The sequence below is a fragment of the Haliotis rubra genome, unplaced genomic scaffold (assembly GCF_003918875.1).
Source record: "Haliotis rubra isolate DU_JTF1 unplaced genomic scaffold, ASM391887v1 Scf391, whole genome shotgun sequence".
NCBI classification, from domain to species: domain Eukaryota; kingdom Metazoa; phylum Mollusca; class Gastropoda; order Lepetellida; family Haliotidae; genus Haliotis; species Haliotis rubra.
This window is the reverse complement of record NW_025767070.1, coordinates 795238-939416: the sequence shown is the minus strand read 5'-3', so window position 1 is coordinate 939416 and position 144179 is coordinate 795238. Positions and strand designations below refer to the sequence as shown.

The 144179-nt window shown below is 39.3% G+C and overlaps 3 protein-coding genes and 2 long non-coding RNA genes across 16 annotated transcripts in view; 2 read left to right on the top strand and 3 right to left on the bottom strand.

Moving 5' to 3' along the window:
• The window catches only part of LOC124286812, a 39384-nt gene extending 21525 nt beyond the window's left edge, over window positions 1-17859 (top strand). For 2 of the 3 annotated variants that reach the window (XM_046723247.1, XM_046723246.1), the window contains exons 2-14: window positions 1397-2042; window positions 3181-3375; window positions 3721-3823; window positions 4271-4416; window positions 4576-4728; window positions 7375-7481; window positions 9275-9421; window positions 10149-10213; window positions 10420-10553; window positions 10772-11114; window positions 11475-11726; window positions 15544-15708; window positions 15972-17859. In XM_046723247.1, coding sequence (XP_046579203.1) covers window positions 1417-2042; window positions 3181-3375; window positions 3721-3823; window positions 4271-4416; window positions 4576-4728; window positions 7375-7481; window positions 9275-9421; window positions 10149-10213; window positions 10420-10553; window positions 10772-11114; window positions 11475-11726; window positions 15544-15705 — 2433 coding nt within the window. In that variant the 5' untranslated portion in view covers window positions 1397-1416 and the 3' untranslated portion in view covers window positions 15706-15708; window positions 15972-17859. The remainder of the gene's footprint in view (window positions 1-1396; window positions 2043-3180; window positions 3376-3720; window positions 3824-4270; window positions 4417-4575; window positions 4729-7374; window positions 7482-9274; window positions 9422-10148; window positions 10214-10419; window positions 10554-10771; window positions 11115-11474; window positions 11727-15543; window positions 15709-15971) is intronic. The other variant, XM_046723248.1, reaches the window with a different exon arrangement.
• Window positions 17860-25348: 7489 nt separating this feature from the next.
• On the bottom strand, window positions 25349-26436 carry LOC124286816. Its single transcript, XR_006901125.1, has 3 exons — window positions 26420-26436; window positions 25965-26139; window positions 25349-25723 (listed from the first exon to the last, which is right to left on the bottom strand). It is a non-coding gene; the product is annotated as an uncharacterized LOC124286816 (long non-coding RNA).
• An 8608-nt stretch (window positions 26437-35044) lies between these two features.
• On the bottom strand, window positions 35045-71824 carry LOC124286790. Of its 3 annotated transcripts, XM_046723227.1 has the most exons (14): window positions 71693-71823; window positions 55352-55973; window positions 47613-47804; window positions 46051-46153; window positions 45570-45715; window positions 45061-45216; window positions 44719-44816; window positions 41269-41415; window positions 40947-40990; window positions 40356-40489; window positions 39738-40077; window positions 36374-36625; window positions 35918-36093; window positions 35045-35676 (listed from the first exon to the last, which is right to left on the bottom strand). In XM_046723227.1, the coding sequence occupies exons 1-14, from the start codon at window positions 71703-71705 to the stop codon at window positions 35598-35600; spliced, it is 2502 nt and encodes an 833-aa protein (XP_046579183.1). In that variant the 5' UTR covers window positions 71706-71823; the 3' UTR covers window positions 35045-35597. The 3 variants fall into 3 exon arrangements, with proteins under 3 accessions (XP_046579183.1, XP_046579185.1, XP_046579184.1); XM_046723229.1 differs by lacking the exon at window positions 55352-55973 and having other exon boundaries at window positions 71693-71822; XM_046723228.1 differs by lacking the exons at window positions 35045-35676; window positions 35918-36093; window positions 36374-36625 and adding an exon at window positions 37853-38140 and having other exon boundaries at window positions 71693-71824.
• LOC124286791 lies at window positions 55189-72205 on the top strand. The gene is made up of 3 exons (XR_006901119.1): window positions 55189-55274; window positions 70070-70073; window positions 72194-72205. It is a non-coding gene; the product is annotated as an uncharacterized LOC124286791 (long non-coding RNA).
• A 4511-nt stretch (window positions 72206-76716) lies between these two features.
• Window positions 76717-138256, bottom strand: LOC124286789. 8 transcript variants are annotated; one of them, XM_046723222.1, is made up of 14 exons: window positions 138155-138254; window positions 94024-94648; window positions 92676-92867; window positions 91528-91630; window positions 91059-91204; window positions 90782-90937; window positions 90471-90568; window positions 86666-86812; window positions 85359-85402; window positions 84915-85035; window positions 84327-84658; window positions 78758-79009; window positions 78451-78628; window positions 76717-78105 (listed from the first exon to the last, which is right to left on the bottom strand). In XM_046723222.1, the coding sequence occupies exons 1-14, from the start codon at window positions 138165-138167 to the stop codon at window positions 77879-77881; spliced, it is 2634 nt and encodes an 877-aa protein (XP_046579178.1). In that variant the 5' UTR covers window positions 138168-138254; the 3' UTR covers window positions 76717-77878. The 8 variants fall into 8 exon arrangements, with proteins under 8 accessions (XP_046579178.1, XP_046579175.1, XP_046579180.1 ...); XM_046723219.1 differs by lacking the exons at window positions 78758-79009; window positions 84327-84658; window positions 84915-85035; ... (6 more) ...; window positions 92676-92867; window positions 94024-94648 and adding exons at window positions 125531-125782; window positions 126327-126666; window positions 126929-127062; ... (6 more) ...; window positions 135172-135363; window positions 136111-136735 and having other exon boundaries at window positions 138155-138253; XM_046723224.1 differs by lacking the exons at window positions 86666-86812; window positions 90471-90568; window positions 90782-90937; ... (2 more) ...; window positions 92676-92867; window positions 94024-94648 and adding exons at window positions 128628-128774; window positions 131507-131604; window positions 131779-131934; ... (2 more) ...; window positions 135172-135363; window positions 136111-136735 and having other exon boundaries at window positions 138155-138253.
• Between the last annotated feature and the right edge of the window lie 5923 nt (window positions 138257-144179).

Sequence of the window (144179 nt, the reverse complement as noted above, 5' to 3'; positions counted from 1 at the left end):
ACAAGTAAGTAAGTAAGTACAAGTAAGTAAGTACAAGTAAGTAAGTAAGTAAATAAATACGTCCAGGTTTTACACATGTTTTATGTAAATGTTCATTTAAGGGCATTTCGGTCTGGGTGAAGTGTTCTTCATCTTTAAGAGAAATTCAACCTAAAAAGTTTAAACGTATTTTATACATGAAAATATGCGTCATGAATGGATGGCCAACAAGCTCCGAGGAGGTTAATGCAGAAACAGATGACACAATGATGATACAAAGTTCTTAATGTTACACTCCGCCATACCATGTTGATAGCATTTGACCAATTAGATACATCCGAGTCATTACAATATTATTGTTGCTTAATAGGAATACCTGATTCACATGTAACAAAAATATGTTAAATGGTCAAGCTAACCCATAATCTATAATAGTTTTACACATGGACGATATTTATTGTGGTATGTACTCGTTTCAGTGTTTTGTACAATACCTGATTCACATATAACAAAAAAATGTTAAATGGTCAAGCTAACCCATAATCTATAATAGTTTTACACATGGACGATATTTATTGTGGTATGTACTCGTTTCAGTGTTTTGTACAATACCTGATTCACATATAACAAAAAAATGTTAAATGGTCAAGCTAACCCATAATCTATAATAGTTTTACACATGGACGATATTTATTGTGGTATGTACTCGTTTCAGTGTTTTGTACAATACCTGATTCACATTAAACGGTAAATGTTAAATGGTCAAGCTAATAATCTATAATAGTTTTACACATGGACGATATTTATTATGGTATGTACTCGTTTCAGTGTTTTGTACAATACCTGATTCCCATTAAACAGTAAATGTTAAATGGTCAAGCTAACCCATAATCTATAATAGTTTCACACATGGACGATATTTATTGTGGTATGTACTCGTTTCAGTGTTTTGTACAATACCTGATTCACATTAAACAGTAAATGTTAAATGGTCAAGCTAACCCATAATCTATAATAGTTTTACACATGGACGATATTTATTATGGTATGTACTTGTTTCAGTGTTTTGTACAATACCTGATGCACATGTAGCAAAAAATGCTAAATGGTCAAGCTAACCATAATCTATTGATAGTTTTACACATGGACGATATTTATTATGGCATGTACACGTTTCAGTGTTTTGTACAATACCTGATTCACATATAACAAAAAATGTTAAATAGTCAAGCTAACCATAATCTATAATAGTTTTACACATGGACGATATATATTTATTGTGGTATGTACTCGTTTCAGTGTTTTGTACAATACCTAATTCACATATAACAAACAATGTTAAATGGTCAAGCTAACCCATGATCTATTGATAGTTTTACAAATGGACGATATTTATTATGGTATGTACTCGTTTCAGTGTTTTTGAGAAGATAAGACATGTCGGAGCGGATACGGTTCAATGAGCATGATTTGTATTACCCTGTGGGGAACACACGGTCACTTGACATTACCCATGGTTGTGAGGTTGCTGAGGAATGTGACATGCTGTTTCTCGGATGCGGTGACATAAGAAATGTCCTACACACCATACACGTGCTGCACAGAAATGGCACCACGAAGTCGGAAGGTCAAATCATTAACATTCATCTGAATGACGTTGAAAATGGTGTCTTGTCACGAGATTTGATTTTATTATACCTAGTTCGAACCATCGATCCCGCAAATGATGAGGATTTGAGGTTCATGTGGGGAATCTGGTACGACTGTCTTTTGTCACAGGATCACTCCCAGAGACTGCAGCATGTGTTGAAACAACTGTCAACTGTACCGATAAGCAGTTTTGACGTCTATTTTGGAAACTTACAAACGGAAAGCTGCACCCGAAAAACACTGAGGTCTTGGATGAATGCTGAAATCACTGGTAGACTGACAAGTGACAAGAGAGAAGCCTTCATCAGGAACATGTACCAAGACTATTTCCCAGAGACAGCGGTACAGAGGATCGCGTCTAGACTGACACGTTTGTGTGATCACTTGATGTCCACGCCGCGGCTGAAAGACAGGTACCGTTTGTAATGATGTGCTTATAAACAATGCTTCAAATTCTACTGAAAGAACTGATTGTGATTTTGTGGCAAAAATAATTTTGCTTATATACATGCAGCCAAATTGCGATAAAAAATAGAACAAGATAAACATGTGAAGAGGAAGTATTTAGATGACCTAGTGAATGTGTTAGATCCACATTATAGGGCGTGGCCTCATGTTAACGGCGCATCCGTTTGGATTTATTGACCAACTCATAGAAGGCCAGGATGCCGTTGTACAAAACAACCTTAGCGCTAAGACTACCTGAAGTCTATGTTAAGGTATGGGAGTTACGGTCACCTTAGCGCTAAGATCGTTTTGTACAATCCCGTATAAACTCCAGCAGAAAATAGGGAGTTCAGAACTGAGTGCTCGTATTTCAGTCAAGACCGCAAATAGAGTCATCTCTATTCTTTAGTGTTGTTGATTGGACGGAAGAAAACATTCAGAGTATTGACAGCCTCACACGATGATTCATGTCAGACAACAGATGTCATCACCTTTGTTCTTCACACAATCGCTTAGATTTATCAGTTATAATGGGAGAGCGTGGTGTGATGAACACGCTTGCCAACATATAATTTGCCAGATGATTCTCCTGTGAGGCATATCCAAACTCATGTTGAAAACAAACCACTTCACAGTCTTCGTAAATAAGCCAAGAATGTTGGACACGGTGTAAATGTCAGAGTCGATTTTGTTGATGGCCGGCGTATGAGTGTCAACCAAGCAGTCAAACATCGAATCAGCACAGGTTCATGTTTTCATGGGTTGCCTTTCTCTTTATGTGCGTCAACTGGCGTGTTTTCTGCTCAGGATCAGCCACCTCCCACTCGTAACCGCCAATGTGTGAATATGATTCAACATATCATTTTGTGTTCAACGCGGTTTCCGTTTCGCAAATATCAGTGAAACGTTTGGTATTGAGCATGCCCTTTTTTGGCTACGTTGCCATATTCAGTAGATGTGTCCATTAATGTTTGAGAAGAAAAACAGTTTTAGAACTATGGTATATACAGAATAATTAGAGCGAGTCAACGTTTTCAATACAAGAAATTTCTATTATTTGCAAGGTATTTGAAGCAAGTAAGTGTGCCTTGTTTTCATCCTTAGACTGTATCAAGAGATACGGGAATTTGTCGTGACTGGTGTGTCGAGGGTCAACTCAGCTCCGCTGTCATCTGAACGTGTCATTGAGAGGTTCTGTGGCAACACGACATTCTTCAGGCCTGGTTATGAGCAGATGTGGAAAGTTGAAGACAACTGTTGTCCACTGCTGTGCTATGATGTGGACCTTCAACTGGACAGGTACAAGGCAGTGACTTCATGTTTATCGGTATATACAACCCCAAAGCTACAGACCATTCTAATGGTTATGCTCCGAATATTGTTTATTTTGACATCTGTTCATATACGTGTCTAAAACTATAAGGGAACACATGAAAGCAACAGTGCCATACATAGCATAAAAAAAATAACCTGGAAAAGAATATAGGAATACGTGTTTCCTTATTCGTTTCCATATGTATTATCATTCCGCGTAACCAGTCATGTACATCGGTTTCATAATATATTTCTTTCATACATATTTTTCATTATAAACCTCTTTTACATAAGCACTGTTGAAATCCATTTAACACGCTCTATTGTTAGATACGACGGTAAGCTTGTCACCATGTCTTCTCTGTGTCTGGCAATACTGAAGCAGTGGGTGGAGAGTTATCAGGCAGCCATTAAAGAGGGATGCATAATCAAGGTATCCGTCGATGTATACACGTTTACAGCAAATTTCTACAAAGTTACATGAGCTGTCAGCATAATATAAAAAAGTCAATGCATAAGAAAACCCAGTCCTGACCATACTCGGAAAGAGTTTCCATTTGGTGTAAAGAAGATTGCCCGAAAATCTTCGGTGATGACACGAGGTGTTCACTAGAAGGGGTAAGCGTATCCCGCTGTACCTGCAGTTGCCGCACAATTTGCCACACAATTTGCCCCCAAGACGTATTTACAACCCCACCCGAGTAGTACTCCTGCCTTGCGGCGGTCTGTAAACACAACCAGAAAACCGTTGTGTGAAAATTCAAAGATGACGCTGCTCAGAAGTATAGAAAACGTTTTACAACACAGCTGGGTGTCACCTATATTGTCCACATAATGGTATTGATGTATTAACCATTAGCATTGACCCTCTCGGTGTTAGGTCCACCTCTGGCAAGGAGAGGCAACTGTACTTTGTGAGACAGGCTTGCCCGAAAATCTTCATTTTGACTTCATAGACACCTCCAACATAGGTGACTGGCTGGGTCTCATACCGGTGTTGATATACTGCAGGGATAGACTTAAAAGGTGAGATCATATGGGCAATACTATTTTCGCTTATGTATTTTCATAATGTTTCTTTTTGTTATTCTTCCTGGTATTTAAATGATAAATTGGACATCAGGGATTTAAGATTAAAATACATATAGCTTATGGTGTAACCATTTACCACTTTCTTTTATTTAGACCTGACGGCATCGTTGGTACACAGATCTTCCACTGGCACCAACGTGCATCTTCAGTGATGGAGTTCTTACAGTCTTGCTTTGATATTCCTGTGTTGATGTATCCAACAGTTTTTGGATTTCACCTAGCAGAAGAACTATCTCTTGGGCACGAGTGAGTATAACAAAATACAAAATGTTATCACCAACTTGATTCATTTTGTGACAATTGACCCATTTAGCAGATACTAAATATTTAAATTGTAATACGTAACCTGACGAATTTGGTGCCTTGCAAAACGTATCAAAATCATTTTATGCATTTAAACGTTCTGAATACTGACGAAGTTGTCTCTTTATTTAACTGCAACAGGTCCAACTATACGCTTGCTCCCGTCAAAGATGTATTACTATATGCAATGCTTTCCATCACCAGGAGTCTCCCTGTCATGGTATTACCATTGCTTTCCATCTGCTTACATTCACCAGGAGTCTCCCTGTCATAGTATTACCATTGCTTTCAAACTGCACACATTCACCAGGAGTCTCCCTGTCATAGTATTACCATTGCTTTCCATCTGCTTACATTCACCAGGAGTCTCCCTGTCATAGTATTACCGTTGCTTTTCATCTGCTTACATTCACCAGGAGTCTCCCTGTCATAGTATTACCATTTCTCTCCATCCGCTTACATTCACCAGGAGTCTCCCTGTCATAGTATTATCATTGCTTTTCATCTGATTACATTCACCAGGAGTCTCCCTGTCATAGTATTACCATTTCTCTCCATCTGCTTACATTCACCAGGAGTCTCCCTGTCATAGTATTACCATTGCTTTCCATCTGCTTACATTCACCAGGAGCTTCCCTGTCATAGTATTACCATTGCTTTCCATCTGCTTACATTCACCAGGAGTCTCCCTGTCATAGTATTACCATTGCTTTCCATCTGATTACATTCACAAGGAGTCTCCCTGTCATAGTATTACCATTGCTTTCCGTCTGGTTACATTCACCAGGAGTCTCCCTGTCATAGTATTACCATTGCTTTCCATCTGATTACATTCACCAGGAGTCTCCCTGACATAGTATTACCATTTCTCTCCATCCGCTTACATTCACCAGGAGTCTCCCTGTCATAGTATTATCATTGCTTTTCATCTGATTACATTCACCAGGAGTCTCCCTGTCATAGTATTACCATTGCTTTCGATCTGCTTAAATTCACCAGGAGTCTCCCTGTCATAGTATTATCATTGCTTTCATCTGCTTACATTCACCAGGAGTCTCCCTGTCATAGTATTACCATTGCTTTCCATCTGCTTACATTCACCAGGAGTCTCCCTGTCATAGTATTACCATTTCTCTCCATCCGCTTACATTCACCAGGAGTCTCCCTGTCATAGTATTGCCATTGCTTTCCATCTGCTTACATTCACGAGAAGTTTCCCTGTCATAGTATTGCCATTGCTTTCCATCTGCTTACATTCACCAGGAGTCTCCCTGTCATAGTATTATCATTGCTTTCCATCTGCTTACATTCACGAGAAGTTTCCCTGTCATAGTATTACCATTGCTTTCCATCTGATTACATTCACCAGGAGTCTCCCTGTCATAGTATTACCATTGCTTTTCCATCTGCTTACATTCACCAGGAGTCTCCCTGTCATAGTATTACCGTTGCTTTTCATCTGCTTACATTCACCAGGAGTCTCCCTGTCATAGTATTACCATTTCTCTCCATCTGCTTACATTCACCAGGAGTCTCCCTGTCATAGTATTACCATTGCTTTCCATCTGCTTACATTCACCAGGAGCTTCCCTGTCATAGTATTACCATTGCTTTCCATCTGCTTACATTCACCAGGAGTCTCCCTGTCATAGTATTACCATTGCTTTCCATCTGATTACATTCACAAGGAGTCTCCCTGTCATAGTATTACCATTGCTTTCCGTCTGGTTACATTCACCAGGAGTCTCCCTGTCATAGTATTACCATTGCTTTCCATCTGATTACATTCACCAGGAGTCTCCCTGACATAGTATTACCATTGCTTTCCATCTGCTTACATTCACCAGGAGTCTCCCTGTCATAGTATTACTATTGCTTTCGATCTGCTTAAATTCACCAGGAGTCTCCCTGTCATAGTATTATCATTGCTTTCATCTGCTTACATTCACCAGGAGTCTCCCTGTCATAGTATTACCATTGCTTTCCATCTGCTTACATTCACCAGGAGTCTCCCTGTCATAGTATTACCATTTCTCTCCATCCGCTTACATTCACCAGGAGTCTCCCTGTCATAGTATTGCCATTGCTTTCCATCTGCTTACATTCACGAGAAGTTTCCCTGTCATAGTATTGCCATTGCTTTCCATCTGCTTACATTCACCAGGAGTCTCCCTGTCATAGTATTATCATTGCTTTCCATCTGCTTACATTCACGAGAAGTTTCCCTGTCATAGTATTACCATTGCTTTCCATCTGATTACATTCACCAGGAGTCTCCCTGTCATAGTATTACCATTGCTTTTCCATCTGCTTACATTCACCAGGAGTCTCCCTGTCATAGTATTACCATTGCTTTCCATCTGCTTACATTCACCAGGAGTCTCCGTGTCATAGTATTATCATTGCTTTCCATTTGATTACATTCACGAGAAGTTTCCCTGTCATAGTATTGCCATTGCTTTCCATCTGCTTACATTCACCAGGAGTCTCCCTGTCATAGTAATACCATTGCTTTCCATCTGCTTACATTCACCAGGAGTCTCCCTGTCATAGTTTTACCATTGCTTTCCATCTGCTTACATTCACCAGGAGTCTCCCTGATTCCGGATCCTACGTTGGGGTTGGAATGATATATCTCATCTGGAAAGTTGGTCGTGAAGAAAGGGAACTCTCCGAGCTCACAATCCTCCATGATGGTATGTTTTACTGCAGTGCTCACATACCAAGGGTGAACAGTTCCCTTGCTTCAAACAAAGATGGTTCGTTAGTTGTTAACGCCGCACCCAGCAATATTCCAGCTATATGGCGGCGGTCTGTGAATAACAGAGTAGGGACCAGGCGATCCAGTGATCAACAGCATGAGCATAGATCTACGTGACATGTGTCAACCAAGTCAGCAAGTCTGTCCACCCGATCCCGTTAGTCGCCTCTTACAAGCATGGGTTGCGGAAGACCAATTCTGACTCGGATCTTCACGGGTCTCTTCAAATAAAGTGACATAAAATATAATTGTCATGGAATTTTACAATCATGATAAGGACCAGAGTGTTTGATATCGTGAGAAGTTGAGGATTTGAAGAGGGGAGAATTTAAAATGTTATTGAAGAAATAAAGATTGACACACACATGTGGCATGAAAGTAAGTAAGTTGTTTACACCGATTTTCAAACCACCTGCTGACATAAGTCAGCCTGTGAGAATCTCAGGTTCATACCAACAACGACAGCTCGTAGGCCTTACTTAAAGAACCCTTGTTGTCAATTAGCCATCGTTGTCATGTGTCACAACACCATCAGGATGTTTACCATGTGACATGGACAGCAACATGTTGCGTTGCGAAATCGCTCCACATTTGTCATTTCCCATCAAAGGCAGCGAACGGTTTTTCGAATGTTTCGCATATTTTATGAACTGAAATAGGAATAAACGTATTTTGGAATGATATTTTTGCCTCTTTGCGACTGTTTCTAAAAGACTTGTACTTAGATTATTGTTTATTGAAACGTAAAACATTGGATTACAAAATGTTAACGAACTGAACCTGCTGTATTTGAGAGATTTATCTTATTTGATATTCAAGATTTGCGTGATTATGCTAAACAATATTAATTTTGAGTCAAATGTTATGAAGAGATATAAAATTTCGCGAGATACGGATGGTAAAATGTGTTGTAAACGAAGAAAAAGCCCTGTGATTGGTACTTGTATGATTTTAAACAGTGGGTGAAATATGACCCTCCAACAAGCTCCCTAACCAGATTATTAAACAGTTGATTCCTTATTCACATCACTTTTGATAAACTAACACCGCAGATTACTTGAGAAGAAGGGCATGTTGAACTACATATATTTAATGTCCGTTCATATATTGCCTTTACACTCCATAACATCTTCATAACTCATCACCGATATTCTTATTGTCTCTGCATGAATTCAGTGAACATATGTATTTATTCTAAGGTGAGTTATTCTTGACAATATATTATACAATTATAGACTGATGATGAGGACAATACCTGTTTTTATGGTCCAGCGAAAAACAATATTGACCGATGACGAGGTACGAGGTCAATATTGCTTTTCGCAGGTCCATAGAAACAGGCAATGACCGAATTTCGCCAGTCTATAATTGTTTTATTATGTAATTACCGAAAAAAGCTTCTAAAATCCAAAACATGTCCATTTAGTCCAAAAAAGTAATTTTATTTTCACTACAAACCACAAACGTTATGTCAACAATGCTGTGACATGTTAACAATAGAATGACGTCATAGCTTGACGTGAATGACGTCATAGCTGGACGTCATAGTAACTCAGGTCAATATGACTTTTGGTCGGACCTGGGTTGGAGTCAATATGATTTTCTGTCGACGATCACGTGACCGCCTCTAGACCAATCAGGTAGCCGGAAAAATATGCTTGCATAATAATCTTGGCTATAGGCAAGATGGTTTCAGATATTGCAAAATTACCACATGATATGCTCAAGGAACAGATGCAGTGTCGGATGCTCTTCACAAGTTGCTCAAGCCATGTATAGTTGGTGACTTAGCAGGACGAGTCATTGCAAAGCCGTCAGCATTTGACATGGAGGCAAGAGAACATGTCATGACAAGAATTAAGGGAATCAGTAAAAGTAAGCATTTAAATTTAGAACACTTACCATTTGCGTGGTTTAAATAATTTTAGAATAGTTTTATATTCAACACCATTTTGGGTGATTACGTGAAGGTACAACTTCATTATATTATAGACTATGAATTTACAAAAGTAGACGTTTTATCAGGGGCAAGTGGTGGTGATGGTGGTGTGTGCGTGTGTGTGTGTGTGTGAATAAGAGGTCCCCTCATGTGTTCATCACTCACTGTCCAGTAAGTTGTATGAATGTTTTGAATCAGTCCTATCTCCGTATTTGACGTTGGATTGGTGTTGGAATTTTGTTGTTTTTCGATAGGACACCAATTCGTTCTTCACGGATTCTCTTCGCGGATTCTCTTTAACCACGGCCCACCCTTTTATAGGTATAGCCAATCTTCTGAGTTCAGGAACTGTCACGAAACTGGCCTAACGTCCTGTTTGCTTCCTTCAACCACGAGTGGTAACTCTAATCACATTCTCCGTGAATATGTGGACCTAACATTCTATATTTCAGCGTTTTCATCATTTGCTGCCATAGACAACACATCTTTTGGAAACGCAACCACCACATAACAATGACATATCGGACTACTGTTGTGCAGCATATACCCGAAGTATTTCTTATGTGAATGAAATATTTCCCGTGAATGGCACTGATGCTGAGAGATATGCCACACCTCCAATGGAATTGAAATACATGTCCTAAATACTTTTTGTTCATATAGCAATGGAAATGTCAACGGCAGATGTACAATCAACAAACACCCAAATCCCTTCTTCCAAACAACGTGTAAGTCAAGTGTTTCACTACCTTAACTTTCAATCTTTCATTTATCATATTCAACTTAATGTTTTAACCATAATATTGTTTGGAAATGTGTACTAGAATATCTCTAAATCTGAGAAGGGCTAAGATTAATTTCAAAACAAATATGTCAAGCTCGACAGTATAAAATAATCTGAACATATAAGACAATAGTGTTTTATTTGTTACAGACCATTGTTGAGTACATGGACCACTACAGGGTGACCATCACAACTGATCCCGAGTGCCTCAAAGAAGGAAAGTTCACGGTGGAACATGCCAGGGGAGATCCAAATTTGGTAGTGCTGATCAACACCCAGCGTGGGTAAGGGTGATTTGCAAACAAATGACTGTCAATGCCAACATAAAGCATAAAGATAGAAGTAAATAAAGGAAGATGGAGCCACAGTCATATCAACATGCTACAAAATGCTTATGCAATGTGAATATTTTGCAGTGTTTAATTAAAATATATTTTAATGATCTAAAGCTAGAATTTATAAAGTGTACTTGTAAACGCTCATTGGTAAACACTGATTTCAGGAAGCCAAGCTTTAGAAAAATATTACGTGTATCGTGTGGCATCTCAATCAACTCCAGCAAGATCACACTGTCCAGGAAGAGAGGAAAAGTAGACGCTCGTCTTGTCAAGGACGTGAATACAACAGTTGGTGAAGGCGTGTTACCCTGGAAGAAAGTTGAGCTGGATTCGGCTTCTGATCTCCCTGATTTCCCTCCTTCAAAATATGGAGAGTCTATCATTGACACGTATATCACACAAGTGTGGCCTTTTCAGCCTACTGACACTATTGAAGCACCGAATGCTGTTGAGCAGCTCCAGTGGCTCCTGTGGTACCTCTTCAAAAATATGCGTGAATCATTTGGGGTGAGTATTTCCATCCTGTGAAGCTCATCCTAAAGGTGAAGGAGATATCTTGAGGAACAATTCCAGCTTAATCATGTGAAAATGTTTTAAAAGAAGTCTTTGAATGTATCCTTGTGAAAATACTCTCATGATCATACATATCGTCTCAATGAAGTGTTTATGTATTTGGTCACAATATAACATATTTTCACGAACATGGATCTTAGTGTTCTGTACTGTTACACTAAATAGTTAAAAGTTCCTACTCATAATTGTACCCGAGGAATTGATTGAATTGGACTCCATAATGTTTTTGTTGCAAAGCAGAAGCATTTGATAGTTTGATTTAATCGTGTTGATTCCATATAATTTTATTTCAAGGTGCCACAACTTCTCAGACTCGGAGTTTCTAATCTGGCCAAACCCTCACAAAGAGCCAACAACAGATTTCACCTGAAAGGCTTAAAGATGCAAGAAAATATGCCAACATTGTTTCTGGAGTTTTTCGACTTTGACAAAGCTGAAGAACTTGTCAAACAACAGAAATTAACCATTTGTGAACTCGCACCTTTCTATGTACGTTTAGGTGATTACCAGGAAATGGACGCTGCCTTCTGTGCCAATCTGACACAGGTAAACACAACATTGCTGAAAAATATATGTTTAGATAGAACTGTACCATGTGTAGGTGTACAAAGAATAGATAAGTAGATGCATGTAGTGAAGCAGTCATTTGATTTGAGTGAACAGTTACTATCTTGGGGAAATGAACTTCAGTGTCAGTGACTCTGTCACTTCAGCTTATCCGAGGAAGCGCCTCAGGATACGAGTCGGGTTTTCCTGTCTAGGGGTCAGTGTCCAAGTGTAACTACAATACAGCATTGTGGTTATGATGCATGTAAGGTAAATTTGTGTAGATGGGACTGGTTACGGGTGTCAGCTTGCTGTTCTCCAACACTCTCTGCGTCTGTCTTGTACAGGTAGTGGATGTTATGCTTATGTGGGTGTTGATCTCACTTTCCAAGGGCAGATTTTCTAAGATGATGGAGTCAAGGTAGGTGAACTGGTAAACAAACTCAAATTAAAAGACGTTGATAAATTTACTGGAGGCTGGTCGGTCCCTCAGGAGATAGCGTTCACCTGGTCTTGTCTTTTTCTTTGTGGAGTACGTTTCCAGAGCCAGGTGGTCTGGAAAAAGGATATTTCTGATGAGGGGTTGACATGGATAGTTTTTGTCTACAGACGAGACAGCTTTCCATTTGATCTTGTGTTTAGGAAGATTTGGATAGTCGAGGGTTCAAAAGTGTTCTTCAGCATACCTACAAAAAAGAGAACAGGACAGGAACAAGTACTAAGCACTGTTTTACTTCTCTGTGGTTGACAAAAGCCTCAGAGGACGAGGCGTCAAACTCCATGGTGTCGTGATATCATCCGTGATTATACATTGCTGTGTCACATATCCTGTGATGTTAATTGTGGTGAAGAGGGACTAAACCTATACTACGAGACAATTGTCGCCTGTTTGATAAATGCTGCTACTTATACACTTCCTCTGAAACGGTTCCAGAAACATCTAAAGCCCTACTGGACAGATTGCGTAAAGGTCTCCCACAGGAGCATGACTATGGCAAGAACAAGGTGGAAGCAAGCGGGACGTCCCAGAGGCATGCAACACATATCATTCAAGGAGTACAAGATGAATAAAGACAAAAATAGGAGAGAGATGCGACAGGCTGCAAATAATGTGATATATTAATGGATGAGTGACCTTGAGAAATCATCTGAACTGAATCAAAAAGCTTTCTGGCACCTGGTGAACCGAAGGTTGAAAGGGTCCGGTGACAAGGTGATCACACCAATTCAAGTAGAAGGGGTCACATACAGCAACCCTGATGATGTGCTTGAAAAATGGGCTTCTCACTTTGAAACTGTCTTCCAGTCATCAGATAAGCCTCATTTTGATGAAAGTTTTAAAAGCAACATCGAAAGTCAGGTTTCTGAGATAAGGAAACTGTGCAACATCTGATCCCTGTCATAATGAAGTTGAGACAGTGTGCAAGAAGCTAAAAAATGAAAAATCAGGTGGAAATGATGGATTAGTATATATATGAGCATCAGAGGTTTGGAGGGAGAACATTAATGCATCACCTGAGCTGTCTATATAACCTTGTCATTCAAACTGGAAAACGTACTCCACAAAGAAAAAGACAAGACCAGGTGAACGCTATCTCCTGAGGGACCGACCAGCCTCCAGTAAATTTATCAACGTCTTTTAATTTGATTTAGTTACCGAACCTCGTCCAAGTCCATTATGTTCCAGCATCAAAGACATCAAAGATACTGTGTACCGGTGTGATAAGTGTGGACGGATATATAGTGATCCATGTGTTCATGCTGTCGTGCAGTGTGATAACTTACTCTCGGTGAGAGATCAGCTGTGGGGTGAACTGATCAATATTGGCCCTGTGGACTTCCACAACTGTATGGTTCCACAACTTGTCAGACATTGAGATGATGTTGTGTCTTCTATCATGCAGACCGCAGTATGGACTGAATGCAGGAGACCAAAGAACATTTACCAGTGTGGCTGTAAGATACATTCATCTGATGTGCAGAGAAGTCACACAGCACTAAGCAGTGCAGCCAGCTTTCTGAGAGACTCTATGTCACATGACAATGTGACTGTGTTGGAAATATTACCTTTTGCAACTTGTACTTGTACTCTCCCAGCGGAAGATAAATAAAGAATATATAAAGAATATATATGTGAGCGTGAAGTGAGGATCCGTTCACCTTGAGTCCTAGTCAGCAGAGTTGAGGCCTGACTTTCTGCTTTGATTAAATTTTGTTGCATGTCCTGGACGACTGTCATACATCACTCAGAGGTCCGCTGACACTCCAGTCTTAATGGTTTGAACATAAAGTAACCTAGGAGCTGTCTCCTTGGGTCTATTTCAAGGTCAGGTCAATGTTTAATGGAAGAAGTTATGGGTTAAAATACTCTCAACATGTAAGTATAATACTGTCTGCAAGGGGGTACGGTATATTTTCCCAGTTTTGCAAGTTTGACCCTCTAAAGCAGGGGTTTCATAATAATTTGAGAAATTAATCCCTTAATCCCTCCCAAAATATATCTTTGCTCCCTAAATGCGCGTGGCACATCAAATACCTATCAACGTTGTGGCAAATTTGCCAAAGATGCTGAGGGATTTTGTCAGAGTTTCGCCAAAGTCCTTCCGTTCAAGTCCTGGGTTCAAGCTGGAGCGTCCGACATCACTGGGATTAGATTGAAGTTTACTGCAGGTACATAAGGTGAATACGTGGACGGTGAAAGAGGTCAAGGGCACACCAGAGGATTGTAGCCATGGAAGTGACTGATGAGTGCATTGCTACATTGTCCTGATGGAAGAGGATACACTTTCCCAGCTCCATATGACCCAGCGTAATAATACAGTATACCAAGTCACTGTCACATTCTTGGTGTGGTGTCCATAAGCACGGCATCTCGAACTGATTGAGCTGATGGAACACATCTTGTCTTCATTGATGGTGGGTGATATCGGTAGCTTTCAAAATTGGTTATCCGGGATAATAATATATCTATGAACTCTTTCAGCGCTCTGACCACACTTTGGTGTGGAGTTTATCGCAGTATAAGGATCCATATCATTGTCATTAGTAGCAGTAGTGGTGGTACTCTGAAGTGTTCTCCCAGATGGGGTTTCCTCTTTTGTCACAATTATACTTTTCTGCATCAGCTTCAAACAGAGCCAGGCAATCATGAGACATGTTGTTGGTGTTATATGCCACACGTTTTGGAAGTCAGCAAACTGTTACTCTCTTCATTTCAAAGGTCTGTGATAATGGAATGTTGATTTTTTTTCCTTGAAAATACTTAAAACTAAACAAACAACGTGCCATTCGTCTTTCGCTTGCCTTTCATCTTCTCTTTATCACGGCTCTCTTTGCCAGGCTCAGACGTTGCCGCCCTTCTCTTGACGATGACATAGGGAAGGGAATCTTTTCATAGTGTAGTGTTGCCTCTAATGTGTTTCCCAATTTTCCTCTCTATGAACTTTCCTTCCGACATGGGATAAAAGATTTTGATATCTCTATTTTCCCAAAGCTATTGAAAATTATCACATTAATACTCTGACCAAAATACAGGTCAACTCGAAGCTTCCTCAGCTATATTTCTTAAAAATTCGTTTCCAAAACAAAACAAAATACTTTTAAGATAATATATTCTTAATTTTAAATTTCTTAAAGTATTTACTTAATTACATGTAGTTAAATATATTCTTTATTTATGTTTGTTTGCTTATTTGCCCGCTGACACTCTTGCTGGTTGAGATTTGATATGAGAAACCATAAAGGACATGGATGATTCTGTTCTGATAGTACTTAATCACTATCTGATTCATAGTTCTAAATGACGGCAATATTACAGGGATACGATTTGCTGGTGAAGATCCTGGAATTGAACTCCCATCGTATTACACAACATCAATCTGAGAACAAGAGGTGGATATTGAGGACCGTCTTGAGAGGAAGATATCCTTTTCAGGGAAAACCAGAACCGACCAGACCTGATATGTGCCAGCTGATGTAGCAGGTAAGGAATGATTGATGACGTATTAATTTTAAAAATGCCGGAATTGTATGTTAATAGAAACTACAAAACCCTTTTCAGATATCTCACATTAAGTTGAGTGAATTGTATCATTCTGACCACAGGTTTACCTTTTCTTCATGAATCACATGATCGTAGATACCAAGCTGGTTGAATATTGCTCGATATACTACTGGAAAGCTGAAGTCATCGTTCTTGTTCTACATGTAGTTTGATGAATTATAACGATAAATTTGATGTTTCAGATCCCCTGGAGTTGCTGCCAACCAGAGACAGTCTAACAATATCACAAGGACACATACAGATTCATCTCTGGAAAGAGCATTTCTAAGCTATATATAGCAATGGCAAATATATCCAAATACGCTTGTTTCGTCAAGGACATGACATTATGTGATACTGGTTGTGTATAATCAGCGTCAGCAACACTTTGACATCAAGAAACTCTTGTACATACTTTACGCAGTTCAAACGGATCAATGTCATGATCACAACAATATTGACATTGATGTCCTTAAACAAATAGGGGGTCATCACTAACCACAAACCGTATCCTAAAAGAGGATGGTTGGTTGCGTTATGTGACCTTAATTTTGTTAGCATGTTTCACCTCGAATTTTATGACTTAACTGTAACATTGTTCTTTTTAGGTGTAAGGTCCATTAAGCATCATCTTTGCTCTCCGAAATTAAACGAACATGATAATACATTGACTGCCCTTTGGGCTATCTTCAGTAATATGATAACATATCGGCTTTACAAACAAATATGTGAACATACGTACTACTTTTAATATTCATAACCAAATGTGATTTAAACTCACCAGTATGTTGCTTTAATAATTATATTAATTGACGATAACTAAATTTTTAATGAATCAAATATAATTGAATTAAATGAACAAACCATAAATAATGCTAAATCCTGTCTAAATAATACCTGCTAGTAGTACAGTGAGTAGGGTGATAGGAGGGAGATTTTTACAATGCAATTATCGTTATAAGTCAGTAAGCCAATACTATTTCATGTGCTTTACATACTTTTTAATGAAAATGGAACTCCTCCGATTCCTTAGTCCGTCCTTAAACAAGGATTTTTAAATGTTGCCTTTAAGAAAAGTTTCATTGGACACAAATCCGTGGAGTAGCCATCTTAGCTAATCAAACATTCAAGGTGAACGAAGCTGTGATTAGTACTCACTCGGGTGTTTCAACACAGGCATAGATGCTATTAGTTACAGTAATTGACGATAATAACTGGTGTATAATTATAGAGCCAAAAATCAACCTCAAGAGAAACATGCTATAGTACTCATGCTAACCAGTAAATGATAAGTTTCAAGCTCGAGATAATTCAGTTTTGCAAAACCTAGAAGGGAGTCAAGGGACGCGACTCTTCACATGGAATTATGGCGTCAGTAGAAGACCCATGCCATATTTGGGCGGATATTATCCTGCATTTGCACAAACGGTAAACATAATGGTAGTGTACGCCATTCAAACTGCCAAGATGTGTTGTGTTCTCCCTTGAGTGTACCATTTCACTTCCATTTCACTTCCATCCTCAAACAGAAGACGTTGTCCTGGGCGCCTGTAGACTCGTGTACGTCCATCATAGCAGTGAACGTCCAACATGGACTGATATACGACAACAGTCTGTTGTCCGAAGCTCATGTTGGGAACCTCAAATGCTGTCCACACCACGCAAGGCGTGACTGACACATGGACACATCGCTGGACGTTTGGTCCTCAAGTTGTGCTCCCTCAACGGGCTGCCTACTGTTTTGCCGCAAATTGACATCAACCTAGGAATTGATAGAGCGACTAACGTGTCAGCTTCTCAGTTAGTATTACAGAGTTGATAAAGGAAACAAGAGAGCTCATTCTATGTATTTGGAAACGTTTATTTTTCAATGTTGATAATATTATGATGTGCAGAAATGTGAACTAGGAAGGTTATATACATGTGGATAATGGATGTTTATACAAGGTTAATCAGTGTATGAAATAAGGCCCGTCCGACGGCCCTACACGGGCTAGAGTTCTGACGAACGGTCTACATTTACAGCTAGCCGATGGTCCGGTAATTTGTTTTACATGTTCCATACATCTGAATAAATTTACCGTATCTTGGTGTCTGTTCTGGTTAAATTCATTTGGGGAGGGTAACATTTCAGAGTTACTAGCCCTAATGTCTGACTGGGTTTTTGGCTTATTTCATACACTGGGTTAATTTGATGACGGATGGATGTTTACAGATAAGGTTAAACAATGAAGCCTGATTGATCTACATATACGAAGCCAGGAGGATGAGCAAGGAATAATGAGTAGAACAGCACAATGAGCACAATGGGTGGATTGATTGATCACGGCGAGAGGTATTGAAATCGTGACGTTACTGGTCTTAATACACGACTTTCGTCTGGTTGATAATTTTGTGAGGCCTCTTCCTTGTTAAGAAGTAGAGACCTCACTTTAAAATGGGGAATGGTATTGTTGGGGAACCTTGAATAGAAAGGAAACCGTGAGCACAGAATTGTGACGATCCGTTTATTTCTGGAGTGCAAGTGATGGTTGTTACAGAACAATAGATAAGATTCTATAAAATATTCTTGCAAGATATAACATAAATGAAACGGAAGTTTGATAATCTAAGATATTCATACAAAGTAAATAATTTTAAACATTCAATGTTTTAGAATTATTACGGTAATGGCTTAAATATATTTTACAATAAGTACGGTGTCACGTGTTTTCTTATTGACAATAAACTGACACAATGAAAACACATGTGCAATAAATTAATTATACATGAGAACAGAAAAATAATGCTACAATGTAGACAAAGGGGCAGGTAGTGGAAAGAGATTATGAATGTGGCCGAGGGCTACTTAAAGCAATGATCCACAAAATATCTCAATTAACTCTAGGTTTACAAATGCAAAAGGTAATTTGCTTGATACGCTGCACCTAGTGTATAGTTTAACATTGCCTATTAACGACGTGATAAAACAACACATTACAATATCTACATTACAATATGTACACTACAAATATGACGCATTACATTTATTCTAAAGGGTGGTAATCATTTTTAGATGCGTCGCTAGTAACGAAGGGAGACAACTCCATGTCTTAACATTCCAGTCGCAAAGGGAGCAATAATAATTACTTTCTTAAAGTACTATTTGTCTCTGAAATTATATAGTTTAACAGTTTTACATAACTCATATAAACATTGTATATACTGATTTAAGTAGTGGAAATACACCGTGTACACACTGTTTAAAGTAAAGCTCATGTTACATTATAATAAAATCAATAACAACAGCAGTGTTGCATATAAGTGAGTGAGTGAGTTTAGTTTTACGCCGCACTCAGCAATATTCCAGCTATATGGCGGCGGTCTGTAAATAATCGAGTCTGGACCAGACAATCCAGTGATCAACAGCATGAGCATCGATCTGCGCAATTGGGAACCGATGACATGTGTCAACCAAGTCAGCGAAACTGACCACCCGATCCCGTTAGTCGCCTCTTACGACAAGATAGTCGCCTTTTTATGGCAAGCACATGGGTTGCTGAAGACCTATTCTACCCCGGATCTTCACGGGTCTGTTGCATATAACAAAACACACGTATACATCGATAAGTGAGCTGCTTACCTTGAATAGAGAAGGAAACTGTGAGCACAGAATTGTGACGTGATCCGTTTATTTCTGGAGTGCAAGTGATGGTTATGACCTACACCTGCCCGGTGTCGTCTCAGGACGCCGACCTTTCGATTTTTCACTAGTCTCAGGACGTCGACCTGCGGTTTCCTTTGAAGGTTGGGTTCTGATTAGGCTTAATTAGCGTTGCAGATAATCTACTCTAGATGTTTTGATGAGGTGAACTCGTCGCACATATCACCTCCAACTGATTGAAAAGTTTACAATAACACTTAGCAGAGTGCCAATATTGAACACTGTTCATATCTTTGGTATAAATATCTATGGAATGGCCAATGGATTCACATTCGATTTCGAAAATGCAAATGCACAGCTCGATCAGAAATTCATGCCTACAGCTCGCTGCAGTCGTTACCTGGTTGTTGGCGGGTTCATGTACATAGTCAGCAAGAGAAAACGAGACTGGATATCTTGGATATGTACTGCAAAAGACTGAAGAAGACCGCTGCCGACAACTCGGAGACAACATGACCAACTTCTGGGTGGAGGGAGATCTGCACATGACGCAATGGAACCACCACAACACAGATGGGCCAAGAACAAACAACCACCTAGAAGGGTGGCATTCACGCCTGAAGAAATACGTCGGCAAGGCTCATCCAAACATTTTAGAGATTGTGTCGTTGCTGTCACGAGAACAGACCAACACCGAAAACAAGTTGGTTCGGTATGCGGCTGGCCAGAAGCGTCCGTCCAAGAAGAGGAGATACAGGGATTTGCAGCAACGACTGGATGACATTTGTCCCCAGCTTGAACAAGGAACACTGTCCGTGAGGCAGTTTGCTGATTCAGCATCCCACTTATTGCATTTAGGTTAAAAGTTGTGAAAAAATGTATGCTATAGGAATTTACGATGTACTTGTATTTATTAAAAATGCTAAAATCTGTCAACTGATGTCATCTACTCATTAGGTGCGCTCTCATCCGCATAATCCGGATTATCCTCCTCTAACAACTCTTTGATCCTGCATTGTCCTCGTAATCCATTATTAATTGGCAAAACGAATCTAGTCTCAGGACGTCGACCTTTATATTTCACTCAACCGTAAAGTTTGGTGGAAAGGTCGGCGTTATGAGCCTGAACCACCTGCCCTCCCTTTATACTACCCGGAACACAGTGATTTGCCACGCTCACTGTTTCAATTCAAAATGATCAGCTAGCATAACACACATAAAACATCTGTGTTTTAAAGGCCTAGCTATGTCCATTGTATAGACAGCGACGACCGGAGGTAAGAGTTACCTATGCACAATAGCGTAACTGACTTTTCACATTTTATTGCACCGCAGTGCAGTCATAGATTTTCTATACAGTGACATGTTCGCTTAAATGCGATCACTGCGTATGATACACCAAATGTATAGAGTGAGTAAATGTTTGTACCCAAAAGAATTTAATATTATATTTATACGATCAAAAACTAAGTATTTACAATAAAGCTGAAATAGTCAATTATATTTTTTATATATTTGCTTAATTTTAGCTCGTTAACAATTTCCCCGGGACCTTAAGACGTTTGTCCCAAAAGAAATTTAATTACATGGTCATGACGAATAGCACTGCATGAAATTAGACCTGAAATAAACATATTAATACATAATAGGTGTTTAAAAAAGGTATGGTCTCAACATATACTTTGGATACAAAGTGAACATAATAGGTCCAGAGTTATTCTATAACCTGGTAAAGACCATGGTGAATACACAAAATGTGTGCCTCATGAGGTTGTCTAAGGATTTTTCTGATTAAGTGGGTCTTAGATAACGATAATGATGACTCTTCTGGAGTACACGTGTTACTATTATTTGAGACCGAGGTGAGCGGAGTTCCAGCTCAGCCCCAAAGCATTTCCTACAAGCGGCATTATCCTGCTCGCGGTCGTCCCTACACAAGCAGTCGGAATACCGGACTCGTACCCCTTCACAATATAGATGTGAGCATATATATATATATTTTTGACAACAATGGACAGGCGACGACTCAACAATGGACAGGTAGAAAAGCAAGGGCACTTCCTTGACCAGTTGATGTGATGGCAGGGGGACACCTCACATTCCCCACATCTATTGTTTAGAGTCTGGCTCCACCAGGCCATGACCAATTAGTTAACAAAGGGGGATTAAGGTATAATCTGTAGCAACAAACAAGGTAACACTTGGTAAGATATTTGATAGTATAAATATTTATATACAGTTTGATAGTAAGGTGATACTCATAGCACTAAACATACAGTAAAACAACTTACAGTCCAACAAAATCCATTACATAGTATAAATATTTATATACAGTTTGATAGTACTCATAGCAGTAAACAAACCTACAGTATGACAATTTACAGTGCAACAAAATTCATCACAGACACGGCCAAGGGGGATGACCAATTAAGGCAATAAATGTCATATAAAATAATTAATGACAAAGACAGAGCGGTTCAGGGTGACCGACAAGACAATGTACACTGTGGTAGTGATAAGAATTAAGATTGCAGATTGAATAATTACAATTAAGTCCCACATGGCTTGGCTACATAGTTTTTGGTCTTTTTAAATATTTGGACGATGGCTGTCCTGAATTAGTCACTGTAACAGTATTAAGATACTGTATTGATACTGTAAGATATTGTATTGTCGAGTATAGTTAAAATGTTTTAGTTTTAGAATTTTATGGTAGACATCTCATGGTGACAATCACTGGATTGTCTGGTTCAGACGACATTTGTTTACAGACACCATACAGCTGTAATGCTGTTGAAACAAAAATCTGCACATGATATAGTCACAATTGTACAATCGACTCTGCTTTTGGCGGACATTTCTTATGGATGTGGAAAGATTTTTGTCGCTTCTGTTAATACTCACTTCTGCAACTTACTTATATTCCTGAATTTGTATGAGTGTACTTATTCATCAAATGGATACACAAAGTACCAAGTAGCATTTCTTCTGATTTCTAAGTACAAAGACCTGTTCAGGAATGATTTTCACGAATATGAGTAGGGGTTTTGGATATTTTACTAATAATATTGATAATTTCCCACTCAAAATATTTGTTTTAATATGTTTTATAAATGATTTAAAAACATAATTACATTTCACTGAATATCTCCTGTAAAGCGACAAAACACTCGCTACATAAGAAATTGCTCTTAATAGCGTATGTTCAAGAATCATTATCAGTTGGCAATGATACCAGGTGTTCGCGAAATTGTGACTGTATCCCGTCCCACTGGTGGCAGCCGTCATAAACACATGCAAAGGCTAGTCTATTGTTCACCTGAAAATCGTATTACGGCATACGGTACAAGACCAAATATCGAATTGCATCACACACAATTTTTGTCACTGATGCGTTAAATTTGGAATTTTCCTCCACGTGTCTAGCATAAAGCCTCGAATGTTGTAGCCTTGAACAGCTAAAGAGCGGGAGTCTTTGAAACGTTGGTAAAAGGAGCACGAATATACAGGTGTTCGTCCATGTTCATCAGCTTGATACAAACATACAATACTCATATATGGATTAATTGATCACTTCCAGAATTGTCGCAAGAAATACACTGACGGGCTAAAGAAACGCTACCATAGATAAAAAAAAACTATTGTGAAATAGCCACAACAGATATATCCATATCACAAAATAAACAGATAGAATCGGCTTTCATTCGAGAATAGCACACTCTGCCACTCATGTAGTCTGTCATACAGATCCTGAAGCAAATATATCCAAGAAAGTTCCACGCAAATCTAGAAAATGTGGCAAGTATAGATTTCCACAGCTTCAATATGAAGAAAGTCTCAAGAATCTTTTTTATTTTTTCATGTTATTTTTTTCACGATGAGCCTTTTTTCTGTAAAATATGTTCATTTCAGAGACTAGTTGTTAGTCTACCACTCATGCCGCTGCCAACGTCAAACCGTTCGGGGCCCATCTTATCTCCGTTGTCAACGACTGTCCCCGGAAAGGTCTGTAAGCCAGGAACAGTTGTTAGGCTACTGTGTATCGGCTTACACGGTAACCCAAGCCATGCGCCGCTGATGACGTCACCGTCAGAAAGCGTTTTCTGAGATGCAGCGTGCACAGATACTGGTCCCCCCTGGAGCGTTGTTGTGACCCCCTGGGGTCTGCCTGATGGTGGCCTGTCTGAGGTCAGTCCTGTCTGACGGTATCACTGTATGAGTTTGGTGACGGTGACGCGATGACAACCAAGCGTTCTTGCAACGCGGGTGCGGGAGGCTCCCCGTTTCGATCGCCCGTTTTCGTTCTCGCAAAGTTAATCGAGCCATTCTTGTGATGGTTTTTAAATAGAATGACAACCTGTTTCCATTGGTGTTATACCCGTTTGGCATTTAATATTTTCGCTTTTCGTGAAAGACATACACACCACATTTGGACAAAATGGTGAAAAGCATGTATTGCATGGCTAATTTCCACGTGGAAAACTCACTGTTGCGTTTGGGCGATGTGTTTTCATGTGATGTGATGGAGTTTTTTGGCAAGTTCAATTTTAAAGTGGTAACGTTTCTTTAGCCCTTCAGTTTACATTAAATTTACGAAATGAAATGATTATGATCATATCACTATCAGATGTAAATTGTTAATAGTTTAACAAAATGAAAACATAGTTGGTGATACACTGAAGTGTTATTGAGGTCAAATGTAGTAGTTTCACAACACAATCAGTGTTTATAGCGCTGTAGTTAACAGCTTTCATAGTGTATTCCCACTGTATTTGTTCGGGGTAAACATTTGCCTTTCATGAATTGAAGCCACTACCTGACACTGTTGCACAATGCTATCTGAGCGCTATGACTACTGTACTATGGCAATACTATGTTAAAGTATAGTAGATGCGATGATCTTAGAGCTCTGGTAGCCCTGGTATTGTTGACAGGGATTAATCAAAAGATGCTTATGGGAATGTCGGAATCATTCAGTGTACTCTGTACTCATATGATATTTCTTTTAAGAGTTTTCATAAAGGCCTCTATTTACACTATGAAAAGTATGCCATTTACCTGAACAAATCGCAATTACAAAGTTGTCTACAGAATGGTTGCAATAAGACACAAATTGAAAATCGTAGTATAAAAATACATCCAAACATTCACGTGTTTGATTTTTCGGTTTTCAAATATGTGTTTGATCATTCGGATTTGTGCAGAATAATTTACAATATATACCATATGTTAGTTTTTACAACGATGTAAGGAAGGTTTAATTTTACCGAAGACAATATAAGTTGTTCACTGGTCACGAGGTTGACATGGGCTTATGTACCCTCGGGCTTAGGGAACATAAAGAAACATCGAGGGTACATCAACCCACGGGTCCCGAGGGACCAGAGAACAACGTACTTATCTTACCAAACACCTCAATGCTAATTTTGAACTGTTTGAAACACGGGTATCGGATCATAGTATGGGGTACCAGACGACAAGACAAGAAAAACAAATTTAGAGTTATCTCCCTTCCATCGATTTGCTTTCGCAAAACATCGGTAATTACCGTACATCATACACGTGATTCAATGTTATTCGAGATAAAGAATTACTACCACGAAGTATCAAATGAGATTAACGGAGTACAAAGAAAATGTAAGCGGGATACATTGAAAATAGTAGAAGAGCGCTCAGCCAATCAGGAAACGACATTTATGTGTGTGGTAAGATAACAAGCATTGTTCTCTAATTACTCAGAATTTATACAAGGAACATGTGGCTTGAATTCTGTTGATAACATCATGTGCCAGTTAACAAAACTTGCTTTGTTTGATGACATGAAATATTGTTGTTTCTCATAATCCCAAACCCGTGAAGGTCAGGGTTAGAATTGATCTTCAGTAACCCATGTTTGTCGTAAGAGGCGACTAACGGGATCGGGTGGTCAGGCTCGCTGACTGGGTTGACACATGTCATCGTATACCAATTGCGTAGATCCCTGGATTGTCTGGTCCAGGCTCGATTATCTACAGGCCGCCGCAATATATAGCTGGAATATTGCTGAGTGTGGCAACTCACACATAATCCCTATAGCTCTATAGGCCGTTTCATATTTGTCCTAATGACTTCAAGTACGCCTGCAGATATGTTTGTGCACAGGCCATGCCTTCCTCTGACATACCCGGTCACAGTAGAACACAAGGCGACATCCTGTGCATTTCTTGCACTCTGCTGATGTCCTGCCACAACTGTCACAAGAATGGGTGGAAGGCCGGGGTGTTAGATCCTCGAACTTGGCGGGGAGCTGACTTTGAAGAATGGAAATCAGTTCTGAAACATCGGGGAGAATAAGAAAAAAGTGGGGCGCGATGAACACACTGTACTGATCTGAAAAAATTATTGAAAGTCATGACGACTTACTAACATAACTGATGTATATATCATGATTGAAAACATTACACATGATTCATATATCACATATAACACCATATAACATACACTATGATTGAGTATCACAAATATACATTAGTAGGTGTTTCTAAAAATATTAAGAACAGTTTGACAGACATACTTATGTAATTTTCTGACATCCCCGACAGATGCATGCTGTACGTCTTATAATCCATGTACGGGTATCTTGCTCTCAAGTATGTTCTCATCACACATCTCTTGTCTGGTTCCTGGCAGTAGTCTTGGGCTCTCCGGTAAGAGTTCAGTTCCAGAATTTGCATCAGCATTGAAAACCCCTGTGCGAAAACTTGCTGTATTAGGAATGTATATTGTATCTAGCGATGGCCAATATCATGTATTCGGAATAGTCACTGTTTATGTAATTCGTCAAGGCTCGCTAAATGCAATGTTTATTCCTAATATAGGATATTTACAAAATCTAAAACTCCTTTCAAGCGTGATTACCTCTATAAAACATAGCCCCTGTTATGGATTCGTACTTCAATCGAATACATGTACCACAAACATATAATCAAATTTATAATTGTAATGAATTTAATAGATGAACATAGTTACCGGAGCCAAATATTTGATAACATATCGGCTTTACAAACAAATATGTGAACATACGTACTACTTTTAATATTCATAACCAAATGTGATTTAAACTCACCAGTATGTTGCTTTAATAATTATATTAATTGACGATAACTAAATTTTTAATGAATCAAATATAATTGAATTAAATGAACAAACCATAAATAATGCTAAATCCTGTCTAAATAATACCTGCTAGTAGTACAGTGAGTAGGGTGATAGGAGGGAGATTTTTACAATGCAATTATCGTTATAAGTCAGTAAGCCAATACTATTTCATGTGCTTTACATACTTTTTAATGAAAATGGAACTCCTCCGATTCCTTAGTCCGTCCTTAAACAAGGATTTTTAAATGTTGCCTTTAAGAAAAGTTTCATTGGACACAAATCCGTGGAGTAGCCATCTTAGCTAATCAAACATTCAAGGTGAACGAAGCTGTGATTAGTACTCACTCGGGTGTTTCAACACAGGCATAGATGCTATTAGTTACAGTAATTGACGATAATAACTGGTGTATAATTATAGAGCCAAAAATCAACCTCAAGAGAAACATGCTATAGTACTCATGCTAACCAGTAAATGATAAGTTTCAAGCTCGAGATAATTCAGTTTTGCAAAACCTAGAAGGGAGTCAAGGGACGCGACTCTTCACATGGAATTATGGCGTCAGTAGAAGACCCATGCCATATTTGGGCGGATATTATCCTGCATTTGCACAAACGGTAAACATAATGGTAGTGTACGCCATTCAAACTGCCAAGATGTGTTGTGTTCTCCCTTGAGTGTACCATTTCACTTCCATTTCACTTCCATCCTCAAACAGAAGACGTTGTCCTGGGCGCCTGTAGACTCGTGTACGTCCATCATAGCAGTGAACGTCCAACATGGACTGATATACGACAACAGTCTGTTGTCCGAAGCTCATGTTGGGAACCTCAAATGCTGTCCACACCACGCAAGGCGTGACTGACACATGGACACATCGCTGGACGTTTGGTCCTCAAGTTGTGCTCCCTCAACGGGCTGCCTACTGTTTTGCCGCAAATTGACATCAACCTAGGAATTGATAGAGCGACTAACGTGTCAGCTTCTCAGTTAGTATTACAGAGTTGATAAAGGAAACAAGAGAGCTCATTCTATGTATTTGGAAACGTTTATTTTTCAATGTTGATAATATTATGATGTGCAGAAATGTGAACTAGGAAGGTTATATACATGTGGATAATGGATGTTTATACAAGGTTAATCAGTGTATGAAATAAGGCCCGTCCGACGGCCCCTACACGGGCTAGAGTTCTGACGAACGGTCTACATTTACAGCTAGCCGATGGTCCGGTAATTTGTTTTACATGTTCCATACATCTGAATAAATTTACCGTATCTTGGTGTCTGTTCTGGTTAAATTCATTTGGGAGGGTAACATTTCAGAGTTACTAGCCCTAATGTCTGACTGGGTTTTGGCTTATTTCATACACTGGGTTAATTTGATGACGGATGGATGTTTACAGATAAGGTTAAACAATGAAGCCTGATTGATCTACATATACGAAGCCAGGAGGATGAGCAAGGAATAATGAGTAGAACAGCACAATGAGCACAATGGGTGGATTGATTGATCACGGCGAGAGGTATTGAAATCGTGACGTTACTGGTCTTAATACACGACTTTCGTCTGGTTGATAATTTTGTGAGGCCTCTTCCTTGTTAAGAAGTAGAGACCTCACTTTAAAATGGGAATGGTATTGTTGGGAACCTTGAATAGAAAGGAAACCGTGAGCACAGAATTGTGACGATCCGTTTATTTCTGGAGTGCAAGTGATGGTTGTTACAGAACAATAGATAAGATTCTATAAAATATTCTTGCAAGATATAACATAAATGAAACGGAAGTTTGATAATCTAAGATATTCATACAAAGTAAATAATTTTAAACATTCAATGTTTTAGAATTATTACGGTAATGGCTTAAATATATTTTACAATAAGTACGGTGTCACGTGTTTTCTTATTGACAATAAACTGACACAATGAAAACACATGTGCAATAAATTAATTATACATGAGAACAGAAAAATAATGCTACAATGTAGACAAAGGGGCAGGTAGTGGAAAGAGATTATGAATGTGGCCGAGGGCTACTTAAAGCAATGATCCACAAAATATCTCAATTAACTCTAGGTTTACAAATGCAAAAGGTAATTTGCTTGATACGCTGCACCTAGTGTATAGTTTAACATTGCCTATTAACGACGTGATAAAACAACACATTACAATATCTACATTACAATATGTACACTACAAATATGACGCATTACATTTATTCTAAAGGGTGGTAATCATTTTTAGATGCGTCGCTAGTAACGAAGGAGACAACTCCATGTCTTAACATTCCAGTCGCAAAGGGAGCAATAATAATTACTTTCTTAAAAGTACTATTTGTCTCTGAAATTATATAGTTTAACAGTTTTACATAACTCATATAAACATTGTATATACTGATTTAAGTAGTGGAAATACACCGTGTACACACTGTTTAAAGTAAAGCTCATGTTACATTATAATAAAATCAATAACAACAGCAGTGTTGCATATAAGTGAGTGAGTGAGTTTAGTTTTACGCCGCACTCAGCAATATTCCAGCTATATGGCGGCGGTCTGTAAATAATCGAGTCTGGACCAGACAATCCAGTGATCAACAGCATGAGCATCGATCTGCGCAATTGGGAACCGATGACATGTGTCAACCAAGTCAGCGAAACTGACCACCCGATCCCGTTAGTCGCCTCTTACGACAAGATAGTCGCCTTTTTATGGCAAGCACATGGGTTGCTGAAGACCTATTCTACCCCGGATCTTCACGGGTCTGTTGCATATAACAAAACACTGCGTATACATCGATAAGTGAGCTGCTTACCTTGAATAGAGAAGGAAACTGTGAGCACAGAATTGTGACGTGATCCGTTTATTTCTGGAGTGCAAGTGATGGTTATGACCTACACCTGCCCGGTGTCGTCTCAGGACGCCGACCTTTCGATTTTTCACTAGTCTCAGGACGTCGACCTGCGGTTTCCTTTGAAGGTTGGGTTCTGATTAGGCTTAATTAGCGTTGCAGATAATCTACTCTAGATGTTTTGATGAGGTGAACTCGTCGCATATCACCTCCAACTGATTGAAAAGTTTACAATAACACTTAGCAGAGTGCCAATATTGAACACTGTTCATATCTTTGGTATAAATATCTATGGAATGGCCAATGGATTCACATTCGATTTCGAAAATGCAAATGCACAGCTCGATCAGAAATTCATGCCTACAGCTCGCTGCAGTCGTTACCTGGTTGTTGGCGGGTTCATGTACATAGTCAGCAAGAGAAAACGAGACTGGATATCTTGGATATGTACTGCAAAAGACTGAAGAAGACCGCTGCCGACAACTCGGAGACAACATGACCAACTTCTGGGTGGAGGGAGATCTGCACATGACGCAATGGAACCACCACAACACAGATGGGCCAAGAACAAACAACCACCTAGAAGGGTGGCATTCACGCCTGAAGAAATACGTCGGCAAGGCTCATCCAAACATTTTAGAGATTGTGTCGTTGCTGTCACGAGAACAGACCAACACCGAAAACAAGTTGGTTCGGTATGCGGCTGGCCAGAAGCGTCCGTCCAAGAAGAGGAGATACAGGGATTTGCAGCAACGACTGGATGACATTTGTCCCCAGCTTGAACAAGGAACACTGTCCGTGAGGCAGTTTGCTGATTCAGCATCCCACTTATTGCATTTAGGTTAAAAGTTGTGAAAAAATGTATGCTATAGGAATTTACGATGTACTTGTATTTATTAAAAATGCTAAAATCTGTCAACTGATGTCATCTACTCATTAGGTGCGCTCTCATCCGCATAATCCGGATTATCCTCCTCTAACAACTCTTTGATCCTGCATTGTCCTCGTAAACCATTATTAATTGGCAAAACGAATCTAGTCTCAGGACGTCGACCTTTATATTTCACTCAACCGTAAAGTTTGGTGGAAAGGTCGGCGTTATGAAGCCCTGAACCACCTGCCCTCCTTTATACTACCCGGAACACAGTGATTTGCCACGCTCACTGTTTCAATTCAAAATGATCAGCTAGCATAACACACAAAAAAACATCTGTGTTTTAAAGGCCTAGCTATGTCCATTGTATGAACAGCGACGACCGGAGGTAAGAGTTACCTATGCACAATAGCGTAACTGACTTTTCACATTTTATTGCACCGCAGTGCAGTCATAGATTTTCTATACAGTGACATGTTCGCTTAAATGCGATCACTGCGTATGATACACCAAATGTATAGAGTGAGTAAATGTTTGTACCCAAAAGAATTTAATATTATATTTATACGATCAAAAACTAAGTATTTACAATAAAGCTGAAATAGTCAATTATATTTTTTATATATTTGCTTAATTTTAGCTCGTTAACAATTTCCCCGGGACCTTAAGACGTTTGTCCCAAAAGAAATTTAATTACATGGTCATGACGAATAGCACTGCATGAAATTAGACCTGAAATAAACATATTAATACATAATAGGTGTTTAAAAAAGGTATGGTCTCAACATATACTTTGGATACAAAGTGAACATAATAGGTCCAGAGTTATTCTATAACCTGGTAAAGACCATGGTGAATACACAAAATGTGTGCCTCATGAGGTTGTCTAAGGATTTTTCTGATTAAGTGGGTCTTAGATAACGATAATGATGACTCTTCTGGAGTACACGTGTTACTATTATTTGAGACCGAGGTGAGCGGAGTTCCAGCTCAGCCCCAAAGCATTTCCTACAAGCGGCATTATCCTGCTCGCGGTCGTCCCTACACAAGCAGTCGGAATACCGGACTCGTACCCCTTCACAATATAGATGTGAGCATATATATATATATTTTGACAACAATGGACAGGCGACGACTCAACAATGGACAGGTAGAAAAGCAAGGGCACTTCCTTGACCAGTTGATGTGATGGCAGGGGGACACCTCACATTCCCCACATCTATTGTTTAGAGTCTGGCTCCACCAGGCCATGACCAATTAGTTAACAAAGGGGGATTAAGGTATAATCTGTAGCAACAAACAAGGTAACACTTGGTAAGATATTTGATAGTATAAATATTTATATACAGTTTGATAGTAAGGTGATACTCATAGCACTAAACATACAGTAAAACAACTTACAGTCCAACAAAATCCATTACATAGTATAAATATTTATATACAGTTTGATAGTACTCATAGCAGTAAACAAACCTACAGTATGACAATTTACAGTGCAACAAAATTCATCACAGACACGGCCAAGGGGGATGACCAATTAAGGCAATAAATGTCATATAAAATAATTAATGACAAAGACAGAGCGGTTCAGGGTGACCGACAAGACAATGTACACTGTGGTAGTGATAAGAATTAAGATTGCAGATTGAATAATTACAATTAAGTCCCACATGGCTTGGCTACATAGTTTTTGGTCTTTTTAAATATTTGGACGATGGCTGTCCTGAATTAGTCACTGTAACAGTATTAAGATACTGTATTGATACTGTAAGATATTGTATTGTCGAGTATAGTTAAAATGTTTTAGTTTTAGAATTTTATGGTAGACATCTCATGGTGACAATCACTGGATTGTCTGGTTCAGACGACATTTGTTTACAGACACCATACAGCTGTAATGCTGTTGAAACAAAAATCTGCACATGATATAGTCACAATTGTACAATCGACTCTCTGCTTTTGGCGGACATTTCTTATGGATGTGGAAAGATTTTTGTCGCTTCTGTTAATACTCACTTCTGCAACTTACTTATATTCCTGAATTTGTATGAGTGTACTTATTCATCAAATGGATACACAAAGTACCAAGTAGCATTTCTTCTGATTTCTAAGTACAAAGACCTGTTCAGGAATGATTTTCACGAATATGAGTAGGGTTTGGATATTTTACTAATAATATTGATAATTTCCCACTCAAAATATTTGTTTTAATATGTTTTATAAATGATTTAAAACATAATTACATTTCACTGAATATCTCCTGTAAAGCGACAAAACACTCGCTACATAAGAAATTGCTCTTAATAGCGTATGTTCAAGGAATCATTATCAGTTGGCAATGATACCAGGTGTTCGCGAAATTGTGACTGTATCCCGTCCCACTGGTGGCAGCCGTCATAAACACATGCAAAGGCTAGTCTATTGTTCACCTGAAAATCGTATTACGGCATACGGTACAAGACCAAATATCGAATTGCATCACACACAATTTTTGTCACTGATGCGTTAAATTTGGAATTTTCCTCCACGTGTCTAGCATAAAGCCTCGAATGTTGTAGCCTTGAACAGCTAAAGAGCGGGAGTCTTTGAAACGTTGGTAAAAGGAGCACGAATATACAGGTGTTCGTCCATGTTCATCAGCTTGATACAAACATACAATACTCATATATGGATTAATTGATCACTTCCAGAATTGTCGCAAGAAATACACTGACGGGCTAAAGAAACGCTACCATAGATAAAAAAAACTATTGTGAAATAGCCACAACAGATATATCCATATCACAAAATAAACAGATAGAATCGGCTTTCATTCGAGAATAGCACACTCTGCCACTCATGTAGTCTGTCATACAGATCCTGAAGCAAATATATCCAAGAAAGTTCCACGCAAATCTAGAAAATGTGGCAAGTATAGATTTCCACAGCTTCAATATGAAGAAAGTCTCAAGAATCTTTTTTAATTTTTCATGTTATTTTTTTCACGATGAGCCTTTTTTCTGTAAAATATGTTCATTTCAGAGACTAGTTGTTAGTCTACCACTCATGCCGCTGCCAACGTCAAACCGTTCGGGGCCCATCTTATCTCCGTTGTCAACGACTGTCCCCGGAAAGGTCTGTAAGCCAGGAACAGTTGTTAGGCTACTGTGTATCGGCTTACACGGTAACCCAAGCCATGCGCCGCTGATGACGTCACCGTCAGAAAGCGTTTTCTGAGATGCAGCGTGCACAGATACTGGTCCCCCTGGAGCGTTGTTGTGACCCCCTGGGGTCTGCCTGATGGTGGCCTGTCTGAGGTCAGTCCTGTCTGACGGTATCACTGTATGAGTTTGGTGACGGTGACGCGATGACAACCAAGCGTTCTTGCAACGCGGGTGCGGAGGCTCCCTGCTCTCGATCGCCCGTTTTCGTTCTCATAAAGTTAATCGAGCCATTCTTGTGATGGTTTTAAATAGAATGACAACCTGTTTCCATTGGTGTTATACCCGTTTGGCATTTAATATTTTCGCTTTTCGTGAAAGACATACACACCACATTTGGACAAAATGGTGAAAAGCATGTATTGCATGGCTAATTTCCACGTGGAAAACTCACTGTTGCGTTTGGGCGATGTGTTTTCATGTGATGTGATGGAGTTTTTGGCAAGTTCAATTTTAAAGTGGTAACGTTTCTTTAGCCCTTCAGTTTACATTAAATTTACGAAATGAAATGATTATGATCATATCACTATCAGATGTAAATTGTTAATAGTTTAACAAAATGAAAACATAGTTGGTGATACACTGAAGTGTTATTGAGGTCAAATGTAGTAGTTTCACAACACAATCAGTGTTTATAGCGCTGTAGTTAACAGCTTTCATAGTGTATTCCCACTGTATTTGTTCGGGGTAAACATTTGCCTTTCATGAATTGAAGCCACTACCTGACACTGTTGCACAATGCTATCTGAGCGCTATGACTACTGTACTATGGCAATACTATGTTAAAGTATAGTAGATGCGATGATCTTAGAGCTCTGGTAGCCCTGGTATTGTTGACAGGGATTAATCAAAAGATGCTTATGGGAATGTCGGAATCATTCAGTGTACTCTGTACTCATATGATATTTCTTTTAAGAGTTTTCATAAAGGCCTCTATTTACACTATGAAAAGTATGCCATTTACCTGAACAAATCGCAATTACAAAGTTGTCTACAGAATGGTTGCAATAAGACACAAATTGAAAATCGTAGTATAAAAATACATCCAAACATTCACGTGTTTGATTTTTCGGTTTTCAAATATGTGTTTGATCATTCGGATTTGTGCAGAATAATTTACAATATATACCATATGTTAGTTTTTACAACGATGTAAGGAAGGTTTAATTTTACCGAAGACAATATAAGTTGTTCACTGGTCACGAGGTTGACATGGGCTTATGTACCCTCGGGCTTAGGGAACATAAAGAAACATCGAGGGTACATCAACCCACGGGTCCCGAGGGACCAGAGAACAACGTACTTATCTTACCAAACACCTCAATGCTAATTTTGAACTGTTTGAAACACGGGTATCGGATCATAGTATGGGGTACCAGACGACAAGACAAGAAAACAAATTTAGAGTTATCTCCTTCCATCGATTTGCTTTCGCAAACATCGGTAATACCGTACATCATACACGTGATTCAATGTTATTCGAGATAAAGAATTACCACGAAGTATCAAATGAGATTAACGGAGTACAAAGAAAATGTAAGCGGGATACATTGAAAATAGTAGAAGAGCGCTCAGCCAATCAGGAAACGACATTTATGTGTGTGGTAAGATAACAAGCATTGTTCTCTAATTACTCAGAATTTATACAAGGAACATGTGGCTTGAATTCTGTTGATAACATCATGTGCCAGTTAACAAAACTTGCTTTGTTTGATGACATGGAATATTGTTGTTTCTCATAATCCCAAACCCGTGAAGGTCAGGGTTAGAATTGATCTTCAGTAACCCATGTTTGTCGTAAGAGGCGACTAACGGGATCGGGTGGTCAGGCTCGCTGACTGGGTTGACACATGTCATCGTATACCAATTGCGTAGATCCCTGGATTGTCTGGTCCAGGCTCGATTATCTACAGGCCGCCGCAATATATAGCTGGAATATTGCTGAGTGTGGCAACTCACACATAATCCCTATAGCTCTATAGGCCGTTTCATATTTGTCCTAATGACTTCAAGTACGCCTGCAGATATGTTTGTGCACAGGCCATGCCTTCCTCTGACATACCCGGTCACAGTAGAACACAAGGCGACATCCTGTGCATTTCTTGCACTCTGCTGATGTCCTGCCACAACTGTCACAAGAATGGGTGGAAGGCCGGGGTGTTAGATCCTCGAACTTGGCGGGGAGCTGACTTTGAAGAATGGAAATCAGTTCTGAAACATCGGGGAGAATAAGAAAAAAGTGGGGCGCGATGAACACACTGTACTGATCTGAAAAAATTATTGAAAGTCATGACGACTTACTAACATAACTGATGTATATATCATGATTGAAAACATTACACATGATTCATATATCACATATAACACCATATAACATACACTATGATTGAGTATCACAAATATACATTAGTAGGTGTTTCTAAAAATATTAAGAACAGTTTGACAGACATACTTATGTAATTTTCTGACATATCCCGACAGATGCATGCTGTACGTCTTATAATCCATGTACGGGTATCTTGCTCTCAAGTATGTTCTCATCACACATCTCTTGTCTGGTTCCTGGCAGTAGTCTTGGGCTCTCCGGTAAGAGTTCAGTTCCAGAATTTGCATCAGCATTGAAAACCCCTGTGCGAAAACTTGCTGTATTAGGAATGTATATTGTATCTAGCGATGGCCAATATCATGTATTCGGAATAGTCACTGTTTATGTAATTCGTCAAGGCTCGCTAAATGCAATGTTTATTCCTAATATAGGATATTTACAAAATCTAAAACTCCTTTCAAGCGTGATTACCTCTATAAAACATAGCCCCTGTTATGGATTCGTACTTCAATCGAATACATGTACCACAAACATATAATCAAATTTATAATTGTAATGAATTTAATAGATGAACATAGTTACCGGAGCCAAATATTTGGCAGAATCTGGATCCAATTCCATAGCCCCCAAGGGCAGGTGAAGGAAGGGTGAGATTTCTTCTTGGTTGATTTTGTCTTCCATTAGGAGCTGCGACATTTTGTCAACATCTAAGAAAGTCAAAAACAGTGTTGGTTTATTCTCATATATCTTCAGACCCTCCAGATAAAATCTGTTGTCGACTCTGATAGACGGATCTGCTTGACTTGGAACTCTGATGGACACGGTTGTTGGTACCTGTTGTTAAAAGACAACAACATATTAATGCTATATTATATGTGCAGTGGCATCAAAGTGTATATATACAATAAACACAAACGTGATAGATATCTGTCAAAACACACCTTGACCAATTCTGAATCTGAGTCAATAGGGACTTCAATTATGATCCCAAATTCATTATGGTAATAAAAACGTCACATAACATTCTGTGAAAAACCCTACAAACGGAGTTGCGTTTAAAAACATCACAAAAAGTCCACTTTTCCCTTGAATCTTATAGTTCAAGTCAAAATAGGGAGTTGTATTGATGTTAAAAAAATAAAGTCACCCTCTTGTCATACTGTTGTGTGGAAAGTTAGTCACTCTGAATCTGTATGAATATGTCTAAATGGAACGGTCTTATTGGTTTCCTTTATGTCTAGTCAGAGGAAGGGAAGGAGCTGCCTGCCTTCATTGCTGATATGTCTCTTTGTACATTATATTCCTGAGATTCAGAACACAGAACAAAGGAGGAGTGGACATGTCTTCAAATTTTAAAGTCTGGTCGAAAGTAAAAGTTAATAATCCTGAAGAAAGGATTTAGTACGTGCATCCCTCAGTTGACATGCTGGTTATAAATGTGAAATTATTTTATGTCATTTTATATATCAGTTGTTGTGACCTTTTTTGTCTAATGTCCTTGGAGGTACCGAGATAAGATTTTGCAAATGACCTCTTCGCCATTTTTAAAACAGAGGAATGGTAACACGACAACCACACCAGACCACATATTTCTCGAGTAGTACAGCAGTATCTTTATCAGAAAAAAAGTTAAAGTGTTACCCTGGTCTGCTAAATGCCCTGATTTGTCACCCATTAAACAAGCCTGGGAAGAAAAGGAGCAACACTAACAAGCTGCTAGTGGTATTGCTTTCGATCGTGCTTTGTACTTTTCATACATATGGAACAAAAATCATAAGCTAAAATGTATCACACGCATTTTCAAAAGTGTGCCATACTTAGTTTTATTCATATACTCACCGCCAAATGAAACGCGAATTGTGTGAAATGATGATACTGACAATGAGTGAAAACATGGCGTCTTTTCAACTAACTTTACTTTAACAAAAGACAAAGAGAACTCGAAAGAAAGCTCTTAGTGTGTTTATTCTCCACATGACATGAAAATCCAATAAGTCAATATTGAAACCACATAACGCATGCTGTTAGGAATTGTCCTTCACAAGGATGTGTCAACAACGGATGTGACCTCCATTGGCTTCAACAACAGCTGCACATCTCCTCGCCATACTGTTGAAGAGACGTCGAATAAACCTCCTGGGAATGTTGTTGTAAGCGGCAACAACACTCCGTTGCAGTTGTTGCAAGTGGACGTACTCGCTGTTGGTGAAATAATCTTTCCATCTCATCCCAGAGGTGTTCGATGGGATTCAAATCCGGGCTTAGAGCTGGCCACTCCATGGTCTGGATGTTGTTGTTCTGGAAGAATGTCTGTGTCAGTCTTGCTGTGTGCGCTCTCGCGTTATCGTGCTGCAAAACAAGATGACGCCTTTGAGCAAAAAATGGACGAATTACTAGTCTCAACACTTCGTCGATGTAGCGCTGCGCTGAAACACCCCTACCACGACCTTGCCCATTGTTCTGAAGATTACATGTTGAACATGACGCCCCCAGCTCATGGCCCCCCAAAACATGAGGGAAGGACCTCGATCTCTCTCCAAACACGGGGTTCTGAGAATCTTTCACCTTGACGACGACATATCCTTACTCTGCCATCTGCGGTATCGACACAAAAGCGACTTTCATCTGAGAAGCCGATGTTCTGCTACTGTCCATTGCGCCAGTTGCCATGGACTGCTGCCCCGTTCAGTCGAGCACGTCTATGTCGTGGCGTCAAACGTGAACCAACGTATGGTCGACGGCAACGTAAACCAACCTGAGTGAGACGGCGACGTGCAGTAATGTCGCTGATGGGTCTGTTGTGTCTTCCTATGGTGTTACGAGCTGTTGTGGTAGTTGGTATGAAGCGATTTCGCAAATGAGAGGTAACAATGTAGCGGTCTCGTCAGTATGATGACGTTACGTGGACGTCCGCTACGAGGGGGCAGGCAACGGTGTTTGTCTGCTGGTAGCGGTCAAGCTGACTGTAAATGGTGGACTGATGTGTTCCATAATGCCTGGGGACACGTTGGATGCTCCAACCTGCCTCAATATTCCCTATTGCTCTCTGACGTTCGTTTGCAGTTAAACTAGGCATGCTCACAGTTGCATGAAAATGCGAATGCAGACGTTTAGCAGTACCCGTTCCTTAAGTAGCATCTTAAGAGCAAGTACATCATGCAAAGAATGCAATTCTAACTTCACGACCTATCTCTGCACGGGCAAAATGACAACCATTGAGTTCACATTTTAATGATGTGTGACGTCACGTATGCTGCGTTTGTGGTAAACGTTTTTCTTTTGCCGTGAAAAACAGTATTCACATAATCAATTACATATCAGAAACCCCTTCAACACTGTCGATTTACGTCACAGTAGATATTGATGAATTTCGCGTTTCTTTTGGCGGTGAGTATATGTATCATTCTGGGAATGGACTCGGCATATATATATTTTCACTAAATGATCTTTTCAAGTCGGATGCTCATATCACAACTGTAAGGAATTCTTTCTATAAATCTCACTGGCCAGGACCTCTGCAACGAACTGAACTTCGATGTTATGATTGCTTATATAATAATTAATTATGTTTTACAGATTAAGATGAAAAATGCAGCAGAGAGGGTTCGGGTGATCCTGGGATCTTTATCATCAGCTCAGGGCCCTTGCCCCCTCTACACGCATCCCAGACGGCGAATGGTACTTCTCCCAGGAAACGAACCCACCAACAATTTTCCGGAGAATATGTAGACTCCCCAACACTGCAGCCTTCTGCATTACCCAGAGTGTCAGAATGGCTGTGCTCCCTGGCACTCTCCTGACCTGTGCCAAGAGATCAGGAGGTACCAAACCAAGGGCACCGAGAACAAAGGGCAGCCTGACGACAGTGCATGTGAGATGCAAGCGAGACATTTCAAAGGCGAGGTCAACATATTTAGCATGCTTTATTTCTTGAATATGTACTTACGCCAAATGAAAATGGATCAGTGTTCATCAGGTATAATACTATGGTCTGGAACTGTTGCAATGGTGTGGCAGTCTTCAACTCGGGAGTAGACTTTAGGTACATACGTTGAACATGACATCTAATTAAGTCCTCTCCAAACTGTGACCGCGGAAAGTCTGGAAGATTCACAATGAAGCCTGCATCAAGTTTCTTCCAGGGTAAAAGTCGGTCGCCTTGAGTGAAACTGGGATCCTTTTTGAAGCGAGCTTCAATGGTTCCGCTCTTTCTGGATGGTATGATGTTGAAGGAGTTGATGTTGATACCGCATGCAAATCGAATTGTCTTACTAAAGCCTGTAGACCTGATGGTGTGAAACAGACACGTATGATATGATAATTTCAAGCAAACACAGGTTTTAGGTTTTCTGACACTCATCGGCTACATATTGAAATTTAGAAAACAACTTGATCTTTTGTAACTGAATGCAGTACGTAAACATCAATACCCGTTTCAGGAAAACATGATGGGACCATTTAACGTTGGCAAGGGATGCAAGTCATCACAAGTTGTCACTGAAATCAATTTTATTTAATATTCATTTTACAGATGGATCAAGGGAAAGCAAACAACTGGTCTTACCCAATACGGCAGTTCTTCAGCACCACAACGTAATGATCTCCCGTCTCCATGTCAGCTGTGAAGATTCCATCCTCCGGGAATTCTGAATCCGTTTTAATCCTCACCTGGTAGTGATCCACGTCCTCGATTACAGTCTTTAAAGGAGCATGAAAAATTAAAGCATAATAACAGTAAAAAAATGTAAAGCAAAATAACAGTTTCCATTGCAACAGTGTGTCAATAGTATACAGGCATAAATAACACCCTCTCTGCATTCACAAATACCGCATTATAACAAAAGTAGGGAACGTTTACCTTGCAGCAAATAAGGAAATTCAACAATACTAATGTCTTGGCAGGATTTTATAAATTTAGTAGTTTTCCTTTACAGAGATAAAAATTGAATTACAATAAGTTAAATAATAGCAACAAAACCGAGGGATAACTGCTTGTCCAAACGATTTGTCTTCTGTTCGCGCACATGGGTTTCTTGAACACACTCAAGCTACACCTTACCAAGAGAAATTGACTTATGACCCTCAGTTAAATCAATATATACGTCATGCAATGGGAACAGGGAACTGGAATCATTGTGCTAAAATTTGCACTTACAAGCGTGTCTCCTGAAGAAATGTCTAAATCTGCAGGTGCTTCGCCTGAAAATGTAAGTAGTCGATGTCCATGAAAGAGCAAGTAGCAACAGAGAGAGAGAGAGAGAGAGAGAGAGAGAGAGAGAGAGAGAGAGAGAGAGAGAGAGAGAGAGAGAGAGAGAGAGAGAGAGAGAGAGAGAGAGAGAGAGAGAGAGAGAGATGACACAACTCCCACTTTAAAAGGGATATGATGGTGACATTTCAAAACAGACACGATGTTTGCTTTTGTGTTCGTCTGCTATGCGAGTAGAGAGAGAGAGTTGGGCAATTATTGCAATACACACGTGTGGTGATCCTGCTGAGTCTGTGCATCAACCTCTCCTTTGAGTTTCTGTCTATTTTATCGGTGTTCTTACTGCGTGTATCGGAGACGTACATCACCCCAATTCTACTTTCGAGTTGGGCAAGACATTTCGACAGGGCATCTCTTCCTGGAACATGAGCGTGAAGTGAGGTATTAGTCTTTGACAGATAAACTGATATATAGATATATCGATTGATCTGGATCTGTTACTTTCAACTGGAAATACAATTTATACAAGCATTAGACATATGGATACCATCTCTTACGAAAGAAATTGGTTGCCGAGGACCAATTCTGACGAGAACAACAATGTACATAGCATGTCTATTTAAAGTTATCACAGACTTCAATTGACCAAAATATTCTTGGTCTTGCATTTGCCGCAATTCATTGAGTCCGGGGTCAGAATTAAAAATTACAGAAATCAATATGTGCATAAGTCAGCGAGTGAGTTAAAATTTAAAGTCACTTTGGGAATATTTCAGCCATATCGTGACTAAAACAGTTCACATGTACTACTTTATAATGTTATAATATAAAATATGTCCCCAAAGGACAGTTAAACAACTAGCATATCACAATAAGAGCTTTAAAACTAGCATTGAACTTAAAATCATTTACTATTTAGAACAATACAATATAAAAGTTGGCTATAGATCACCAGCAACTGAAGGTAGATCACCATACCAGGGACCATGGGGACTTACAGTACATTTGCCTCCTGCATGGGCCCTAGCTGGATTTACATCATCCCTTCAGCTATTAGCAACTTAGATGTAATTAGCCATACATTAAAAATACACATATGTGACGATTAAAAAAGTGGAGAGTTTAAATTTACTTTCAATGTTTCGGGACTTACGTACCCTCTTAGGCGGACAATAATTTTACAATACTTCAACCCCCTTTAAGAGTACAGCCACTAACAATCTAAGTTATTAATTAATACTACCATGTTTAAAACGCCATTTATCTATTTACAAACCATATTCAAAAATTATCTAATAATTCTATTTCCTTTAAAAAATCGATTATTAAATGATAATTAACATAAAATAGATTTTTAACTGTTTTGACATTGAAATATTTATGCCTAGTGATAGTAAAATGAATACAGTCAAACACGACATGCTTGACCGTGATTCTTCCATCACAAGGGATGCAAAACGGAGGATCTTCACCTTTAAGCAAATATTTATCTGTATAACTTGTGTGGCCAATACGACATCGTCGTATGTTGACCTCCTCAAATCTGGACTGACAACCCTAGTAGGTGTAACCAATATAGGGTTTCATTTCATATAGTTTATTAATACCAACTTGGGTGTCCCACTTCTTCTGCATCAGATCACGGATGTAGGTTCTGATGCTAGCTTTGTAATCAGAGTATGGGATAAGAAGTGGTGTCACAGATTTGTTGAGTGCTGCCTTGGCAGCAAGATGGGCCATTGTTGCCAAATATGCCAACATCGTCTTTTATTGGCCACTAGCAAGATCATTCTACAATTCAATAATTTCTATTAAAAATGTATGTTTACAAGCAAGATTTTTTAATGGCCCGAAGGCACGAAAGAGAATCGGAAAAGATTATGTATTGTGTATATTTAGGGTGTTTATTAATATATTTAAGAGCTGTTAATATGGCGTTAGCTTCTGCTGTGAAATTAGAGCTGTCATTTGGAAATCGAGAAGATATTGTTCTGGATCCAATGACAGTGGCACAAGCAACTGCGCCACCATCCTTGGACCCATCTGTAAATAAGGATTTGTATGTATTGAATTGAGTTTTTAATTGATTATATTCTTGTCTATTTTGTAATTAATTAGTTTTGGATTTTTTTTAAACACTGTTAGTGTTAGGTCAACCTGTGGCCTCACCAGTTGCCAAGGGAAACATGTGCATAAAGAGTCACACGTGAGGCAGGAGCCAGGAGACACGCCAACACACGTCTTCTCACTGAGGATGAATGTCAGCAGGAATCTTGTTCCATAAAAATGAGCGTGTGTTCAAGTTCCTGTTGGTTCGCCTGTCTCAGCTGACAGATGATCCCAAAGATGTTCAATGGGGTTCATGTCTGAAAAAACACGCAATGTGTTGTGGTGACTTGCGTTGTCGTGCTGCAAAATGACTCCTCTTGGCTGTTTTGGAATGAAGGACACCACAAAAAGTGTTAACACTTCATGTCTGTATCTGTAGGCATCCAGATTTCCTGCCAGTCTTGCTGTTCTGTGGCAACAAATGTCGCCCCCCTCCATCGAACTGACGAACTTCCTGAACGCAGCTTGGCGGAGGCGCTCATCCTGCCATCGTTTCTGAGTTTCTGAATAGAATGAACCGACTTTCATCTGTAAAGTGCATTCTCTCCCAGTCACGTCGCTACCACCGACTTACAGTTCGTATCCATATCAGTCTGCATTGGTGTAGACGGGTCAAGGCCATTTCACGGAAGGGGGCGGTAGGTCCGTATACCAGCCATACCAAATCGAAGGACTGTTCGCCTGCTGACAGCGTGTCGCAGCCAATCAGATCGCAGGGGTAACTCGGCACAGCAACTCAGTCGTTGGTGAGTTAGAAAAAACCCAAACAAATGCATCCCAACGGAAAACGTGTATATGACTCCTACACCCATCTGAAATATGGATAGTTAACCAGGGGTTAGTTTAACGATTTGGGGGCCTATGGTTGCGCTTGCGTAAGTCTTGGCATATTCGTGGTGGTTTCTTGGTTACTGCATACTTGTTCTGTCTAACATCAGTATTTATGCCGAAATTATGCACGTGCATTTGGACCACAACTACGTTTTTCACGTTTCAAGAAATGCACGATTCGTACGAAGTTTTCGGACAGCTGCGTTGTTATCGGGACCATGTTGTGTTTTGGTGAATGTTTTCAAACCTGGACCAATTGTTTTTTATACAAATACTTTCTTTTGCCCAGTCGTTATAATCTACAGACACTGACCTCAGTATTGGCAACAGGCCAGGATGGTCAGACTAAAATGTTGAGGATAAGGACTTAACATAGTAAAACTGATGGTGTCTGGGAAATGTCAAAGTCTACTATGCATTGACGTACACGCATCTGACGTTTAACAGTTAAAAGATATTGATTTCCTAAAGTGGCATTGTTGTGGAAATCATAGTCGTTAATAAAATAATATGAAGTCGCTGTTACTGCATCAATAGAATTTCAATTTCTTTCGCATAGGTCTTGCAAAGAGCTGCAGTGAAAATTTAAAGTAAATCTTTCAATATCAATAATCTACGTACAAACAAAAATGAACATGTGCTGAAATGACTGTCTGCAATGTGATCTTGGAGTTAAAGAAGTCGAGTTCCACGTCCTGTTTATTTGTAAAAAGTATCAATTTCCATCTATCAAAAACCAGAAGCACATGTTTAGGTATGCTGGTACGCATCACCCTCTTACCATCTGCTGACAATGTCAACATCTCTTGTTCTCCAGCTGCCTTCCATCGTAAGGCGAACTTTCGTACTCCAACAAATGATCCGTCTTCAAGAATATTCCTGAAATGAATTACAAAAGGTCACACAATCAGTAGCATATTCTTGTACTATCATTAGCAAACCCATTAAATTGATTCATGATCGCAATAAGTAAACATACAATTAAAGAAAAAGTTAGTCATGACGATCTGCTAGAACAGATGACATTTAGCATAAAGACACAGATCGATGGCAGTAAAATGATGTCTTGCTGGTATCAAATGCATGACAAACTTTGCGTAAAATATAATAGCTTTGTGCTTACTCGTGACCAAGCGTGAGCTCTTCAGCAAGATGGAGACCAATCAAAGTTGGATAAATCAACTGAGGAATATCCAAACACTGGCGCAGAAACGATTCCAGCGAAGAAGAAACACCTTTGTCCCAATGAAAGGTCTCTGTCCTCAGAAACCCATTTGGCCTAAACAAAAGAGGCTCTTACCTGAACCAATACATACTCATTTGCGGCACAAAGAGCAGCAGTTACATTTTGCATGCAACATTCTTCACGTTATATAACATGTAGCACGAACACAAAATTCCCTCAACGCTGTACCCGTGAAGATCCGGGTTAGAATTGATCTTCAGCAACCCATGCTTGTCGCAAGAGGCGACTAACGGGATTGGGTGGTCAGGCTCGCTGACGTGGTTGACACATGTCATCGGTTCCCAATTGCGTAGATCGATGCTCCTGATTTTGATTATTGGATTATCTTTTCCAGACTCGAATGATAACTAGCAAACAAAATAAACCACTCCCTCAACACTGCTTACCGTTGGAGTCTCTCTTGGCAACGGATCAGTAATGGAATCAGGCCAACTCGATCCGCAATGTTCGATGTGTCGATGAAGTCAAATAGGAGATTGTTTGGAAGGTCTGCTTCACAAGCCTCTATTGCATCCCCCAGCCACAGATAGAACTGAAATTATGCTTTGCAATGTTCCGTACACTTTTTCATAACATTACTGAAGAAAAGGTGATTTTGATGTTTGATTTTCCGTGCCTTAACATTCAAATAAAACAATGTACTTTTACGCCGATAACTGAGCAGTTTAAAAGATCAATCATTCTCCAAGTTGTTTAGCTGACCTGTTTGTAGCTGTATTTTCTTTTCCCTTTCTTTTCCTGGGTATTGCACAGAATATTGTTTATATAAAACCCGTCCACGTACTATACCTACCCAGCCGCCATATAGCTGGAATATTGCTGAGTGCGGCGTTAAACTAAGCTAATTCACTCACTCACTATACCTACCCTGATAGTACATCCGGTCTTTATTGCTGCTTGGTAGCTTTTCACCCATTTCTTCAATATTTCAAGAAATAGAGAGCACATTGTGATATCTCCACCATTGTATCTTGAAAAAAAAGTTCATAATTTTTCAAGTCCATGCAAATATAATTGGCGCTGACCCGTGAATACATTAATATTGCAAAATCATTTTATACAAATGAGCATTAAAAAAGTGCCACCTGAATCCAAGAGAAATGTTTCAAAATCTGATCCAAAGAATCGATCATGCCCTAGTATACATTTATGCACATGTAGAGTACATGCTTCACACAATAATACTAAAGCTGTTGGGCTCATACTCACAAGATGTGAAGGCTCCAAACGCATAGGGGTAAACGTTTCAAAGGTTACACAATAACGCTACAGTTTGGTAAACTGATTTTAGAGAGGAGTTGTAATAAATATGATTTTCCTGGTGGTAAGACGTAGACTTTATGACAATACACGATGGCAACTTAATTGGCATGCATGATGCAGAGATGTCCTGTGGCAACATGGGTGCTAACCTAAATATAGCCTAAGATTATTCAGAAGACTTGTGAGGAAGCACGAGGCGACAGGTAGACAAGTGTTAGACCTGGAGGACCGAGGACCATCATGATCATGATGGCGGAGACCAAATTCGTCTGGCAAGACACAATCCCGTAATGAAGAACTATGTTGGTAATGGAGAGTGTGAGTACTTTCAGAAGGAGGTTGCGAACGTAATGAAAGTCGATATTGAAGGCCATTGTCGCGTATGGAAACGTCATAACAAGGAATATCACCTGTAGATGATCCATGCAGCTGAACCCTTTTCGATGTGGCTCAGTGATAGTGTGGAGTAGGGTTTTGTGTGACTGCAAGTTCGATCTCATCACAGTACCCGTGACACTCAACATTATCAACAAAAAGTACTGGATATCGCCGTCTTGCGAAATGTTGGGAACCATCTTGTGCTAGTTGCCCATGGATGACAACGCTTGAAATTACCGTTCTCAAGCCCTCATCACCCATTTGCAGAATACCGCTATCAAAGCAATACCATTACCCACAAAGATTCCCAAAGATTTCACACATCTTTGGGACTATCCTGTAAGACAAAGTTTGAGCTAGAGATCCTCCTGTTCCAAATCTGCAGGAAGTAACTCGGGTACATGGGGAATGGCAGAGGATTCCGATGCTGAGAATTCGACACTCGATTGTCCGTATGAGGAGCCGACTTACATTTGTCATCTGTGCGATTGGTGGCTACATCAAGAACTGACGTGGTCGCCATTAGGGGGTTCATACAATGACAACTATCATTATTTGAGAACTGTGTGGCGATCAGATTGGTTGCATTGTCGTGGTGACTATTTGTGTTTTTGTGTATTCTTCAAACATTGCAAGTAAATTGTTATCAAATTTCAAATTCGGCTTTTATTCCTCTTACCATTTTAATAATATGAATTTCAAAGCATACTCAATATTACGAAGTGCGTTGGTACGTTTTAATTGGGTTGCCCCTGGTTAATGGTTATCTTTAAATTCACTGATCCTACCTGTCCAGCTGTAGTTCCACGTCATAGCACATGAAAGGACAACAGTTGTCTTGAACGTTCCAATTATCACATCTTGGTCTGAAAAATGATACGTTGCCATGGAATAGATCCAGTATTCTTTCAGAGGCCATTGCTGTTGAATTAGCCCTCGAAACGCCACTTGTGATGTATTCACGAACTTCTTGTTGGTATCTGAAAACAATTGTGGAAGGATTTTAATTACAATTCACCCAATGTTTTTGGCGGCGTTATCTACAGCAGGGTACACTTTTGACTTGCCACAGGTACGGCCGTCCACAAGCCAACCATATTTATTTGGTGCATATATGAATTTGCATCAGGAATGTATATTTTGGGAATCAATCAGACAAAGCAACAAAATGAGCTTGCCAAGCAAAGGAGAAGCAGAGGAGACCATTGTGTTGATGAATGACGGTAGATCGCCTATTGATTTCAAGCAGTGAGCTGATGTTCGGAATAAATTTCCTGTCAAGTCATGTCGGCTGGACCCGACACCCACTTGGCTTCTTAGAAACTGCTTCTCCGTGCTCAAGTGTACTAAATAATAATAATCAACACTTCAGTCAATTTAAAAACTGTGTCCAACTCTTTTAAAGAAGCAATTATTAGTCCTTAAGAAACCCTCCTCGGACTCGTCCTTGCTGAAAAACTTAGACCCGTATCAAACTTGCCGTTTTCTCTAAAATACTGGACACTTAACACTTAAGGAAGCATGACCTGAACAATATGTTTAACTCTGCGTACACATCTGACACTGTACCGCGACTGCTCTCCTGAGAGTTGAGAATGACATCCTCAGATCTGTGGATGGACTGAACCCAGTTCTCCTAGCTTTACTCGACCTGTCGTCTGTGTTCGACATTGTGGACCATTCCATTTTAATATCACGGCTAGAACACACAATAGGAATAACAGGATTAGCACTGTCGTGGTTCAAGTATTGTCTCACAGTCCGCAAGATGTGTGTGTGCAGGTCGACGGTACTACATTCCAATCATGTGACTTGACGTACGGTGTGTCACAGGGACGCTGTCGACGACAACCAAATCTATAGTCTATAATCAACGTGCCTACCACGACAAGCTAAATTGGAATCATCACGTACAAGACCTGAGTCAGTGGATGTGCGCTGATTTTCTAAAACTAAATAAAGACAAAACTGAGTTTATGATACTAGGAACTAAACATCACTTACAGAAAATTTCACTACAGCCACTTTCCATTGGTGGAGTTAAGATACACCCAACAGATCAAGTAAGGAATCTTCGTGTTCCTATCAACAAGACTCTATCTGCGACCCACCATGTCCTGAAATCAGCTCGCACTGCCACGATGCGTCTTAGAAACATCAGCAAAATAAGAACATATCTAGACACCGACACCACTAAGTTACTTGTACAGTCATATGTTATGTCACCATAAGACTATTGCAACTCTATCCTGAACGAATTCATTGAGTCGTGACACCTTCAGCTGGTGCAGAATATGCCTGCAAGAGTATTCACAAGCACAGGAAAGTTCGACTACAGCTCTCCTGTATTGAAGCAGCTGCGCTGGCTTCTGGTCAAGCAGATAATGTCTTCCGCTCTGAATGATGAGAAATCACAAGGTTACCTGAAAGACGTTTAACACCCTACTTGTGCTCTAAGGTCTACTCACGACCTAAGACTGGTTTTACCAAACACACAAACAAAGTCGGCATAAAGATCCTTTGCACTTGCTGCCCCCTGACCTAAAATCTGCAACATCAAGCGAGATGTTAAAGCAAATTTGAAAAAACCCCACCTCTTCACAAAAGCTTTCTAACTCTTGACAAGCACCGCTGAGCAGCTGCAGCTAGAAGGTAGGCACTCTACAAATTCATTATTATTATTATAAAGAATGATTAATGTTCGTGTTCATAACTTGGTGAAATACAGTTCCATGGAAATAATCATTGTCACTATAACTAGTGACTTGAAAAAACTGACTCTCGCAGTTATATATAGACCACCTTGTGAAACGAATTTTCACAAGAAGCTAAAAATATTATTTTATTGCACATTTTTTTTTACTTCTTGGTGAATTCAATATTCATATTGATAATACACAGTCGTCTGAAGTCAAATAGTTTTGTGAACTAATCTTGACTTGCAACAACATGTTCGCAGAAGTGGACGCATACTTGATTTAGTAATGTCAGGACTCCGTAAAATGTGTGACAGTTGAAAACCATATGATCTCAGACCATTTTTCAGTCTATTGTGCACTAAATCTTGAGAGAGCGTATGTGTGTGCTAAATCCTGAGAGAGCATCACCACATGCAAAGAAACTTATCCAGTATCTGAAAACTAAACAAATCAATTTCAAAGTTTTTGAGAAGTACCTCAAAGAACGTCAATAGCCAGGTTGATATTCTGAACTCAACGCCTTCCGGTGTGATCAACAAACATGCGTCTGTACAGAAAAGAGTGAGCTACATCCGTTCTGATGCAAGTTGGTACACTGAAGACATTCGTCTCTCTAGGAAGAGATGGCTGAAAAAAAGTTGGCGCAAGTCAAAGCTGGAGATAGATCTCCGAATGTACAAATCTGCAAGAGACAGGCACAACTTCCTGCTTGATTTATTCCAAAATGTCTCACATCCAAGAACGTATTAAAGAACGCAGCAACAATGCCAAAGTAGTGAACAGTCTCCTAAGAAAGGAAGAATGTGTTATTCACCCAACACATACTGATAATGTCAACCTTGTAACACCTTTCTGAGATTTCTTCATGGCGAAGATTGAGAACCTGAGAGCTGAATTGCAGGAGTCCCAAGAAACTGCTACTGCTAGCTACAGCAAACCTTTCACTAGTATTTCTCTTGAAAGTTTCACTCCGATATCGGAGACTGAGGTTTGGCACCTTCTTGCAAAGACTCAATCAATGTCCTGTGATTTAGACCCTCTGCCCACTTGGATTCTCAAGCGATTTCTAGAACAGTTATAGTCTGTGCTTGTAAGCCTTTTCACTACTTCGTTCCACACGTCTCGGGTACCTAAAATGAGTTTAAAATAGCACAAATCTGGCCACTCATTAAGAAGTCCTCCTTGGGGAACCTGAGAATATCGGCAACCATAGACCCGTTTCAAACTGGCTGCTTTTGTCAAAGGTCCTGGGGAAGATAGTCGCATGTCAAATCAGAAACCATATTGAGAACAACAACCTTATGAAGGAATTTCATTCAGCATATAGGGATCATCATGGTACTGAAACAGCATTAGTTAAAAGTTTGATTTGTCTGTGGCATTTGATACCGTCGACCATACCATCCTTCTTTATCTGCTTGAGAAAAAGAGTTGGCATCACAGGAGCATTATTGGCATGGCTGACAGACAGAACGCAGTCAATAGTAGTGGGTGATGGTGCATCTGGGCAGGCTTACTTATGGAGTGCCCAAGGGATCTGTATTAGGTCCCCTCTTGCCCGCTATCTACATGCTACCCTTGGGCGACATCTTTAGGAGACATAGTATCACTGCTATGCTGATGATACTCAGAGTACCATTGCTTCAAGACTGATATCATTGAATGATCGCACAAGTTGGAAAACTGTATTCTTGACATCAGGCTGGATGAACACAACCTTCCTCAGTCTAAATGACAGTAAAACGGAAGGTCTGGCTGTTGGACCAAAGCATTTTCAGACTTCACTATCAGGCCTGTGAGTATGGACTGGACATGTGAAAGTAACTCCGTCTGCCACAGTGAAGAATCTAGGAATCTACTTTGATTCTGACATGGACATCTCCAGCATCGAGTGTTACGGTTAATAAATTGCTGTTTAAGATTTTAAAGATTTTAAAAGTCCCCTTTGAACCAGCAAAATATAACACAGATAAGTCTAAAATATTCAATAATATACTCTCTCCCAAAAAGAAACGCATATAGGAATTTCAACTGTATTTTTATGTTTATTTTGAAACATCATGTAGGCTTTATGAGTCAATGAAATATAGCGAAATTGCACACTGGGAATGCAGACTTATCCGTCTTTGGCACCAACTCGAGGAAAGTCAGTTTGAGTGTCACATGGAGACGTGTGGTGGCGCTGAAGTGAATACCTCGTGTGACCACCGTGGGCATCCAGAACTGCATGGCATCGCCTCGGCATCAAACGAATAAGTCTCAGAATCTTGTGTTGCCCAATCGCAGCCCACTCTGCCTGTAGTGCCTGTGGGAGTTGCTGGAGTGTCTGGGGCTGAGGGTTACGGCGTCGCACCTGTCTGTCCAGGGCATCCAACAGATGTTCGATTGGGTTTAAGTCCGGTGATCTTGAGGGTCAGGGGAGCACATTGATGTTGTGGTTCTGGAGGTAGTCTCTAGTGACGTGCTGTGTGGGGCCTGGCATTGTCCTGTTGAAACAATTCCCTCTTGCGATCAATGATTGGAAGGAGGTGTGGGCGTAGGATTTCGTCACAGTACCGTTGAGCTGTCAGGTTGCCCTGGATCATCACCAAATCACTTCTCCTACGGCAGGTGATCGCTCCCCACATCATAACATTGTCCCGACCGAATCTGTCCACCTGGAGAATACAAGCGTCGGCGAAACGTTCACGTCGACGTCTCTACACCCGCATTCTTCAATCGCGTCGTTCCAATAGAAATCGTGATTCATCACTGAACCAGATTCTATGCCAATTCGGTAGGTTCCAGGCCTGAACGTTGGTGCACCATTGAACTCGATGTCGACGATGTTGTTGTCGAAGCACAGGGCAAAAATAAGGACTTCTGGTACGTAAACCAGCCTCTCTCAACCTGTTCCTGATGGTCTGTGCAGAAAGCCTCCTCAATCCGGGTATTTGTCGAGCGGTACTGGTCGCCGTAGCTGTTCGGTGACGCAGGTGATGTACCCGGATGTAGCGATCCTGTGCCGCAGTGGTCGCTCGAGGTCGCCCACTACGAGGGGCATCTGCTACCGAATTCTGCCGGCGATATGTCTCCCAGAGCCGTGAAATGGTGCTTTGGTGAACATTCATGCGTCGGGCAACTGCACGTTGAGACTGGCCAGCTTCAAGCAAACCAATGGCGATATGACGGTTGGCTTCACTTAGACGTGGCATTTTGCGTTCGTCAACAATATTCCAAATACAGTGAATAATCGACAGAGAGCGATCAACCTTTTATACCCATCATTGAGACTATCTGATCCCCAACTTTCACGTGCATTGCATGTGAATTGTGTATTCTGTGACACTACACGCCGAAATTGAAAATCATGCTGTTAAATACGGGCATTTTACGGATTCGATGTCGACGATGTTTTGTTATGATGTTTCAAAAAATAAACACGATAGGACTCATAAACAGAGCAAAACCTTTTGTAAAATGAATCACGTTTAATTTCACTGCTACATGAAATTGCTATTTTCATGATGCGATTTTTCTTTGGGAAATGATAATGATAATACAAATTAGAAAACACACACTCTCGTAACAATTATGCCAACTCCCTCCTGTGCGGCATCCCATCCTCATAGCTTCAACGTCTTCAGGTGATCCAGAATACAGCTGCCAGATAATCACAAAGTGACCATCGTCTATAAGGTTTAGAAGACTGACCACTTCTCATAATACCTGCTGTCACTTCTGACCAAATATGCTCTATCTAGGCTTTTGAGATCATAGGATAAAAATCTCCTTGTTAACAATAGATCCGGGACTAGATTAGGCAATCAATCTTTCAAGTGTGCAGTCCCCACTCTCTGCAACAAACTACCTCTTACTTTAAAGTCTGCACCCTCCGTACAGGCTTTCCGCCGCCAACTTAAAACATATCCTTTCTCTTGGAAACTGACATTACAAGACTATGTTAAGTGCCTGTGAGCAGCCTATCTGGAACTTGGCGCTATATAAATAGATTATTATATATACGATGAAAGCCTAAGGAGATGCAGGTTACAATCCCGTAACGACTATAGTTGTGGTAAAATTCCGACATTGTGGTCTTAAACGTTTACCACTTGACACCCATTGGCATGGAGGGATGATTAACAGATCATAAAACCGGAAATACCTGAATGATAGTCATAATTCCTTTTCTTAGACCTTTGAAAGAGTACAATATAGAACAAACTTCATGGATAACATCTTCTTTTTACTCGTGAGTACAATGTTTCCATACAGATTCATGTACCGTTGAACATGGAACATGAGTGGGAAATGAAGAAGGGGGATGTGTGTTTGTGTGTGTGTATATATATATATACATATATATATTTATACTGAATGTAACAATGTAACAGAGAAGAAGCACTCCAAGCCTTACGCCACAAAATTGACAACCTTCAACAACCCCTCAACGCCAGCCTCTCAACCGACTCTATCATCAGCCTGCATCAACTCCACTTACTTCACCTGGGGGGACGAGTTCTATGAACAAATTCATGGACTTCCCATGGGCCCTCCCTTATCCCCCATCCAAACCAAAATTTACATGACGGACCTGGAAGATAAAGCACTAGAAACTGCACCCTTCAAACCTACTTGTTGGTACCACAAAGTGGTACCTTCGTCATCCTCCAGCCTCAGCAAGATCCCATTCAGCCTCTGGCCCATCTCAACAACCAACATCCTCATCAAGTTTACCATGGAAACCGAGCAGAACAACTACTTATCCTTGACGTCCTTGTGTCCCGTACCTCCTGCAACCAACTCCAGAGCACTGTATACAGAAAACCTACCCATACGGATCAGTACATCCAATACAACTCCTATCATCCCCCTAAAGTTAAGACCGGCATCATCTCCACATTAACCAGAAGGGCCAAGAACATCTGCTCAACGAAACTACAAGATGAAATAGAACACTTGAAGAAAGTCTTTTTAGAACTTAAACACTATCCGTTCCAAATAGGCAACAGAACCATTGCCCTGTCACCTCCTACCAAAAGACCCAAACCAGATTCAGTCCCCATCAAGATGTCCATTCCCTACATTAGGAAACCATTACATCAAATCAACCGACTCCTAAAACAACAAGCTGGCATAAATACCACGTTCTCCGCACCCTCCAGCCTTAACATCATGCTAATTGAAGAAAACCAGCCACCGTCAAGACAAACAACCCAATATGTGTGATCTACAAAATAAACTCTGATTGTGGAGTTACATCCCGACCCATCAACACCCGAGTAAAAGAACACCAGACCTCTGTTACCAATTCCAGCAGCAAATAAGCCATCTCCCACTACATCAAAGCAAGCCCCAATTATCAAATCATCACCATCCTCGCTAACAAACAGACTTCACTAAAGGTAACTCAATGAAGACATCCACATCAAACGCCAAAAAGCCCACCGTCAACCCAGACCAAGGATATTTCATTCCATCCGCTTATGATGCACTCCTCCACAAAGCCCAATTACTGTGGAAATAACCCTACTGTTTAAACATCTCATTATTATTTGTACATCATTGGCTTCCACGCCTTTCCTTTGTCTACTCACTGGCTTCATCAGCATACTGCCTAGCCAATTGTGTTAATTATGTTGTTGTTTTTATTTGTTACATTCAGTATACATATACACACCCTTTCTTGATAACGGTACAATAATCTCTATCGAAATGTCGTACTCACAAATAAAAAGAAGTTGTTATCCATAAAGTTTGTTCTATATTGTACTTTCCAAATTCTAAAATGCCATTCAAAGAAACTTTGCAAGAGTTATGACCGATGATTTTGGAAAGTTCAATACCTGTTTTTCAAACATTCTGTGTTATCCAAGTGGTCGCTTTGGGCGACAATCCTAGAGGAAACTCTCTGCACTGATCTTTCGGGAAACTGATCAACGTACATCGCTGTAAGATAACTGGTTCGTTTATCGATAGTCTGTCTGCCTGAAATTTCAAATTCCAACCATGACTGGAGAGCTTGTTTGATTTTCTGTTCTGTCTTTCCATTTCCAAAATAGAAACCATTCGTCCCTGATTTGAGATCTGATAATTTTTCCATCACCTCTTTCAGCTTCTGTAGGTTTTCCTTTGACAGTAACGCGTCGTACCAAACTGCCCATAGAGTCTTCAGTTCGTCAGTATCTGATGGATTAATGGTTCTTGCAAGGTAGAGTAAGATTAAATCCCTCGCCAAGATGCCGTCTTCGATGTCATTGATGTGAAAGTTTATTGCCTGGTTCTTTGCCTTTGTCGTGCCATCTTCGTGTAGTACGTGCATGGTGTGAAGGACGTGCCGGATGTCGCCACATCCAAGCAGCAAAGTGTTACACTCCTCGGCAACCTGACATCCAGCGGTGACATCCACAGATCTCGTGTTTCCAATTGGATAAAACATGTCTTCATCTCCAACTTGTTTGACGCCATCTGAAGTTCCGAACAGAAAACAGACAATTACGGTAAAGCATACGTTTTAGATGCGAAAAATATTGAAGATGCTTCCCCATGAATTCTGTAGAATATTTCTCGAAATGTATTTATCCCGTATCCAAACCACTGACAACTCGTGTACAATTAAGTCTGCAGCTCTCTGGTCTCTGAGATTCAGAAACCAGTTATAGAACAGAAATTACCAGTTGTACTTATTGTGTCAGAAGTGGTATTTGCTTTTGAATTAACTCTATACTAAGGAAATGATAACTGACTTTTAGGTAAACGTACATAACCAATAAATGCTATGGAAATTCAGAAAAAATGTGTAAAGGTCTTACATGCCTTGGCATTCTCTGTTCAAAATTTACCTATAATACAAAAACTGATCTAATCTGAAAGCAGGATCAGCAGTGAATATTTCCTTTGCCACTTGAGATGTTTTAACATTGATACAACTCAAACATTTAAACATACAAACATTTATTCAAATCATTATATTTTTTAACTTTCTTGGCTGGGAAGGGACTCGAAAGAAAAACAATACATTAAGAATTATTAATACCCCTCATACAATAACTGGCTAACTACCTGTCGATGTAGCAGAGATGGTTTATCCTCACATTATCAATTTGTGTGATAATCAAAACATATAGAACGAGCTTGGCAATCGTTCATCTGCAAAATTCAGTTTTAGAATATTGATGATTTATGTCCACTCCTTTTACTTTTGTAGCAGAACTTTTCTTCTAAATGTATTTTAAGCTCTGTGTGATAACTGTACATGTTCCTCCTACTCCATGTATTTTAATCTTATATATTTGATAATTACACGTTTGTATATCTATAAGCATATTTTTTTGTGTCAGTATATGTGTGAGTGAGGGTGTGTGCAAGCACAAAAAAATGTCCATGAAACTCCAGCTTCAGGTTCTTTTTCAGAAAAATGTAAAGATCAACTTTGTCAGAGGACAGTGATGCTCTTTGGGCACTGACAACGGGTTCAGCTGTTTAGGAAACTCTCGTGGGAAGTGGTGTGGTTGGCGGTTGAAGTTTGTGCTGAACAAAAGAGTTATTGAAACGATATTCACTTCAGGGGATTTGAAGTTGAAAAAATACAAACTTCAGTTTTATATCACTGTGCCTAATCTTCCACACAAGGTTTTCCCGCCTGATCATGTGTGATAAACACCCCTCAAAACATTTCCTCCATGTGAGTTTTGATTTTCTTTTTACACGATTCGTCATGGGTATGTGACTCTGACACAATCAGATTTTTCCTCCCTGTCAGCGTCAGACTCAGATCGTAGTGATGGTAGTGGCTAGATTTCAGTTCAGCAGGTTCCTCTGTCACTCTGACCTCATTCTTCACTTTCAAACTTTACAGACCCGTGAAGGTCCGGGTTAGAATGAACCTTCAGTAACCCATGCTTGTCGTAAGAGGCGACTAACGGGATCGGGTGGTCAGGCTCGCTGGCTTGGTTGACATGTCATCGGTTCCCAAGTGTGCAGATCGATGCTCGTGCTGTTGATCACTGGATTGTCTGGTCCAGATTCGATTATTTACAGACCGCCGCCATATAGCTGGAATATTGCTGAGTGTGGCGTAAAACTAAACTCACTCACTCAAAATTTACAACAGAAACATCTTCTGCGTAAATTTTAAATTGTTTGTTTCTGAATATAAATCACATGTTAATACCTTTAACTTTGTGACATGCTACTGCTTTCCCTCTGATTCCAGCAAAAACCTGAATTCATCCAGTTCCATCATGGTAAGGTAGGAACCTGAACCTGAGATCTGAACCTGGCTGTTTCCTACAGAGACTGTTTGACATCTGAGTCAGTGTATCTGTTCTTCAGGTCCTTGGAAACAGCAGTATTCACACTTTTGACGACACATAGATCTGCATTTTCGGACGTCTTGACTGTTAGTGCAGCAGATGTTTGCTGTTCAAGATAACGTTCCAACATGTAATAGCTTGAATTCCATGTTGTGGAAACATCTTGTATGAGAACAGTTGAAGAAGTAATTCTTTTGTTCTCAGGACATTTTCAGCATCTGTGAAATAACTGTTTCCAAGACATCACGTTTAGTGTTCTCCTACAGTTTGGGTTCACATTATTTGTAAGATGTTTACAGGAAGGAATCTGATATCTGTCCCTAGTGTTTTGACACGATGCCTTAGTTCAACATTGGAATACGCAGCTGACTTCTCATTAAAGCTTCGTATGCTGCCATGTTTCTAAGCTGTTTGAAGCATGTGTCGGAAAATGGACACGCTTAAAAGGACTTCTGATTGACCGTTCAAAGCATGTTAGTGGATGTCAGCCAATGAATTAATAGGAAACACTTTCTCCAGATTAAGAGAACACAGATGATATTAACTTTGACATGGATACTGATAATTAAGATTAATTAACTTCTTTGATATTAAACTTAAGTCTGCAGCTCTCTGTCCATCATGCAAAATGTTGTTCTCACACGCAGGCACGCAGGCACGCAGGCGAACACACACACACACACACACACACACACATACATACATACATACATACATACATGCATACATCAAAATACATACATACATGCATACATCAAAATATTTATATAGCGATCTTGAGATGGGGTGGCTGTTGAGATTGAATGGAACTCTGGTGCAGGAATACAACTTTAACCAGATATCACACAACTGTTTCTTCTATTATTTGCAGACGATATTATTCTCTATCTAAGATAGTATTGGAGGTCTACAAAAACGTATCAGTGTAATTTAAAGGTTTTGCATAGGGCATGGGTTAACTATTAATCTAGATAATGGTCTCTAAGAAAGATGGAACTTTATCCAAAAAAAGGAAAGGTGTTTTTTTAAAGGTATGAAATTAGACTGTGTGTCTTTCTATAAATATTTAGTAGTCACTTTCACTAGAAGTGTATCCTGGTCCAGACACTTTTCAAATGCCGCATTACGAGGTGAAAAGAGTGTGTTTGCTCCCTTAAGATCCATGGCAAAGATTAATTGTTTAGTTCGTGGCTTTAAACTTTAAACTATTTGACATGAAAATAGTCCCAATCCTATTTTATGGCGCAGAGGGGCCGTATCAAAATGATGATATGGAAATAGTACACACGCTGGCATGCAAGAGTTTCTTGGAGTCGTGGAGTGGCCGCATCCCTTTGTATATCTATGCATATAAGAGAGTTGTAAGCTATTGGTTAAAATTATCATGCATGCCAGACAATCGCTACCAAAAGAGGTCTTACAATATGTTAATGCAGGTAGCTAGTTTTGTTAAATCTAACTGGGCATCCAAATGTAAGTCTCTATTCTTTGGTATAGGTTTTTGGATATATCTGGGAACAGCAGTACGTAGGCCAACCTAAATGTTTCATAACTGAATTCGAATCTCGTTTGAAATTTATTCATGAACAAGACTGGCATAGTCTACGTCAAAAGGTAACAAAATGTTATCCTACTCCTTTTATATAGTCTCCTTTGGTACAGTGCTATACGTCAGTTATGTAAATATAAGAAAATTAGGGTTGCTCTCTCCCAATTTCGATGTATTTATCATCAGTTAAGTATTGAGACCGGACGGTACATCAATTATTGTAAGGGGAGGGGTTGAGGCCCAAAAAGACGGCCATTTCCTTTTTAATCACACATAGGTGTGACCTTTGTGTGACCTAATCAATTGTTGAACCCCACCCTCCTTCAGGAGTCCCCTTCCGGTGGGTGTATGACCTTCAGGTTCACCTTAGTGGTATTTTTTATGAGTTTGCCGACTCGAGTGTTCACACAGCAAACCTTAGACTAATGCTTAGTCTCTGAATATAATTTTGATAATAACAAACAAGCCCGTTTGAATCAAAGGAGCCCTAAGGACACCAGAGATTCAAAACCTGAGGAAATCTAGACTTGCTTTATTTAGGGCTTTAGCACTGCAGAGAGGGCATGTGGCAGTAGGGAAAATAATGTGGTTCAGGGACAGTGAGACAGACTAAGCATACGTGTTCAAGGTATGTGTGGCTTCCTGTGCTCGCAAAGTTAGCAGGTTCAAGTTGACCAGAATTTGTTTTATTGTAATTTAAAGGTCAGACTGTAATCATGTGTACATGGTTGTTGATAATTTTCAGCGTGGTGAAGTGTCACAAACGGTCAGCTTCCGTTGTTTAAAGGTCACACTGTAATCATGAGTACATGGCATGGATACTTGTCAATGTGATGTTGAATGTATGCTTACAAATGGTCAGCTTCCGTTAATTAGGGAGACAAGACCGGAATTAAATACAGGAAATAGTAAGCAGTTGAGGACTGATGGTCACTGAATATCGAAAGTAGTTTGATTGTACAGTGATGAAACGATTAAGCATTTGTCATATATATTACTGAATAAGAAAACAAACCTCTCCTCCTGTAAAACTTTCACTTTTACTCAACATTTTAAAACTTTACTCTCAAATTGCAAACATAAAACACCATCCATGAGTACTATATATGACACTTATTTGACATCATGTGACACATAGGTTACTCACATGCCGTTAGTCGCCTTTTACGTCAAGAATGGGTTCCTTCTGTAACCCTAGTGACTACAGTCGTTGGGTGTAAAGCCATTCTTGGTTTAGACACTGTACTGTGCTGACGTGTTACCACTGCTCTGGGATATCATGGATGTGTGTGGACATTACCCACTAGACAAGACACTCGATTGCTGTGCAATCAGTACTGAATGGGCTTCATTCCAGAAAGACTCGATTCGTTTAAGGACTGGCCAGTGCAGATGAAACAGAGTCCTAGTCGCATGGCCCAGGCAGGATTTGTGTACTTAATCAGAAGGGACACTTCCAAGTGTTTTCAATGTGGTCTCGTTCTCAAGAACTGGGAAGTAGATAACAATCCCTGGGTCGAGCATGAAAAATGGTCTCCAGACTGTCCGTATTTGGCCCTGGTGGGACTACCAAAAATATGGCCTGCTGGGGTTGTCATGTGGATTTGCAACAGAGAGTGTGATGTAAAATGTGTGAATATTAGCAATAAATCAATATATATATATTGCATATATATGCATTGGTTGTCTATGTATAGTCCTTTGTCGATGTATAAATAGAGGTATACTCAAATACTAATCTCATTGAGATCCCAACCACGATAAGAGCTTGTTTGCTAGAATTATTATGGCTAGGTACCTGTTGAAACATTACGAATTTTTTAACGTTCATGTTAATGTTTCAAGACATTGAGGAGATTCCACAAGACATCTTAGAAATGAACAGCGAACAGATTCTTGCCGTCAATGGTATTATCAATAGGTTATTAAAGGGAAGATTACCAGTGACTCGATATGAAAGGCGTCGTTTCCTGAGGAAAAATGATAGAAATAACTACCTAGCTGTGTTACGAAGATTAGTTCACCCCCTTTGGACGACAGACAGTATGTGGAAGAGTCTTTTTGCCAGTTACATGCCTATCGTCGCATTTGTTTGGAAACCACAGTTTGTCAATGCACTTAGAGATCAGGCCATTCAAAATGCCTGGTTGTTTGATAGAGCATTGGCTTAGTACATCTGGTACACCCGTCTTAGGTTTAGTTTGTCAATCTGCGGAAAGAGCATGTATGACCATCCTGGCAGTGATGTTGAAAGCTACACCAAGCCATGAAAGGTCAATTCAAATCATGGATATCTATATATAACAGGCCATGAGGGCTATCTAGCTTCATTTAGCCATGGACCAATGACATTGACACATTACCTCAAGTCGCTCCCGTTTTGATCATGAATAATCCACAATACAAACTCTTCGTACCCGATGCTGATAAATGGACACGGTTTTACATGCTAAGGGCTGAAGGGAAAGGAGATCCTTATCATTCTATAATGCGTGGAGGAGAAAAATCTGCCATGATGTCTGTGGATCGATATTTAGGAACTGTATGACCCAGAGTGGAAGAAAGATAAACCAAAAGAAACTTCAGAGCAACCTAAGATTAATTTTGTTACTCCTATTCAACAAGTGGTCGAACAGGCCAAGGCTCTTCTTCAGATGCAGAAGAAAGGGGGGATCTAAAGCTGGAAGTTCCTCCCAGATTCCCATTAAGAAACGGAAGACGACTTTTTAGATAAAAGCAGCCTGTAGACATGGCTCCCTGCCATTTATACTCGGACCACCATGCAGTTAACAACGTGCCCCGTGTGCAATCAGACTTTTTCCAGAAGGGATGCCATGCTTAGACATTTCAGGAATCAACACAGACGAGCAACGCAGCGACCACAAACACCACCACAAGCACCACCACCACCAACACCACCACCAGCACGACCACAAGCACCACCACAATGTCCATCACCTATGATGCAACCAGTGCAACCACATTCATCAGAAAGTACTACCCAGTCATGGGAAGAATTTAGGCTCCTACATCCATTTACCATGATCGTATCAGGGTCCACCTCCTGTGGGAAAAACTACTTAGTGAAGCAGCTTCTAGAAAGGATGAACATTAAACCTTATCCTGGACGTATTATATGGCTCTACAAACGATGGCAGCCACTGTAAAACACCATTCAAGCCTGTGTTTATCCTTACGTTGAATTTCATCAAGGCATTCCTTCTCACCTCGAAAAGGATGCGTTTCTGGACCCCAGTGTTGTGAACGTGGTTATCCTCGACGACTTAATGTCTACTGCCAGCAAAGATCCACGCATTACAGATCTTTTTACAGAAGGAAGTCATCATCGTAATCTCTCAGTGATAGCCTTGAACCAAAATTTGTATTACAGTAAGGATCCCACACAACGAAGAAACTGTCATTATCTGCTTCTAACAACCCTATTGACCAACAACCCATCATGACTTTGGCGAGGCAAATGTATCCAGGTAACACAGACCATTTCATGGAGCTATTTCAAAGGGCCACCCAGAAACCTTATGGATACTTGTTGGTTGATCTAAAACCCCAAATACTTCCCCATTTGCGACTTTGTCCCAATGCATTCAGTTTAAAAGGAGGCCTCCAAGCTAGGACACTTTAGTCAGAGTTAGACGTTCAGAGTGAGCAGACGTGTGAAGAAAACCTCCCAACAATGCCATCTTGTGATGACTGTGGACTCGTCTTTCAAGACGAGCATGATTTGAAAAAACACAGAAAAAACTGGTGTCCTGAAAAGACTTCAGTGGGTCCACCTGGGATACCCCAAGTTAAAAGGAAGTGGGAGGAAGACGACAACTTCTCTGCTGTGAAGAGACCACGTCCTCTGTCAGATTGTGACTTTTGTGGTCAAGTGTTTAGCAATAACCACAACTTACAAAGACATTTACACGATAAACAATGTCCTGAAATGGAAACTGATGATGATGATGATGATGATGCCGTATCGTTAAGTGATGTCACACACGGCGACAGGAAAAATAACATAGCTGATCTCGAGGAGCAAGGTATAAGACAAATGTATTCACGGACGCGTGAGCTGAATAAAGACTTTTGGGATGAGGAACGACAGCTGTACATGAAAAGAGGGTTACACGAAGACATGATCATGATACAAGCCAAACTGAAGAAATTCATCTGGAGCACGTCTAAAGAGACGTATGCCCGATTTATTACTATCTGTATCATATGCAGTTGGGTCCAAAGACACAAGGAATACTGAAACGAGTACAAGACACGAATAATCTGTATCATGACGTGTTTTCCAAACTGTACCAATATAAATCTTGGGTAGAAGACTTAATTGATGATGATTATGAAGACATGACATCTGAAGTAGAGAGTGAAAGACAGGACATTGAGGAAGGGCAATAATACAATTAGCACAACATGTAAAGTAGACATTTGGGAGAGCTCCTATCCTAAAGCCTACTCATTTGAAACGGAGCTAATAAACAATGAAATCTGTATATCTTTCTTGTTTCTTAACTCATTAAGCCCGAGAGCCCCATCACTACTCAACACCTGGAAGCCCTCGCTGATTGCCCACTCTCTGTGCCGAGACTAATTAGTGCTAGTCACACCTGATTTCCCTGGCAGGTTTCGGGGATCACAGGAAACTGTCTAGTCGTACAAACAAGTCCTGATTGTTTGATTGTTTCGTAAAGATATATGTTGAAAGAAATCAGGTGTGAATACATGTCGTGTATTGCAAGCTTTATGTAATTTTATTGCAAGTTTCTCTTGTAGACCTTTTGTCGGCTTGTACATTTATATTTTATCACAATATGCATACACATGTATTCTTTGTATGTAACAGATGAGACACACGTTAACAAATTCTCTCTCTTATATCATTGTGTGAGGTTCAAATTTACAAAACATCTATGACAATGACATACTGTAAAGAGGAATTTACTTTCATACTTTATAATCTTCGACGAAAATAGAGGTTTTGCCGATACATTTCTAGTGTTTACGAATTATTTTAATGAAAGTACTATAACGCTAGTCTGTGACTAGCACAAAGCACATTCATAGCATTGCACTTTATTTCATACAGATTTAATGCAGAAAACATACGTGACCATACAAACATACATATACAAAATGTATACTACATATTCTTTGCATAGACATAAAACAATGACTCACGTGATAGCGCGTCATCAAATTTCCCGAATAGAACGTTCGGTCCCGATCATCTCAACTGTTCAATGTAGTGGCTGGTCATATGTTATCTGCGACCAATCGTATCATGAGATACCTGTCACAGAGGAAAGGACAGGTGATGGGGCGTGGGCGAAATTTCTGAAGAGCACGTTTGGTCACTCAGCAGCTTTGGATAGAGATTGGTTATTGGCTATATCCTTGACCAGTCGATATGCTGGGTTTCGGCTTTATCAACTCAAGCTATCATGTAACAGTTTGTGTATTGTAAACATACACACTGGTAACGATGTATGAAATATACACATAAGACAAATAGGAGTAGATAGTCACTTTGGCGAGTTTATTTGTCCTCATTTTAGTGTTTTTCGATAAGTAAAACAAAGCGATTGAAATCCAACCACTGAGTAGAGGTAGTATTTATTTTCATATACATTTTATGCACCCAACTAGTACATAAAACATAATAGTTTGCTGTACATGTAAATATAATCTTCACCTTGATACGAATGACTATCCAAACTAGAGTACACGCATTACAGAATTCACGAGGTGACACTATACTGATTTATTATAGTGTATAAACTTGCAGTTGACACCCCCACCCCCAATATTTATGAAGGTGGGCGTGCCTATATCTTTACTGAATGCAAACGAGGTTCATAAGATTACAGATGTGCATGCATGTATAAACATCACAGAGAGGGGCGTGACTCCATAAAGCAAGATGTCCAATGATATAACAGCGCATCTATTTATTTTACACTTGTCACGGGACAAACCTTTCAACAAGGACGTAACTACATATGCACTCTACCGGAGGCTGTTATTTCAAGGTCGAAAGAGGCGTTCAATTATCTCATTACTGTAATCTGCTTGAATGATTATACGCATGTGTATCGATACCGTAACTGATATACTATCCAGCTTTTATTGACGATGGATCAATAGAGACTGAGTTGATTGATACACGTGATAATTGCACCGGATTTGATAATTACACAGATCAAATACAAACGTTTTACAGAATGCTCATGTAAATTGCACAGAACTGACAATTCAAATCAACATGAAACTTTCAACAGCTTGAACAAAAAATGCTTGAAATACCTTTGTATGGCTTACATGTAATAACTTATGATATTACTTCTGTCCATGTGTGGGGCGGTGGGGTAGCCTAGTGGTTAAAGCGTTGGCTCGTCACGCCGAGGATCCGGGTTCGATTCCCCACATGGGCACAATTTGTTAAGCCCATTTCTGGTGTCCCCCGCCGTGATATTGCTGGAATATTGCTAAAAGCGGCGTAAAACTAAACTCAGTCAGTCTGTCCATGTGTGACATTGTTTTGATTTACCAACTTACTGTCTTTTGTAACAAACGTAGTAAAAGATTTCATTGTTGTAATAACACTGACATGTATATATGTATTCGATGCAAAGGCGCGACTTATCACTTTATATTCGCTTAGGTAACGTTACGAACTTTAGATTATGGAAAACAACTAGTTACAATTCAGTAAACTTCAAATTAGTAAGTTCAATTATGTTTAATCTATTCGATCTTGGATGTATAATTACTGTGTTTATACATTATGTTTCAGTATATGAAACATGACAACGTAATGATGCCTAAAAAGTAAATTCAAACTATTCTATTGTGTTTGAATTCTTTGTATGTCCTTGAAATTTCGTATATTGTAGTTGAAGGAAATAACCTCTAAACCATTACATCAAGGTGCATACGAAGTATTTTAGTATCCATTCCCAAGGAAGAGTACCAGGCACTTACCTCTGTAAAAACATCATAATCCCCTTTCTCGCCGACATGCGTTCATTTGCTAAACGCTGTACAAGCCTATGATAATGATTAGCAATTGTTATCAAAACACTTTAAAAAACTTCTTCTGATTGATGCTAAAAGTGGGATCTCTCGTAAGAAGAGCTAACATTTGCTCAGTACTGCTAAATTGGTTGAAATAATAGGTACAGTGCGATTTTTAAAAGTACAACACACATGTGCGTCTCTCGCTGAATAAGAGGTGCTTTCTGTTGACGACTGTATGTGGCTCTCGCTGTGAGAAACTGCTAATTACCTGCCCCATAAACACGTCACTCGCTGTGAGGAGCTGATTAATTTGCCCCATATATGCGTCTCTCGGCCTTAATGAGTTAATGTATAGTACCCGTGCAGGTGCGGGTTAGAATGAACCCTCAGTAACCCATGCTTGTCGTCAGAGGCGACTAACGGGATCGGGTGGTGAGGCTCGCTGGCATGATTGACACATCTCATCATCATATCCTCATTGGGTAGATCGATGCTCATGCTGTTGATCACTGGATTGTCTGGTCCAGACTCGATTATTTACAGACCATATAGCTGGAATATTACTGAGTGCAAGATAAAACTAAACTCACTCACTCACTTAATGCATTGCTGGAAGATTGACATAGACAACTGTTCGTTGTACAAATCTTTGTTTTACAACTGATAAATAATCCTCCCTATGTCACTGAATACATTTAAGCTACAATACAATTCTTAACACCAGGAGGTCCTAAGCTCTTCATACCTCACACAATACAGTGTGACCTTTAAACAACGGAAGCTGACCGTTTGTGACACTTCACCACGCTGAAGATTATCAACAACCATGTACACATGATTACAGTCTGACCTTTAAATTGCAATAAAACAAATTCTGGTCAACTTGAACCTGCTAACTTTGCGAGCACAGGAAGCCACACACAGGAAGCTAAGCGCATCAACCCTCCAAGGTCCGCACCAACTGTCACCTACTTGGACATATCTGTACACGCATAAGCATAAGTGATACAAATGACAGCATTAAATATTTAAAAATGGTGGTCAGTTTTAATGACTGGATGGAGGTGCTTTTAACAAACATAACACCTTACACTATTTCATCCAATCACAGCTGTCACATGTCTCTTCAGTTACGGCTCAGTGAGCAAGCGATTCTGCTGTTAGTACTGACAGCAGTGCATAGACTGCGTCCCCTATTCACGCATATACGGACCCGAATGAAATTTAACAGCTACAACCGTTTATTGTTGACAGATATCGAAACATTAAGACTTGTTCCTTGTGTGACAGCGTATTTTAAACTGGCTAGTGAATTAACAAATTGTGCTGTGATATTTTGACCTTATAAATAGCAGCTAAATCCCCCTCATTGTGTGATATTAATTCTACCTTGAACACGTATGCTTAGTCTGTCTCACTGTCCCTGAACCACATTATTTTCCCTACTGCCACATGCCCTCTCTGCAGTGCTAAAGCCCTAAATAAAGCAAGTCTAGATTTCCTCAGGTTCTGAATCTCTGGTGTCCTTAGGGCTCCTTTTCAATTTAAACGGGCTTGTTTGTTATTATCAAAATTATATTCAGAGACTAAGCATTAGTCTAAGGTTTGCAGTGTGAACACTCGAATCGGCAAACTCATAAAATAATGCCACTAAGGTGAACCTGAAGGTCACACACACACCGGAAGGGGACTCCCAAAGGAGGGTGGGGTTCAACAATCGATTAGGTCACACAAAGGTCACACCTATGTGTGATTAAAAAGAAAATGGCCGTCTTTTTGGGCCTCAACCCCTCCCCTTACAACAATCAATACTGAAAGAAATAAAAGACAGGGTTGTGTATGCCACGAAGGATGTGTGAAGGACGAGTTATGTACCACTTTCTCTTAATATGCCCAACTTATGGCCAGGTACGTGAACATTATATACCCACAAAGTATTACTTATATCCTTCTTAATCTAAGTTTATTAGCCTTATGTCAAGCAACGATTGTACCCTACTTAAGAATCTTGCAATGTATATTAGTATTTATACCATGCAATGTCAGTCCGTAGAACATATCTGGAGTTGAACACTGAATGTTGATAGTGTTATTACCCCTGAAAATCGTACAGTGGGACCTTATCGCGAACACCTTCTATCATTACAATTCGATGGTGATTTATAAACATATTTACCATACAGTTGGTAACAACTTATTCGTTTATCTATGAGTCCTTGATGATTCTTATGATTATGGGTCTTATCTCCATGGCTTTATGTCGCGATATTTCCTTGCGTAAAGTCTTTACCAGATAGCATACACTTAACACAAAAGTCTACACTGTGAGGTGTAAGAAATAGAATCACACCCGAGTGTCTTTTCATGTCAAATACACTAAGCGCCAAAAGAAACGTTACCCTCCTACTTTTATGAATTTCTTAAAAATTATCAAAGATATGATAGAAGGTATTAGTTTACAAGAAAGCTTAACAACATAGCTTTATGCAAATCACGAAAACAAATTCTCAAATGCATTCATATTTAGGTGAAATGTATCTTTCCCAGAAGAGTTAAATTGTCCTATTTTCGTCCATGCCTAAATAAACCAATAACAGTGATTTAGATGTCCAATAGAAAGGTTCAAATAAGATTCTGCTTTGAGACAAAGATAAACCATTTAAAGTTACCATTTTTTAACTATCAAAACAGGAAACAACTGTCGTATAGTTTGTAAAATTGTAAAATAATCATTCCCATGATTTCATTCTTTTAAAACATTTTCTACTGAGTTGCATAAGGGAAAACAAATAAAACGTGTCTTTGATATTGTGAAAAACATGTTTAGGAACATCTAAAATTATCTTTGTTAACATTTTCGCTTGCAAAGTAACATGTTTCCATTTTCTGTTTACACATAGCAATATCAATCGCCAAAACGCAGTAATATTCAAGCAGTATTTGCTTCCATTTCACATGTGGAATGATTCTGTAGGGTATAAAGAGAGTGTATAATGCATGATATGATACACAAGTACGAGAAATATGCCACGATTAACAGCTGTAGAGAGAGAAAGTGCCATTGTAATGGTGCAAATGCGGTCGACATACAATGCTGTTGCCAACGCCCTCGGCTGCCACCGAATCACTGTTAGAAGGATGATTCAGGGCTTCAGGCAGACTGGGGTCACCGTAGACAGACCCAGAAGTCGACGCCCACGCATCACAATGCCAGCTGAAGATAGGTACCTTCGTCATTAACGAAGGAGGGTAACGTTTCTTTTGGCGTTCAGTGTATATAACCACGAGTTGATAAAGTTACAAATATCCGAGGCTTGCCTCAGTGAGTGAGTGTTTTGACAAGATGCAGTAAAAATGTAAAATGTTTTAATACTTTCCATCTTTATGTGACAGGCAGTGTGTTCAAAGTATTTCTATAAGCCAAAAGTCAAATTCTATTGTGCATCCATTGATTTTAGAAAGGCTTTTGATCATTTTGACAGGAAAAATGCTATAGTTACTCTTACAAAAAAGGATGTCATGGTAAAATTTACAATCTGTTAAAAATGTATATGTATGGATCTTTAAAGGCAGGTATAAGGTTAGTTGCTGCACCACTCGTGGGGTAGGACAAGGGTACGTTTTGAGCTCTGTCCTGTCTATACTCTTTATTAATGAGCCTGTGCTAGAAATGTATGCTGCCTGTGACCATGGTGTATTTGTTACCCAAAATATAGAAGATCAGATGTTACCTTTATTTGCCAATAACATTGAGCTTTAATCGTATACTGTTCGGGGCTTGCAGGGACAGCTAGATGTTTTACAGACATATTATTCGAAATGGGGATTGCGTGTAAATCGTGATAAAACAAACGTTACTGTCTTTAGAAATGAAGGAATAATATTTCAGTATGAATCATAGACACTGGATAATGTGCAGATAAAGTCGGTAACTTACTAGAAATATCTTGGAATTGTGTTTACCTCACGGTTAATATGGTCTAAAGCATGTCAAACCCTCGTCATGAAAGCACGTAAGGACATGGGACCAGTCTTTAATTTGTTCAAAAATAATAGTTTAATAGATTTCTTAACTGCATACAGCATATGTGATAGTAAAATCGCTCCAGTAGTAATGTATGAGTCGGATATATGGGGTACTAAATATCATGTCACAATTGAAAAGATACAAGCATGCTATTTTAAAGGTTTTCTATGTGTGGGTAATCTCGCAGCAAACCAATGTATTCTGGGTGAAACTGGATTTCACTGTGTGTTTAAAAAGACGCAAAAAAGGGTAATTAAGTACTGGATTAAGCTTTTGTGAGTGAATGAAATTCGATACCCCTTCCAAAGTTATGTTATACTTAAAGTTTTAAATGAGAATGGTAAGGTCAATTGGGAATCTTATGTGAGAAAAATATTATTTAATAGCAGTTTTGCATAATATGTTTTGACTGCATTTAGAAGACGTCTAAGAGAATATAAAATCTCCTTTATTATATATAACTGTATCACGAGACAAACAATAAGCTAGAGCAATGTGTAAATTTCGAATATCACTCCACAGCTTTCGAGTCAACATTATCCAAAAAAGGTCATTGTTAAATATACGTCATACAGAATCTTTTTGTAAACACTGTGACCTTCATTTGGTAGAAGATGAATACCATGCCTTTTTTATAGGTATGAAATATACACACTTGAGAAACAGTTGTTTTTTTACCTCGTTACAGAAATCTGATAATGGTAGTGTTATGTTCGAAACTTTATTTAACTCATGTGATAATAATGTTCTACGCACAATAACCTTATATCTATGCAAGGTATTCAAAATGAGATCGACATTGATGATGTAACACTCTGAATATGTGGACCTGGCCTGAATTACGAAATATGCTACTTGATTGATTAGGGATTGTTTAATCATGCCCATCATGTCAGTGACTAAGTTATTTGCTCAATTTTGGTTATTAATAGTTGTAACCGTTGAATATACGCGACCGTACATGTTGTTATTGTTGCCCACATGGTGTTAACATCAAGAAATAAAACCATGCTCACATGGTGTAGTTACATAGCTGTACAGTATGAACTGACGCGTCATAAATAAAACCATTCACTGTAGTCACATATACATGAACTGACCCAACTGAAACCAGCACAAACTGTTTCTGGCTACTTCGACAATAATTATTATGAATCTACACCTATAATTGTTTCACAGTTTTTTGTCTGTATAGCAGATCATTTTTATCCACAAAGCAGATCATAAACGTATATGTATGCTCTCACAGAAAGAGATATCTTACCACGTTGAGCCATCTTGTAGCTTGAGTTGGCTTTACACGTAGCACATAACACGACATACGAGGAAACGTATCGCGCTTCTTGGTAATGAGGATATCAATTGTCAGGTATGGCTGACTGGGTGGTGTAATAAAGGGAGGCAATCCATGTCTTTTGATTTCAATACTGACACAGTCGTGCGGCACATGCTGTACTCACGAGTATTCAAGGGAAGAGGGGTTGTCAACACAGTATCTTCTCGTGGAAGGATATGGACATGATACTAGTGTACGTGATTTACGCCTGACTGGTTCCGCATTCAAGGGCCATGATGGGCTCTGTTAGCTTGAACTGGTAATGTAAAAATAATTCTCTCTCATCCACTTAAATCTGCGTTTGTGTGTATTCCTTTTTTCAAATTGCATAATTGCAATGTACTTGTATTTTAACATGCGTACAGGCGGGACAGCTGTGTACGTTCTTTTCATCAGTTAGAAACGTCATCACAAGTTAAACAATCACAGCATTGGTCTCACATTCGTTGCTACACGTGTGGCCTTGTAATGCACTCAGATTTAAGCTGGTCGGCAAAAGGAACACGTCTCTTCTGAATAACTAGATAAAACGACAGTTTCTTTCCAAATGTTACATTCGGGGCGGTGGTGTAGTCCAGTGGGCAAAGTGTTTGCTCGTTCGATTACCTATATGGGTGCAATGTGTGAAACCTATTTCTGGTATCCCCCGCCGTGAATGTTGCTAAAGCGGCGTAAAACCACTCACGTACTGTATGTTACATTCGGCCATAACACATTACCACCATCCATGTACAAGAATTGTGTATTAATCTTGATCACCACAAACGTTTTGTAACCGTGAAGGTCCGGGTTAGAATTGGCCTTCAGTATCCTATGCTTGTGGTAAGAGGTGATTAACGGGATCGGGTGGTGAGGCACGCTGACTTGGTTGACACAAGTCATCGATTCCCCATTGCGCAGATCGATGCTCATGCTGTTGATCACTGGATTGGCTGGTCCAGACTCAATTATTTACAGACCGCCGACATATAGCTGGAATATTGCTGGGTGCGGCGTAAAACTAAATTCACTCAATCACGTTCATTTTTAATCATAGGCTACATAGATCTGCATTCATGTCACTGTAACTGTGGGATATTTCACCACCATCTTTATGTGAAGTGTTAATTGTTTGATCAGTATTATAGAACTTCTAGGTGAGTCAATAACGCTTTATTATGTATCGTGTCGATAAACAGCAATGAGAGTTCTGGACCACGCCTTAGAAGCAGTATATCGAGTAATCCGTGTATCTAAGCAAGCTAAAACTCCGGAGTTGTTTGAGTTTCGACCTGAAATGCCATTAAACTTTACAATTTTTCACAATCTGATACAACACCTACAGGAGAAACAGTGACAACTCACTGAGTAGGTACATTGCTATTTCTTTCATGATACTCTCTGATCATATTGAGGTGAGAGCTATGTCTTGTACAACTTAGCAGTCAGTATCACATACGCTCATGTCGATTTCAAATGGAACGTGGTATCTAGCATGCAATGGTTACCCAAGGGTTGCCCACAAATACTAAAACTTTATGGCCAGGACTGAAATAAAACTCATTCTCAGATTCAGATATCCTTTTCCCGCAAAGATCTGGGTTAGAATTGTTCTTAAGCAACCCATGCTTGTCCTAAGAGGCGACTAACGGGATCGGGAGGTCAGGCTTGTTGACTTTGTTGACACATGTCATCCTAATTGTTTAGATCGATGCTCTTGCTGTTGATCACTGGATTGTCTGGTGAAGACACGATTATTTACATATAGCAGGAATATTGCCGAGCGCGGCGTTAAACAACAAACCAACCTCTTATCTCTTTATTTTCCCTTCTCCTTTTCAGCTTTTAAGTATATTTCCAATGCTGTATCTCTAATTTCCTTTTTCATAGATACCTTTTCTCATTAATATTCAAATTTTTACCAACATTTGTTTTCTTCAATCAAAGAAAAGCAGCATCGGTTCTCAAACTTTCCATGTAAGGCCTAGACTGGGTATCCAGGGTGATATTATGAGTTTCACACAACCGCTCATCTTTATGTAATGAGAGATGACTACAATTATCCTTACTTTAAACAAAGTCTGTTGTGTATTTCTACTTCTTTTAAGTCGAATAGTTTGTGCGCTTTAGAAGAGAGGGGAATCAGTTATATTACATAGAATATTTAGGAAACCTCTGTCAAAAAGCAGTGACGATAGCACGGTGTCACTATATCAGGAGCAAGTGTTTAGATGGCAGCCGTCATAGACATGCAAAGACATTCAGTCTTCAAAATAGGAACTTGTTTTGTAACAGTTACTGCAATGGCATTAATCGTATCTTTGTCCCGTCATAATTTATGTCTGGGGCTGGGGGATGTGGTGATGATGATTTTAATGGGGGTCACCCATCTTGTTTGGGGAGATAGAGAGGATCATCAATTTTGTACACATGTACTAGGCCGGATCAGCAATCGGAAATCGGTTATCAAACAAAAAATTAATAAGTGGAAATGTCGTAAATTAACATCTGTATTCTCAAATGAATAGATTTGTTTCAGGTTGATTTTGGAAAACTGCACAACACAGGGAGCTCACAATCATGCGCAGGCTTAAAGTGTTTAATGAACACACAAAATGATGAATTTGGGTACGATGGGAGTTTTGTACATAGGGAAGAGTCAAAATCTCATGTTTCCCGAGTGCTTGTCTAATCATAATGTGTAATCTCTACTCTGCTCTCTCCTGAGTGTACCATTCCACTTCCATCTTTAAACAGAAGACGTTTAGTAACGCAAAGATGTTGTCCTAGACACTTGAACACCCGTGTATGTCTATCAAAGCTGTGCAAACGAACCATGGACTGGTACGACAACAGTATGCTGTATCAGTCATGTGTTCGGAGCCTCAAACGATGTCTGCACCACGCAAGGCGTGACTGACACATGGACACATCGCTGGATGTTGGGTCCTCATGTTGTGCCCCCTCAACCGGCTGCCTACAGTTTTGCCACAAATTGATCTCAACCAAGGAATAGATGGAGCAACTAACGTATCAGCGTCTTAAATTAGTTGATAATATTGTGTTATGCAGAAATGTGAGCTAGGAAGGTTATATACATGTGGATAATGGATGTTTATACAAGTTTAGTTGATGTTTACAGATAAGGTTGAAGAATGAATCCTGATTTATCCACATATACAAAACCAGGGGATGAGCAAGGAATAATGAGTATAACAGCACAGTGATTAAAATGGATAGATTGATTGATCACGGCGAGAAGTTTTAAGATGGGTATCTATACTATGAACAGTGTATGTGTGATTAAGATTGATATTTTACTTATGAGCAAATTGTAGGCAGTTGGGGTGGAATAATAACCTTGATCTTTGTGGATAGTTGGACAGTTAGTTGATATGGATGTCTTCAGTAGGTTTCCTGATCTTTTATGTGGCTGAATTTGTGGAAGGTACGTTGATGACAAGTACGTCAGTCAGTTTTTATACTTCAACCTGTATCTATTGTTTAAACATCAATATAACAATATCTAACACTGTATAAACATCACTTATGAGCATGTTATCATTGAAGGGATACTAAGCATTGAATGTTATCGTATATGACAAAAGAACTGTTTTATATTCTGTAAACCAGATACCCGAAAATGGGCTACACTGGCGACAATTGAATAATCGCATTTTTGGTGGGAATTCCATGTGTTAGAGACTTCTTCAAGACAAACAATCGCAGGTGGAGCTACGTTATTTACTTCAGGAATTTCAGCATTGCTAGTCTGAGACAACAATTGATTTGCTTGCTTGTGGGACTTGTGTACACAAATCAAATCCTAGCCATCTTATCGGAAATTGTTCTAGCAGCATGGTTGTTTTGTTTTGTTTTTGGTTGCATAACCGTGATGTTATACTAAATATTCATTTTCTGTAGTACTAGCGTTAAAAGCCTAAACACGATATTAATTTGTTTTTTGCTGATATGAAAGCTAAACACTTATAATCACGTAATAACATATAATATTATTATATAACCGCCTCAACTGTTTCATATTTAGATCTATTCGTAAATATTCAGAGTGACAAAAAAACTCTCCACAAGGCTGTATGACAAAAGGGGTGATTTCAACATTCCAATAGTCAGCTTCCCTTTCATGTCGAGCAATATTCCTACAGCTCCAGCCTATGGTGTTTACATTTCACAACTGTTGAGGTACAATCGAGCATGCTCTTGTTATCAGGATTTCAAAGAGCGCCATGGCACTCTTGACAGGAGTTGTTTGTTCATAGATGCACCATTCAAGGCTCCAGTAGGGCTTTCAAGAAGTTTTATAGTAGACATGTGGAAGAAATGTCCAAATTTGATGAATAAGTGACAAAAATCATGTACAATCGACTCTGCTTTTGGCGGAAATTTCTTATGTATGTGGAAAGGGTTTTGTCGCTTCTATTAATACTCACTTCTGCAACTGACTTATATTCCTGAATTTGTGTGAGTGTACTTATTCATCAAATGAATACACCAAGTACCAAGTATCATTTCTTCTGATTTCTAAGCACAAAGACCGGTTCAGGAATGATTTTCACGAATATGAGTAGGTCTTTTGAATATTTTACTAATAATATTGGTAATTTCCCACTCTAAATACTTGTTTTAATATGTTTGTAATAAATGATTGAAACACACAATTACTTTGAACTGTATATCTCTTTTAAAGTGACAAAACACTCGCTACATAAGAAACATGGATTATCGGTTGGCAATGATGCCAGGTGTTCGCGAAATCGTGACTGTCTGCATGAGGTTAGTCCTGTCTGACGGTATCGCTGCATGAGTCTGGTGACGGTGACAGCCAAGCGTTCTTGCAACGTGGATGTGAGAGGCTCCCATTTCGATCATTCCGATAGCCCGTTCTCGTTGTCGCAAAATTAATCGAGCCATCCTTTTGGTGTTTTTCAAAATAAAATAACAACCCAATTGCATTGGATTTATACCCGTTTGGCATTTAATTTTTTCGCTTTTCGTGAAAAACATACCAACCATATTTGGACAAAATGGTGAAAAGCATGTATTGCATGTCTTATTTCCAAGTGGAAAACTCATTGTTGCGTTTGGGCGATGTGTTTTCATGTGATGGTGATTGCAGCTGAATTTGACATTTTTGGTAAGTTCAAATTTAAAGTGGTAACGTTTCGTTAGCCCTTCAGTTTACATTAAATTTACAAAATGAAATGATTATGATCATATCACTTTCAGATGTAAATTGTTAATAGTTTAACAAAATGAAAACATTGTCGGTGATACACTGAAGTGTTACTGAGGTCAAATGTAGTAGTTTCACAACACAGAATTATTGTTTATAGCGTTGTAGTTAACAGCTTTCATAGTGTATTCCCTCTGTATTTGTTGGGGGTAAACATTTGCCTTTCATGAATTTAAGCCACTACCTGACACTGATGCACAATGCGATCTGAGCGCTTTGACTACTGTACTAGGGCAATACTATGTTAAAGTATGGCAGATGCGATGATCTTAGAGCTCTGGTAGCCCTGTTATTGTTGACAGGGATTAATCAAGAGATGCTTATGAGAAAGTCGGAATCATTCAGTGTGCTCTGTACTCATATGATATTTCTTTTGATAACAGTTTTTATATAGGCCTCTATATACACTATGAAAAGTATGTCACTTACCTGAACAAATACTATAACACAGTTGAAAAGCGTAGTAAAAATAATACATCCGAACATGTTTGATTTTTGGATATTCAATATATGACCATTGAATTTCCTGCAGAATAATTTACAATATATACCATATGTTCATGTTCACAACAATGTAAAGGAAGGTTAATGTTACAAATACAGTAAGCATTGTTTTCTAATTTTGCAGAATACGTACAAGGAATGACTTCATTGATAACAACATGTATCAGTTTTCAAAGGTCGTTTCACTTAACCTGTAGCTTTGAGGGTACAATGTGTGAACCCATTTCTGGTGTCCCCCACCGTCATATTGCTGGAATATTGCTAAAAGCGCTTAAAACTAAACTCAAACACTCAATGTAGGTCTGATTACAATGAATATTGTTGTTTCTGCTAATGACGATAGGTCTTTAGGTCATTTCATATTTGTCACAATGACTTCAAGTACGCCTGCAGATATGTTTGTGCACAGGCCACGCCTTCTTCTGACATGCCCGGTCACAGTAGAACACAAGGTGACATCCCGTGCATTTCTTGCACTCTGATGATGTCCTGCCACAACTGTCACAAGAATGGGTGGAAGGCATGGAGGCCTGGGATGTCATATCCTGGTCCCTGGAGGAGTCATGTTTTCCAAGAAAGGTCTCCATCATTGATGTAAATCTTTCTGAAACATCGTGGAAAATAAGAAATAAACTGTCTTTAATTAGTTCGTGGAATGGTTCAAGAAATTGTTTCAGTAATTGATCTCACGTTCTGATAATGAGATTTGATCATATTAACTGCGCTGACAGTGATGGACTCACTGCACTTATTTGAACAATTCACTGCCAGTCAAACGAGCCACTAACATTTACTGATGTAAGGGATTTAAAGCATAACACGCAAACACGTACAGTCAGGTAATAACAAACTGTAACATATAATATGTGTCTGTGATATGAGTATGACAAAATTTACATTCGTTAAAAGGCGTTTCTAAAAGAAGAAAACAACAGTATGGCAGACATACTCATGACATCCTCTTCTGTAATCCCCGACAGATGCATATTGTACGTCTGATAATCCATGTACGGGTACCTTGCTCTCAAGTATGTTCTCATCACCCATCTCGAGTCTGGTTCCTGGCAGTAGTCTTGGGCTCTCCGGTAAGAGTTCAGTTCCAGAATTTGCATCAGCATTGAAAACCCCTGTGCGAACATTTGCTGTATTAGGAATGTGTATTGTATCTAGCGATGGTCAATATCCTGCATTCAGATATTTACAAACATATTATCACTTTGATGATTGTAAAAAAATTAACAGATGAACGTAGTTACCGGTGCCAAATATATGGAATACTGTGGATCCAATTCCATACTCCCCACGAGCAATAGAAGGAAGGGTGAGATTTCTTCTTGGCTAATTTTGTCTTTCGCTAGGAGTTGCGACATTTTGTCCATATCTATGAAAGTCAAAAACAGCGTTGGTTTATTCTCATATATCTTCAGACCCTCCAGATAAAATCTGTTGTCGACTCTGATAGACGGATCTGCTTGACTTGGAACTCTGATGGCCACGATTGTTGGTACCTGTTGTTAAAAGACAACAGCACATTAATATATGAGGGCGGTGGAATCAAAGTGTTTCAACACAATGATATACATACAAACAGAAAAACGTAACTTGCACAATAAAAAAATTGCATGAAATTATTTGAAAAGTTATACAAATAACCCCTTCAGCACTTTGCATGAAATTTGATGTCATGTATCGCGCGTGGCACGTGCACTTGAGCACTTTTTGACTCCTGAAGTTCACACACCTGATATTGACAATCGAAGAACGGTTGATTATTCTAGCCTCTGAATGTTGTGGAATACACGTTATTTTCAATCTAAACTGCGTGTACGTCACGCCACTGCTTACAGCAAATCAGCATCACCGCGTTGTTGGTATGCTGGAGACTGGAATGGCCCAAATTGAAGTGGCCAGACATTTTGGTGTCCATCTAAACAAGATTTCTTCTTTGTGGAGACGTTTTTAACGTAATTGGGACACGAGAGAATAGCCCCTGACCGGCCGTCCATGCGTGACGTCACGTCAGCAAGACAACCACATTCAACTGACCCAAGGAATCGATTCCTTACTGCCAGTTTGACTGCTCGGACCATGCTAGGCTTACGTCCAATCAGTTCCAGGGCCTAGATTTTCGAAGCTCTCTTAACGCTAAGATAGTCGTAAGTGCAACACATTAACATTAACTTACGACTATCGTAGCGCTAAGACAGCTTCGAAAATCTATGCCCTAGACTCTACGGAACCGACTGAGGGAGCACAACATCCTGCAATACGTCCAATTATGCTCCAACGTCACCGACAGTCATGTCTTGCCTGGTGCAGACAACATCTACATCACAGAAAACAAGATTGGGAAGGTGTTTTGTTCACTAACGAGTCGATATTTCATCTACACAGGTCAGATGACAGGCCAAGGGCGTACAGACGCCTGCGTTGTTCAACGTCGACAGTTGGTGGTAAGAGGCGTTATGGTATAGGGAGACATCACATCTTGTGGTCGGATACAACTTGTCATTGTCAATGTGACAGGTCTGCAATACAGGGATGAGTTCATTGGGGCTCTAGTGCAGCCGTTCATTTAACGATAGAGACGTAACTTCACGCTTCAGCAAGATAATACACGTCCACATGTTGCTCGTGATGTGACAGATTTTCTGAAATTGCAATACTCCCCTGACCTACTGTATCTTCCGACCTGTCCCCTATCGGCCATTGATTTTAGCTGAATTGGGGCAAGCGTTGGTTCAGACATAGAACAATATTCCTCAAGCTTACTTCAATAGATTAATGTCGCCTATGTGCTGTCGTTGTCAAGCCTGCATCAATGCCAATGGTGGAGACACACGATACTGAATTTGTGAACTGACTTTTGACTCCACATTATGGGCGTGTCACGATGCCTTGTGTCAAATCATACATATTTCGATATTACCCTATCAACAGATAAACAATGATTAAGGAAAAGACCACAAATCATGTTGTTATCTCTTTTTTTTAAATATGGCATAACATCCAATAATGGATGTCAAAACAAACCCTGACCAATCTGGATCTAAGTCGATGGGGAATTCCCAAAACCATCATGTTAATAGAAATTGAAACGACACATTTCATTCCTTAACAATACGAAACTTTCATAGTGAAACATCATAAACAGATGAAGCATAAAGTTCAAGTCAAAAGAGGCATTTGCAGCATTGTTTTCATCCATGCATCAAATGCAGAAAACCACATGTCTACAATAAAACCTTTTGAGTGCTTTAATAAAGCCTTAAAGGCCGGACAGAAAACCTAAAAACACCCAATGGGTTGGCTACTCCTCAACAGTGTAGATGTTATCTGCCCATGAGTGACAGGACTGTAACGGCTAGTGGTGCCTGGCAAAAGCCTGCCGATGTTCAGGGTTAACCTTGGAATCTACTACTAAAATAAACATGTGCCTTACAGCAAATGATCACTTAGTTTTGATGAGCATATTTGAAATTTCAAATTGTATTTATTTTCTGAAAATATAATCTGTGTCAGCATCACAAAAGTGTAGAGCTCTAAACCTGCACGGCATGGGGTCAGGGGAGTAGGGAGGGGGGCATGACTGAAATATGAAACCCTGAGTGAAACCTCACCCAAAACTAACCTACTCACAGGCTTGTTTCTATGAAAACGCACCTCCTCTGGCCAAGACTCGTCGAAAGCTAAAAATCCTGATGAAAGGACTTAGTACATATCTTCCTCAATGGATATGCTGGCATTATTTGATGTCATTTAATATATTATTTGATGTTAAGTTATTTCTAATGTCAAGTTGTTTTTTATATCAAACAAATAATGTTGTGATGCTGAGGCAAAAGTTGTTGTGACATGGAATATTTTCTTAGGCAATCTTGTGAATGAATGTTTTTTTTCTGGGCGTAGTGCAGTCTGAAGTGGTGCACAAGTCAGAAAACACTTCTTTTCATCGACACCGGGAGTTTTCAGCAAGACCATCTCCATAGTGGCCGTCCAGGCAAAAAAAAACCCGATGGACTCGAACCACGGACATAATGGCACAGACCCTTGCAGTCAGTACAAGCTGGCAAAAGAAGTGAATCTGCCATAATAGATCGACGACATCAAGGCATCTACGGCATCCTTGCCAGACGGCCTATCGTGACACAAGACCATCGACGTCGACGTCTTCATTAGAGAAGACAACGCTTGCAATGGGGAGCATGTAATTGAAGAAGGAGCGCAGGTGAACGTTACATCTGGCCATGTGTTCAGGAATTGGATCGTGTTGAAGGTATGGGTGATGTGGGGTGAATTAATCAGCAAGGACGACGCCTACGATTGTGACTGAGGGGAACTTGAGTGCTGTGAGGAACCGACATGAGATTTTGCAGATGGCCCTTTACCATATTAAAACTAGTCCCACCCTGGAGTGACATTTCAACACGACAACCACATTAGACCACATGTTGCTTGAGTTGTTCAGAAGTATCTTTTTCAGAACAAGGTTACTGTGTTACCCTGTCCCGCTAAATCCCCTGATTTGTCACCAATTAAACAAGTCTGGGAAGAAAAGGAGCGATACAAGGAAACAGCTAGTGCTGTGATGTGCCTTTGCTTTCGATCGTGCTTCATACATTTCGTACATATGGTTTTCACAATTCATAAGATTAAATGAATTACTCGTAGTTTCAAAAGTGTGCCATACTTCGTTGAACATATGTATATTATTGTGGATTCTGGGAACGGACTCGACATATATACTCAAAGGCAAAAGTTAGTGTGATTGACTTGAAGTTAGATATTTAATTTACAACTAATATTTTTATGATGAAACTGTTTTTAATATTGCAAGAAAATCATTCCAAAATAGGATTGCAAATGTCACATTTTAAACTTTTCTGGCGGACACATGATAATGAAGTCACAGTGAGAGAAAGGTCAAAATGAAATGCACACAGTTAAATAATGTGAATGCCCAGGATGGGCATTGATGCATGCTTCAAATCTGCGCCTCATAGAGCCAATCAAACGTCCAAAAAAGTCTTGTGGAATGGCATTCCATATCTGTGGAAGCACCTGGCGGAGTTCCTGAAGCGTGACTGGGGGTTTGGCCAAGTTCTCAATCTCCTCTCCATTTCATCCTAGACGTGTTCGATCAGGGACAGATCTGGGGATTTAGCGGGCTAGGAAAGGACGTTAACATTGTGCTGTGCCAATAACTACTGGACCTCCCTGGCGACACGAGGTCTAGTGTTGTCCTGCTGGAAGATCATTCCTGGACCATTCTGCTGGAGAAACGGTATGACGACTGGATTAACAATTTGATCTCTGTACCTGTGGCCCGTTAAATGTCCATTGATGACAAGCAAAGGTATACGTCCAGCACTCGTTATCCCACCCCAAATCGTGACTCCATCGCCGCCAAAATGGTCGGCCTCAAGGTCACAGTTCCTTGCATAAAGCTCACCATGTCGTGGGGAGACTCGGGTTCGGCCATCAGCACAGTGCAAGAGGAATCTGGACTCGTCAGTGAAGAGAACATGCCTTCACTCACATGCTCTTCACCGCAGATGTTGTCTGTACCACTGCAATCGTAGACGTTGGTGACGTAATGTCAAAATTTGTCGTCTGGCAGGACGTCTAGCACGTATCCCGAGCGCACCCAGACGCCTGCGAATGTTCCTTTGCGATATCCTGTTGACAATGGCACAGTGTGGCTGGTTGGAATCTTAGGCGCAGATGGGTGGTTCGAATCCAACGATCGTTGCGTAGTTACAGGTGGACGGCCACTTCGGGAATGGTCTGTGACGTCGGCATTTTGTTAATAATGCTTCCACAAGCGGCATATGGTGTTCCTGTGCACGTTAAGCTGTGCACGTTAAGTGTATAATAAAGTATATTTAAGCGCGTTGTAAAATAACTCTCGTTTATATGTACAAAGGTGTTGATCACACAACTTTTGCCTTTGATTATATATTTTGAATTAATATACAATTATCACAACTGCAAGGGATTCTTTCTAACATCACACTGTGTTATGAGAATGTGTGTTTGTTTTTTTGCAATTTGTAATTTATAATATCACATTGATTAAGTGATAGTTATTTTGGATCACAATGTTCAAAGTTTTGAGTGTGGGTTTTGGCTCGCATTTCGCATCATATATGTTCAATGGCAATAGTAATTTTAGCGGTGCACTTTTTTGAGAGCGCTTCAGAGTTGCCTCCCTTGGCTGGCTTTATTTTGTTTTGACTTCCGGGTCTTGTCACGTCGTGTGTTTTCCACTTGGTTCCATGACGTCCTGACGGAATAATGATGGAGCCTAGCTTTGCTGGAATGCTCGGGAACTGTGTAAGAGCTACATAACGGCTGGTTGTTGAGTTGTACGACGGGACTTTTCACATGATTGGATTTATACACATCTGTCTGCTATCGTCGAGTTTCTCAACATTTCAAGATTGACCGTACTTGCCTTCTGTCAGTGTAAACAACCTTCAGTCAGTATATCTGTTCTTACTGTAAATGTCAGGACTCTGGTGAGTTGATATCTTATATTTGTGACCCAATACTTTAGATTTATGACTCATTGCATTGTACTAGATATCTGAATTGTCATTCATTGTAGCCTGCTCATTGTTTGCTCAATAAATTATTGAATATTTTAGACTTGTCTGTCTTCTATTTTGCTGGTTCAAAGGGGACTCTTAAACCTTTTGTCACGGCAAATTATTAACCGTAACAACTGACCCGGACCTCAAACGAACTAAACTTCCATGTAATGATCGCTTAGTGAGTATTTGGGGGGATTTAATGAGGAATCTAAAGATGATGTGTACTTACGCCAAATGAAAATGGAGCCGTTTTCATCAGGTATAAAACTATGGTCTGGAACTGTTGCAATGGTGTGGCATTCTTCAAATCTGGTACAGGCCCAAGGTTCATGCATTGAACATAACATCTAATTAAGGTTGCTCCAAACTGTGATGGTGGAAAGTCTGGATGATTCACAATGAAGCCTGCATCAAGTTTCTTCCACGGTAAAAGTCGGTCACCTTGGGTGAAACTGGGATCCTTTTTGGAAAGAGCTTCCTCTTTTCCTGGATAGTGTGATTTTCCTGGACTTGATGTTGACACCGCACCCAAATCGAAGTGTCTTACTAAAGCATGTACACCTGATAATAGGAAATGGACACGACAGATATAATAATGTGTAACACAAGTTTTCAGTTTCTCAGGCACGCATCGGCAACACATTCACATTCAGAAAACAATCCGATCTTTTAACTGAATTTAAAATGCAGAAGACACATGATGTCCCATTTCAGGAAAACATGTTATCAGCACTTAATGTTGCAGGTAGCTACATCGGAATTTGTCACTGACAATTGTCCTTTTACAGATGAACCAAGTGAAAGCAACTGGTCTTACCCAAGACGACTGCAACGTGTGGATCTCCTCTGTCTATGTCAGTTGTGAAGGTTCCATCTTTCAGCAATTCTGGATCAGTTTTTATCTTCACCTGGTAGTGATCGATGTCCTCGATTACAGTCTTCACCAGTGCATGAAAAGATGAAACTTAAAGCATAATGGCATTTTGCATCGCAACAGTGTGTCACGACAAATGTGAATGACCCCAAGTGATAGAGAAGCAACAAAACCCTTTCCTGATCCATAAGAAATCTCTGCAGAAAGCAGAGTCGATTGTATGTTCGTTCTTAAATGACAAGTACACACCAGTTTCTTAGAAACACACACCAACTACACCTTACTCAGAGAAACTGACTTGTGAGCCCTCAGTTATATCAATATAAACATTATCTTGATATGCAATGGAAACAACAAGTGGAAACATAGTGACAAAGTTTGACTTACAAACGTGTTTCCTGAAGAAATGTCTGAATCTGCAGGTGCTTCATCTGATAATACAGAAATCCATTTTCATGAAAGAATAAGTAGCAATGTATAAAAATGGGCACTGTAACCTACCTCGAAATGTAGTGCCCAGTTGAATGTTGACATACATAGCCACTTCACAAAGTTGCAGTGGCTGTATTGGAACTCAGATTCCAACCTAGTGATGTGTGGTTGGACAAAACACTGACGAGTCAGTAATATTTGCCAAGTACTTGCTGATGAGTGGCAGTTGACAGTGTGAATATATGCAATTAAAGAGCAATAAGCAGCATTGTCAAAGTAAAACAAGTTACAAAGAATGAACTTGAAATATATAAACAAGCGATATCCTCAGGTGCATAAGCAATAAATATATAACATTTAGTCCAGTTATTCGTGCTTGTCAAAATTTCTTTATGAAAACAAGATATTTCGTAACTGAGCACACACTTGGCGTGTCATCCTTAGTGGGGACATGTATGTGACGTATATACCTCGGTTATAACAAACTATTAGAGCTATAATGGATAGAATTATCATTGAAACGCCCGTATAATATCAGAAATGAGCGGGCCACTTTAACTTGATAATACCCCCAAATTGCAGGTGACGTCATAAGGACCTCGGCATGTCCTTCGGCTCGTTTAAACTTGGGTTCAATATTGACAATATTTCTGACTCACATTCTTCACATGTACCTGTTTCCAGTTCCCGTCCCATTATGCACTTTCTTGCCGGTTCCAACCTTAACGATTGTACCATAAGTTAGAACATGTTGCAATGAATACATCGACTGGAACTCTAAAGTTGTTGAGCACTGAAAAAATGGCGGCTGGTAGTTTGGGCAAAGGCCAAGGCCGAATGTAGTCGTGCTCAATAGTGACGTCATCTGTTTTATTCTATGACGTTTCCATGTTTGTAAAAAGTGGGTCAGTGACCTTCGACGTTTGTTGTAAGCATTAAATGCTTCAATACCGATACCGTTGTTTGTTTTTGTTTTATTAAAAATTCTATCCATTTTAGCTATGATAACTGTAATGCTATTTTTCAGGGCATTATCATTTGCAGAAGCCCTCGATCTTTTCAACTGCCCTCCTTTGCCGGGCAGTTAATGAAAGACCTCGGGCTTCTGCGATAATGCCCAGAAAAATAGCATTACCCTTATTATATTAGCAGTCCCAAGTTCGTTAGAGCCGTACTTTACTGGATGCCTCACGTTTCAACAAATACAGACTCGTTCAACAGTACAACATGATATCCAGCTATAGAAATGTTGCAATACACACCGGTGGTGATCTTCCTGAGTCTGTGCATCAACATCTCCTTTGATTTACTGTCTAGTTTAGTTGTGCTGTAACCACAGGTATCGCTGACGTCCAGCACTTCAATTCTATTTTTGAGCTGGTCAAGACATATCGACAGGGCATCCCCTCCTAGAACATGAACATGATGTGACGTATTAGTATTTGACAGATCTGTAAAATGATTGATCGCAATCTGCTATTTCGGAAATGCAGCCTATACAAGCATCAGACATATGGATCTCGTTAATCGTCTCTTACGATAAACATTAGTTGCCGAAGACCAAATCTGACCGGGATGTTTTCGACAAAATATATACAAGGTCTATCTAGATTTACAGAGACTGATTTAATGGTCAGACTGAAGTGGTGAGGAGGAAATGTACTAGAAGCGTCGCATTGGCAATTTAATTAGTAGAGGACAGAGAGCATATGACATTTGCCATTTTCAACAAGTTATGTCCATGTTAAAAAGACAATTCCTTCCACACTTTTAGAATGTTGGTGTCTGAATAGATGTATAAAAAGTAAATGTGTATCATGGATTACTTTTGACAGTTAAAATATAATATTCAAAAAAAGAAACGCATAACCAAGAAATCTGTTGCGAAAATGTTGTTTTTTCAAACATGTATAACTCGTCCACAAATAGACTTTAGTACATGAATTTTTACATCAGTTTAGAAGAAGGAAATGTCTATACAACCAAGTGGATAATTTTAGGAAACGGAGACGCTGAGCGCGGTGGTGACGACGTAGCACGGTCCAGACGTCGGGTCTCCTGGCTCTCAGTCCAATCTCTCTCAACCTGTTCCGTACAGTTTGACCGGAAATCCTCCGAAGTCCAGGCACCCTAGCTGCTGTGCTCTCACCCGTGGCAGCACGATCACGCTAATGTAGTACCCGGTTGTACCGATCTTGGGTTGCAGTGGTGACTCGAGGTCTGCCTTTAAGGGGTCGGTCATTTGTTATACCTGTTTGGTTGTAAGGAGCTGGAAAGCCGTGATATCGTGTTCAGACTAACATTCAGACGCCTTGAAACAGAAGATTGGTAATCACCAGCGTGCATTCTTTCAATGGCGATGTTCCGTGTCGCAGCGTCAAGACGTGGCGTAGTGATTTGACCTTGAAACTCCTTCAAAACGAATGCCGATTTCCGAAAGTAATCTGGATTTATAAAGCCAGACAGTGCATGCTCTTTGCTGCACAATTTCAACTGGAAGGTGATTTCGTTTGCGTTGTGGCGATGCCTTTTTAATCCTTGAAAGAAATCTCATCAAAATCAACATTTTCGGGTTAAGTCGAGTTTTTCCTTGTGCAATTGTGTAGAGTCATGTTACCAACACTTTTGTTACATATTTTGACAATTGCTGGAACACAATTGGTAATTTATAGCTGTTTTTAGAATACAAAACGCCTATGCGTTTCTGTTTTTGGATAGTATATATTGACTTCCAAAACAGGTATATACCCTATTCGCACTATTAAGTAATGATAGTAATATAAAGTTTTGAAAAATATTTGATGAGTCTTTCGGATAGGTCTTTGCTTAAGACCTGTATGTAAATTTAGAGTATCTCTTCATGCTTTCAATATCAATAGGGCGGTGGGGTAGCCTCGTGGTTAAAGCGTTCGCTCGTCACGTCGAAGACCCGGGGTTCGATTCCCCACATGGGTACAATGTGTGAAGCCCATTTCTGATGTCCCCCGTCTTGATATTGCTGGAATATTACTAAAAGGTAATGTAGCATCTTTGCTGTTACTTGACCTCTCCTCCGCTTTCGACACCATAGACCATGGTCTCCTGCTGATGAGACTGCGATATCTTACGTTGGATCTCCTCGTACCTCCAAGACAGAACACAGTTCGTACTGATCAACGATGCCAGATCAAATAACATAACACTTGAACATGGTGTGCCACAAGGTTCTGTACTGGGTCCTATGCTGTTTGTCCTCTACACTGGCAGTATATCTAACATCATTTCCAAACACTGTCTACAGCATCATTCTTATGCAGATGATACACAACTTTACACCTCTTTTCACCCGGAGAGTTCTGGAGAAGCACTGGCCAAACCCTCAGACTGTACAGGTATTCTGAAGACATGGATGACTGCAAATAAACTAAAGCTTAATGAGGAAAAAACAGAGGCTCTCTTTGTTGGAACAAAACAGCAACTCAGGAAGTCAGATGTTGCATCTATTGCGGTTTCAAGCTCAGATATTACACTATCATACTCAGTCAAGGATCTGGGCATACTCTTAGATCCCAGTCTGTCCATGGAAGCCCAGATAAATAACCTGTGCAGAACATGCTATTCTCATCTTAGAGTGATTGGCAGTATACGTCCTCTAATTACCACAGAATCTGCTCATTCCCTTGTCCGTGCTCTAATTCTCAGCAGACTAGATTACTGTAACAGTCTCTATATTGGCCTCCCTGACACTCTGCTTGACAGACTACAAAAAGTCCAAAATACAGCCGCCCGCATCGTCAGCCGTACTTCCAAACACAGTCACATTACCCCAGTTCTAAAGCAGCTCCACTGGTTACCTGTGAGATCCAGGATTCAATTCAAGACACTCTGCCTCACATACAAGTCCCTTCAAGGCCAGTCTCCACCCTACATTGGAGATGTGATCAACCCCTACAGTCCATCGCGCGAACTTCGCTCACAGCAGCAAAACCTTCTGACCGTGCCGAACTACAAACTTAAAACCTTTGGATACAGAACTTTCTCCTACACTTCCCCTGTCTTGTGGAGCTCTATTCCATTTGACCTCAAACACTCTGAATCTCTGGACTCTTTTAAATCAAATCTCAAAACCTACCTCTTTGCTAAATATTATCCTCAATAGCCTTTATTGTTTATGTATTATGCACCTATTCATTGTAGTTTTCTTGCTTTGTATATATAATGTATTTATTTTAAGGTACTTATGTAGCGCCAAGAGCATGCTTCTGAGCGTGGTCATGTGCGGGTTATAAATATGCACTATTATTATTTATTATTATTTAAAAGCGGCATAACACCATACTCACTCACTCATTTCAATATCATTAACCTACAAAGAAGCAACACGAACAAGTTGCATATAATCATTCTGTCTGCAGTGTGATCTTAGAATTAAGGAAGACGAGCTAAGATGAAAATGTCAATAATTATAAGTATTCAATGGAGATTTCACGTAATTTAAATTTATATATATCAAACACAAACGATGATGATATTTTACAAGCACTGGCCATGGTATACCTGCTTGACAACAATACAAGAATATGTATCGAAACGTCGCATCACCTTAATGAAGAAGTTGTTCATCCATAAAGCTTGTACTTATCTGACTCTCTAACTACTAACAATGCCACTTTAAAGAAGTTAAGCACTGGCTATGTTTCTTAGTAATGTATTTCTGCTGAAATGTAAATAGAAGTAAACAATATTGTTGTACATCTATCTATGATCACCTTCTGTATAATGTTGCTCCTGCCAAATACATATGTTAAATTGCTTCCAATTTAATTTGACTATTTAGGTTTGCCCAGAAATAAAACATTTGACAACATAGGTTGCACATAAATCAAACATTTAACAATATAGGTTGCACAGAAATGCAAAATGGATGCTGCCAGAATGAACACCTCTTAATTGTTGCGGTTGTTAGACTGGTTCACGTTGATTTTGTGAGCTAGATGGAACACATATTGTCATTATTATTTCCACCTATCTATAACCGGAAATACATTTTGAAGTATGCAAGTAAGCCAGTAAGCAACACCCTCTTACCATCTGCAGACAATGTCAATATATCCTGTTGCCTGGCTGCCTTCCATCTTAAGGCTAACTTTGTTACACCAACAAATGATCCGTCTTCAAGAATATTCCTAAAATCCAAAACACAAGGTCACACAATCAGTAGAATTTAAATCGATTTATGCTCGCTATGTGTAAATATGTCATTCAAGAAAAGATCAGTCTTGATGATCCGCCGGAACAAATGGCATTTACCGTAAAAGACAAAATAGATCGTTGCTGGTACAAAATGCATAACGGACATAAAGTATATGTTGGATAAAGTTTAATAGCCTTATGCTTACTCGTGACCAAGCGTGAGCTCTTCAGCAAGATGGAGACCAAAGAAAGTTGGATTCATCAACTGAGGAATATTCAAACACTGGCGCAGAAACGATTCCAACAAGGAAGCTGTGCCTTTGTTCCAATGAAAGGTCTCTGTCCTCAGAACCCCATTCGGCTTAAAAGAGAGGCTCTGAACTTTACAAATACATACCATTTGCAACACAAAGTGCAGCAGTTACATTTCGCATTTGACACACGTTACACGGCAGGAATACACAATCCTCTCAAGTTGCTTACCGTTGGAGTCTCTCTTGGCAACGGATCAGTAGCGGAATCAGGCCTACTCTATCCGCAATGTTCGATGTGTCGATGAAGTCAAATAGGAGATTTTTTGAGAGGTCTGCTTCACAAACCTCTACTGCATCCCCCAGCCACAGATAGAACTGAAATTATGCGTTGTAATATTACATATGTACAATCGTTCGTACACTACTGAAGATAAAGTGATCATGACATTAAATTTTGAAAAATCGGTGCCTTAATATTGAAACAAAGCAATGTACTCTTAAGTCAATAAATGAGAACTGAACCATTGTACGTGTTGCTCAATTGACCTACTTATAGTTGTTTCTTCTTTGCAAAATTCTCATTCTTTTGCTGGGTATGCATGTTGCGATTTAAGGGAATGGAACATTTTGATTCAACCATGCATTATATGAAACTCAGTAACTACTTTCGTCTTGTTTTCTCCCCGTACTATACGTGCCCTGGTAGTACATCCGGATTTTAATGTAGCTTGGTAGCTCATCACCCATTTCCTCAATATTTCAAGAAATAAAGAGCACATTGTGGTATCTCCACCATTGTATCTTGAAAAAAAGGTGTTTATATTTATTCAAAGGTATGCAAATATAAATGACGCTGACCCGTCAATACATTTGCAAAAAATGATATCTGTAAGATCATTAATTAAGTACCAACATAATCCAAGGAACAGTTAAAATGTTTGTTCCAAACAGGCGATCATATCCCAACATGCTCAAAGCACATGCTTCACAAAATATCTTTAAAGCTATGGGATACATATCCACGAGTTGCCAAAGCGCCAAACGCATTCGGGTTCTCGGGAACCATAACTGTAGTATGTGCACTGCAGTTTTCTTAGCTGATTTAAAGAAGACAGTTCTAAAAAATTACTTTTCTTGACATGGCAAGATATAAACTTTTAGAAAATACACGATGGTAAGCGCGAGGCAAAAGGTGAAGTAAGGGACAGTCATGGTAGAGTCCTACTTCGTCTGGCAAGGCAATTCGATGATGAAGAACAACTATCCGTAGAAGGCCGCAGACTGCTCTACTCTCTCTGATCAGACGTCCCTTCCTCCCAGATAGCTACAGGCCGGGATATCAAGCGTGACGCAGGCTCCGAGAAAACCGGAACTTTCTCCGTTACTGACGGCTGTTGTCACTGATGGAGACGTATACCAGATATATCTCCAGAAGATGATCTATGCCACTGAACCCTGTGTTGGTGGCTCAGGGATGGGATGGGGTTGCGTTACGTATGACTGCAAGTTGGATCTCATTTCAATTCTTGGGATACTCAAGAGCACAGGATACCGACGGATTCCGATGAAGAGAATTTGAGACTTGATTGTCAGTATGACGAGAAGTTGTTATTCGCTCTATTGGTGTTTGTCAATCAGATTGGTGGCCATATTTTCTGTCATTTGCGTTTTTATACATTATTCAAACACTGCAAATGCCAAATTTCAGTTTTGTTTTTGTAACAGTTACCATTTAAATACGCATAATTTGGATTTCAAAGCATACACATGTGGTGCTTTCATAAGCCTCATATTAAAAAGTGGGTTGTGCCTGATTAATGGTTATCTGTAAATTCACTGATCCTACCTGTCCAGCTGTAGTTCCACGTCATAGCACATAAAAGGACAGCTGTTGTCCTCTACTTTCCAATCATCACATCCTGGTCTGAAAAATGTTACGTTGCCATGGAATATATCCAGTACTCTTTCAGAGGTCATTGCTGTTGAATTAGCCCTCGACACGCCACTTGTGATATATTCACGAACTTCTTGTTGGTATCTGAAAATAATTGGGAAAGTTTATAACTACAGGTCACCGAAATATTTTTTTCTGGACTTAATCTACAGCAGGGGAACACTTTTGACCTTCCACAGGGAAGGCAGTCCACGTGTGACGTCACGTCGACACATCAACCATATTTGTTTGGCGCATCATAAGCTCTGGTTTGAGACCAATTGGGCACAGAACTGCATGCAACCGGTTGTGTGGACATTCAGCCTCAACATTTAGCGGTCCGAGCAACTATATTCCATGTCGATGTCAGGCTCACATTGTCTGTAGTAGATAGCATCTGAGGTCCAGAAGACAATACTGACACACTAACAGATGAGTACAGATTTCATTTGAATCAACTCTGACTATCCCGCAAACTTGTTTGAGTGGCATTTTAGAAGTTGAGATGTACAATATATTGTAGTTGCACATTGTCTCTCTGCACGTCGCTCCACAAGCGATGTCACTCAGCACTTATAGTATAATACAAACATTCTCCCATTCAGCAGGCATTCTTCTTTCATGTATCCGTCCATTCAAAATCAGGTATAAAAGGTTCAGCCAATTTCACTTGACCAATCCCAGCTTCTTGGCTTCTGTCTCATACACTAATAATCTCCACATTTTGAACACAAACACATTCTTGTACCGTTGTCAAGCAAGAGTCATCACTCTTGCTTGACAACGGTACAAGAATCTGTATCGAAACGTCGCACTCACGAAATAAAGAAGTTGTTATCCATAAAACTTGCTCTATATTGTCCCGCAAAGGTCTACAGGCAGCCATGAGGACGTTTTAGTGAAGCTAGCGTTGCTCAAAATCATCATGAATGGCTTGGTGTGACGTCAAAGGCATGGGAGAACAACACTCTCGTTGATAATGGCAACAACACTTAGTATGAAGCTACATTTTTCTGCGTAACAAAATATGACTTGGGCATCCTCAACTGTGGCGTCTCCAGCTCCTGCTCGCTCGGTGACAGCAGTGGAGAAATTCCGAGACCATGCATGGTCTTAACAGTTTATTACTTGACACACAAGGACATGGGCATGGGATGATAAATTAAGCTCTCAATTAAGAAATATAATAATTATTGTCATCATCCTTTTCTCAGACCTCAGCAAAAGTGATGATGACTGATGATTTTGAAACGTCTAATACCTGTCTTTCAAACGTTCTGTGGTGTCCAATCGGTTACTTTGGGCGACGAGCCTTGAGGAAACTCTCTGCACTGATGTTTCAGGAAAGAAATTACCGTACATCGCTTTTAGATAGTTGGCTCGTTTATCGATTGTCTGTCCACCTGAAATTTCAAATTCCAACCATGACTGGAGAGCATGTTTTATTTTCAGTTCTGTCTTTCCATTTCCAAAGTATATTCCATTTGTGCCTGATTTGAGATCTGATAATTCTTCCATCACCTCTTTCAGCTTCTGTAGGTGTTCCGTTGACAGTAACACGTCGTACCAAACTGCCCACAGAGTCTTCAGATCGTCAGTATTTGATGGATTCATGGTTTTAACAAGGTAGAGTAAGATTAAATCTTGTGCCAAGATGCCATCTTCGATGTCATTGATGTGAAAGTTTATTGCCTGGTTCTTTGCCTTTGTCGTGCCATCTTCGTGTAGTACGTGCATGGTGTGAAGGACGTGCCTGATGTCGCCACATCCAAGCAGCAAAATATTACACTCCTGGGCCACCTGGCATCCATGGGTGACATCCACAGATTTCGTGTTTCCAATTGGATAATACTCGTACATGTCATCTTTAAGATATTTGACGATATCTGAAGTTCCGAACAGAAAACAGACAATTACAGTTATGCATATGCCTTAGATGAGAAAACTTCTCCATGAATACTGCAGCATGTTTCTCCAAATTATTTACCCTGCATACACATTACTGCCAACGTTGGTACAATTAACTCTGCTGACGATGCAGCTCTCTGTTCTCTCGAGATTCAGAAACCAGTTATAGAACAGAAATTACCAGTTGTACTAAATGGTGCCAGGAATGGTTTTTGCTTTTAAATGTACCCGAAACAAAGAAAATGATAATTGACTTAGGAAACCGTAGATAACTATGTACTATGGAAATTCAGAATAAAGGTGTAAAGATATTTCTTTCTTTGTATACACCTTGGCATTCTCTGTTCAAAATTTACCTTTCCCATCATTATGTCAGTAACTGGGTTGTCCGATCTAGATAATTATTAAGTAACCGGCATATACGTGACTGTACATAGTGTTATTGCCGTACATATTGTTATTGCTGTAAATGTTGTTATTGTTACACATAGTGTTATTGCCGTACACGATGTTATTGCTGTATGTGGTGTTATTGCTGTACAAAGTGTTATTGCTGCATACAGTGTTATTGCTGTATATGGTGTTATTGCTGTACATGGTGTTATTGCTGTACACGGTGTTATTGCCGTAAATAGTGTTATTTCTGTACACGGTGTTATTTCTGTACATGGTGTTATTGCTGTACATGGTGTTATTGCTGTACGTGGTGTTATTGCTATACATGGTGTTATTGCATATGCGGTGTTATTGCTGCAAATGGTATTATTGCTGTATATGGTGTTATTGGTGTACACGGTGTTATTGCAGGACATGGTGCTATTGCCGCGCATGGTGCTATTGCTGGTACTTTATGTGGTTATATTGCCGTACAGGGTGTTATTGCTGTATATGGTGTTATTGCTGTACAGGGTTTTATTGCCGTACACGGTGTTATTGCTGTGCATGGCGTTATTTAAGAAATACAGTTCGCTCTACCACCATGTATAGTGTAATAAAACACACTTTCGCCCTGAACTATTATTGTTAAAGTACGAGGACGCTTGCTTCCGAGTGCTTTAACGTTATAATAGTTCAGGGCGAAAGTGTGCTTTATTACACTATACATGGTGGTAGAGCGAACTGTATTTCTTTTTCTAAGATGCCAAATTTAATACTTTCTAAGGATAATTACGATTATTTTAAGGCAGAAAACAAACGACGATTAAATAGCATAATTATAATAATATGATTAAAACGATATGACTTTAGTGATAAGGTTGACTGAATACTATGTATGGTACAAGTTAATATAACGCGAGGGGGGAAAATAACATTCTCAGGGATTTTGTTATGTAATTGAAAATTGAAAGAAGTGTAAAATTTGAGTATGGATTCTAATAATGACTGCAACAGTTTGTAAACTGTAATCTGTGGATGGGTAATTTTGCATATAAATAAATTATTGGGGTTTGAAATGAACTTGCATTCACATGGCCCCTCCTGTGTTTCTGTATGTCTCCGAAGAAGCAAGTGCTTTGATCCTTTATGATACGAAGTGAAACCTTCAGACCCGCCGTTGTGTATTATACGATTGTTTTATTCTTAAATGTTTTCAGTCAAATTATATTTTAGAAAATAGAGCCATGGAGAAGAACTGTAGCTCACTAAGCGCCAGAAGAGGGATATTTTCTGGATATATAGACAAAGAACTTAATTAAGCACCGACTGCAGTTTTGCAAATATAGATTTTCAACACGTACATAAAACATGAGTTTGGCATTGTGGGTTCCTACATATAGTTGGCCGGACTGTATAGGTGTTACAAGCAGCAACACTGTCCACTCAACACTTCAATATGGACATCCTGGGGATTGTAGATGTTCCACAGTATGTCCTCCTGGCCCTAGCGGCTGCTGTGCTCCTGTATATGTAAGTATACACACAAACACACGCACGCACACATGCACGCACACACGCACGCGTACAAAGCGCAGTAATCAATGGTTGTGCGTCTCCGACCTAACATTACATCTATAAGCCACCAGGTCCTTATGAACTACTACTTTGGTCGAGGTCGAGATTAACGCTATTATGCTAATGTTCTCTTTTATGCTGCGTTTACACTAGTCTACGATTAGGCCACGATTAGGCCGATCCGACGCGAACCAAATATCGTATAGATCTTCATGATCGTTGAACGTTTTGTATATTTTCCTCTTTCTTGACGCACTTTTAGGATTTCATACGCTCTGATAGGATCTTCAGTAATATGATAACACATCGACTTTGCCGACAAACATATGAACATACGTACTTCTTTTAATTACTCATAACCAAATGTGATTTCAACTGACCGAAATGTTGCTTTAATAATTATAATAATAGACGATAAATAAACTTTCTATGAAACAAATATAATTGAATTATTCATGATGCTAAAATCCTGTCTAAATAATACATGCTTGTAGTACAGTGAGTATTGCGATAGGAGGTGATTTTTACTATGCAATCATCATTAAGTCATTAGGTCAATACTATTTCCTTTGCATTCCTTTAAACAAGGATTTTTAAATGTTGCCTTCAAGAAAAGTTTCATTGGACACAAATCCGTGGTGTAGCCATCTTAGCTAATTGTGGCCAAAGTCAACTAATTACTCAAAAAGAGAGAATCATTTTTCGTTTCCTTAAGTTCCAAATTTGTATCATTCCCTTTTCACTCAAGTTCATAATTTAATTCATTTTTCATTTAAGATTCTATGTTTTTGATACACCAGTCTATAAGTTACCCTTCCATATCTGTTAAGGGGAGGTAAATGCCATGGGTCATGTATATCATGCCATGTGCTCTCAGCATGCACATGGTCAAGTCACCAAGTCCACAAGCTTTTGAGGTCTAAAACAATGGTAAGCCACTTACACTTTTGACTCAGACATAAAGTGGTTACCTTAAATGCAGTAATGCTTTATATATATATATATATATATATATATATATATATATATATATATATATTTAGTATGTTAAGGTTTCAGTAGTTCTGTGATATCTATTCTGAGCACAGTCACTTGTTTTCCCCATGTGTTGAGTATGTCACCATGTTAGTTCACCTTACCATATTTAAGCTTTATGTTCATATGCTGTGGAGTTCCATTTAAGTGAAGCTGGTTAACATTGAATTTTCATATGTTAAAAGTAAGAGAGATTTTGATCTCTTTCAGTCAGTCTGCATTTAACTGAACTTGTATCAAGAAATCTATCAAGAAATAAGAAGACAAGAATAAAGCATTAAAGAAACAAGCCACTTGGTTATTACAGCATTGGCATTGTTAGACGTTAGAATGAGTAGTGAAGAAGAAAATGTTGAAGATATGAATACTGAAAAAATAACAAGAAAAATGACTGAAAGAGGTTTAGCATATGCCATATGAATAGTGTTTATAATCAGCTATTGAGGAATTATGATCAGGTTAAACCTGAAATGACAAGAGACTGTCTGACAAAGGACCAGGTTGAACAGATACGTGTTAAATATGCAAAATGGTTAAAATTGTATAGTGGATTGTTCGAAATTCGTAGCGAGTACTCCAGGCTGCTGTGCGATGGTTAAGGTTCTGACTTTGATGATACATGCAGGTTACAAGATATTACATTAACAGCTTTGAAGTCCACATTTGAGCATTTCTTCATGCTGTATGGCTCAATACAACGGGATATTGATGATGGTATCAGGACAAGTGTTATTTCATCAAAGAAGAGGTCTGTTTGTTCTCAAGGCACATGTTCAACACGATCAAGTATATCTTCTGCCCAGATACGGGAAATGCAGATAAAGGCTGAGTTACAAGCCAAAGTAAACGCACTTAAAGAGAAGCAGGAGCTTAACATGGAGAAGCAGGAGCTTAACATTGAGAAGCAGAAACTTGAAATTGCCCAGTTGAAAGTAAAAGTGAAAGAAGAGGAACTGGAACTTAAGACTCAAATGGAAATATCCGATGCTAGGTGTAGAATTCTTCAGGACCATAACTATGATCAATTTGAATGTTATGGGTCTGACGAACAGCAATCACAACAGCACACTGACATTAACATACCTCACATTTAAACAGAAAAGGAACAGCCTGTTGGAGCGACCTCAGGAGAATCCAAGGATATTAATCAGCCGATTGACAAGACGCAAATTGTTCATAAGCCAGTGAACATCTGTACTGATGGTCAAGACGATGTTACTCATGGTGACATTGGTGTAATATATTCTGTGGTACAGCAGTTACGTAAACCTCCACCTGACATTCAGAGGTTTGCTGGAGATCCACTTGAATATCAAAGATTCAAGAGACAATTCCAGATAAAAATAGTAGAGATTCTGATTCAGTTGATGAGATGATGAGTTACTTGGAACAATTTACAACAGGAGAGGCTCTCAAAATAGTTAAGGGATATAGTTATTTGGATGCAAGAAGAGGTTATAGGGCAGTTTGGTTGGAGTTGGAAGACCAATATGGCAATGAGGAGGTTGTAACTTCTGCTCTAGTTAAACGTGCTCTTAGTTGGCCTCACATTAGAACAGACAATCCAAAATCTCTTGACGAGTATGCTATCTTCTTACAAGAATGCTTGAATGCTGTGAGTACTATCACCGCTGTCAAAATCCTTGAATATCTTGATAACCTGAGGAAGCTAGTCATGAAATTGCCGTATTTCTATCATGAAAAGTGGAGAAATAATGTCTTGCATGTAAGAGATTCTGGAAGATCGGTTGATTTCCAGGACCTTGTTAGCTTCGTCAAGCGTGAAGCTAAGAAAGCTACAGATCCCATGTTTGGTAAGGATGCATTAAAGGCAGAAGAAAAGAGTAAACCACCTGTAAGAAAACCTGCAGCTACATCAATAAAGCCTTCGTTCGGTACTGATGTGCTAGGACCAAGCAAGCCCTCTAGGAATCTTCTGAAACCACCTTCTGTTGCGCATGTTGCAACACCTGTCAGAACCCAGAGTGAGCAAGGACCATGTATTTACTGTGATGATCTAACTCATTCAGTTGGTCACTGTAAAAGGATTATTTCAAAGCCTGACATGGAAAGATTGTCGTTTCTGCAATCAAAAGGACTCTGCTTCAGATGCTTAAATAGACTGACTGACTGAGTTTAGTTTTACGCCGCTTTTAGCAATATTCCAGCGCAATATCACGGCGGGCGACACCAGAAATGGGCTTAACACATTGTGCCCATGTGGGGAATCGAACCCGGGTCTTCGGCGTGACGAGCCAACGCTTTAACCACTAGGCTACCCCACCGCCCCTGCTTAAATAGAGGGCACATGAGTAAGGGTTGTGTCCAGAAGGTTGTTTGTTCACATTGTGGTGGGAACCATCAGTCCATTCTTCATGTTGACCGGAACACAGAGGTGAAGTTTATCAGTGCCTGTTCTGAATTAACTAACATTCCAGGTACCTCTTAGGAGGCCGGTAACTATGAAAGTACTCTTGCTATCATACCTGTTAAGGTAGGATGTAGAAATGGCTTACTGTTGGGATAACATATGCTTTCTTGGATCCAGAAAGCACCGTGTTTTTCTGCTCAGAAGATCTTATGAACAGGCTTGGATGTAGTGGAAAGAAGATGGAAATTACCATTGACACTATGGGACATCCACATACATCAATAGTTCAAGCAGTAAATTGTCTTCAAGTATACGATCTTGAGTTGAAGAATGTCATATCTTTACAGACAGTGTACTCAAGGGAGCATATACCTGTATCTAACAAGCACATACCCACGTACTTTGATGCATCACATTGGCCTCATCTAGCTGATATCAGAGTACCAGAAATTGATGCCAAAGTTGAGCTTTTGATTGGATCCAATGTACCTGATGCCTATTCTCCACTCGAGATTCAAACGAGTCCACAATGTAGTCCTCATGCTTCTCGAACTCAGTTGGGTTGAGTTCTTGGGAATGTCATGCTCAAAAGCTGGAAGAAGGAAATCGTTTCCCATCTATGAAAACGGAAATTACCTTCAAGAATGCTGAAGAAATAAGTAGACTTGACAAAAAACTTGGTGAAAGAAAGTATGAACTTTGATTTTCCAGAAAGGAACATCGATGACAAAAATGAAATGTCACAAGAAGATAAAGAGTTCATCATTGCTGTATCAAAGTCCATTAACAAGCAAGAAGGTCACTATGAAATCAAGCTGCCTTTCAGAAGAGAGAATGTTGTAATGCCTGACAATTCAGCACAAGCATTGCATAGACTAAATGGTCTAAAGAAGAAATTATCCAAGCATAAGAAATTCCATGAAGACTATAAGGTATTCATGAAAGACATACCTGATAAAGGATATGCTGAGAAAGTACCGGTCAGTGAAATTCATGGTACCCCAGGGAAGGTATGGTACATCGCTCACCATGGAGTGTATCACCCACGTAAACCTGAGAAGATTAGAGTGGTCTTTGATTGCACAGCTGGTTACCAGGGTGTTTCTCTAAACAGCATGTTCCTACAATGTCTGAACCTCACCAACAACCTACTTGGGATGCCGCTAAGATTCCGTCAAGAAAACATTGCTGTGATGGGAGATATACAAGCTATGTATTATCAAATGAGAGTGCCAAGAGAGGACTGTGACTTTTTGAGATTTTACTGGTGGCCAGATGGTGATTATGCACAGGAACCACAAGTTTACAGGATGCTTGTCCACCTTTTTGGAGCTGTGCCATCATCAAGCTGTGCTACCTTTGCACTGCAACAAGCAGCTAAGGATCATAAAGATGAATATGACCCTGACATTACAAAGATGATAAAGAACTTTTACGTGGATGATTATCTTGCTACTGTTCAAGATGAAACAGGCTGTACGTGTTGTCAAAGAAGTAACAGACTTATGTCACAATTGCGGATTTAGACTTACCAAGTGGATAAGTAATAGTCATGATGTGATGAAATCTATTCCATCAGAAGAAAGAGCTAAAGATGTGAAACAGTTGAACCTTGACTGTGGAGACCTCCCAAGTGAAAGCGCTTTGGGCGTGTTTTGGTTTGTAGAGTCTGACACCATTGGATTTTAAATTCAAAGTAAACAAAAACCAAACACAAAAAGAGGTATCCTTTCCATAGTTAGCAGCATATATGATCCTTTGGGTTTCATAACTCCATTTGTGCTCCATGCAAAACAGTTGTTGCAATGCCTTCAGATGAAACAATATGCATGGGATCAAGAAATAGATGATGCTTCACGAGGAAAGTGGCAACTATGGCAACAGAACTTACCTAGATTAGAGGAAATCCATATTCCACGTTCTTACAAGCCTAAGGAATTTGGCAAGGTGCTATCATGCCAGCTACATCTTTTCTCTGACGCCAGTGATGTTGGATATGGAGTCGCGGCTTATCTCCGCCTCTTGAATGAAGTTAACATGGTTCATTGTGTCTTGGTTATGGCCAAGTCTAGAGTTGCCCCACTGAAGAAGATAACCATTCCTAGAATGGAACTCACGGCAGCTGCCCTTGCTGTACGACTGTCTGGCATGATCACTCAGGAGCTTCAGTATCACATACATGACACCATATTTTGGACAGACAGTATGTCTGTCTTAAGATACATCTCAAGCACAACTTCACGTTTCAAAACATGTATGGCTAACCGCATTGCTGTAATACTTGAAGCTACAGCTGTACATCAGTGGAGATTCGTTGACACAAAGTCAAATCCTGCAGACTATGCTTCAAGGGGTATAAATCTTGGCAATCAAAGGCAGATGAACTGTTGGTTTAATGGACCAAGGTTTCTTTGGCAGCCTGAAGCTGATTGGCCTCAGTCAGACATCTTGCCGAGTACTTCCATGGAAAATGACCCTGAAGTAAAGCAGTCTGTAAATTATGCTACTTTACATCTAGACAATGGTGTTTTCAACAGACTTGTGGACCACTATTCTAGCTGGAAAAAATTGAAAAGAGAACTTCGACAGAAGAATTCGCGTAATAACGATGAATGCAAAGATGACTTTGACAATTATCAGATGTCTACTGATGTGCTTCAGAGTGCTGAAAAATTACTGATTCAAAACTGTCAGTGTCAACACTTCTCAAAGGATCTTGAAATCTTGAGAGAAAAGAATTTCTCACTCTCAGGTAAGACAGTAAGAAAGACCAGTGCCTTATATAAGCTTGATCCATTTCTCGAAAATGATGTTATCCGAGTGGGCGGACGCCTTGAGAAATCCAAGATCAACTTTGAATCAAAGCACCCAATAGTTTTGCCAAAAGAACTGTCATCTGTCTAACCTTATAGTTAATGATGCTCACAAGGCAGTTGGACATCTTGGAAAGAATGCTGTTCTGGCCCATCTCAGGCAGAGGTTCTGGATAATTGGAGCCAGATCTATCATCAAATCACAGCTTGCAAAATGTGTCATTTGTCGTAAGTATCAAGCCCCTGCTGGTCAACAGAAAATGGTCTTCAAGTATACGATCTTGAGTTGAACCGGTTAAAGCCAGACATGCCCCCTTTCACCAATGTTGGTATTGACTACTTCGGCGCATTTCAAGTCAAGCGTGGTAGAAGCCGTGTCAAAAGGTATGGTGTGCTTTTCACCTGTATGGCTATTCGGGCTATTCATCTGGAAGTAGCAAGCACTTTGGATACTGATTCATGCATAAATGCCATCAGGAGGTTTATTGCCAGGCGTGGTCCACCCAAGAGTATTCGATCTGACAATGGTACCAATCTAGTTGGTAGTGAACGGGAGCTTCGTGAAGCACTCTCCAGCTTCAATCAATCAAAGTTAACTTCAGCATTGGTAAACGAAGGTATTAAATGGCATTTCAGCCCTCCAGCAGCTTCACACTATGGTGGTATTTGGGAAAGAATGATACGAACTGTACGCAAAATCATTACTCACTGGTGCATGAGCAGGTCATAAAGTTAGATGATGAATCTCTAAATACACTTTTCTGTGAAGTTGAAGCCATAGTGAATGGAAGGCCATTACAGATGTGCCATGCAGTCCTAATGATCTGATACCCATAACGCCGAATCACCTTCTGTATTTGAGTTCTGGTGAGACGATGCCCATTGGCACATTTTCTAAAGATGATGTGTACAGCCAGCGCAGATGGAAACAAGTACAATATCTAGCAGATATATTCTGGAAAAGATGGAGCAGAGAATACCTCCCCTTATTGCAGGAAAGAGAAAATGGAACACTAACAAGAAAAACATTCAAGTTGGAAATATTGTGCTTGTCATGGACAGTTCACCACGTAATGCATGAGCACTAGGTCGTGTCACTGACGTTTTCAGAGACAGAAGGGACTTAGTGCGAACTGTGAAAGTTAAAACTGCTACTTCTGAACTCACGAGACCTATTGACAACCTGTGTGTTATTCTGAAGAATAGTAGAACAGTACAGTGATTGAAATGGATAGATTTATTGAATGCGACGAGAAGTATTAAGATATGTATCTGTACAATGAACAGTGAATGTGTGATTCAATTGTTTACTGATGAGCAAATTGTAGGCCATTGGGGTGTTATAACCTTGATTTTTGTGGATAGTTGGACAGATGTGGATGGCTTCTGGCTTCCAGATCTTATATGTAGCAGTATTTGAGGAAGGTACGTTGATGTTGTCCAATGTACGTCAATCCGTTTTTACACTTCAACCTGCATCTATAGGTAAACATCAATGTAACATTATCTAACATTGTATAAACATCTGTTATGAGCATGTTATCATTATGTTTGTAAAAATACATATATAAAAATGTCTGCAAAACCTTTATTAATAATGTACACGTAAAAGAGGTGCTGGGGATCACCAACGCGTGCACATTGAATGTAGTCATATATGAAAAATGAACAGTTTTATATTCAGCATACCAGATACCCGAGAATGGGCTACACTGGCGATAATTAAATATTCACTTGTGGGGTGGGAGTCATATGTGTTAAAGGAGTGAGTGATTGAGTATGGTTTTATGCCGCTGTTAGCAATATTCCAGCAATATCACGGCCGGGGATACCAGAAATGGACTTCAGATTATTATAATGATATCAGATTATTGTCAGAATAATAACATACTGGTGCATGTCCAAATCTGTTTCAGTCAACATGGATTATTCATTATTCATCATAATCAAAATCAGATTATTATGTCAGAATAAGGAAGAATAGAGTAACTTACACTAACTTAGAGTTTATAGTCTGTCTCACAGTCCCTGAACCACATTAATTTCCCTACTGCCAAGCCCTCTCTGCAGTGCTAAAGCCCTAAATAAAGCAAGTCTAGATTTCCTCAGGTTCAGGGTCTGTTAACATCTGCAAGAAAACTAACTCACTTTGGGGGTCGGATTACAAAGTAATCATATCTAACTACCATGGCTGGCTGGACCAACATCCTCACCAGTGGCCTGGAATCTTGCCTCACATTTTCATCTGTCAACTCTTAATTAACAAGCACATTGGGTGACATGAAGCTATAGTGGAGGCCTTGTGCACAGTTTCTGGTCTTGAAGAGACAAATCAAGCAAAATCTTGGGGAAAGGTTCCTCCTGAATGTAATGTTGTAAAAAAGTATTGTTTCATTGTCTGATTTGGGTCCACACATAGCAGCCCAATTGTAAATGCGGTTAAGGATTTAATTGTAATTAAAACAAGGGTTATTTTTCTTATTCCTGATATAAGATTATTGTGTGAAAGGAAAGAGTTCCTTCTGTTCCCCCAAATCTAAACCTAAACTTCAACCTAAACCTAAACCTTAGCCTAACCTAAATTTTGGGCTTTTAATCATTTTGTGTGTTCTCTAGTAATTGTTGCATTAAGTTTCGTTATAATTCTAGAATATTTATACATATTATTTGGGATGGGGGAACGGGAGGAACTCTTACCGTGTGAAACTATGGTGTGTTTTTAGTATCTCTTTTTATCTAATTGTTCAACCGTAAAACAAATGGCAGGGACCTAGCACTCATGAAGAGTAAGTGATTGAGTGAGTTTGGGTTTACACTGCATTCAGTAATATTCCATATATGGCGGCGGTCTGTAAATAAGTCGAGTCTGGACCAGACAATCCAGTGGTCAACAGTGTGACCATCTACGCAATTGGGATACGATGACATGTGTCAACCAAGTCAGCAAGCCTGACCACCCGACCCCGTTAGTCGCCTTCTCATGAAGAACCAAATTCTAAAGGCACAGCATCTCGGAATTAAATCTGTTTACCTTCGTGATGTGATTGAGGCATGCAAGATGAAATCTAGTGAGGATGATCTTGTATCTAGAAATACCCAGAACATCTTCAAGCGTAAGACAGATGCTGGCCTTTTAACTTCCATTGAACAGTTTGTTTAAAAAAAGGTGGTTATCTATATCCTCTTCGCATATCATACAAATGGAAACTTTTAAATTTGGAGATAAGTTCAAATTCATAAATAATTTGGTTGGTGTTCCACACAGATCTTGCACCTTGGTCATCTAGTGCCCAAGTGACATTGTGGGCTGCAAGTTTCCCAACAGTAAAATGTTAGGCAGTAGGGGCACTTGACTGGCCCACATGAGGTGATGACAGCATGGAGATAGGACAGGGCTTAACAGGAGGACCAATAAATATGCCTTTCACTTATAGCGTTATCTGATGGTTGTATGATGTGACTTCTAATTGGTAATGACCCCAGCACGTGTAACCCCAATGCAGATGTGCTTAGTCTCTGAATCTCTGGTCTCCCTAGGGCTCCTTTTCAATATAAATGGGCTTGTTTGTTACTATCCAAATTATATATATTCAGAGACTAAGCCTTAGTCTATAGAGTTTACAACGTACATTAAAATTGATTGTATTGGATACATCACACAATAACAGCCCGACCATAGGGCGTGCTACTTTTTAAAACTTACCGTCCGGCCGCAAAACAGACAGACTAACAGACAGAAGTTTTATTCAGTAAAAAGTCACACATCACATGAATGGTACACATAGAGTTATAAACAAGCTCTGCTCTTAATTTTAAGTTGTACGTTATATAAAAATAGACAAACATTCTTAATCACATCAACATTGGTAGATTGCATAATATTTATAAAGTTATTTATTACAGGAGGTTGACTAAAATATTTCACTATATATTTATGTCGAGCATCAGAAAAAACATTCACAGATATACAAAATATGCCACTCATCTTCAACAACATTAATACCTTTTGATTTCCAAATAAACAAAATCTTTCATTAGAAGCAATATTTTCATATCTCCCAGTCTCTATTGCTAAGTTTACATTTCCACATCTGAATTTTGAAAGGGCAGATCTCACATTTAAACAAATTTAAGTATTTTTCTACATCTAATAGGGTTTTATACTAACAATAATAAATAGTTTTGTGTGAATTTTCAATGGAAGTATTGCAGGATTGCTTTAAATTATCAGTGAGTCCAATATCCTGACTGACCCACGCATAGCCAAAACCATAAATAAAATATGTTTAACATTAGTTTTTTGTTTCTTTGTTTTTTATTACTAATAACGGTACATGGTATTTTACATTTCATCAAGGTAATGCAGATAACATAACGCATGTTACAGTTGATGAATTTTTGATGCCGTTATTAATAACTTGAGATGAAAAAAAGAAGAGAAAAAGAGAAAAAAATAAAGAGGATAGGGAAAGAGAGAGGTAAGGGAAAGTGACAGGTAGGGGAAAGTAAGAGGTGAGGGTGCAGAAGAGAGAAACTCACCATGCTAATCTGAAATTTAGTCGTCTTGAAAGAGACATAACCATTTTGTTTTAAAGTCAGAGTGGCGTTCCCCGAAAATATATTTTTCCAAATGGTAGTGTTTTTATATGAGGTAGAAGAGTTGATCAAAATTTAATTCTGCGGAGGTATATCTTACTTTATTAATATATTCCATAGTGATAATGAAAATATGATTAACTAATACACTTGCTTCAGGGTCCCCAGGTAGAAACTTAGTAATATCGATATTGAGGCAAGCGCCAGTCTTGGAATTGTACCAGCTTGTAAACTGAGAGATAAGATGTTTAGTTTTCTCACATAAAAAGAATAAGCGCTCAAGAGTTTTTATTTCTTGGCCACAAAAAGTACAGAGATTACCGTGATTAATACCTATTTTACATAGAAATGACTTTGTTGAAACTATTCTGTGCATCAATTTAAACTGGAAGTTCCTAGCCGTATTTTCTATAGTGGTAGTATTTATCATGGCAAAACACTCGGTGAGATAATTCTCTGATAGAGTAGTATTAAGCTTGGATTCCCATCTATGTTGAAGATTATCTAATGATATTCCATGATTGTCACACAGCTGTGAGTAAACAAATTTACAATCAGCCGAGTTACATACTTGTATAAGAATAATACAGTTTCTTGTAACTAATTCATCAACAATAGGTGTAGCCTTAAGAAAATTAAGGTATTGTTTAGGTATGTATTTAAAAATATCTGAAGTAGAGAAGGTATGTTTCATGGAGATTAAAATCTTCTTTTAGTATTTCAAAAGGTTTAAAATCACCTGTAATTGATATGATGTCCCGCATATTTTTCATTCCTTTTCTACACCACGAGACAAACAAGCCTATGTCACCAAATGGTACAAAGTTCAAAATTGGTAGACAAATAAAGTCTTCTAGTAATACAAGAGTAACATACTAAGACATCTTTCCAAAAATAATTTTTAATGTTTTTGGAGTATAATAGTAGTTTTTCTCCTTGAAAATTAAATAGATCAATGTCCCCAAAAGGCGATAATGATTCAAATGTTATGTGCTGCCATAATCCTTTTGCTGTGAATAGTCTTTTGATCGACTTGATCTTCATATATTATATTATGAACTATATTTTGACTTTAGGTCTTGGCTCATTTTGTTTGTACCACCCCAAATAAACCCGTGAAAATACCATTCGATTTTTCAAAATATGTCCTATTTCCTTTGCCTAGAGTCTTATGCCCAGTAGACAGATGAATTGTTTAATCTTTCTGCTGGAGTATATTATCCCAGTATCCTTGGTGCTGCAAGTCGGAGGTCCACTTGTATGTAGCATCGTCTTTTATGATACTCCATGGTGGGTCGGGAGCTTGGATGATGAATCTTTTATACATTAACATGGAACTTGAAACCCCCCTGAGAAAAAAACCCGTCAGCTTGATAATGATCAAAGCACAAATGATAGTTATAGACCATTAAAACAGGTAGACTACTGGCCAAGATATCTAGTGATAGAATCTCCAGATAAAAAAACAATTAAACTCAGTCCGTTTGCTGTTTCTAAAGCAGTGTATGATATTGCAGGAGACGCTATAAATATCAAGCGAATGAGATCTGGGTCGTTACTCATAGAATGTAGTAAACGACAACAAGCAACTAACCTGCTGTCAATTGATACGCTGGCTGGATTCCCTGTTTCAGTGTCAATCCATCGTACACTGAATTCAAGTAAAGGCATAGTCAGGGATCGAAATCATCTTTTGGAGGACATGACGGAGCTTGACATCATGCTTGAACTCAAAGATCAAAGTGTTACGTACGTGAAACGTTTTACGAGGCGTCATAATTCGAAGTGGTTCCAACTAACACATATTTGTTCTCATTTGTCTCTCCAACGGCACCAAAAACAATCAAAGCCGGGTATTGCAATCTTCAAGTTGAATTGTATATTCCAAATCCACTGAGGTGCTTTAAATGCCAGAAGTTTGGTCATGGGATAAATTCTTGCTCAAAGCCTCTAACTTGTGCTCATTGTTGGGAGCAATCTCATGTCACAGAAGACTGTACAAACAACTTTTAAAAATGTGTCAATTGTTCAGGTAAGCTTTCCTCTTCTTCAAAAGATTGCCCGGTATGGAAGAGGGAAATGGAATTGAAAATACAACATTCACAAAACATCAGCTATGCTGAAGCTAAGAAACTTGTTCCATCTGTTTACCCAAAATGACTCTTATGCTTCCGCTATGTAAAGACCACTCACGACCACAGTCTCAGTTAAATGTCAGACACAGATGCCATGGATAAAATCTACTTCTGCTGAACCCCAACCCAAATCAAGAATTGTTGACACGAGGACAATCTGCTACACATACTGCAGAAGTGTTACGAGCTACAGTGACGTCATCTCAACCTCAGTCTATGCCTTCTTCACAGAAGGATTCCGCATGTCCAAAGACTCAACTAGATAAAACAAAGTCCTCCGGTACAAACGTTCATTCAAAATACAAATCAGATTCGTGTCAATCAAAAACATATACATGGAACTCAAGTTACACAAACTGTGAAAGGAAACCAAAAGCTAAATAGAATCAACCAAAGCGATAGACTCGCTAAAGATGAGTTCCAGCTTTTTAACAAGTTTGGGTCTCTCGAAGATATGGATACATCCGAACTTATCCATCATCGGACAGGGAGTTTATCACCTTCTGAATCAAGGCGTGGTAGATCACCAATAAATGCACCCAAATCATGAATCATTCACAAAATATAGTACAGTGGAATTGTAGAGGGTTAAGGGCTAATTTTAATGAATTGCAGCTTTTAGTCCAAGATTTTGCACCACGAGCATTCTGTCTGCAGGAAACGTATCTGAAACAGACAGATACTTTTAATTTACGTCAGTACGATGCAACTCTTACAACTTATCTCCAAGCTGTTGCAGTGAGACTTACTCTTCACGTTGCCTTTACATTATGTTCTCTGTATATTCCGCCTTCTTCAACACTCCACCAGTCTGATCTTCAATTTCTCTATGATCAACTTCCGAAGCCGTGCATTGTAATGGGTGATCTTAATGGCCATAACCCACTCTTGGGTGGTACAAATACTAACACTAAAGGTAAATTACTAGAAGATTTTATATCAAATAATGACCTGTGTATATACAATGATGACTGAAGCACGTATCTGCATTCTACAACCTGCACCTACTCTTCTCTGGATTTGTCTCTTGCAGACTCTAATCTACTTCATGAATTTGATTGGTCAGTCCACGATGACCTTTGAGGAAGTGACCACTTTCCAACTCTCCTATCAGAAATTTCTCCATCTGATGTTCCTTCTTACACAAGATGGATTTTTTATAAGGCAGATTGGTCCTTGTTTAAACTTTATGCACATCCAAACTAAGACCCGAATGTTTCAGTGATATAGCTGATCAAATTCAGGCATTTTCTGACGTTGTAAATGAAATAGCTGCAAAGTGTATACCACAATCCTCTATAACTCCACGTGTACGGAAGCCGTGGTTTAATGCAGACTGTAAACAGGCTAGAAAAGCTAGGAAAAAGGCAGAGAATTATTTCGACATCACCCGACTGTCTATAACTTAAATATATTTAAAATACTAAATGCGAAGGCACGTCGTACCTTTAAACAAAACAAACGGCATTCTTGGAGGAACTATGTCTCCAAAATTAATACACGCACACCGATGTCTAAGGTATGGAACATGGTTCAGAGAATAAAAGGCAAAGGTTCAAAATCTGCTGTTCACCATCTTAGAGATGGTGATAATTTAATTACTGACAAATCTAAAATTGCTAATAAAATTGGCGAAACTCTTGCCAAAAATTCTTCATCGGAAAATTATGTTCCTGAGTTTCAGAGGTATCAGAAACAACAGGAAAAGACAAACCTTAATTTTGAATCAAATAACGGTGAAGATTATAATGAAGGATTTTCATTACATGGGCTACATACAGCTCTTGAGCAAGCTCACCGCAGCGGGTGATGACAATATACATTATCAGCTACTGAATTCTTGCCTGAACCATGTCTGATCACCCTTTTAGATATATTTGACCAAATATGGACATCTGGGAATTTTCCTCCTTCGTTGCGTAATGCAATTGTAGTACCCATTCCAAAACCTGCCGGGATCACACAGATCCATCAAATTACCGGCCGATATCTTTAACCAGCTGCGTCTGTAAAACCATGGAACGAATGGTAAATAACAGATTAATTTGGTATCTTGAAACCAATAACTTAATTACAAATATACAATGTGGTTTCCGGAAAAATCGTAGCACTATTGATCATTTAGTACGATTGGAATCCTATGTCATGAATGCGAATGCAACTAAATCTAGTATCAATTTTCTTTGATTTGGAGAAAGCCTACGATACTACCTGGAAGCACGGCATTCTAAAAGATGTATATGATTTTGGTTTAAGGGGTCGTTTACCTCTTTTTATATCTCAGTTTTTTCACAGACAGGCAATTTCAAGTCCAAGTGGGATCAACCATGTCTGATCATTATAATCAGGATCAGGGTGTCCCAAAAGGCAGTATTTTGTCTGTAACCATATTTAGTAATAAAATAAACAGCCTTTCAAGGGTGTTAAATGATTCAGTTGACGGATCACTTTTCGTGGGTGATTTTAATGTTTCTTGTCGTGGTAAAAATATGCATACAATAGAGTGACAATTACAATCATGTCTCAATATAAATCTTAAATGGTCAATTGAAAACGGTATTTTTAATTTTCTAAATTCAAAACAAATTATATACATTTCTGTAGAAAATACAAACCGCATAAAGACCCAGAACTATTTTTAAATGGCACACCCATCAAGGTTGTCAAAGAGGCCAAGTTCTTGGGACTTATTTATGACTCTCATCTGACTTGTTTACCACATATTAAATATTTAAAAAACTAAATGCCTGAAGGCACTCGACTTGTTGAAAGTTCTGTCAAATTCAAAGTGGGGAGGGGATCAGGCTACCCTCTTACATCTATATCGATCACTGGTCCGTTCAAAACTTGATTATGGCTCCATCGTGTATGGTGGAGCCTGTAAAAGCAACCTTAAAATTTATGATTCTGTCCACCACCAAGGTCCAAGTCTTTGTCAAAGTCAAAGTCAAAGTGTTTATTATACTTAAGGCCTCCGGCCCACATACGAGGAGAGTACATGATATACATATATAAATACACACAATAATACAAGGATGAAAAAAAATAAAGTTAACCAATGCTTAACAGTTCATTTCTTAAAGACAAAGCATGTTTTACATATAAGGCAAGATTGAGAATAACGTTTTCATTATTTGAGGATACAATTGACACAATTGATATTTTGACTGATGTTGCACTGGTATATATTTGGTTCTTAGATCAACATAAAATGGACAGAAAAATGTAAAATGGATTTCATTTTTAATGGCTGAATGACATAAATTTACATAATCTTAAACGTTTCTCTATTGACAATCTTCTACCCTTATTTACGAATAGTTCTGAAAGACCAAGTCGATATTGAATAATTTGCGTCTGAGATTTTGGGATGTTAGCACAGATAAGTATTTTTCTGGTTGAATGAGACTCTTGAAGGATCTATATAGATCGCAACGTGAACTTGTTTCTAATGTGAAATGCCATTCTTGATGATACATGTTGATTGATTGTTCTCGAAATTGGTTGAGAAATAGGGGAACATTGCCAACTGTTTGATTTAACCAGACAAACCCCAAATCGTGAGAAAATATAAGGTTTCTTATATGTGACGCCCATGTTGTTTTACCAATATTATCTAAATTGAGAAGCATATTATAAGCGAATTTTGGAATTCGTTGTTCGTGCATTCCGAGAATCTTAAACAAATACTTTAAGCATCTTATTTGTGAGTTGATAAAAAGAGGGTATCTACCACACTCGCCATATATCATGCAACTTGGCGTTGATTTACCAAAGGATAAAAATCTTTTATAAGCTTAATGATGCAATTTCTCAATACAATCATGTTTTTGGAACCCCCAAATTTCAGAGGCATATAGCATTATGGGTTGAATTTGAGAATCAAACAATTTAAAGTACATACTATGTGTTAAAACGCCTCAGTTCTGAGATACAGCCATGAGGTTGATTAATGCTTTCTTGGCTCGTGATGTCAAATCAGTTACACTTTTCTTGAAATTCATTGTATGAGTGAACAGTACACCCAGATAAGTACAGTGATTAGCAATAGTAATCAACTTTCCATTTAGGGACCATTTCTCATTTTTTGCCACAGGGCCTCCTCTTCTAACAATGACAACATTTGTTTTGTCAAAATTAACTGACAGTTTCCAATCATGCGTATAACGTTCTGGGATGTTAAGTTGATTTTGTAGTCCAACAATAGTATCTGATACTTGGATAACATCATCGGCAAATAGCAAAATCAATATTTCAATCGTGTCAGGAATCATTTGAATTCCATGTTTACCGCAATTTGTAATTTCAAAATACAATTCACTTATAAAGAAAGAGAACAAATTTGGACTTAAAATACAGCCTTGTCGAAGTCCAACTGGGCAATCAAAATAGTCGGTGGTATCATCCCCATAACGTACACGTGGTTTTATATTGGCATACATACATTTTAGAATATTATACATTTTGCCTTTAAAACCAGCCTTTCGTAAACATAACCATAATTTATGACGATCAACAGAATCAAACGCTTTTATAAAATCAACAAAAGCCACATAAATTTATTTTACGGCGCCTTAAGCATTTTTTGATAATTGCGTATAAGGTTAATATATTGTCTCAAGTAAAAAAGATTTTCTGAAGCCAGCCTGCGCCTCTGGAATTAGATCGTGCAGATTAGACCATTTTGTAATTCTTGTATTCAGTATTGATGTAAATATTTTTCCAAGGATGCTCATTAAGGAGATTCCTCTATAATTATCTGGATTATCAAAACAGCCTTTCTTTTGTATTGGGATAATAATTGAACACGACCAGCTTTTTGGAAATATACAACTTTCGAATATGGTATTAAAACATTTTTGGAGAAAAGGTAAAACCTCTGTCGTTGAACATTTTATCATTTCAATTATACCTGGCGATTTACCATTCTTTAAGTTGAATATAGCTTCCCTTATTTCGATTTCTGAAATGGGGGTGTCTAAAATATGCATATCTAAATCATTATCGGTGTCAGGCAAAGCGTCCATAAAATCACGATGTGTATCAATCTCATCATTAAAAACTGATTCATTCGAAAAAAACATTCTTGAAATGAGTAATCCATTCTGTTTTCGAAGTGTTTGATCTTGGACTTGACGTTTTTCGAAATGTCCGAAGCAGTTTCCAAAATTTAGAAGGAGAGTGTATGGAGTCAGTAAGTTTTTGTACCTTTTGTATAGAAAAATCAGTCTTATACTCTGTAGCAAGCTTTATACTTGTTTCTCATTTTGCAAAAATGTTTTCTGTTATGGTCTGTTCGTCTACATCTTTGTCTTAGAACTTCTCCTATTGACAGTATCTACGTTAAGGCAGATGAACCATCTCTTGCACAACGCCGTATAAAACTATCTTTACAATATATTACAAAACTGTACTCTAACAAATCTAACCCTGCATATAACTGTGTCTTCACTCCCTTCTATGAGGAGTTATACAACAAGAAATATTCTCTTGTTCCGCCTCTTGGGCTCAAAATTAAACAATTCATTTCTGCTGGCGGCATTGTTCTCGAAAGTATATCTCCTTCCCGTCTTCTTCCTTCTCCTCCTTGAGCAATTGGTTAGGCCACAGGTCGACCTAATATTAACTACATTTTAAAAATCAGAAACTAATGACTTACAATATAAACAAGGATATAATCAATTAAAAAGTAAATATAGTAACATCTAGTGTCTTCTGTGGGACTAGTTGGTGACAGAGTTCAGGTTTGATTCTTGGGTTTGTGCTTGGTTTGAGGTCTGGCTGGACTATGATTTGTTTTGGTTATTGGTGTCGGCATTCCTTGTGTTTTCGCATATTGTGGAATCGTTTTGTACAGTCATTGCTGTTAGTCACCATGGAATTCACACAGCAAGACATTCAGAATATGCTTGAAGTGTTTCAACGTGGAAAGGAAAACCCCAAAGCCAATACACCTGAAGACTTTGAACAATGGTTGAAAGGTTCCCTTACTGTTAAGACAGAACCTGCAACAGAAGGACCTAGCACTGCTGCCCAATCCTCTTCCGTTGTCTATCAACGTTTCCCAGGATTCCTCCATTTAGTGGTGACAGGCATGGGAAGGATACACCATATGATGTCTGGAGTTCTCATGTCAACAGTCTTCTGGAATCCAAGAGCTATCCCAAGGATGTCAAGGATCAAGCTATTAGGGATTCACTTAAGGGAGATGCCGCTAAGATAGCTGTGAACATGAGGCATGGAAGTGATATCTCCGCACTCCTAAGGAAACTGAAGATCATCTTTGATGTTGCCAACATAAAGGAATCACGAATGGCTCAGTTTTACAGTGCCAAGCAGAATAATGATGAAGATGTTTCCATGTGGAGTTGTCGTTTGGAGGAACTGTTGGCTCGTGCAATAAAAGATAGCCCTGGACACATAGATGGAGATGAGATGCTTCGGAACATGCTCTGGACGGGACCACGGGATCTTTAAAGAACATCTCTGGACACAAGTTTGATTCTTCTGACAACTTTGATGACCTATTACAAGCTCTACGGGAAACTGAGAACGATCAGTTGTGCTCTGCCAAGCCAAGTAAACCAACCATAACAGCCACTGCAAAGAGAGCTACAGAGCAGCAGCCTCCTGAGTGGAAGAAGGCCATACTAAACAAGCTTACAACAGAGGTAGTGGAAATCAAACAAGCCAGTACAAGAGGAGAGGACTTACAATATCATCATAGGGGAAGTAGACCACGACAACAAGCACCTGGACATCATAATTGGACAAGCAACCCTGGTCATGGTCCACCACAAGCAAGATATGATTCACCGAGAAATACTCAGCAAGGTTATTCAGATTACCAACCTACAACAGAACAGTACTCTGCAGAACCAAGGACATACACAGTATTATTGCCACGTGAGACTGGACCATAGTAGGACAGGACGAGCTTTAAACTCGCACAGACCTGTGGGCAGGGGCCGCCTGTAGGCATCTATGAGTGCCCCAAGCCAAAGCCGATACCTGACGAGGTGGTTGGAAATGCCAATGAAGTGGATGTCATTATAGGAGGAGTGCAGGTTCGATCATTGCTGGATACGGGAGTAACTGTTTCCATTCTATGACAGTCATTTTATGATACATACTTGAAGCATGTTCCCTTGGAGCCTTTACAAGATATCCTTAACATGGAGTGTGCAGGTGGGGAATCTTTACCAAACACAGGGTACGTTGATGTTAACCTAGAGGCAAAAGGAATCGGATTTGAGGAGCCCATTTCTTGTTTATTCCTAATCTCCAAAGATACCAACTATAACAACAAAGTGCCAGCTTTATTAGGAACAAACATTCTTTCTCATCTAATGGATCAATGCAGGAGCAAACATGGGGTTAAGTTTCTTCAGAAAGCAGCTTTGTATACACCATGGTATTTGGCTATGCGTAGTTTGACTTTACATGAAAGAAAACCTCACAGAAATGGTGGAAAGCTTGGACTTGTGAGGAATGCTGAAGCTGCCAATATCTATATCCCTGCTAACAGTGAAATCGTCATTAGCGGCCAGATAGTTCGGAACGTGAACTTCCCTAAGGTCTGTGCCATGCTACAACCCACTGACAGTGCAGCTATTCCAAGCGACCTTGACATTGCCCCGTCTATTGTTGACTACAACTGTGAACATCCTGGAACCGTTGATGTACATGTAGCCAATGTAACTACTCAGACTGTTGTTATCAGACCACGTGCTCTGTTATGTGAACTCCACCCTGTACTAATCCAAAGTATCTTACCCCTTGAGACAGAAGATGTAAGAAAGGTCATTGAACAAGTCGACATTGAACAAGAAGGCCTCTCTGAAAAGGAACTGGAGTTAGGATTGAACATCATCACCAAATTCAAAGACATTTTTTTCAAAAGGGGATGATGACGTTGTCAATGATATCCATTTCAAGCAGCGACATCGCCGAATACCTCCAGCCATGTACGATGAAGCCTACAGTCACCTTCAACAACTTCTGTCTGCTGGAGTGATAAGACACACACAGTCCTTGGGCATCAAATGTGGTCTTAGTACGCCAACACAATGGAGATATAAGAGTATGTGTGGACTGCCGCAAGTTCAATTCGCAGATTTTGAAAGACTCTTATGCTTTGCCACGGGTAGAAGAATTGTTAGATTGTTTGGGCGGCATGAAATACTTCTCTGTTCTTGACATGAAGTTTGGATACCATCAGGTAGAGATAGTAGAGAAACACAAAGAAAGAACAGCATTTACCATTGGGCCACTCTGTTTCTACGAGTTCAGTCGGATGCCATTCGGACTTTGTAATGCCCCTGCAACCTACCAACGATTAATGGAAAACTGTCTCTCAGGATTACATCTGAAAATCTGCCTCGTCTTAATTGATGATTTGATTTTTTTCTCTAAGACCTATGAGGAACATCTGGAACGTTTGGAATGTGTATTTCAACGACTTAGAGAATGTGGCCTGAAATTAGTCCCAAAGCAATGCAAATTTTTCAAAGATCGTATGAAATATGTTGGCTATATGGTCTCTGAAAATGGAATTGTGGCAAATCCAGAGAAGACTGAAAAGATCAAAACATGGCCCACACCAACAAGTCCAGAGGAAGTCAGAAAGTTTTTGGGATTTGCCGAATACTATAGAAAATTTGTCAAGGACTTCTCCAAAAATGCTAAACCTCTATCGGAATAGATGCCAAAGATACATTCAAAGAAATCAAATCAAGGAAAGACAAAGTTGACCGAGTACAGTGGATATGGTGACCTGTTCAGGAAAAAGCCTTTCAAGAGTTGCGAGATCACCTGACAACACCTCGTATTCTTGGGTATGTTGACTACTCCAAGCCATTTGAGTTACACATTGATGCTAGCACACATGGACTGGGGGCTGTTTTATATCAGCATCATGATGAACATCTTGAAATAATTGCTTATGCCAGCTGAGGATTGAATAAGTCTGGACGCAACTACTCCGCCCACAAACTGGAGTTCTTATGTCTGAAATGGGCCATAACAGAGAAATGTCATGATTATTTGTACGGTCATGTGTTTTCTGTCCTTACGGATAACAACCCACTCACGTATGTCCTCACCAGTGCCAAGCTAGATGCAACAGGCCATAGATGGCTGGCTGCTTTATCTACTTACAACTTCAACATACAGTATCCTCCAGGAAAGTCAAATGTTGATGCAGAAGCACTGCACTGACTTCAACAGCCAGTGATAACATCATAACATCAGAATCTATCGATGCCATTTGTAACATGACAGCTGCACCCAGTTTAGTGAAAAGTATCTGTGTGTCATCAGCAGTAGTGGACGACTCAGGGTTAGCCACGACAGAGGATACCTGCGATTTGAATGCACGTGACTGGAGGAGAGCTCAGGCCAAAGATTCTGCCTTGAAAACAGTCATTTAACATCTCTGGAGTGGAACAAGACTAAAGCATCAAGCTTGCATTGGTGATACAGAATTGATCACCTTGAACAAGAGTTTTTCTAACTTCAAATTGTGTCAGGATACAGGATAACATCAGTGGATGGAGAAGATTGCAAGCAATTAGTGTTGCCAAAGAAATTTAGACAGTCTGCACTTCAGTGTCTTCATGATCAGATTGGCCATGCTGGACGAGACAGGACGTATTCCCTCATAAAAGAACGACTCTACTTGCCAGGAAAGACAAAGAACATCGATTATGTGCAGAACTGTGAAAGATGCCTTAGAAGAAAAACTTCAACAGCAGTGAGAGCTCCGTTAGTCAACATCAAAACTTCACAGCCTATGGAATTAGTATGCATGGATTTCTTGACCCTTGAACCATATAAAGGAGGAAAACAACACATCTTATTTGTAACAGATCACTTTACACAGTATGCACAGGCTTATCCTACCAGAATATGACAGCAAGAACAACAGCTGAAGTTTTCTTACAAAACTTTGGGGTGCAGTATGGTTTACCGAAACGAATCCATTCCGATCAAGGCGCAAATTTTGAAGGAAAGTTGATGACTGAACTCTGTCACCTCACTAACATGGAGAAGAGTCGGACAACACCATACCATCCAATGGGCAACGGTCTCTGTGAAAGATTTAATAGAACACTTCTAAATATGCTTGCAACACTTAACCCTGATGCGAAGAGAGACTGGAAATCTCATGTAGGCCCACTTGTACATGCGTATAACTCTACACGGCATGAATCAACAGGTTACTCTCCATATTTCCTGATGTATGGCAGGCATCTCAGACTACCAGTTGAGTTGGCATTTGGCCTTGATATCGACTGACTGACTGAGTTTTACGCCGCTTTTAGCAATATTTCAGCAACATCACGGCGGGGGACACCAGAAATGGGCTTCACACATTGTACCCATGTGGGGATTCAAACCCGGGTCTTCGGCGTGACGAGCCAACGCTTTAACCACTAGGCTACCCCACCGCCCCCCCTTGATATCGAACCAAGTACATCCAAGTCAAAGTCAAAGAGGTTTATTGTACAAACGCATCCGGCCCATATACATTGGAGTTATACATATACATTATACATATGGTGCAATAAGTAGTAATTAGTGATCCAAACAGCAAATCATGATACAGGCAGTAAATTATGTACAAGTAGTGAAATACGATGGACCTACAAAACTTTGTATCCGATTGCTACGTTTAATAAGAGCATAATTGATATAGTACGACAGCTTTATTATTACATGCTGGTCAGTTGATGAAACAAGTAGTTTAAATGCTAATAAGGTGTAGGTCAGCTATATATAGAGTCAAAAATACTTCACATTCTTTCTTCAGGGCACAGCAAGAGATGGTAAGATGGTTAAATTGTTATATATTGCTGAGTCTGTGTGATATACTCAAGACAAAGATAATCAGTTCCATTATACACTCTTTCTTACAGAATGTCACAAGAATAAAAAGAACAAGATATGGTATGGGATTGGTCCTCAACTGCCTGATGCTTGTTGGTTGGGGATTCTTCATTGCTTGAGATCTGTGTGAGGTTGTACGAAATCTGCCTCCCAAACGTGATGAGTCACTCTGGTCGCGGTAAGCAGCAGCGGCCGAGAGGTTTCCACGGATGACGAGTTCAGAGGTGAGCAGTCGGGAACGGTGTGTTTCCACGGAGAAAGCACGGTTGTTCCCACAGAAAGCACCCACACCATGCAACTTCAGCCCCCGAATTTGTCGACTTCCTGTACACAACATTGGGTATACCGTTCACGACGTAGTCTCCAGACTCTATGCCTGCCGTCCGCAAATCTGAGGGTAAACCTAGATTCATCGCTAAAGACGACTCGATTCCAATCTTTCTGGGTCCATCAGAGGTGACGTTGGGCCAACAGCAGACGTTGACGTTGATGAAACGGCGTCAATATTGGCCCACGATATGGACGTCGAGAATGGAAATTGGCAGCCCGCAACCGATTTCGAATGGTCTGTGAGGACAGTCGACCTCTAAACATCTCAGCCCTGGTTCGTGTAGCAGGCAGAAATCTGTCACGTAGGTGACGTAGGACGATTTGACGGTCTTCTGCTCGTGACGTCACACGTGGACGACCCGACCTTGGGCGATCAGAAGTGGTGCCAGTTTGTTGTAGACGACATCGTTAATCATACGCAGTACGACGGTTGCATCCCATTGCTCTTGCGACGTCAATAACTGATCTTCTCGCTTGCAACATGCCAACGGCACGTTCACGTTGCACATTTGACAATCGTGACATTTCAAGTACCGTTAGAACTGTGGTTTAAAAGTGTTTTTTCAATTCTTGAGGCCAATGCAAACACGTGCATATGAAGAAAACTTCGATGCGAAGATCACGTGATCGACTGCACGTGCAAAACCTGATTTGGCACTAACGTCATTTGCACGAGGAATGGATGGGTTTGACTGGGTTTTGCTAACGTTTTCTAGAGTCGAAAGATAGGGATCCCATTTCGGATACATAGATGTATCATCAGAGAAAAATTATTCATTAGTTTTCAAATTACATTTTGTGAAGTTCCATTTTTGACTCAGTATATTTCGTACGCAAATCTTTATACAAAGGACATACAAGTAAAAAAATGGATTTTATTTTCCACATCTACATTACACAGTGGGCACATTCTCTTAGTTGTTCAATATAAACATGTCTTCCTTCGTTTACCATTATGTTGATCAAACCTTACCTAAAACGTATAAATGGATATCTTAATATCTTTGATGTTAAAAACGACAGATATTTCTCCTGCTGGAGTAGTGATTTGTATATTCTATAAGAGTCGTACCGTGAACTATTATGTATTACTGAATGCCATTCTTGATTAAACATATTAAAACTTCTTTCTCGAAACTGAGTTAAAAACAAACTTGCATCACCAACTGACTGACTTAACCATACAAAACCATAACCATGTGCAAACAGAAGATTTCTTACATGAGATGCCCATGTCACTTTACCAATGTTGTCCAAATGAACAAGCATGTTATAAGCCTTTTTGGGTAATCTATGTTCTTGCATACACAATATCTTAAACCAGATTTTATACATCGAATATGAGCATTTATATACAGGGGATACCTCCCACATTCACCGTACACCATACAATTCGGTCTAGAGGGTCCTACATGTAAAAATTTCTTACAAGCCATCAGATGTATTTTTTCTATGCATTCATATCTCCGGAATCCCCAAATCTCGGATCCATACAAAAAATAGGCTGAATGTGACAATCAAATAGTTTAAAGTAAATACTGGGCGTCAACACACCAATTTTACACAAGGCAGATACAAGACCTATCAATGCTTTCTTAGCTTTCAATGATAATTCAGTAACAGATGTTTTCCAGTTCATAGCAGATGTAAACTTAATACCAAGATAAGTGTAATGATCAGAGACAATTACAGGTTGGTCATTTAAGGACCACCTTTCTTTAGAAGATATCCGACCACCTTTTCTAAATATAACAATATTAGTTTTATCTAGATTAACGGATAAATCCCATGTTTTAGTATACCGTTCCAAAATGTTTAACTGGGTTTGTAGTCCAACTACAGATTCTGATAAAAAAATTACGTCATCAGCAATTAAAGAATAAAAAGTTCTAAGAGATCTGGAAATACATTTGGATGCCATGCTTAGCATTTGCGATAATATCGTAGTACAATTCATTGATAAACAGGGAAAACAGAATTGGACTCACAACACATCCTTGTCTTAAGCCAACGGGGCAGTTGAAAAAATCAGTCTTATCATCACCACAACGTACACAAGCTATCACATTAATACACATTGCTTTTAAAATTGAATAAATTCAGCATTACTTAAAGAATATCACAATTTAGAACGACTGACAGAATCAAATGCTTTACGGAAATCAACGAAAGCTACATATAATTTACGCTTACGACGGGATAGACATTTCTGGGCTAGTGCAATTAGTGTAAAGATATGATCAGAAGTTGAATATTTCTTTCTAAAGCCTACTTGTGATTCGGGAATTTTATCATTTAGTGAGTCTGTTATTTAGAACAGATGTAAAGACTTTACCTAAAATACTCATAAGGGAAATTCCTCTATAATTATCTGGATTGGTGACATCACCTTTCTTATGTAAGGGAACAATAACTGATCGCGCCCAACAACGGGGGAAAATACCATTTTCAAACAATTTATTAAAACACTTATTCAAAAAGGGCATGATAACAAACTCTGAACTTTTAAGCATTCCCAACAAAATCATTATGAAATACATTTTTAAAATGATTTTTTAAAGTGTGTCAGTACACCAAAACTCTACGGGATAGACTTAAACAAGCCTATGATCTTGCTTCTAAAGCTGTGAACAAACCTCAAGCAAGACAGAAAGAGACGTATGACGTCAAAGCTACAGAAGCCATGCTGGAGACGGGAGATCGGGTTCTGGTGAAAATAGTAGCATTTGATGGCAAGCGATCGCTGATAAATGGGGAAAGGACGTCTATGTCGTTCTGAAACAACCAAACCCAGGGAAGACAAGGACACTCCATAGGAATTTGTTACTTCCTATCGGTTCTTTACCAATCCCAGATGCATCTGTACCAGTATTAAGATAAAAATCCAAGGTGTCAAGACCTCATTCTGGAGCATCTGACCAGAAATTCCCTGAGGAATTGCAAACCAAGGAGAGTTCAGATGATGATGTTGATGATGACATAATGTTACCTTTGACACGACCAGACCCTTCAAATTCAGTTGGTACACCAGCTGATGGGCCAGCTGAAGGTGAGGTTGAAGTGGATACAGATACCATTCTGGACGTAGATCAAGGTCAAGCAATGAACCACGAAGATCAAGGTCATGCAGAAGATCACGAAGATCAAGGTCATGCAGAAGATCACATAGATTAGGTTCAAGCAGACGATCGCATAGATCAAGATAACGAAGAAGCAGCCGACGTAGCTGACATTCCAGATCTTCCAGCAGTGGAACCTAATGTTCCCCCGCCTGATGCAGCCTGCGGGACATCGACTCCAGATAGACCTGTATCCGAACATCGTAGGAGAAGGATATTGCCGACCCCACCTCTCCGTAGGTCACAAAGAGCCAGGATAAAACCAGGTTGCCAAACAAGTGAAGACTACGTTATGGCAGTATCTGCAGTTAACAAGGAAGAATGGATCTCTCGGGCGGATTACCTTAGCTCTCCTATTGCTAAGGGGATATTTTCCAACAAAGCTTCAGATGCTCTAGTTGAATTGCCTGCAGAATAATTTACAATATATACCATATGTTCATGTTCACAACAATGTAAAGGAAGGTTTAATGTTACATATACAGCAAGCATTGTCTTCTAATTTTGCAGAATTTGTACAAGGAATGACTTAAATTTCATTGATAAGAACATGTATCAGTTATCACTCGCTTTCACTTAACTTGTAGCTTTGAGGGTACAATGTGTGAGCCTATTTCTGGTGTCCGCCACCGTGATATTGTTCGGCTTAAAACAAAACTCACTCACTCACTGTAGGTCTGATTACATGGAATATTGTTGTTTCTGCTAATGACGAGAGGTCTGTAGGTCCTTTCATATTTGTCACAATGACTTCAAGTACGCCTGCAGATATGTTTGTGCACAGGCCACGCCTTCCTCTGACATGCCCGGTCACAGTAGAACACAAGGTGACATCCCGTGCATTTCTTGCACTCTGATGATGTCCTGCCACAACTGTCACAAGAATGGGTGGAAGGCCTGGAGGCCTGGGATGTCATATCCTGGTCCCTGGAGGAGTCATGTTTTCCAAGACGGGTCTCGGCTATCGATGTAAATCTTTCTGAAACATCGTGAAAATATGAAAAAAAAAGTCTTTGTTCGTGGAATGGTTCAAGAAATGGTCCCAATAATTGATCTCACGTTCTGATCATGAGATTTGATTATATTAACTGCGCTGACAATGATGGACTCACTACACTGATTTGAACAATTCAGTGACAGTCATTCGTCTCACTGACATCTAATGATCTAAAACATTTAAAGCATTACATACGAACATACATAAAGTCAGGTTATAACAAACTATAACATTCAATGTGTCTGTGATGTGAGTATAACAATATTTACATTCGTTAAAACTCGTTTCTAAAACAACAAAACAATACTTTTACTCATGACATCCTCTTCTGTAATCCCCGACAGATGCATATTGTACGTCTCATAATCCATGTACGGGTATCTTGCTCTCAAGTATGTTCTCATCACCCATCTTTTGTCTGGTTCCTGACAGTAGTCTTGGGCTCTCCGGTAAGAGTTCAGTTCCAGAATTTGCATCAGAATTGAAAACCCCTGTGCGAAAATTTGCTGTATTAGGAATATATATTGTATCTAGCGATGGTCAATATTCTGCATTCGGAATATTCACAAACATATTATCACTTTGATAATTGTAATAATTTTAATAGATGAAGGTAGTTACCGGAGCCAAATATTTGGAAGACTGTGAATCCAATTCCATACACCCCCAGAGCAGGGGAAGGAAGGGTGAGCTTTCTTCTTGGCTGATTTTGTCTTTCGCTAGGAGCTGCGTCATTTTATCCAAATCTATGAAAGTCAAAAACAGCGTTGGTTTATTCTCATAAATCTTCAGATCCTCCAGATAGAATCTGCTGTTGACTCTGATAGACGGATCTGCTTGACTTGGAACTCTGATGGACACGATTGTTGGTACCTGTTGTTAAAAACGGAAAAACGTAACAGACCCACTCTGGAGTGACGTTTCAACAGGATAACAACACAAGACCACATGTTGCTCGAGTTGTACAGCAGTATCTTAACAGAGCAAGGTTTACGTGTTACACTGGTCCGCAAGATCCCCTTATTTGTCACCCATTAAACAAGCCTGGGAAGAAAAGGAGCGACACAAGGGAACGGCTAGTTTCATGAAGAGTTCTTGTTTTCCATCGTGCTACATACATATCATACATATGGCACACAAATCATAAGTTAAAATGCATTACACGTATTTTCAAAAGGGAACAATATTTCGTTGAATTTATGAGTATCATTGCTGATTCTCTGAACGGACTCGACATACATATTTTATATCGCAACTGCAAGAGATTCTTTCTAAAAGCTCACTGGCCCGGACCTCTACAACGAACTGAACGTCAATTTTATTATTGCTTCATTAATTATTGTCATTAGGTGATGGATTTAATAAAGAATCTAAAGATAATATATACCAATCATTCATTTCTTGAATGTTTACTTACGCCTAATGAAAATGGAACAGTTTTCATCAGGTATAATACTATGGACTGGAACTGTTTCAATGGTGTGGCAGTCTGCAAATCAGGAAGAGGTCCAAAGTGCATGCATCGAGCATAACAACTAATTGAGACCTCTCCAAACGGCGACCGTGGGAAGTCTGGAAGATTCAAAATGAAGCCTGCATCAAGTTTCTTCCAGGGTAAAAGTCGGTCTCCTTGAGTGAAACTGGGATCCTTTTCGAAGCGAGCTTCAATAGTTCCTCTCTTCCTGGATAGTTTGATGTTGCTGGACTTGATGTTGATACCGCATGCAAATCGAAGTGTCTTACTAAAGCCTGTACACCTGATAATGTGAAATGGAAACTAATAATATAATCATGTAAACCACGTGTCAGGTTTCAGTTTCTCTAGCCCGCAACGGCATTACATATTGACATTTAGAAAACAATTTGATTTTTGAACTAAATGTAAAATGTTGGAGACGCATCATCACCCGTTTCAGAAAAAAACATTACATTAACCTTTATCATTTAACATTGGCAGGTCACTACATCCAAATTAGTATTTTACTGATGAACCAAGTGATATCAAACAACTGATCTTACCCAATACGGCAGTTCTTCAGCCCCACAACATGTGGATCTCCCGCATCCATGTCAGTTGTGAAGATTCCATCTTTCAGGGATTCTGTATCAGTTTCAATCCTCACCTGGTAGTGATCGATGTTCTCGATTACAGTCTTCACCGGAGCGTGAAAAGAAGAAACTTAAACCATAATGGCAGTTTCCATCGCAACAGTGTCTCACGGCAATATCATGTCAAGACAATAATTATACATACAAGCGGCAAATCCCTTTCCACATCCATAAGAGATCTCTGCGAAGGCAGAGTCGATTGTACAGTTGTTTCTATATCATGAGCAGATATTTGTTTCAGCAGTATTCCAGCTGTATGATGTTATCACATTGTAGACGATAATTGCTTTCGCAAATACAGCATTGAAACAGAGGTAGAGAACGTTTGTATTACTGCAAATTATTAAATTCATCAATACTATTGACTGACTAGGTTCTTATAAATTAGTCACATTATATTTTACTTGTTTTATGATACAAATTAGATTTCAATGACGCCAAGTGAAAGAAAAGCAACAAACCCCTTTCCTCGTCCATAAGAAATCTCTGCAGAGAGCAGAGTCAATTGTACAATCGTTCTTAAATGACAAACAACTGGTCTTACCCATTACAAGTGTTCTCGTACACACGAGCTTCTTAAACACACACCAATTCCACCTTACTCAGAGAAACTGACTTTTTGAGCTATCTTAACATGCAATAGTAACAACCACTGGGAACATAGTGACAAAGTTTGACTTACAAACGTGTTTCCTGAAGAAATGTCTGAATCTGCAGGTGCTCTTTCTGAAATGCAGAAGTCCATTTTCATGAAAGAAAAAGTAGCAATGTATAATAATTGGCACTGTAACCTACCTCGAAATGTAGTCCCCAGTTGAATGTTGACACACATAGCCACTTCATAAATTTGCAGTGGCTGTATTGAAACTCAAATTCCAACCTACTGACACCAACCAAAACACTGAAGAGTCAGAATTATTTGCCAAGTACTTCGTGATGAGTGGCAGTTGACAATGTGAATATATGCATTTAAATATCAATAAGCAGCATGGTCAAGGTAGAAAAGATTACAAAGTCTCAACTTGAAATATGGAAAAATTGTGTCCACATATTTCATGTATATAAACAAGTGATTTCTTCAGGTGCATGGGCAATAGATATAATATATAATATAGAGTCCAGATATTCGTGCTTGTCAAACCTCCTTTATGAAAAAAGGATCTTTTGCCGCTGAGCACACGCTTGGCTGCCATCCTTGGTGGGAACACGTATGTGACGTATATACCTCGGTTATAAAGAACTAACATTAGTCGTCCCAAGTCCCTTACAGCCGTAGTGACCCGTGAAAATCCGGGTTAGAGTTGGTCTTCTGTAACCCATGCTTGTCGTAAGAGGCGATTTACGGGATCGGGTGGTCAGGCATGCTGACTTAGTTGACACATGTCATCGTATCCCAATTGCGTAGATCGATGCTCATGCTGTTGATCACAGGATTGTCTGTTCCAAACTCGATTATTTACGGACCGCTGTCATTTAGCTGGAATATTGATGAGTACGGCGTAAAACTAAACTACAGCTGTAGTTTACTGGATGTCTAACGTTTCATCAATTATAGACTCGTTCAACTGTACAACATGATATCCAGCTATAGAAATGTTGCAATACACACCGGTGGTGATCTTCCTGAGTCTGTGCATCAACCTCTCCTTTGATATACTGTCTATTTTAGTTGTGCTGTAGCCACAAGTATCGCGGACGTCCAGCACTTCAATTCTATTTTGGAGTTGAGCAAGACATTTGGACAGGGCATCCCCTCCTGGAACATGACCATAAAGTGAGGTATTAGTCTTTGACGGATCTGTAAAATGATTGATCGCAATCTGTTACTTCGGAAATTCAGCTGATACAAGCATCACACGTATGGATAACATACTTAACTATCCTGTTAATCGTCTCTTACGATAAATAGAAGACACTAAACGAACTTCCGTGTGATGCCACTTTTTATTAAACGAGTTAATGATTTGATATCAGACGAGTGAAAGCTTTGTATTCTGTTTATTACTCCCCAGCATAACATTTAATATAAACTGTCTATAGTTGGCTTACTCTCAGTCATACTGTAAAACATTATGAGGTCATGTCTAGCGGTATTACACTAGTGTAATATTACCGTGAAAATATTGCACTGCAGTATCTTCCACGGGTGAGTAATACACATTGTGTGCCGAGGATCAAATTCTGACAGGGATGTTTACGGCGAGATATACACATGGTCTATCTAGATTTGCAGAGACTGCTTTAATGGTCAGAGTAAATTTAATGGTGATAAGAAGCTGAATTAGAATCGTTGCATTGACAATTGAATTAGTTGAGGGTAGAGAACATAACACATTCACATTTTTGACATGCCACTTCCAACAAGTTATGGCCATGACTAAATGACAATTGCTTCCACACTGTTAGTCAAGTTGGTGTCTGAGCAGGTTTAAAAAATGTAAAAGTGTACTATGGATTACATCTGTTACAGCCTAAAAGAAACACGTAACGTGTCTTTCGGACAGATCTTTGCATAACAACATTATGTACATTTTGGGTATCTCTTCATGGTTTCAATATTAACAATCTACGTACAACTTCTTTGAGTGGCATTGTTATTGGATCAGATAAGGACAAACTTTCTGGATGAACAACCACTCTATTTTTATTGATAAAAAAAAGTTTGTCGATGTTCTTATCTGAATCTACGTAAAAGCTAACATGAAAGTGTACTTGAATGATTCTGTCTGCAAAGTGATCTTAGATGTAAGAAAGACGAGTTCCACATAACAGTATCGAAGTATTCGATGGTACTTTTGTGTAGGATGTATAGTATTAAAAAAGAAACGCATAACCTAGTAATCTGTTGCGAAAATGTTGTATTTTCAAACATGTATAACTCGTCCACAAATAACATTTAGTACATGAATTTTTACATCAGTTTATAAGAAAATAATGTCTATACAACCAGGTGGATAATGTTAGATAACGCGACCGCGATTGTGACGATGTAGCATGGTCCCGACGTCGGATTTTATGGCTCTCAGTCCAATCTCTCTTAACCTGTTCCGTACAGTTTGACCGGATATCCTCCGGTGCAGGTACCCTGGCTGCTGTGCACTCATCCGTGGCAGTACGATCACGCAAATGCAGTACCCGGATGTACCGATCTTGGGCTGCAGTGGTGACTCGAGGATTGCCTGAACGGGAACAGTCAATTGTTTTACCTGTTTGGTTGTAACGAGCTGCAAGCCGTGATATCGTGCTCAGACTAGCATTCAGACGCCTGGTAACAGAAGATTGGTAATCTCCAGCGTGCATTCTTTCAATGGCGATGTTCCATGTCGCAGCGTCAAGGCGTGGCGTAGATAGATAGATTGATAATCTTTATTTCCACCGGAGTCGAAGGTACGGCAGGTTGTAACATAGGTTATACATATGTATTTACAGGTTACAGAGTGTGATATTCAAAAATTGGATAGGTATTTTAGTTGACGTAGCCAGGGTTTTACAGAGTTTGCGATTAGTGTTATTAATATAAACCACATTTCTTGTTTAAGCTCTTGAGCATATACATTTGGTAGACCACCGAGCATATATGAGACAAATAGGTCTTCATCATTCCATAAACTGACAATAGTGTCAACATCTAGCATTTCAACTAGTGACTCAGTCAAAGCGTCTCTACTACTTTGTATGAGAGTACAGTGTAGCAATACATGTTTTACAATATCATAGGCAACTGTGCCACATTCACACTCAAGAGACTGAATGCTCAGTGTGCTGATACGTAAAAGAGCAGCAATATTATTGAAACATTCTGGCATTATGTAACAGAGGCAACATATGAGTCCATTGCTTTAGGTATTCTTTCTTTAACCGGTATATCTAGGTCATACATTGTTACAGGATTAAGCATGTGGAAGATTGGCGATGACTTGCTATATCGCTCTTTATCAGTGATGAAGTCTGTCTGTACTGACAGAGTCTATGCACAAGCACTTTCTTAAAGACAAATTCAGTATCGCTGTTACATAGTTTACCGAGAAATACCAAGGACTTCTGGTGCATATATCTTCTTAGTGTGACCAGGCTGTCTCTGGCTATTGTGAATAATCCACGTTGAAAGGCCTTGGATACTCTTACAAAACTGGTTTTGTACAGTTTCCAGCATATCATATTCCTTTTCAGGTAAACGCGCCTATACAGTACAAACCTTCTACAGATCTTTGCTTCTCCCAAATGTGAAATTGGTTCTAATTTTATTTGACAATATAGGTTACACAGGAATCAAACATTTAACAATTTAGGTTGCACAGAAAACAAACATTTAACAATGTAGCTTGCACATAAATCAAACATTTAAAAATATTGGTTGCACATAAATCAAACATTTAACATTATAGCTAAAACGGATAAAATTATCATTCAAACGCCCGCACGTTGTCAGAAATGAGCGGGCAACCAGAAATACATTTTTAAGTATGCAAGTAAGCAACACCCTCTTACCATCTGCAGACAATGTCAATATCTCCTGTTCCCTAGCTGCCTTCCATCTTAAGGCTAACTTTGTTACTCCAACAAATGATCCGGCTTCAAGGATATTCCTGAAATCAGTAACAAAAGGTCATACAATAAGCAGAATTTAAATCGATTTATGCTCGCTGTATGTTAATATATCATTCAAGAAATAATCAGTCTTGATGCAAAGAATTGCTGGTACAAAATGCATAACGGACATAAAGTATATGTTGGATAAAGTATAATAGCCTTGTACTTACTCGTGACCGAGCGTGAGCTCTTCAGCAAGATGGAGACCAAAGAAAGTTGGATACATCAACTGAGGAATATCCAAACACTGGCGCAGAAACGATTCTAACAAGGAAGCTGTGCCTTTGTCCCAATGAAAGGTCTCTGTCCTCAGAACCCCATTCGGCCTAAAAGAGAGGCTCTGAACTTTACAAATACATACCATTTGCAACACAAAGTGCAGCAGTTACATTTTTCATGCGGCATAAGTTATAAAGCAAGAACACAAAATCCCCCCAACGCTGCTTACTTTTGGAGTCTCTCTTGGCAACGGATCAGTAACGGAATCAGGCCAACTCTATCCGCAATGTTCGATGTGTCGATGAAGTCAAATAGGAGATTGTTTGGGAGGTCTGCTTCACAAACCTCTATTGCATCCCCCAGCCACAGATAGAACTGAAATTATGCGTTGTAATATACTCAGCAACGTCAGTATGAATTCAAAATTAGATAGGCACTGTAATCAAATCATTACAGAAATGGACATAATAAGCGGATCAAAAACATTTTTGTGCACAATATCTTAACACATCCATGAGTAACTCAGCACAATTTCAAGACATTACGTGAACATTTGCAGTCCATTCAGACTCTTGACTTCAGTATCTAGTGTGATCACCACGAGCGGCAATAACTGCAGCACAGCATCTATGCATGGAGTGCACCAATCGATTGATGAAGGCCATTGGCACCTGGAACCACACTGTGAGAAAGGCCTGGCGCAAAAAATCGGCCTTGGTATGACAGTATTCAGTCTCCTCTGAATTTCATCCCAAAGATGTTCAGTTGGGTTTAAATCAGAAATCAGGGCTGGCCACCGTTCTGCTGTAGGAAGTCCCATGTAGCTCTGGCAGTATGGGCCCGGGCGTTATCATGCTGGAAAATTTGGTTCTGGTAACGTGCTAAATGTGGTGTGACGTGGGGTCTGAGAGTTTGGTCGATGTTTGGTCGTTTGGCCGCCTCCGCTCCCGGACCAAGGTTCGGGAACACCACAGGACCCACTCTCTAGTTCAAGCCTATTCCACCCCATACCATGATGCTTGCACTTCCCCATGAATCTTTTTCATGACACATTGGTCCGAGTAACGCTGGCCACGTCGTCGCCATATTCTTGTTCTGCCATCTGCAGTTGATACTCAGTACCAATTATCATCTGTGAACAGAACAGTTCTCCATTGCCTGTATCGCCTGTATTTTGGTGTTATTGGGCAAACTGTAGACGTTCATGCCGATGACGAGGGGTGACGATAGATCAACGGTAAGGTGTACGGCAATGGAGGTTCCCGCTGTTAAGACGTCGGCGTACTGTATCAGTACTGATTGGTCTTCCGTGTGTTCCCACTGTCTCGCGTGCTGTTTCGGATGCCTGTATGAAGGGGATTCTGTACATGCTGTAGCACAACATGGCGGTCTTGTCGTCTTGTGGTAACCCTTGGTCTACCAATACGGGGGCGATCATTTGTGGTGTTGGTGGCCCGGAAACGTTGCTGCAGCCTGTAGATGGTCCGAACGTTGACCTGGAAGTGATTGGCAACGGCATGTGCAGTGAGGCCAGCTTCAAATCTTCCTAGCGCCTAGTTCCTCTGAGCTGTCGTGAGTCGCGGCATCCTGCTGACGTTGTAATGTGAATGCTTCAACCAGGTTTGGGGTGCATTTTGTAGGGCTGGTCCTTGTGAAAACTGCGTTTTTGAGCATTTCCTGGGTTCAATTCGGAGTTTAGGAAGGAATGTCTTTGCTCAGGTAAAGTTTGAGATGTTGTCAAAAAATATACAATCAAAACATTAAATGAGTTTACAGTTATCCGTTTCTGCGAAGGAAAATTCCAACTGACGTTTCTTTTGCAGTTTAGTATATTACATATGTACAGTCGTTCGTACACTACTGAAGATAAAGTGATCTTGATATATGAAAAATCGGTACCTTACTATTGAAACAAAGCAATGTACTATTAAGCCAATGAATGAGCAGTCAATCAATGTACATGTTGTTTAGTTGACCTGTTTATAGTTATATCTTCTTTGCTAATTCCCCATTCTTTCTCTGAGTATACATGTTGCGATTTGTGTAAGCATTTTGATTCAAACGTACACTATAATATGAAACTCAGTAACTACTTTCATCTTGTTTTCTCCCCATACTATACGTACCCTGGCAGTACATCCAGACTTAATTGTAGCTTGGTAGCTCTTCACCCATTTCCTCAATATTTCAAGAAATAAAGAGCACATTGTGGTATCTCCACCATTGTATCTTGAAAAAAAGGGTTCATGTTCATGCAAGGGCATGCTAGTATAGATGACTCTGACTCGTCAATACATTTGCAAAAAACATCATGTACACATGAGCAAAATTAAGCACTATCATTATAATAAGGACATTTTTAAAATTCTGTTCCACACAGGCGATAATACACCAGCTTACTGAAAGCACATGCTTCCCACAATATCTCTAAAGCTATGGGAAGACCTAAGAACAGTGACAGTGATGACGGAGTCCTAATTCGTCTGGCAAGACACAATTAGATGATGAAGAACTACTATCAGAAGGAGCCTGCGGGCTGCGGGCTGCTGGACTGACAGGCTAGGACGTGAAGCGTGACTCTTAGAAAACCGAAACTATATGAAAGTTAGTATTTGTACGTTTCCGACAGCCGTTGTTGCGTAGACGCCATTGCCCATTCGCACTGACCCAAGTTCAAGCTAGAGGTCCTCCTGTTCAACATTTGCAGGAATTAAAGCAGACACTCTACGTGGAATGGTACAGGGTTCCGATGATGAAAATTCGACACTTGATTGTACGTATGAGGGGCAGTTGTTACCTGTGCGATTGGTGGCTACACAAAGTTCTGATGTGGTTCATGCACTCAAAACAATTATAAATTGAGAACTGTTTGACAATTAGATTGGTGAACATATTTTCTGAAATACACAATGCCATTTTAGAAAGTGGTCAAATATAACATGGCTTTCGCGTTTGTATACATTCCTCAAGCACTGCAAATACCAAATTTCAATTTCAATTTTGTAGTTGTTTTTGTGACAGTAACCATTTTAATACGCAGAATTTGGTTTTCAAAGCATCCACATGTAGTGCTTTCGTATGTCTCAGATAAAAAAAAGACTAACGGGATCGGGTGGTCAGGCTCGATGACTTCGTTGACACATGTCATAGGTTCCCAATTGTGCATATCGATTCTCATGCTGTTCATCACTGGATTGTCTGGTCCAGACTCGATTATTTACAGACCACCGCCATATAGCTGGAATATTGCTGAGTGCGGCGTTAAACTAAACTCACTCACTCACTCCCAATAAAAAAGTGAGTAGTGCCTGATTAATGCATATCTATAAAATCACAGATCCTACCTGTCCAGCTGTAGTTCCACGTCATAGCACATAAAAGGACAGCTGTTGTCCTCTACTTTCCAATCATCACATCCTGGTCTGAAAAAAGTTACGTTGCCATGGAATATATCCAGCATTCTTTCAGAGGTCATTGCTGTTGAATTAGCCCTCGACACGCCACTTGTGATATATTCACGAACTTCTTGTTGGTATCTGAAAATAATTGTGAAAAGTTTGTAATTGCAGGTCACCGAAATATTCTTTGGACGTTATCTACAGCACGGGAACACTTTTGACCCGCAACAGGGAAGGCAGTCCACGTGTGACGTAACGGCAACAAAGCAACCATATCTGTTTGGCGCATCATAAGCTCTGGTTTGAGACCAAATAGGCACAGAACTGTATGCAACCGGTTGTGTGGGCACCCAGCTTCAACATTTAGCGGTCCGAGCAACTATATTCCATGTCTCTGTCAGTCTGTAGTAGATAGCATCTGAGGTTCAGAAGACAATACTGAAATACTATACAGATGAGTACAGATTTCATTTGAATCAACTCTGATTGTCCCGCAAAGGTCTACAGGCAGCCATGAGGGTGAGTTAGTGAAGTTAGCGTTGCTCAAAACCATCATGAATGGCTTGGTGTGACGTCAAAGGCATGGGAGAAGAGAACTCTTGTTCGCTAATGGCAACAACACTTAGTATGAAGCTACATTTTTCTGCTTAACAAAATATGACAAGGGCATCCTCAGTTGTGGCGTCTCCAGCTCCTGCTGTCTTGGATACAGTAGTGGAGAAATTCCGACACCATGGTCTTAACAGTTTATTAGTTGACACACAAGGACATGGGTATGGGATGACGAATTAAGCTCTTAATTAAGAAGTATAATAATTATTGTCATCATCCTTTTCTTAGACCTCTCCAAAAGTGGTGATGACTGATGATTTTGAAACGTAATACCTGTCTTTCAAACGTTCTGTGTAATCCAATCGGTTGCTTTGGGCGACGAGCCTTGAGGAAACTCTCTGCACTGATCTTTCAGGAAAGTGTTCATCGTACATCGCTGTAAGAAAATTGGTTCGTTTATAGATTGTCTGTCTACCTGAAATTTCAAATTTCAACCATGACTGGAGGGCTTGTTTTATTTTCAGTTCTGTCTTTCCATTTCCAAAATATATACCATTTGTGCCTGATTTGAGATCTGATAATTCTTCCATCACCTCTTTCAGTTTTTGTAGGTGTGCCTTTGATAGTAACACGTCGTACCAAACTGCCCATAGAGTCTTCAGTTCGTCAGTATCTGATGGATTAATGGTTCTAACAAGGAAGAGTAAGACCAAATCCCGCGCCAAGATGCCGTCTTCGATGTCATTGATGTGAAAGTTTATTGCCTGGTTCTTTGCCTTTGTCGTGCCATCTTCGTGTAGTACGTGCATGGTGTGAAGGACGTGTCGGATGTCGCCACATCCAAGCAGCAAAATGTTACACTCCTCGGCAACCTGACATCCATGGGTGACATCCACAGATCTCGTGTTTCCAATTGGATAATACTCGCACATGTCATCTTTAAGATATTTGAAGATACCTGAAGTTCCGAAAATAGAAAAAAATAGAATATTACGGTAATGCATATGCCTTAGATGAGAAAACTTCTCCATGAATATTGCAGCCTGTTTCTCCAAATATATTTACTCTGCATACAAACACCTGACAACTTTTGTATTCTTGTACTCTGCTGACGATGCAGCTGTCTGATATCTGACATTCAGAAACCAGTTATAGAACAGAAATTATCAGTCCTAAATGGTGTCAGGAATGATTTTTGCTTATAAATGTACCCGAAACAAAGAAAATGATGATTGACTTCGGGAAACGTACATAACCAATCCCTGCTAAGAAAATAACGAATAAAGGTGTAGAGGTCTTCTTTCTTTACATACACCTTGGCATTCTCTGTTCAAAATTTACATTGCCAATCATGATGAAAGTAATTGGGTTTTTCCGATCTATTTTAGATTATTAATAAGTAACTGGCATATACGTGACCGTATAGGTGTTATTGCCGTGCATGGTGTTATTGCTGTATATGGTGTTCTTGTCGTACATGGTGTTATTGCTGTACACGGTATTATTGCTGTACATGGTGTTATTGCTGTACAAGGTGTTATTGCCGTACATGGTGTTATTGCCGTACATGGTGTTATTGCATATGCGGTGTTATTGCTGCAAATGGTATTATTGCTGTATATGGTGTTATTGGTGTACAAGGTGTTATTGCAGGACATGGTGCTATTGCTGTACATGGTGTTATTGCTGTACTTGGTGTTATTGTCGGACATTATGTTATTGCCGGACATGGTGTAATTGCCGTACATTGTGTTTATTGTTGTACATGGTGTCATTGCCGTACATGGTGTTATTGCCGGACATTGTGTTATTGCCGTACATGGTGTTATTGCTGTACATGGTGTTATTGCCTTACAAAGTATTATTGCCGTAAATGGGGTTATTGTCGTACATGTGTTATTGCTGTACATGGTGTTTTTGCCGTACATGGTGTTATTGCCTTACATGGTGTTATTGCTGTACATGGTGTTATTGCTGTACATGGTGTTATTGCCGTACATGGTGTTATTGCTGTACATGGTGTTATTGTTGTACATGGTGTTATTGCCTTACAAAGTATTATTGCCGTAGATGGGGTTATTGTCGTACATGGTGTTATTGCCGTACATTGTGTTATTGCCGAACATGGTGTAATTGCTGTACATGGCGTTATTGCCGTTCATGGTTTGAAAACAAATAAAACCATTCACTGTACAAGTATGAACTGATTCGTCAGCATACAAGGTCGCGGTGACCCAACTGAAACCAGCATACACTGTTTCTGGCTACTTCGACAAGAATTATTGTAAATCTACACCTATAAACGTTTCACAGTTTTTTGTCTACAAGGCAGATAAAAAACGTATATGTATGTGCTCAACAGAAAGAGAGATCTTACCACGTCGAGCCATCTTGTAGCTTGAGGTGGCTTTACACGTAGCATACAACACGACATACAAGGAAACGTATCGCGCTTCTAGGAAATGAGGATATGAATTGTGAGGTATGGCTGAGTAAAGGGAGGCGACCCGTGTCTTAACAACAGAGCTGTCAACCAAACATTCATGTCCTAGTGTGAGCCTGTTCAATAAAGCATTTGATATCAGTATTGACACATTCGTGTGGGGTGTGCTACACATACTAGTAACCCGTAACAATTTCAAGTTTGAAATCCATATGACACGACGCACAATTCAGCAGCCATGGTTAGAAGGCTTAACGCTGTTTCTGCAGCTGCACGAATTGTTCTGCTTGTCCGACTGAACATGGGCATTATAAGATATTTGCGAGCATTTTCTGCCAGCCGTCGATCTCAGATAATTGTGGTTAAAGCGTCATCTCGTTACACCGAAGACCGGGTTTGAATCCCTCATGAGTACACTGCGTGAAATCTGTGTCTGGTGTCCCCAGTAGCATATAAGTAATCAGTTCCGGACATCAAAGCATTCCTAAGGAGAACAATAGCATTCCAGGGGAGAACAATAACATTTTTTAAGGAGTACTCCTACATACCAAATGAGTTTTCAGGAGCACATTCCATAAATTCCAGGAGCTGTCCTTTGAACCCTTAACCCTATTGTATACAATGATAGCCTACATTATGGTTCTATACCAGCCGGTAAAGAGTTATAAGTGGCGTCTTTATTTAACATCATGACTCACGGAGATGGGAATGTGTATTGAAATTTTATGAATAGGAAACAAGCAGTTTGATATATTGAAATCATTGCTATTAAAGTTGAAATGGGTGGAATGTTGCTTATGTCTATAAATTCATAGCTGATTCTAACCGCTTTCAATAAGTGCTTGGTACCATAAGTAATATGTTCATTAAGTAGCACATCTTATTTGTTAACACTTGTAAGCTAGTCTGTCGTACAGACCCTGAAGCAAATATATCCAAGAAAGCCCACGCAAGTCATAGAAAATGTGGCAAGTCTAGATTTCCACAGCTTCAGAAAATGAGGAAAGTCTCAGGGCTCCTTTTCATTATATTATATTCTTTTTTTACTATGAACCTTTTTCGGTAAAATATGTTCATTTCAGAGACTAGTTGTTAGTCTAACTTGTAAGCATGCATCACTTCTTACGTAATATTCCATCAGAATTCCAACCTAGAAATGCAGCAGTCTATTTCCTTTTATATGTAATATCAATGTTCAAACCTTGTACATATAGCTTCTTTGGAAATAACATATTGTTTAAATCAAATGGTTTGAAAAGAAGTACAAACATATGTAAATATGAATGGAAGGTTTAGCCTGGTGAGTCACGCAGACTGGAATGTCAGTTACTGAAATTGAAAATATTCACCCAAACGCAACCGTCCACGTTAAAGTGGGACGAAACTAACGCATCTCGCCTCAAAGTTGTGTTTTGGCGCTACACTCCAGCGGATCGCAATTTTTTTCAATCTAAGATATACTACTCATCAAAAGTTTAAACTCACTAGCGAAAATTAAGTAAAAATAAAGGTTAATGGTACCCCCGGCACTGTCATTTCCGTAATTCTGCAACAATGCTACTCTACGATTTGAAGTGAACTTTTTTTGGTTAAAGTAAACAAAAAGGCATTTTGTTGGTTATCTCCCAATTGACAGACACCCAATTGACAGACACCCAATTGACAGACACTGAACTAGAAGGTTAATTAGGGTAACACCTACGGATATAATGGAACAGTCCACTGTCTAGTGAGTAGAAGGGTGAGCCTGAAACAAGTTCGTTACTGAGACGTTTGATTGTGTGTAAATATATATTTGTTGTGATTAAATAATAAATGATTTCTCTTACTATCGAATATAAAAAACAGGTTTGTCACTGAGAGGTTTGATTGTGTTTATTGATAGAAAAGACCCCTCCCAATAATAGCATATGTACAACAGAAGTTAACTGAGAAAACGTTTTGTTGGAGAGATATAGATATGTACATATTTGAAAACATTCTGATTTGCAGTAAATGATACACCTGCCTTGCCATGTAAGATGCGATTAATACCAATCAGTGTTCTAATTTTAACAATACTTTCTAAAGATTGTAACAGTTTGTGTCTTTGGGTAGTATACAATAGACACCCATGACCACATTCACATGATGCGTCATATTTTAAATATTTATTCTAATCGTAATTAAGTGCACTCGTCATATATCTTAATATTGTGTGCAAAACATTTAACTTCTTTATTCCATATGAATAATATTTAGGTTCACATTTGTCTTTATTTGATTTATATGATACAACAGTGTCGCAATTTCTAATAGCCCAGCTAATGTTTTCAATATGATGATGCCGACTCCCGTTAGACTAGAAGGTTAAACCGAAATGTTTATGAATATATACTGTTATTTGGACTATTCCATTATAATGTGTAGATAACAGGTAGTAGATAATCTGTAAACTGAACCGTAAATGTTGTTGTTCTAAGGTGTCTGCGAACTGGCTGTCTGCGTAATGGGAGGACACCATTTTGTTTATTTGTTGTGTAAACTTATGACAGTGATTTTTCGATTTTTCCGTCTTGTTTTAAGTACCTGTGATCATTTCTAATCCTAATCAGTAAATAACGGGAAATTTCAATACTTATCTCGTGAATTTAGCATGCCTTTATTAATTTACTTAATTTTCACTAGTGAGTCTAAACTTTTGATGGATAGTACATGTGCAAACAAGCCACCCTCTATTGTAGGTTACAGTTGACTTACCTTGATATTTTCCTCAAAAACACATCACCACGGTACTCCACCCATACCAACACAATACGTAATCGCGATGACGCACGTCACGTTTTGCACTCACATCAAGTCTTTGTAGAACACTTAATGTTGAATTATTGCAATAACAACAAATTTCTCCCTCGCGACTTTGGAGGGTGTGAAAAAACTTTGGGGTGTGGAAATATCTCACATCTTCACACACCGATCACGACTTTCAATGTATTTTGAAAAAATGTCACGAAACGGAGGGATTTAAACCTTTTGTCTTGTATATAAAACACTTATCTTAGCATAGCATCATGAATACTTTAAGGATTACAAGTGGTGGATTGTCGTTCCTGCTTCACGTCACAAAGTTTTGTGCACATGAATAGTTCCGTGTGAAAATGACATCTTTTCTGATTGTCCCAACAATTAGTGGCTTTGATTACTTACTTGTGAACTCTAACTTAACAATTTCATTTTTGTGATCAGATTAAATCTCGCCTGAAAAACATTTTCATCTATGTTTTAGATGAATTGAAATTGTACGAAAACAGTAATTTTCAGTAATGCGGCCTTCTCTTTTTAAGAGAATTTCAAACACAATTTGTTTTAGACCGACAAACTCAGCTTGCGGAAATTACTTTGGGAAATGTTAGTATTGTAATTTCAAAATTTGAAATTCAAAGTGCGCTGACAACTATTACTAAACACGACGCCGAAGTTGAGGTTCTCCGGATTCAACAAAACTATTAAAGGTACGTTCATTTTAAACTTTTTCATCATTTATGTATAAATGGTATCTTGCAATGAGTTCAGCAGGTTTCATGTTATTCTCATATGAATTATCTACATGTATCGTATATCAGCATGATACAATTATGTATGTGCCGTAATGTTTGTAGGTTGTCAGTTATAACTGACCCGTTCACTCGTTATGAGCATACAGGTTACGCTAGGATCAAATCGCTTCATTGTATGGTTGACTACCTGTCACACTATATTTCACTGTAAAAGTTGAAACCTCATCGTGCAGTCCTTAAAAGCTCTACAGCTGTTTATTTTCATTTGAAAATATAGTTGTATAGTATGATTTGTTATAATGATCAATTTGTGTAACAACTGAAATTTGATTGTAAGAAGTTCTGTTTAATGTTGTTATATTCGTAGTAATGAAAACTTTGTGTGACATTTTGAACCGGTTTCTTTGAAGTTAAAATCCCCTCGCACACGCACGTGTTTCAAGTGACAATGATTTGTGTACGTGCGTTCTCTCTTAACGCGCTTTTTGACTTTGATATTGACCAACATTTCAGGTATTTGATCTTTGATCTCTGCTCAGGGTTGCATGTGTTTCACGCGACAATGTTTTTGTGTACGTGCACTCGCTCTTATTGGATGATATTAAAATTGTCACTCAAACCGGTTAGCTTTATAAACACTGAAGAGAGAGAAAATAATTACAGCTCGCAATTATGTTGACAATCACAGTATTGTTTACTGTTTTGTTGGTTGCAAAAAGCGACCTGCCATTTGCAAATAAATGTAGACAGAGATCGCGCGCTCTGATATGCCTCCATGTCAAGGCACAGACATTATCACATCTAATTGGAGCAGTGTATCCGAGGGTCATAATTATAATATTGCATGGACCTTCGGATGACTTAAGGATAAACTTGGATTTGTTTCCTCAACTGGAGGTAAGTTTATTGATTGTGAGTTTATTTTTAGACAGTATGTTTTCATTTCGCGTGGATTAGGTATCGTATGCTTCCGTACATTCACCAGGAGATTCGAACTTACACCCTCGCTGTTACCAATCTAGCTCTTTACACAACTGAGTTAAACGCGTAACTGGTTGAGAAATGTAATTTATTGAGTCTGGTTTGTAAGAATAGTTTTATGCAAAACCGATCTTCAGTACGTGTATCGCGAAATAAACTTAAAGCATGTGTTATGAATTTAGTGTTTACCTATAATTAACAGTGTTATTTGCGATGTGCAAATGTGTTTTTCAGATCGTGAGAATGTAATTAAAGTGTGAGCAACTTTGCTTTTCCCACACAAACCTATTCTTTGACACCATATTTTCTTAATCTAAGTTTTAGCCAGTCGTCACGAGTCTTCACCCCACTTTTCAAAAATGCAAACAAAGGCTTGTTTGTCCACACCCGAATGAACTTATTAACTGTAGAGTTCGTACAATGACATGTTACGATTTTTTGTATTTTTTTATAACGTAGAAAAAAACCCACCTTTACAGTCAAAATGTGTTAGCAATAAATTCAATATTACATAACCTACCGAATCACCATCACGTGCATAGCTCCCTTTTCACACCCATGACATCGTGACACTCTCATTGACATTAACAAGTTTGATTAACTATTGTTTTTCAATACCTCTATTAAATACATCGTCACGTTGTGACCCACCTCAGTCTAATGAATTTACACAGTCATCAGTTTCAGAATCTTGTTCAAATGCGCACAAAAGTTTTGTAGGATCACACCCAGGATGTATGGGTTTCTCACGATTTCATACCACAATGACCTGAAAATCTAGAACCTACTCCCTTCTGATTACGTTTTCGGAACACACCCGTTTTTGTGAGGTATATGTATATATACATGAGTTAGAATTTGTCATTTCTTATCACACTTGTTTTCTCACACAAGGTTACATCATTTCTAGGTTCTCTCACGCGGTGGACTTGTGCCTGAAGTTAGACCAATCAACTTAAAGTTAAGTAATTACACTGATTGACAAGTTACTATTTTCCATTTACATCAGTTACTATCACAGTTCAATACGACATTTCCTTTTTTCAGTATATCTGTAAGTGTGACATACTGTAAGAAGGAGATGTAACACCATTTCTTATTTTCCAGGTCGCTAGTCAACATGGGTGTTCTGTTTAGTTGGTGAATAACCTCTATTCATAATGTCTAGTCATACCACTTGTTTAGTGTTCATTTGTGAACATTGTCATCAAAGTTTTAAATATAAACATAATTTATTACGTCATCAATGGATTTGTGGTAAACAAGGAGTGTTGTATTCATGTCATTTTTGTCAAAAAAACATTTAACCGAAAAGATAATTTGAATCAACATGCCAAAACCTGTAAGCACAAAGTTGATTATTGTCGTCAATGTCAGCATTGCTTTCAATATGTTCACAATGAATCAGAGTATCAAAGCCACACAACCAACTGTTTGACAAA

What these genes read in the sequence shown, in the direction of transcription:
- LOC124286789 (XM_046723218.1), bottom strand. An exon ending in GTGGAACTACAGCTGGACAG is followed by an intron (nt 134,057 to 135,171) that starts GTAGGATCTGTG and finishes CTTTTTTTCAAG; the next exon opens with ATACAATGGTGGAGATACCA. An exon ending in TTTCTTCAGGAAACACGTTT is followed by an intron (nt 127,063 to 127,700) that starts GTAAGTCAAACT and finishes GCTCCGGTGAAG; the next exon opens with ACTGTAATCGAGAACATCGA.
- LOC124286790 (XM_046723227.1), bottom strand. An exon ending in CTGATCCATTTTCATTTGGC is followed by an intron (nt 36,626 to 39,737) that starts GTAAGTACATAT and finishes TTTTAACAACAG; the next exon opens with GTACCAACAACCGTGTCCAT. An exon ending in TATGTCAGAAAATTACATAA is followed by an intron (nt 35,677 to 35,917) that starts GTATGTCTGTCA and finishes CCGATGTTTCAG; the next exon opens with AACTGATTTCCATTCTTCAA.